Source organism: Hydra vulgaris, chromosome 05 (assembly GCF_038396675.1).
Source record: "Hydra vulgaris chromosome 05, alternate assembly HydraT2T_AEP".
NCBI lineage: Eukaryota > Metazoa > Cnidaria > Hydrozoa > Anthoathecata > Hydridae > Hydra > Hydra vulgaris.
Window position 1 is genome coordinate 32,296,181 of NC_088924.1, and position 118,715 is coordinate 32,414,895.

General features: G+C 27.2%; 2 protein-coding genes across 4 annotated transcripts; one reads left to right on the forward strand and one right to left on the reverse strand.

The window, feature by feature from the left end:
* Nucleotides 1-17,702: 17,702 nt before the first annotated feature.
* On the forward strand, nt 17,703-82,237 carry LOC105846336 (DNA-binding protein RFX6). 2 transcript variants are annotated; one of them, XM_065797930.1, is made up of 16 exons: nt 17,703-17,967; nt 29,220-29,292; nt 29,475-29,598; nt 47,151-47,212; nt 47,548-47,625; nt 47,819-47,954; nt 50,545-50,622; nt 50,745-50,858; nt 54,143-54,192; nt 56,373-56,473; nt 56,729-56,932; nt 78,055-78,149; nt 78,222-78,336; nt 78,477-78,593; nt 78,749-79,221; nt 81,239-82,237. In XM_065797930.1, the coding sequence occupies exons 1-16, from the start codon at nt 17,883-17,885 to the stop codon at nt 81,542-81,544; spliced, it is 2,211 nt and encodes a 736-aa protein (XP_065654002.1). In that variant the 5' UTR covers nt 17,703-17,882; the 3' UTR covers nt 81,545-82,237. The 2 variants fall into 2 exon arrangements, with proteins under 2 accessions (XP_065654002.1, XP_065654001.1); XM_065797929.1 differs by having other exon boundaries at nt 17,725-17,967; nt 29,217-29,292.
* A 1,334-nt stretch (nt 82,238-83,571) lies between these two features.
* On the reverse strand, nt 83,572-97,194 carry LOC100198485 (transmembrane emp24 domain-containing protein 5). 2 transcript variants are annotated; one of them, XM_065797932.1, is made up of 4 exons: nt 96,895-97,182; nt 96,095-96,478; nt 89,391-89,543; nt 89,059-89,237 (listed from the first exon to the last, which is right to left on the reverse strand). In XM_065797932.1, exons 1-4 carry the CDS (start codon nt 97,030-97,032, stop codon nt 89,214-89,216), a joined length of 699 nt encoding a protein of 232 aa, XP_065654004.1. In that variant the 5' UTR covers nt 97,033-97,182; the 3' UTR covers nt 89,059-89,213. The 2 variants fall into 2 exon arrangements, with proteins under 2 accessions (XP_065654003.1, XP_065654004.1); XM_065797931.1 differs by lacking the exons at nt 89,059-89,237; nt 89,391-89,543 and adding an exon at nt 83,572-83,954 and having other exon boundaries at nt 96,895-97,194.
* Between the last annotated feature and the right edge of the window lie 21,521 nt (nt 97,195-118,715).

Here is a 118,715-nt window from a genome sequence, read left to right on the forward strand (position 1 = left end):
AAATCCTTGGTAAAAAAAAATTTGATTTGATTTTAAATTTTGTTTTTTTGATTCTTGACTGGAATTTTGATTCTTGACTGGAATTTTTCAGTTTTTTTTAACAAAACGGTACCTTCCTGGCCTTTCATTTTATATTCTGAGATCTTCAATTTTAAGTTGGTAAGTTTTTTCCTTTACTTTAAAAATTGTGTAAAATTTTACTAGTCTTTGTCGGCTCATGAAACTGGAAGGTTTGTTGGAAGTTGTTTGTTGGAAGTTGTTTGTTGGAAGTTGTTTGTTGGAAGTTGTTTGTTGGAAGTTGTTTGTTGGAAGTTGTTTGTTGGAAGTTGTTTGTTGGAAGTTGTTTGTTGGAAGTTGTTTGTTGGAAGTTGTTTGTTGGAAGTTGTTTGTTGGAAGTTGTTTGTTGGAAGTTGTTTGTTGGAAGTTGTTTGTTGGAAGTTGTTTGTTGGAAGTTGTTTGTTGGAAGTTGTTTGTTGGAAGTTGTTTGTTGGAAGTTGTTTGTTGGAAGGCTTTTATTAGTTTTAGTTTTAAAAAATTCCTGTATTTGCCACCGATATAGGTAAAGTCGATATGGTGCAAAGGGTTACAGAAAAACTTGGAAACTGATTTTCTAAACTGTTTTGATAGAGATAGCTCAGAACATTTTCCAGATACTCCATCTTTTCGAATACGATAAGTTATTTCTGATATTTCGGAGCAGAGAGCTGTTGCGTCAATTTCATTTTGAAAAGATGGGGTTTTTCTAGGATAATTTTGCTTAAGGGCTATTTCCAAATTTATACAAAAAACCATCAGTTCTTTTGAAATTTTCATCTAAAGGTCTTTTATTATAAAGAAAATCAAATTGTATGTGATTTTATTCATTTGCGCGAATTGCTTTTTTACGAAACTAATTGCTGAGTCTACTATTGCAAAAAAGAAATTAACTCTTAACTTCTCTTTGGGATTACCAGGAGGTTCATGTTCTAACTCGTAAGTGAAGAATTTTCTTTATAACACGCACTCATATCTGATTCCAAATCTTCATCTTTAAGCTTTTTTTGCATATATGCTATCAATAAAGTGGCGGATCCTGCATTTTTTGATCTTTGAGATAGCTAACTTCCAGTTAACTCCATACATTTATATATTTATGCTTATATCAAATAATGAGGGTTTGCAAAAAATTGCGATGATTGGAGGCTGGGAACAAAAAAGCCCCAAAATTTTTGCAACACCTACCCCAAACGTGAGAGTAATAAGTTGATGAAACATTTTTTGTACTATTCTCAACTAGACTTATACTCATCGATAATTTTTAAGTTTCAAAGTATTATCTCCCAGGGTTCAAAAATTATGACCATATAAAAATTACAACCCCCTCAAATTGAGGGGGGTTTAAACTTTATATGGTCATAATTTTTGAACGCTTAGAGATAATACTATAAAACTTAAAAACTATCGATGAATATAAGTCTAATTAAGAAAAGTACAAAAAATATTTTATCAACTTGTTGCTCTCACGTTTGGGGCAGGTGTTGCAAAAATTTTGGGGCCTTTTTGTTTCCAGCCTCCAATCATCGCAATTTTTGCAAACCCTCATTATTTGGCATAAGTATTAACATATAAATGTTTGGAGTTAGCTTCATGTCTGGAAGTTAGCTATCTCAAAGATCAAAAAATCTGGATCCGTCACTGCAATAGTTGTGCTTGCATTTTACAGAAGCGTTTCCAGTTAATGAAGTAGGAAATGTGCTCAAAATCTTTTTCATGTGAAGAGAGAACTACTGATAAGTTATCATTGCACCCATTCTGAGCGAGACTGGTGTTTAAATTTTATTTCAACCAAAACTGTTCTTAATTTTTCTCTACTTACTGGTAAGTTTTCCCAAGAAGTCTGGATCTGAGAACTTAATACCCAGGAAAAAAAGTTTTATCAAATTTCTTTAAACTTTTGGAACATATGGTCTATAGAAATTCTGTAGAATTTTATAGAATTTCTATAGAACCTCTCTTAATTTCTATAGAAATTCCAATAAAAATTTTTGTCTTTTTTTTCTTTTATAGAAAAAAAAGTTTTATAGCAATTTATATAGAAATTAATAGACATTCTATAAAAAATTTATAGTATTTCTATATAATTTATATAGGCCATATGTTCCAAAAGTTTATAGAAATTCTATAGAACTTTTTTTCCTGGGTATTCACACTTTCATTGGTTATTTCAAGCAAGTTACTTTGAGCACCATCTTTAATTTTAAAGATATCTTTTGCATTTCTGATGTTTTCTTTTGCTGTTAGCAATTCAACTCTTCATTGCCTGGGTGGCCTGTATTATCATCCATTTCTAATCTTGAAGTAGATGCCTCAGAAGTTTTGGAAGAATGCTCTTGAGGGCATGGAAATATTTCAATATATTTACTAAATTTGGTTAGTTCGATTTTTTAATCTGCTTTCCTTTTTCTAAACCGCGCTACTTAGATCTTTGTCCTGAGTGATATATTTTATCTTCTAAACCTTAAAATAAATAAGGTGAATACAGCCTATGTAAAATAGATAAGGTGAATACAGCCAATGAAAAAAGTTATTTATAAATGAGATTACAATCACAAAATGATCAAATCGAATAAAAAGTCACAGAAAAACTCTAAAACAATGAAATTATTTTTAAAAGTAAAAATGAAGCTAAGGCTAACAAATCTATAAACTATCGTTTTATTTAACTAAGACTTTTATTATCTTCTTACATATATAAATAATGATAAGAGTATGCAAGAGTGTTTTACAACGATAAATAATGATAAGAGTATGCAAGAGTGTTTTACAACGATAAATAATGATAAGAGTATGCAAGAGTGTTTTACAACGAAACGAGATCGTAAGATACAAATTAAAAAAGTTTATCCACTGAAAAAATGTATTAATATAAATAAACAAGAAACGCGTTGAAATACTAATCGCTATGCAACAGCTGTTTTAATAAATATATTATTTAAAAAATTTATTGTAAAAAAAAAGTTTAATAAATAAGTTTTCTATTTTTTTATTTAACTTACGATTTTTAGGTCTATTTAATAAATTTTTATCAGTTAGTTTTAGAGTTATTTTTATTCTAATTGGTTTTTCAAGATCCCAAATGACTTTGATTCCAATATGCCTTAATATTTTATATATACTTTTTATTTTAATTGGCAAAACACCATTCGCAACTAGTCTCGCCAAATGGTAGAGACGGCTTCCTTACCTACCAATTATGCATATATGGCCGGAGACGGTTTCAAAATACGAATCTCCAGTTCTGAAGCCATAATTCTAACCACTTCACCACGGCTGCACAATATTTGAAAAAATTAAAAAAGAGTATAACAAAGTTTTCTTTTCTTCGGTCTTTAACACGGCCTTAAATAATATTATAGTAGGCCGTGGTCTTTACCAAAAATTGAAAAGCTGTTTATTATTAACTTTTATTAACTCATAGCTATTTATTTAAATGTAAGGGTAATGATTAAAATATTCATACTTTTCTGTACTAAATTTGAACTCATCGAAAGATTTTAAATTTCATCTAATAATCTTTTAATGTGGAAAAGGGATGACTATGTCAGGTTTTATACCAAAAATGATGAGTAAGGGAGACCGTGGCTAGTTGCCTCCGTTTTTGCTCTTTAAACTCTGTAGCCCAAACGGCAAAACTTTTTGTAAATATTAAAGCACTGTCTTTAAGAGTATGAATTTAGGTCACATTTTTAACTTGCAATCATTATAAAAAAATTTTCTTGGGGCTCTTTTAGCTCGGGCCAACTTACCCCACTTCGGGTGGTTGGCGCAAGCTATAAAAATGAATATTATTAGGGTAGATTATGCTAATATGAGCACCTTTGCGAAAATTGGAATATTTTCAAAAATAAATTTGCTGAATCATAAATTTTTGCGAACTAACAATTTTTAGAGATCTCTACTCATGGTCCAATTGGATATTTGGGCACCCGAAATTTTTTCTTAAAAATACAGAGGTTTTAAAAAAGTAACAAAAGTGCTCATATTACCAAGACCACTGTCATATGACCATGGTCATATGAGCGCTTTAAATTAGCTTCAAAAAATAACATTAATTAAGTAAAAAAATACCAACCTGACAATTAGAACTAATTTTTGAAATATAATGATTCGTTATTGACAAAACTTATCATTAGAAGATCAAATTTTAAGCCACTTTTTGTTCAAACACTACTACTATGTTTTCCGCAAAAAAAAGTAGTTCGTTATTTTTTCAATTTTATTTACTCAAACCTTTGATGATAAAAATTCAAATTTTTTGATTTTAAATTACTGAAAAATTTTTAGTATTTTTAAAATATTAAAATTTTTTACTATGTTTTGTTTTTATTCAAAAATCAATTAAAATCACTGCTATTTTAGGACTTTAAGCAAGGTAATTTCAATGAAAAACACTGGGTGTTTTTCATTGAAATTATTTGAACATGCTCATTAAGCCACTACCAAGTTAAAGTCAACACTCGGCTCACTTTGGGAAATGTACTATTTATATTCAATAAAATTATTTGCAATTTAAAAAATTTCAAAACTTAGTCATTTTTTTGGAAAAAACAAAACAAATTACATTTTCATGGTTTCATTTATGTATTGCGAAATAGAACAGAACGTCGCCTAAAATGTTATTTTCGCGTAAAAATTTGGAAAAAAGTGAATCCAAATCTTTCACTAATGAAAGAGAAACCTTTAAGAAGTAAGTTACAAAGAACATTTCAAAAAGTAATTGCAGCTGAACGATCTAAAACTTCAAAACATAAAAACAGTGTTTGTTGGTTGGAGAATAACCTTTTAAAGTTATTTGATATATTAATATGCAAATGTGAATTCCTCTTTTAAATTGTGATGACAGGTTTGAAGTTAAATTTTCAAAAAACCACAATACTAAACAATATGTTTGTTCAAACAAATTTGTGACTGAACTGCCAACAAATTTTACAGCTGTATGGTTTTTTATTTTTTCTCAAATTATGGCATTATATTTTATTATACATATTACCCTTTAGAAATGTTTGGTGCATATATAACATATACTATATATGCACTATATATAACAAGCACTATATATGTGAAGAAAGCTAACAGGTTACATTTTTTTTTTTTTTGTATAATTATTTTTTATGCTTTTTATTATTTTAAATACTTTCTATAAGCTATAAAATGAATTTTTTTAAACTTAAAGTTCCAGTTCTAGAACGAGAGTATGTAAAGGATCAGAAAGTTGAGCAAGGGCCCTTTGGAACCTGGCAGATAGACCAAGTTGATAAGAAAGAAACAGCCAAGAAAACGCAAGAAAAGGAAGTAAGGAGAAAATTAATTTAACAAGTGACACGGCACTTCATTCAGATAATGATTGTATCAGTAAAATTTATAATGTGGAAATAGATAACAATAATGATTATAAAAATCAGAATCATGAATATTTTACAGAACCACAGTGTAAAAAAAATTACACAGATTCAATTAACATTGCCAAAGCTGCTATCAGGTTCAAAGTTAGCGACGCTGCAATATCTGCCATAGCAACTGCTACCTTGATAGACTATCAAATTATAACTCAGAATGACTGATCGCAAATTACCACCGAAAAAAAGATATTTGACACTAAACAGCATGTTTCAACCATGATTTGTAAAAAACACAGTTCAGAAGTTTTTCATTTGAAAGTCATTGGAGTTGACAGTGAAAAACACAAAGATACATTAGCACATATATTAGGATATGATCATTATGCAGAACCTATTATTAATAGAACAGTAAAGGATGAACATTACTTAACTTTTACTGCAGAAAGTGGACATTTTTCTAAGAAATATTCAACTCATATTGAAATAATAAATGCAACAGGAATTTCAATGGCAGCCAAGAGTGTCTTCAAGAAAACTTTTTATATTCTATGTTGCAAGATGATGAAAAAGATATAAGGGCTCAAGCTATCAAGCAAGTTTTGCACATAAGGCAATCAAGAGAAGTAAATCCTAAAGTCAAACCAAAAATCAAAGCAAAATTAATTAAGCCTATTAACTTTAACGCTGATACATGGAGTATTAACTTTAACGCTGATACATGTTTCTTTAATTTTTTTTTTTTTTTTTTTTTTTTAAATATTTTGCCGTTTAAAAATATTACAATAACCAATTATATTTTACAATTTTTACATTAGTAACGACAGGACTTCTAGAAGATCATGTGGATCTTGTCATGAAGCCCTTTACAATATATGGTTAATTTTTGATAAAAATACAATGTCTTATGTGAAATAATAATAATAATACAACTTTATGCAAAAACATGTAAAAACCAAGATAAAATTTTAAAAAGCCAAGATTAAAAAATAAATAAAATATACAAAATAGAACAACAACGAATAAACAAACAAACAAAAAAACAATTAAAAGTAAATCAAAATATTTTCAATTAAAAATATAATTCTTTTAAGTTTTTGTTTGAATGAGGCAAAAGTCAGTTGGGTAGAAAAATCAAAATTTGGTAAGACTATTTTGTTCCAGAGATAAGGACCTCGATAAGAAACAAAAAACTGGTCTTTGCTTTTATGGCAAAAAGGGGCAATAAGATTGTTATTAATTCGAAGATTATATTTGTTTTTAGGTTTCATACAATAAAGATTTTGTAATACGTTTGGCAACAAATTTTCTTTACATTTAAACATGAAACATAAAATGTTAAAGACATTTTTTTGATATACATTTAAAATATTCATTTCTTTAAAAAGTTGTTTCGTATGAAAAAACCGATTTTTAAAATTTATTGCGCGAGCTGCGTGTTTCTGATGAAGGTAAAGAGATTTTAGTTTTGTTCTATGAGTACTTCCCCATATAATATTCGCGTAGTTTGTATGACAATGTATAAATGAATAATATAATTGTGTTAACTGGTGTTTACATAATACATTTCTTGCTTTATAGAGAATTCCAATGCATTTAGCGATTTTATTGGAGGTATTATCAATATGATTTCTCCAAGATAGATTCTTATCAATATATACTCCAAGAAACTTAGTAACTTTTTCTCTTTTTATTATTATATTATCAATTAAAAGGTCTGGCATGATATGAGGCAGTTTCTGTTTTTTTGAAGATGGATAAAAAAGTGTCCATTTAGTTTTTTCTATATTTAGAGACAATCTATTTTGTTTAAACCAAACAGATACTTTTTTTAATTCATTTGTCATATTAGTAAAAAGCATATTAATATCTTTATGAGACAAAAACAAGTTAGTGTCATCTGCAAAATTTATTGTTGTTAAGTTTGATGATTTATGAAGATCATTTATGTATATTAAAAAAATAAGTGGACCAAGTATGGATCCTTGTGGAACACCACATGTTATATTCATTAATAGATGAGATATAGAACCTTTATTGTAAACAAACTGTTTACGGTTAGTAAGATAACTTTCAAACCATAATAGGGTTTTATCTTTAATACCATATGATATTAGTTTTTTTAACAGAATTTGATGATTGACAGTATCAAATGCCTTAGACAAATCAATAAACACTCCTAGTGTAAAACAAGAGTCTTTAAAAGAGTCAGTTATATTACGCGTTAGTTGAAGAATGGCATGCTCGGTTGAATTATTTTTTTTGAAACTAAATTGGTTTTCGTATAGAATTTTATTTTCAACAAGATATGAGTAGATTCGGTTGTACATTATTCTTTCTAAAATTTTTGAAAAAACTGGAAGAACTGAAATAGGGCGACAATTTGTTATATTTGTACGATCCCTTGTCTTAAAGATTGGAGTTACTTTTGCTATTTTTAGTTTATCTGGAAAAGACCCTTGTGCAATGGATGCTCTGAAGATTTTATAAAGAATATCTTTTATAACATCGTAGGAATCAATCACAATATTTGTGTTAATATCATCATACCCAGTAGCTTTATTACGTTTTAATGACTTAAAAGCAACCTCAAATTCATTAAAAGTTAACTCAGTATAATTTAGATTAGAGCTTATTGATGTTTCGAACTCATCAACAGATTTATCTTTAACGAACGAAATACTATCGCTTAATTTTGTACCGATAGTGGTGAAAAGCTTATTAAATTCAAATGCAATATCTTTTGAGTCATTTATTAATTTGTTATCAATTTGTATAAAATTTGGAAGCATTTTGAGTTGTGCTTATATTTATTAAGCAAGTTTGAATAGTAGTTTTTTTTTGCACTTTTGCGAAGCTTTTCAAATAAGTTTGTATAAGTTTTATAATTTTGTTTCTGTTTTTCAGATTTCGATTTTAGGTATTTTATGTAAAGCTTCTGCTTAATTTTTGACGATTTTCTGAGACCTTTAGTAATCCAAGGAGATGATATTTCTTTATCGCTTAAAACTATTTCAATTAAAGGAAAATTGGAATCATACACTTGGTGAAAAGTTTTGAAAAAATTGTTGTAGATTATGTTGATATTATCATTAAAGTTAATATAACCCCAATCTACAAGTGATAGTTGTTCTCTGAAAGAATTTAAATTATTATTATTGATAAGCCGTTTTTTTATAAAAACTTTTTCCTGCTTTTCTTTTTTTAAATTAACACATATAGAAAAAAAAATCGGGAAGTGATCGGAAACGTCGGGTTTTATAATTCCTTTTTTTAGCGACTTATTAAAAAAATCGGTTGTTAAAATGTTATCAATTAATGATGATGAATGACTTGTGATTCTAGTCGGGCGATTAATTAAAGGTATTGTTCCAGTTTCAAATGAACCATTAAAAAATTTTCTCGAACTTTGATTTTCATAATAATCAAAGGAGTTTATGTTGAAATCCAGTGAGGTTCCATTAGGTTGAAAATCCATGAGGTTGAACCTCCAACTTCTATCCTAATTTCATCATTTGAATTAGAGAATGCTTTGCATACTTCTAAAAAACTTAATTCATCTAAAACTGATTACTTTATACCTTTTTTTTTTGAGAAAATGTTTGTTTTTTTTCAATTTAATTTGGTTCACATACCTAAGTCCGAGGGCATACTTGACTTAAAAATATTCTTGACTACTGTCAAGAATATTTTTTTTTAAATGGCAAATCTCTCTCAACCCTTAACTTCGAAATCACCCTTGTGCAGAAAAACATGTTGAAAGCGGTAATTTCATAAATAAGCGGGGGCTAAGGCAGCCAGAAAGAAAATTTGAATAAAAAAATAGTTTTATAAAAGTTTAGGGGGGGGGGACACTTGTCCCTCAGCCACCTCTTCCTGTCCCAGTGTTTAAGATTATGTGGTAAATATTCATTCCATAATATTCAAATATTCTAATGGAAAGAATATTTGCATCAAAGTTTGTACTAATGTATAATAAATATTGAGAATGCCATAAAAATGAATAATTCATTAAAAACAAGAAAATACTTAAAAACTTTAAAACCATTTCCCGAAATTGCCCTGAATCCAATCGGTCTGAAATTTTCAGGATTGTCTTAGAATAATATGTGCAACAAATCCCAAAGTGAGCCAATATGATCTGAGAAAAAAAGTATATTTTAGTAGTGGCTTAATGCTCATATTACACAAAAATGACATCTTTAAATAAAGTCAAAACTAAATGTTTCTATGGTAGGTAGTTCAACAAAAAAATCAAACTTATTTTTTTTTTAAATGACATATATCATTGGAAACAGCAGAATGAACGATTTCCAAAACTGCAATCCTTTTTTCTCTAACTAAATTTGCTAAAAAGTTATCAATTTTTAAAGGTGAAAAATTTTGTGCTTCAAATTCTTTCAAAAATTGTGACCACGAATGTAACAATTTGAGAGAATTATCAGTGTTACTTAATTATTTATATAGATATTGACCACAAATTTTCAGGGTTGCTTGCTGCATTAATATATTACAAAAAAAGTAAAAAAAAACAATGGCAGATTTACCCGGGAGCGTTTGGGCCACACGCCCCCGGGGGTGGTTCTTTTTTTTTTTTTCTTTTCTTTTTGAGTTTTTAAACTTTAAACGTTAAAGTTAGAATGTACAATAAAAACAAAATAAAAAACATTCACCATTCCAATAATAGCTTTAAAAAAGTTATAAGGGATAGAAAATTCATAATTGGAAACTTCATTGTTTTTTCAATAGGTAAGAAAAAGGGTTACATGAAGACTTTATATAATATATTATAATAAAAACCTCATCTAACTTTATTATAGCAATAAAAAAAACAATGTACATGAAAATATTGTTTGTAAAGATGAAAAAAAAACTTATTTTAAAGAAATGGATTGCAATTACTAATGTAGAAAACCATAAAAAATTTAAGATATTATATCTATTGGGAGCTAATGTCTCCCAAAGCAATGTCAGCAAGAAATTCACTTATTAAAAATATTTTTCTTTCATTGTTCAAATATTCAACATTGATAAAGTTGTTGTTCTTTTTTGATGAAAAGGAATGAATACTTCCCATAAAAATAACATCTTTCCCCTCTACATCCCAAATATGATTTATGCTTCTTTGTAGCAAACCAGGATCTCTGTTCAATATCTGCCTGATAATGTCTCTTGTTTCATCAGAAAAACTGGCAAATGTTTTTGGTTCCACATTTTTGTCTAAATCTAATTTTATTGCTCTTTCTATTTTTCTCCTCTCCGTTTTGTCCCGTTTTTGAGCAGTTTCTACTTGACGTAACTTGGCAGCAGCATCAATTTCAGACTTCCTAACAAGCAACAGCTTTCTGTTTGCTACTGCTTGTTTAATGGCAAAAGTAATGATATCTTTTTGTTTAGACAGATTCAACTGCATCAACCAATTAAAGGTCTTATTGATTTTGCATTTTACTTTACCATCTAGAAATCCAGTGGTAGCATTATGAGCTCTCTTACTCAGTGCATCAAACATACCCAGAGCTCTTTCGCTGTGCATATTATGCACTGGTGCTTCTAGTGTACTGTTAATTACATCTCTACTGGGGTTGGATAGGGCACCAGAGAGATACGGCGCTAGTTGCCTCTTTAAAACTATAATAAATCCTTCGGCAAGAGACTTGGCAATTTCTTTAAAATAATTATCAGACTCTGCAGTTCTAAGTAAAACAAGTACAGTATCTGTTTGTACCAGCTCACAACTGAAACAATCCACAGGCAATGAAAGCAGGAGTAATGGGTCATTCTTTATTTCTGTAAGCCAACAAAGACATGATTTAAATAATGGAACCTGTTAAATAAAAACAAGTTAACTTATTAGATTTTTTTTTATTCAGTACATGCATTTAAAATTTTTGCATCAAGTAAAATTAATTGAAATATGTTTTTTTACTGTGGATATCAACCAAAATTAAATCTGTATTATCTGTGTTAAATGTAAATTATGTTATATGTACCATTTCATAAAATTGTGTCATCCATGGACCTGTCAAACATTTGCCATACAGTCCTGTGAAAAAAAGATAAAAATGTATTTGTTAAAAAAAAGATATCTTGTTGACAATGCTTATACAATAATTAAGAATGATTAAACTTATATAATGGATAGTTATTAGATAAAAAGACATGCAAACCTACCTAAAACTCTTAATTGAGTCATAATTTTTGGATTGTTAAAATCACCCAGGAGAGCAAGTCTCAATGCAGCTGCTCTACAGTATTTTTTGAGATATGTGATGAGACTGTTATTCAGCTGGTAAACAGTGCCTGCCATATGGAATAGAATATGCAGCCGATTCCCTACATACCGAACAATAACTCCAGGTTTCAGACCATTGCTGATTAAGTATGTCTTAAAACCAGCTGGGTCACCAGATTTCATTTTGTATCTAAATTTCAAAAAGAATACCTTTTATTTATATATATATCCGTAATTATCATATAACCATGTTTATTACTAATTCCTAAAACTAAAAATATATGGATATAAAAAAGTTACTTTAATTTAGACACAGCATTAAGCATATTTGCAGCATGACACTCATTCCCATACCTGGCTTGTAACATTGTAGCTTGTGTCAAGTTTGCGTAGAATTTTTCGAGCTTCGGTTGCCAGACCATCTAAAGGATGAAAATTGCAGTTGAGTTCAGTTAGTGGCTTGCAAAACATGTCACTCAGTTGTTGATTGATACAGTGATTGACTTTTGCTCTGTCTGTAAGAGTAGGCTCAAAGGTGTTGCGAAATTTGTTAAGTATAATATGCTGTTGTATACCTGTAAATTTTGAATAAGTTGATGCAATGTCCTGAAAAGAATTTACTAGCTGCACCATATAGTCCCCTGATTTGCCACCTGCTAATTCAGAAATTTGTATTGTTAGCTGTCGTCCAGAAGTAGCTATGTGACATTCGTTGACATGAACCCCAGCTTTAGTTGTCGCATCCCAAGAGAGTGTTGCTACAGCAGATGTAGAGTAATAGAGGTGTTCTGCCACTTGTATATCTGAGATAACACCTAATTCATATGCCATCTGTGCAGTCTGTGTTGGTCGGGGAACATACAAAACACGTGAACCAGTCAGCTCTTCGACAACAAAACGAATAACTTACCCAGCATTTTTTATCGGTACTTGGTTTAGAAGGCACATATAGATGCACTTACGGATATGTGTTGTATATCTGACTTGCTTTTTATGTTGTCTTTTGTTATATGACTTTGTAGTAAAAATGTGTTTTGGTGAGTTGTTCTGTGGGCGGTCCAATTGACTTTTGAGATCATCCAATGCCAAGCCCCGATTGACAATGTCTTTGAGTTCTTCTTTTTTTTCTTTCAGCTTTTGTGTTAGCTTGACTATGTGTTTATCAGCTCTTTTACTTTTTCTCTTTGCATTCAAAATAGTCCTCTTAAAATTTTTTAATGTCAACTTTTCAAGACGTGCATTTAATAAAGAATTTTCTAGCTTCAACTTTCTCTTCTCTTGTCTGAGCTTGTCGATACATATTTTTTTCCTTTTAAGGTCTTGGGTTAAACGTTTTATGCGTACATTATCTGAACTTAGCAAACTTTTTGCCTTCAAGTATTTGATCTGTTTTCCCATTGTTTCTTTTTGCAGTACTAAGAATTTTCTTAAATTAGGACATTTCGAACAGCCTGTTTTCAATTTCTTTGCATTCTCCATGTTAACTGTCACCACATTTCCAGTTTGCGATACTTCCTACTTCTACTTCCATTGGCATAACTATTTGGGCTTTCATTTTGGGGACTTTAAATGGTGATTCTAATAGGTCTGATAATTTGCACCATAGTTCATTGAGCCTCTTTTTGAAATATTTAATTTCTAAAAAAATTCTCTTTAAGGCTATTGTAACAGCTCCAATATTACATTCATACCCATGTGAAGACAATATTTCATGCAGTCTCACACTAGCTTTTGTTATCTTTTTTTTCTCTAACAAGTAGATGTAGATTGCAAAACCATTTCTGAAAACTGTGCTGGCATTACTATCCACTTTAAAGGAGTCAACATAAGCATTGAATTCAAAAGCAGTTTTTTTTGTAGTGACTGACATGATTGCAAAGTTAAAAGTAATTGAAAATATGTTGACTGGCATATGATTATAATTTATGATATGGACAAGTGTCAGGTGACTTACAATTTATTATGAAATGGGCAGTATATTACGTATTTATTTAGTTTAATAGTTGATGAGGATACATATTTATTAAATTTTAATACTAGATGGGGAAAGATTAGAAACCAAGTGATTTTAAACAATAAATTTTATTGTTTAAAATCACTTGGTTTGACGAAACATTGTTTTTATAATAAAAACAATGTTTTATCACGCCCCCGGTTTTGGCGAAAAATAAATAAAACTTTTCAGAATATAATAGCTTCACAGAGGTGTACTCTAAAATTGGCCGGCAATGAAACATTTTATAATATTATGCATTTTCAGAAAGGTAATATAATAAGCTAGAAGTAAGTATAATAATATTTGAGTTTACTAATCTACAAAAAAAATTCTCTAAAGATTTAACTCACCTTATTTCATTGAAGAGATGTAACTTTAGAAAGGATTGTGTTAAAATTAAAACGAAAAGATCACTGTAATCAGCAGGAATCCTACTTTAAAAAGGCGTCATTTTTATTAGCAGTTTCCTTTGTAAATAACTAGAAAAAAGCATCTACCGACAGGTACTAAAAAATTCTGCCTCAGTTTGTAGAACTAAAATCAAAGCAATTTTTGTGACCTTGTTTTCCGCCGCAAACGGACGTTTGTTGAACTACCTATCTATGGCTTCTTTTTCAAATAAAAATGGATTGGATTTTTAGCTAATATATTTTTCTTGATCATAAAATAAATTTCCTTATTTTAGCACTAAAATTTCGCGCCACAGAATTATTCATTTATGATGATATTATTTTACCAACGCAAAAAATTTAACAGCGTTTTAATTAGATGATAGCCGCTAATTACTGCATATAAATTTACGCTAATTGTACTGATTCCTGTTATCACAACATAAAGCCAATTCAAAAAATACAAAATAACTTTAACTTCACTGCTTACATCTAAGAAAGCTTTAAGTATGCTCATATTACCAGGGTGCTCATATTACCCTAATCTACCATATATTATTAAGTGCAAAATTTATAGAGATTTTTTTACTATTTATTTTGACAACAATTTTAAGTTTAATATTACTTTTCGCTGGTACCAAATATTAGTTCATATAACAATATATTACCATAGTACCATATATATTAGTTCATATAACGAACCAAAACAGTAGCCACTTTTTATCTGTTAAAAAAAAACAACCTAAAACTTTTTAATTTAATTTTTCTAAAAAATAAATTTGTTCAATATTGTTAAAAATTAAAAATAAAATAAAAATCAATTTTATAAAAATTTTTTTTTTTCCATATAAAATACTATAAGCCAAAATGCCCCGTGAAAATTTTGCCAACGTACCCCAAAAGCCATTTTTAATATAAACAGTCTATAGATCCTGAAAAACGGCATATATTGAAAATAAAATGATTGGAAATAGTAAACCAATTGTAACTGAAATTTTTTTAAAAGTTTTTTTTTATACGATTAACTATTTTCTATGTAAAGTAAGAAGGAATCGATTTGCCAAAAGTTACGTTTTTGCCCAAAAAACACATAAATCCCAATACCTCCCATGCGCATGCGCATACGTAAATCCTAATAATACTCCGGTAAAAGATGATTATGGTCAATTAGAAAGGTTGTATGTAATTTTTGGCACTTTCTGATGAAAAGCTTTGAAGATAAACGCAGTTTGTCAACTTACCCCTGCTGCCAAGTAGCCCCAATATTGCCAAAATTTGGCGTTAAATGAAATACAATATGAAAAAACAAGATTTTCAAATATATGCTTGGGAAATTATACAACTTGTTGTTACAATTATACAACTTGTTTGATATAGACATCATTTTATTAAGTGTTTTATAGCAAAGTTATTTTTAGATTTACATACATTCATTTATATAAAGTTTTGCACAGGTTCCTAATGTCTAATAATCCAAACAGGCAATTAATAGACAATTAGAAGCTTTTTAAATTTGAATTATTTTGCGCCTAGATTTGCGCGATTCTTTGACCCGTAGGAAAACTGTTTTTATAACTGAGATGACTTCTTTTAGGTCTTGGCTATCTGAATAACTTTATTGAAAATTGTGTTTTCATTTTCTTATCCATATTTTATTCTTTATTGTTTATTATTATTATTTTTTTTTTATGTTTAAACTGTTTAACGTATACGCGTATGCGTAATTAAAAATCCTTATTACATTAATTTACTCGTAGATGAATGCTAAAACCATTTGAAAAACATTATCAAGGACACTTTTGTTCAAACAGCTTATTTTCACGAAAACTATAAGTTCAAAAAAACCCCGCTATTTATTCACAATTCAACATATAATATGCAAATGCAAGCTACATGTTTTTGCAGCGTTTAGTTAACAAACAGTCGTTAAAACGTTAAAACAAACTTTTGCTCAAAAAATGAAGTCTACTTGCGTCCAATATTTACACCTGCTTCATGTCGGCTGCTTTTAAGTGTTGGAAGATCTTTTTATTTTCATTTACTAAAGTTAATAAGTTTTAAAAACACTTGTTATATTTGCTTGTTTTATTTTTTGAATGTCCTGTTTTCTTTACTATTCAAAAATTTACACTAAATAAACTTAATTTTATAACTGAAAAAAAAATTTTTGTTTTATGTTTTGGATTTATATTTCTTCATTGTTTCTAAATAACTTCTCTTTTTTTTCTTTTCCATCTTTATTTTATCTTTTTTCTGCATTCGATCATTTTCTTTATTCTTTTGTCTTACTTGATTTTAATAACGTTTTTTTAACTTTTACGTAAGATATTTTTGTATAAAAAAATAAAGAAATCAAAGTTAAAAAGAAGTTACTAATTTCTATCTGCCGTGACAGCAGTGTCTAAGTGATATTATGACTTGATAAATTAATAAAACAACTTGTTAACAGCAATTTTAATTGCTGACTTAAATGGTAATCAAAATAAAGCAAAAAATAAAAAACTTGATTAAAGTTTTGCTTTTAATAATATTTAAAATTAATAATTAGTTTAGTAATTTAAAAAAGATTTAGCTTTTAAATTTTAATTAATTATTAATCATTAATTAGTTATTATCATTTTAATTAGGAATTTCAAATCATTGTATTAATATTTAATGAAATTTTAAAACAACCTATTTATATATTATTATTATATTTTCTTATTATAATATTTATTATAATACTTGCTTATTATTATAATAACATTATAATAAGCAAATAATCATAACAAAATTAATCATTTGGTTATGATTTTGAATGATTTAACATTGATATACTTAAAATATAGAACAACATAAACTGTTTAGAAACTACAAGTCTTTTTAAGGAAATAAATATACAAAAATTTATAACAAGAAGAGTATTTATAGAGATATTTGTATGTATTTATGGAGGTAAATACATACAAGTATCTCCATAAATACTCTACTTGTTAAATATTTGCACAATGTCACTAAAATTGCTTAAAGTTACAAGTTTTGGAAAATAAAATATAAACATTTATAAATATAAAATAATTCTTTAGAAAAAAATTATCAAAAAGTTATAGTAACGTTAAAGTACTGATGCAAACTTAACGTTTTTCATCACATTTTAATAGCAATATAAATATCTGATTTTTAATTCAGTGTTACATTTATATTTCTTAATATTTTAAAAATTTTTAAAATATAAAAAAAAGTTAAAGCTTTATTTTTTATATTTATTTTTGTCTTAAAATTAAATTCATTTAAAAAACTCTTACAGTTGTTGTTTTTGTTAAATAAATAAAAAAGTTCAAGAAAAACCTTTATGGCCGCAATGATTTTAATTAATCAAAATTGCATTTGCTGAATTACTTATTTACATATAGTTAAAAATTTTTTAACTTCAACAACAAAAAGTTATAACTAGTTACATAATATCAAGATATCTTAACGTTAAATATCTAAATATTCATTGATCAAAATAATTATTTACAAAAAAACAATTGCATTTATAAAATTTTACATGCTTCTAAAGTTTTAGTGGATATTTTATCTAAACCAATAAAACCATTCTTTGTAATTTTGTGACCGAGACTCTTTCATTATTTTCATTTAACATAAATGCAACTTTTCAGTTTTAATTAAAAGTATATGGGGGTTTGGACTTTAGGCAAATTAAGGGGGTTAAAAAAAAGAAATATGATAAGTTAACAATAGAATTTTTTCATTTTCAGTTCATTTACATTACTTGAATTGATTTTTAAACGGCACATTGTTTTCATATTAAATTAATTTCAAGCAATTAATAAAAAAGTGTTTTGAACTTTTTGAAAAAAAAAGTATTTTAGAGCTATAATAACTTAAGTTTGTAAAAAAAAAAAAAAATGGAGAAAAAAAGAGTGACATCTAAAGGAGGCACAAAGGTTGTTTTTTTCACAGAAGCAAAAAGCAATGAGCAAATCCAAAAGCGTAAGTAGTTTATTTTAAATTGTTTTGCCTGAGTGATCCAAAAGTAAAACAAAGTGACACAAGTTAAAACAAATTTTGTTCTGATAATGGTCTTTGATTTTTGTCAAACTCATCGTTCATATTTTGTTTGAATTTATTGTATTTTCTCACAAACAATTAAACTATTCACATATATAAATAACTACTAAATACTACTCATTCAACAAATAATAATATAAGTATAATAAGCTTAGTTTTATTTTTTATTTTTCTTAATATTATTTTTTATTATTCTAATATTCAAATGGCAGTAAAGACTTTCTCGTGTAATAAGGGCAATGAAGATTTTTATAAACCGAATTTATGTATAGTAAAACATTTCTTATTTAATAAATTGCAACAAATATAATTATTTAATGAGAAAAGCTTAGCCGCCCACTGAAAAAAAGTTTGGGACAAAAAAGTTCGGATAAAGTGGTAAAGTTGACACTTCTGTGACATAATAAAGTGAAATGATTGGTAGAATTTATAATTCAGCGACTACACAAGATATATTGAGATGAGTGGTAGAAGTGAGGTGTGAGCAGTGTAGCGACTGCGCATGGTAAACTAAGGATAGTGTAAGAATTGAAAATGACTTCACATGATATGTTAAGGTAAGTAAGGTGATATACTACATATGATAAGGTAAGCAGCGTAGTGACTGCACATGATAGAGTGAAGTGAGAACAGTGTAGTGACTTCACATTTGAGATCCAAAAAATTGTAAAATTATTATTAGCTTATTATTAATGTTCTATGAAATTATATCGAAAACCCAAAATATTATAACGTGCTTAACAGGTTTATTTAAAAAGTTGCAAAACCTTGCTAAATAAACAAGTTCAATTATAATAAGCAAACAAGTTAAAAAGTGTTATAATAAAAAAACTTATTTTTTTATTTTATTTCGTCAATAACTTTTTACAATCTAATCGTTAAAGTTACAATTTATTTTTTTATTTAAAATCTGATAGAAGCAACTAAAGAAAATTTTTTTTCATGAAGCCCCTTAGTATAATAGAAAAAAAATTAAATAATAATTTTTATCTTTATACAAAAAGTGTCAAATAAACAAAATAAAAAAATAAACAAAAAATGTATAAGACAATCTAAAGTTCATAAAGTGTGATCACATAAAGTGTTTACAATTTGATCACATAATAAAATAATTTTTTTAATAATATAATATACTATTAAATCTTTTGTTTGTTTTAATTCTGCTTTAAAAATAATAATAATAATAATAATAATAATAATAATAACAATAATTATAGTAATAATAATAGTTATAATAATAATAATGATAGCAATAAAAATCTTTATAAATTCTCAATTTTTATAATATATAAATTTTTATAATATTATTATTTTTAAAGCAGAATTAAAACAAATAAAACAAAAAAACAAAATTTATTATAAATCAAACAACTACAAAAATTTTATCAAGTATATATAAATACTTTAAGTTATTAAAAAAATAATAATGAAAAGTAAATATACACATTTCCTTTAATAAAACTAAATGGTGTATGTATTCAATATTTTCTGTTTTTTAACAATTTTTCCAAATATATTGGATGTTATTTTTTTATATTATCGTCAAGAATAGAATTCCACCAACGTGGTCCATGTAATTGAAATTAGTGGAATATAATAATTACTAATCAAGCTTTTTGTTCGATATTTGTAATTAATTTCTAACATCTCATCTTGAGTTTAATAACTAACTCTCTGAAAATTATGGTTTTCGATTTTCTTGTTCTACGGCTGACTTATTAACTGCTCTAAATGAAAGATTTTATCGTGTATTAGCTGGGGCGCCGAAGCGAGGGTTATTGTTCTTGACATATCTAGAGCTTTTGCTTAAGCTTACCATGCTGGTCTTCTTCATTATCTTGTTTCATATGGTAAATCTGGGAAAAATAATTTGAATTATCAAGACATTTCTTTTTAATCGCAGTATTAAAGGAATACTGTTGTCATATTTAGGCTGGTTCTTCTAATCATGACCTTTCTCTTCTAAGCAAGGTCCAAAAATGCACTGTAAACGTAGTTGGACTTGCATAATCTGCCAAGATTGAGCCTCTCTCCCATCGCCGTGAGGTTGCATCTCTTTTTCTTTTATACTAATACAACTATGGTCGCTGATCAAAGAAGCTGTCAGCTCTAGTTCCATCAACCAAAATTCATTTTCTCGAAACGTTCTATGAACGTTCATAAAACGTTCTTGAACGTTCGCAACGTTCGTTGAACGTTTTGCGTTCACTGGGTAATACAACATCCAACTTTTCAAGTCTTCCGTCAATTGTTTCCTTGCTCTTTGCCTGTGGACACCCGACGTCGTTTTAATGTTGAACTTATGTTGGGTTATGTTGGCCAACATCGACCACTTGAATCTAAAATTGTCATAAGGTTGGTTACAATAACGTTATTTTTTATCAGAGTTGCTACGTTGCTTACACTAATTATATATAATTATATATAAATGTAATTTTTTTATCGGAGTTACAACGTTATAATAGCTATACTAACATAATTTAAATGAATATTTTACTCTTTTTTTGACAAGTGTTTGGTGTTTTGGAATTTGATAAAGTAAATATTTGTGTGATTAAAATATATATGCATACATACATATAGATATATACATATACATATATATATATATATATATATATATATTTGTACTATCAAATTCTTAGAATATTTAATTTTTTAAAAATAAATATAATGTTAAGTTATAATTAATAATTTTCTTCAATATGATTGTGTAGCGTAGTGGTACTGTGAATGTGATGTTATCGGAACTCAAAAACCGATCACACGATCAGTTTTTGAGTTCCGATAACATCCAAAATTTACTTAAAAGATGCGTTACTTTTACATCGAAATCGCAACGTTCATCAACGTTACAAAATCTAACGTTAAAATCTAGAGCTGAAAAGTCTGACATTATAATGTTGGAAAATCTAACGTTATCCATTCTTTCCATTTCCAACGTTAATCCAACGTTATTACCAATTAAATAACAAAGTTATTTTACGCTGATCCAAAGTTAGTGTTCCCACCGGGTTAACTCTATTCTTTGTTTACAGTGACTTCCAACTTATTAGAGGTTTCTTGCAGCGTTGTTAGGAGTGAATTAGTACTAAAAATTTGTTTCTTATATACTTTTTTGAAAAAGACAAATGCCATACAGTCTAAGAGAAAAATAATCAAGTTAGAATATTAATCAAAGATGACTGAGAAATTTGTTATTGTTTAACACTAGCAAGATCAATGTTCAAAACGTTTGTATTACTTTCTTAAATAACAGTACATACGATCTAATTCTAAACTCGCTCTCACTACTGCCATATACATTTGTTGGTGTTTAAAACTTGTTTTTGATGCGTAATAGTAAAAGTGGGGATTTTCTTTATCAATCCTTAAGTTTGATCAAATCATTAATACTTTTATTGATATCAATAAAAATACATTCTGAATGAGAGAATTGGTGTTATTGTAAACTTTTATAACATTTAAAATAAAATTCTAGCAATATTTGGCAATTTACAAAAGTACACCTGTAGAAAAACCTATAAAGTAAAGTTGCCATGACCAAAGATGGTTTGATGAGCAGCATTATATGCCAACGCAATCTTATATGACAAAAGTAGCACATTTTGGGGCAAAAAATAAGAAATACATTTAAGATTTGTTATTGTTCGGTGAAAAAAGCTTTAAATATACTAATTAATACATGTTTAATATACACCATAGTTTAGTCAGTTTTTCTGGAACAAATTTATATGTTTCTCAGGTTTTAGCATTGTGAATGCTTAATTAAGAACATTCAATCAGATTGAGATCTAGATTGATTGGCAGTTATTCAATAAACGTAATAGTATTTATACAAACCCCATAAAATGAAGGCGGAAGTGCTATCTCGTTAAAAAAATTTTTTGTTTTGAATTGAAAGTTCACGCCTACTTCCTAACCGATATCGCAAAGCCTGCCCAGAATTGGGATTGAACCACGGTTCCTTTTTTTCTGAGGTAGGTGCGCTACCACTGCGCCACGGCTGCTCTTTGCAATGTTAACTAAAGCCATTTGAAATCAAATTGTAGTTCAAATTATATATATATATATATATATATATATATATATATATATATATATATATATATATATACATATATATATATATATATATATATATATATATATATGTGGTGACTTAAATATGATGTTATGAAAAAAAAACTTTTTTAAAATTTTTTTTGAAACTAGCCAATTGGCATAGAACTCCAAAACGCTTTATGTTAATAATTGAAATATAGACAATTTGCCTTTATATGAATATTTGTGTGTGCGTGCGTGAAAACATTAAAAAAAAACTTTTAAAAAAAGTTACATTAACATAGTTAAGCCGTGGCAAGGCTACCCCGCACACCCCAATAGGGAAGGGGAGTGTTGGCAAATTTAGGGGCCGAATTTGCAATTTTAGTCCCCTTTACAAATTTGAGGAGCTTTTTTTTTTTTGTAATACCTAGTGGAAATATTTTTTCAACTTTGAGGTCCTAATTATAGGGATTTTTTCGGAGGAGGGGAGGGTAGCCTCCAACTCATTAGCTACGGCATTGGTTTACAGAATAAAAGCTTGTAAATATGCTTGTTTACCGCTTGTAACACGGCTTGCACTTGTAAATACGGCTATATTTCATAATATAAATTTGATTGTAATGAGAATAATCTGATCATAGCTCAATGATTAACTTGGATAAATCTGACCTCAGCTATTTTCTATTATGGAGAAAATTCATGTGGGTCATTTCCCGATTTTTAATTATTCTGAACCAAGGTTTTTTTTTTTTTTTTTAATTTTTATTTAGGTGCCCCAAGAAGTCCTTACGGTCTTATTACAGAGTACCGCGGATGAGCATTAAATAGAAAATTCACGTCTCCTTCCTAACCAAAGTCGCAAAAACTTTCCCAGAAGTGGGGTGTGAACCATGGATGCTTTGTTTCGGAGGCAAGTGCGTTGCCACTGAGCCACGGCTGCTCGTTAACCCTGAAGTTGACTATTTTATGGAAATATTTCATTCGGAAAAATGAAATGCATCACAGAATTTGTGTAGCCATATTATTAACAAAAGGATTGAAAATAACTATTTTCCAATAATTTGGAAAAAAGCAAATATAGTTGCAGCCTGGAAAAATAAGGGATTGAAATCGAAACCAGAGAGTTATAGACCTATTTCAATACTTCCCGTATTTGGAAGGATGTTTGAAAAGATAATAGCTAGATAATTGTCTACTTTTTGTGATATAAATAAGACAATTCCTCCGGGTCAATATCAATTTAAAGAGAAATTGAGTTGCAAGTATGCTCGTATAAATGTTGCGGACGTTTGGATGCGTAGCATTCACCGGGGTAAATTTGCCGGAGCTATTATTTACCGGGGTAAATTTGCCGGAGCTATTATGATTGACCTGTCGAAGGCATTTGACTCCGTTACACACCAACTTCTTATTAACTAACTATTCAAACTAGGTTGTAGATTAAACACAATATTCTGGTTCCACAGCTATGGTACATATATTTTATAAAACCAAAGTACGTCTTATGGCCACAGAATGAATTTGTCAAAGACACAGTTTATAATATTTAAGAACCCTAGAAAGAAACTGCCGGATAATTTACCGATGGTAGTAGACGGTTGTATAACCAATCCAGTCAAAACAGTTAAACTGTTAGTAGTAAACCTTGATCGGCATCTTACCTTTGGTCCTCATATAAATAATATTAAAAAAAATGTCATGGTATCTTGGGATTTCTTTCAAGAGCTAGTCAGTCAGTAGCTAACTCGGGACGTTTTAAGATTGGCTTATATACCATTAGTAAGACCTCAGCTTGAGTATTATAGTGCAATTCTCTTTTCTGCATCACCATCACTGTTAAAGAAACTAGACATAGTTCAAAAAATTGCTTTGCAAATTATTTGCGAAGCAAATCGAGGTGCTTATTCAGCACCTCTTTTTACTAAATTAATACTGGGCTCATTAAAAGATAGAAGAGAAAAGCATATAGCTGAACTTGTTCGTTCTATTATAACTGATTGCTCCTCTTTTGTTTCTTATTTATATAAACGATCTTCCAAACTCCTCTAATATCTTTAAAACTATAATGTTTGCTGACGATACAAACTTACTTTACTCATCAAAGACAATCGAAGACCTCTTTGAAAAAACAAATGCTGAACTAAAAAAAGTTAATGTATGGTTTAAATCAAATAGACTGTGACTCAATATAGAAAAACCTAAGTATATACTATTCCACTCTAATCAGCAAATTAAAAAAAATACCCCTGAACCTACCAACAATTAATATAGAAAATATACCCGTCAAAAGAGCTCTGAATACAAAGTTTTTAGGAATTCTAATTGATGAACACATCTCCTGGAAATCCCACATAAACTACATAAACACAAAAATATCAAAGAACATAAGTTTACTTTACAAGGCAAGACCATTTTTGTCACAAAAAAGTCTAAAACTTTTTTACTTTTCATTCATACATAGCTATCTCATGTATGCCAATATAGAATGGGGCAGTACCCATAAATCTGAATTAGAACCACTTTACTTACGTCAAAAACACGCTTCAAGACTAGTATACAACAAAAACAAATTTACTCATACTCAACCCTTACTGGAACAAATGAATGCACTAAGTATACTTCAAATAAATAATTTTCAAAATATACTTTTCGTGTTTAAATATAAACTGGTAAAGTCTGGTTCCAGAACGTTTTACAGCACACTTTTTTAAAAACAATATAAATAAATACAATACAAGCGCAACAGGCAACTTTAAAATACCTTTTGAAACAACAAGACTCTCAAAATTCTCAATTACATATCGTGGTCCCTATTTATTCAACAAGTTTCCAAAAACGAATCATTAAAATAATAACTACAATAATAAAATTAAGCAACTATAAGTAATTTTTTCAAGTTTAAATAAAAAGTAGATAAATGTAACTTAACTTTTAATACAAATTGATTAAAAAATAATAATAATGCTAATAACAAGGTATATATGTAACGCATACATATATACCACGTATGCAACTGATTTTGTATGTGTATTACACGTCTCTGAAAAAGGTACTTGATGACAAAACTGACTTAAGTCTTCGGCGAGCTTCCTATAACTACAAATAAGTAATTCTTTTTATTAATCTTACACAAATTTCGTTTTTATCATATTTATACACTAACATTATTTTGAAATGTGGTAAATAAACTTATAGTGAAACATCTTAACACTCCTCCGAAAAATCTGCTGATTTACTTTTATTTATTGTAATTTTTATTTTAATTGGAAGAATATAGAGATATATTTCTCAGATTATTTTTACGTACACGTTATTATAATGTTGTAATTGGTATTTATTTTCATCATGTCTCGGAGTTGTATGCAACTATATTTTTATTTAATTTGTATATTTCGAACTTTATATTTATGATATTTATATTTGTATCTTGACTGCCAATCTGTAATTGGTTACTTGTAAATACTTTGTGGTCGTAAAATAAACATGTATAAAAACAACAAAAAAAACAACAACTAGAGATTGTAATCCAACCTTGTACGACCTATTTGGACATCGTACCAAGGGGAAAACTCATAAAGAAATCCACTTTCGTATTAAAATCGGTCAGAGACGATTTGTTGTAACTGGCCATCAGATATAGTATTTGACCATCAGAATAGTAGTTGACCAAACTGAGAGAGAAATACAAAATAACAAAAATTACAACAAAAAATAAAATGCATAACTCTAAAGCGGAAGAAGGATTGGTTAATTAAACTATTGTAAATAAAACTCTTAATTTAATGTCACTGTATCCTGCTCTTATCGAGTATAAAAGAAAACATAATAATAATAATAGCCAAGACAGAAATCCTGTTAAATATCCACTCTCCGTTTATAAAACTTTTTTTAATGAAGTGGATGGCAATCATTTTAATGAAAATGATATTTTTTTAAATATAAAGTCTTAATTACCTAGCACTGTCTGTTAGTTCGTTTATACTTCTTTATTTAGTACACACCTTTTCAAGATGTAATTGAGAACTTGAAAGTTGAAATTAAGAAAAGTAAGATGTAATTGAGAAATACAACATGTAATTTAGAAGTCGCAATATGTAATTAAGAAACACAACATTTAATTAAGAAATCGCAATATGTAATTTGAAAAACAAAAGTTGTTATTAAGAAATCGTAATATGTAGATGAGAATACATTATTTGTAATAGCAAATTCAATGTAAGCTTAAAGGTCATTATAAAAGATCTTCATGGACATGCATTTTAATAAGTTAATAATATCAAATTTAGCATTTGTATGCACCAGCAATACTGGAATTAAAAGATCGTTGTGCTATTTGTCAATGCACTATGAATAGAAAGTCTGTTATTAAATTGAATCCGCTCAAGCATTTATTTCACCAATTTTGTTTACAACCACCTCTGGAACAACCAGAACCACCTTGTCTGATTTTAAGACATGAAATACATACAACTGAACAGGTTGAAAGAAAACATTATGTTTTATCTTCATCGAATGATAGAAGAAGAGTAATTGAATCTGCTGAGCGAAACGATGATTGGGTGACTGGCGCAATTTTTAGGTGTCAAATATAAGACAGTATACAATCGGGTCCGCAACGGAATTTTAAATCTTATTGGAAGAGGTGGTTTTAAACCAAAAAAATTACCCGATGATCAAATCAAAAAAACACTAACATGGATTGAAAGTGACCGTCAGTTAACATTGGTGGCCATTAAAACAAGGATATTAAGACAATTTAATATTAGCGTCAGCACAACCACAATTGCCAATTACCTCAAAGGCAGACTATTTTCATTTAAAAAAGTGCACAATGAGCCTACTACAATAAATAGTAAACAAACAAAAAAGAGCTGAATATGTTAGGAACATTAACGAACACATCACAAATGGTCATCAGATAGTTTGGTTGGATGAAATAAGTTTTAATCTTTTTTGTTGAAAAACCCATGGACGTTCCAAAAATTTAGTGTTATCAATATACTTTCTTATATTAATTTATCAAAAACCACTGAAAACTTTCTACACCAAAATCAAACAAAGAACCATCATATTAAGTTTGTCTTGTTAGGTTGAAATTTATTCATTGACAGTTTTGTTATTACTATTTGCTGAGATTTGTTAATTGTATTATTGTTAATTGTAATATGCCTGAAGTTTGCTGTTTTTAGATTTTAAGAGCATTCCTTATTTATTTAAAGCAATATAATTTTATTGAAAAAGTTTAGTTACTTTAGTTTTATTTTTTATTTGATTTGAAACCTGTTTCTTTTTTTTCATTATTTGATAAAAAGTCAATTGTAATAAAGTAATGATATTTATTATTAAAAATATGAAAATATCGATAAATTGTTTTTGTAAATTTATATAAATCATTACAGTGTCTATTTTAATTTTCAGATATTTTATAAAGGAAGCTATTAGTTAAAGCATGTTTACTCATTCATTTAGTTAACAAAATTTTAAAAATTACAAATTTAATTATAGTTTTAAAAATCAGGTTAGGTGTCACTCGTATAGTTAAAATCTAGTCAAAGGATTGACACCTAAATAAAATAAACAAGATCAACAACAACAATATTATTAAATAATGCAAAACATAAATTAATATAATCAAAAGAAAAAAAAAAGTGATAATAATATGTAATAACACAATATATAATAACAATCATAGAGTTTACATAACAATAACAGTAATATAATAGAAAATAATATTGATAATAATAAAAATAAAAAAAAAACAATTATAATAATAATGAAAAGTATAAAGTGTTTATAATGAATATTGAAATGAAAAAGAGTGTGAGAAAGACAGAAAAAAAAAATTGAAAACATATCAAATGATAAAATAGTATTAATATAAGTATCATTTCATATAATATATACAAGATAAATATACAAACTAAAAAAAAAAAATTACAACATTACATCACAACAGAACGCCAAAAAAAAGAGAAAGAAACAAGACAGGAATAATAACAACAAACAATAACACAATACAACAAAGAATCTTCCTTATTTTACAAATATAATTAAATTATTTTTTATATAATGTATAAATTTTTTTTCTTTCTTCGTCTTCTTTTATTTACATACTTTTATTCTTTGTCTTTATTATTCGATTTTTAGTTTTTTTTTCATATTCGGTTTATTCCTTATTACCTTTTTCTTTTACTTTCTTTTCTTTCAAGTTTTTTTCATTTCCTTGTTTTTCTTTACCTCTCTTTTTCTTGTTTTTATTTTTACTTGATTTATTTATTCAGTTTCTTTTACATTATCATATTATTTTTCTCTTTTTAAAAACTTCTTTTGAACTGTTGAAAAAAAGCGCCTGCCATTTGCGATGTCATTGCAAAGGAATGTGTTTTAAAACAAATTTAAATTAAATTAAATTTTAAACAAATTTAGAATATTCATTTTCAAATATCAACCCCCATTTTTTTTGCAGACCAAAATATATTTTAACAAATATTTTGTTAATTTAAATATATAAATAAATTTATATAATAATTTTTTGTGTACTATTTCGCATAAATACATTGACTGGCAATAGGAATACCAAGAACTAAATGTAAATACAAATCGATTGAGGATAAGGGTTTGGTCTGGATTTTAGTCATGATTAAAAGTCATAAAAAACAAGTAAACTATCATTTCATTAAAAAGTATTTAGTTTAACTAGATGGTCACGTAAATTAAGTAAGGTTCTTCCGCTCTTAACGGACAGGAGAAGAGTTAGGGGACCTCTTGTGTCAGTATAAGCCTCTGTACATCCAAAGCTGGTGCAAATGGTGTGTGATCTCCCTTCCCCCTCCCTATCAATGAATTTTAGTTTATTATGTCTGCAAATTTAGCTCTCTTAGACCAGCGAACTGGCATATGTAGACCATACAGTACAGTCGGCAAACTTAGACCTTTAGTACTGTTGGCAAATGTGAAGAGCAAGGACCTTTTTTTTCTTTTCTTTTTTCTCAGACAGAAAATATCACATTTTTGCTACAGTCAATAAAAATCCTGGATCCGCCACTGGATTGTAATTAATTTAAGATTGAATTTTACTGCAGATTAAAAAAAATAAATGATTATTATTAAAATTTGTTCTTTAGCAGTTAATATCTACAAAGTTATACAAAAAAATATCTTATCAGCAAAGGAAGAGCAAACTTATAAAACTTTAGAATGGTAAGTGAAGTTTTTATGATTTGACTTTTTGATATTTTTTAAACAATTAAAAAAGGAAATATTAACTTTTTAACTGCAAATTATAAACTTTTTCCTTTAAGTATCAAATTTTCCTTTTTAGTGTCTGTTCTTAATTTTTTAACAATCTATTACAATACTTCATAACAATAAAAAATTTTTAGGTTAGACGAAAATTTTACTCATTATCCGGGTGTATGTTTGCCTCGATGTATAATGTATGCACATTATTTGACATTTTGTCAAGAAAATCAACTCCATCAGATGTGTGCTGCTACTTTTGGAAAGGTTATTTATGTTTGTTTTTAAATATAATAATAAATAATAAAAACTTTAAGTAAATTTAAAGTATTTAGACTTAGTTAAATAACTTATTTTTTGAACTTAAATATGTCGTGTTGGATTATTAACTGAATAAATATGTTATGTTGGGTTATTAATTGAATTTAAATGTTATATTGAATATACTCTTTTTGAATATATATAGAGTTGTGATATAAAAGAAAAAAACTATTATAAAAAATATTGAAAGTGATGGTCTTAGAGTTTCATCCCTATCCACATTCATCAGTCATATCTATTATTTAACTCAAGAAAAAACTGTACAAAATACATGAAGAAAATAAAGCAATAGAATGAGTTCTGAAATCAAAACAAAACAAGTAAAAGAAGTATAAAAACTAGTTAATCCCTATTGTTGAACTGGGCTAAAAAAAGTCTGTTAGAACTTTCATTAGCTTAGTACACTAAATAAGACAGTTGCAGTTAGTTCTAGGTGAAATTTTAATGTTGTTTAAAATATGACAATTGCGTGTATTTAAAATAAATTTCACATAGACATATATAAACAGTTATAATAAAAGGAAGCAACTTTGCTAAATGACTAGTCATGTGAGATTGAGTTCTGGTAGACGGAACAAAAGATAAAAGCTTGCTCAAGCAGTAATAATTTTAGGAAATGGCAAGTACAATAAAGAGAGGCACCTTTGACAAATACTAACTTTGCAATGGATTGTATATATGGTTTCCATTAGAGATCAGTTGTTAAAGATAATTTGAGAAGATGTGAATTATAATGCTCCAATGTGCCATTTATCAATTTAAGACTATCAACAATATTATTATTATTCAATTGTCTGATCAATGTTGCAATATCTATTAGCAGTAAACAACTTTTTTAAAGTTGAAATTCACTAGTGACTGCATAATTCCCAGATTAATAAATGAATAGATTTACTTAAAACCTTTAAGTAAATCTATTCAAGAATGTAAAGATTTACTTAAAACCTTTGATATTTCAAAAACAAGAGCCACATTGTTGCATCTAATGCACTATCTGCATTACATAAGAGTAATCTTATGAATTTTTAAATTGGAACCACAGATGCTCTTTTGCACCAGGCAGTAAAAGAAGATTCAACTAAGCTCCAGTTAAATAGTTTGAGGTGTATTAAATAGGGTTTTGGAGCACATTTTTGTAAAAGCATAGCAGAAATGTTTTCTAGACTAGGAGCTGTAAAAGAATTCAAGCAAGAAATATCTTTATCATTGGAAGCCAAGATGATTTGGTTGTCTTAAAATGGATTATTTTAGAACGTGATAAAAAGAAGCAACCTAAGCAGATGCTAATTTAACAATTGATTGTATATATGGTTTCCCTGAACAGTATTCCAAGAAGACATAAGGAAGAGGCCTCAGTTGTCATTCATCAATATAGGAATGTTGACAGTATTGCGATAGTTGTTTGCAGTAAATAACTAAGTTTTATTGGAGTTAAAATTAACATGCCACTGCAAGCCCCAATCTGTTACAGAAGTGAGATCAGATATAAGATTGACTGCCTGTTCTAAGCAATTGAAAAGAGAAGACTTTTAGTCAAGACAAGATTATTACGTTGAGTCGTCATCAAACTTTATGGTAGACATTGTGCAAATCGCTATTTATCAACGAATTGGATATCGGTACCAATGGCCGTGAATTAATACTCAAACCTTTTGTGCCTTATGAGATGTGGGCCATCTATTTAATCTGCAATAAGCTGAAAAAGCATTGTAAGATATGTCTAAAATGAAAAAAAAAAAAAAAAATTATTCCATGATTAAATGAAGTAAAAACATTAAAGATTAACATTACAAACCAATTTACCTGTTGCTGATGCTTTTTCTAGAGTATTGTTGAAAATAGTCAATATGGGTCAGGGTAACAACATCAGTTTTTGCCATGACTAATAACATCTGTCCAACAACATCTGTAAATGTAATGAGGTATAATAACATCTGTCCAACAACATCTGAAATTTCATTGATGTCTAATAACATCTGTGCAAAAATTAAGTGAATATTACAGATCTAGTTACATCTTTTAAGATATCAAAGTGTAATAACATCTTTGCAACTACATCTGTGGGTTCTACAGATGTAGTTACATCTTTTGAATTATCAAAGTGTAATAACATCTGTGCAACTACATCTGTAGATTTTAAGATGAAGTTATTTTAAGATGAATTAACCAATAATGCGATATTTTAACCAGATGTAGTTACATATAGAAATTGTTTCAGATGCAACTACATCTGGTGAAAATTCTTCTAGATGTTGTTGGACTTGGAGAAAATTTACCAGATGTAGTTACATATTTCTAAAGATGTTTTTCAGGGGTCGTTGAATTTTCAGATGATATTGGACAGATGTTAATAGAGTAAAAGAAAAATACAGATGATCTTGGACTACTCCACAGATGATTTTGAACAGATGTAGTAATCTTTTACCGCCAAAATCTGTACGAAAAGAAATTTACTGCAAAGACAATTAGCTATCACACAAAATAAAAAAAAAAAATAGCTATCGGTGCAAACAAATTTTGTAATTTGATCAGAAAATGAAATTATTCTTACCTTGATTGGGATAAACTAATTTCTTTTTAAACTATTAGCTAATGATCAACATAGCAAATTTTATATAATTAAAGTTAAAACCATATTTTAACAGTAGGCAAAGTAATCATATGATAGTTGGCTGAGCACCAAAGAAGAACTAAAGAAATAAAATAACAAGTAAGTTTGCTATGCAATGCATATTATACCTATTAAGTTCTCGACAAGCCTGATTTCGTTCATTTTGGTTACAACTTATTTCAGCTTGCCTAGGCTCATCTCTTTCATTTCGACGACAATTTATCTCAGCTTGCTTAACCTGGTTTAGTCTAATAGTTTTACTTCTTAAATTATCAGACATAATTAAGCACCAAAGGAGTGTGATAAAATAATAAAAGTAGAACTTTTATTTTTAGATTGAATTTTGAGTTTTCTTTCTTGAACTTATTCAAAATACAGTGTAAGTAAATAAAACAGTGCATAATATAATTATCTAATTACATTCTACCTATTAGTCATATTTAAATTAGATGTTTTAAAATAGTTTACCAATGTGTAAAGATATTTCTATCAAGAACTTAAACTAAAGTTATAAGTATTTAATCAATAAATAAAAAAAAAATAAACAATAAAAAGTAATAAATTTGAAAAATTATAATTTTTTTATAGATTTTTTAAAAACTCATAAATAAAGCAAATTAAAAAAGTTATAAGGCCAGTCTGCTCAGCAAGTACTGCTAGCATTGAACAGTGAAATGCAATCCCCCATCATAAAATTCTTTTTATTTCTTTGAAATGTATTTAATGCAAGATTTGCAATAAATAAGTAAATTCAAAACTAATAATAGAAAACCTCTATAAACAATCGTATAATTGCTTCAAGTGAAGAAACTCTGAAATATTGAAACTTCTTGAACTATTTAATTTTTTTTGATATATTTAATGTTCTAAAGAAAAAAGGTCAATAATACAATGCAGAAAAATTCAAATGTGTGTATGTATGTATGTATGTATGTATGTATGTATGTATGTATGTATGTATGTATGTATGTATGTATGTATGTATGTATGTATGTATGTATGTATGTATGTATAAATGTATGTTTGTATGTATGTATGTATGTATGTATGTATGTATGTATGTATGTATGTATGTATGTATGTATGTATGTATGTATGTATGTATGTATGTATGTATGTATGTCGATACCAATGAATTAATAAATTATTAAAATTTTGAAAATACAACTTAAATACATGTAATCTTTTTCATGGAATCAGTACTGGTAAACAAATACTTGAACCCAAATTAGAGCCAAACCATTATTTTAAAAGACATTAGAAAAACTTGTTTTAAAAATATACATTTTTTAGTTTTTTTTTACTATGAAAAGAAAACTTCCAAAAAATAAATACAATTTTAGAGGAACCCTTTTTATTTTAATTTTAAAAAGAAAAAGGTACTATCATAAGTAGTTTTTTTTTAATTATTCTGATTCACTCCCAACAAGGCTGCAAGCAACCACTATTAAGTTGGGATTAACTAGAAAAAAGTCTAGAGTTATAGAGCAACGAAACGGTTGACAAAAGATTTAAAAAGCTGAAAATTGTATGAGTCAGGAAAACATAAAGATGGGAGAGAGTTTCAAAGGGTTAAAGTGTAGGGAAAAAAACTAGAGGAATGAAAGTTTTTGGAGCATGCAGAGACATATTCAGTATAAGAATGAGACTTTGATGAATGACAAGTCATACAAGAATGAGTTTTGGTTGATGGAACTAGAGATAAAACTAGACATTGATGGAACTAAAGATTCATCTCTAGTTCCATCAATGTTTACAATGCATCTCCTGGTCCAACTTTGTTTACAATGTATTATTAGACCTTGTCTAGAAGAGAAAGAATATCATTAGAAAAACCAGCCTAAATGTGACTTCAGTATTCCATACAGGGATGAATAAGAGATTTTTAGAAGTAGAGAATGGAGTCAGGAGAGAGAAAATGGCAAGCACAATAAAGAGAAGCAACCTTAGCAGATGCTAATATAGCAACCAATTAAATATAGGGTTTCCATTAAATGTCTGTAGTAAATGATAATCCAAGAAGGCGTAAAGAAGAGGACTCAGTGAGAGGGTTACCATTCATCAAGAATTAATAGGAAGAATCATAGGAATGTCGAGAGTACTGCTACAATTGTTTGCAGTAAATAACTGAGTTTTGTTGGAATTAGAATTTACAAGCCAATGTGAGCCCCAATCTGTTACAGAAGTGAGATCGGCGACTTTTCTAGTTCTAGAAAAAAATACTTTTTGAATCAAAATTATTTTCTCAAATATTATTATCGTTTTACAGACTATTTTGCTGATTCTAATGAGCAAAATACTATTTTTTTGATAAGAGCTTGTGACACTCTAATACTAGATTAATACTAGTAATCGAAAACTTTTTGTCAAGACAGGAGTATAAAGTTGAGTCATCAGCAAAAAGAGCTACTTTAGATATAAGGTTGTCGGGATGATCATTAATGTGGAAAAAAAACAAAATAGGACCAAGGTTAAAATCTTAAGGTACCCCAGAAGCTACTGGAAATAAAGAACAGTGTTGGCCTTCGAAGATGGCTTTAATAAAGCGGAAAATGACTGATGATACCCCCTAAATGTGTTCTATGTAATAAATTAATACTAAATTTAAAAAGTTTTTAAATAAAAAAATTTTTTAGGGGTCGCTCAAGACCCTTAAACATCAGATCAGTTCTTAATATTTTGAAAAAAAAAGTTCTTTAAAAGCATATCATGTTGGGTCTCAAAAGAAGTGAAATTTTATAAAAATTTCAAAAATAATAAAAAAAAGTTTACGGAAACACAAATTTTAAAAGTTTAAAAAAACTATGAAAATATGTACTTTTTTATTTTTTGTTAAAAAACTATAGTTTTTAAGCCATAAAATTTAAACTAGTAATCTTTATATAAAATGATTATTATTTTTGAAATTTTTATAAAATTGCACTACTTTTGAGACCCAACAAAATATGCTTTTAAAGAATTTTTTTCAAAATATTAGGGACCCAACTGATGTTTAAGGGTTTTGAGCGACCCCTAAAAAGTTTTTTTATTTAAAAACTTTTAAAATTTAGTATTAATTTATTACATAAAAAACATTTAGGGGGTATCAACAGACATTTTCAAAGAATGTTGTTTTATGACACATCTTATTTCCCAGATACACCATATTAAACAAGCTTATGGAAAAGACCAAACTGCCAAACTTTGTCAAAACCCTAAGATAAGTTAGTCACGAGCTTACTTAGAATTCTTTATTAATTTATTAGTAATTTAGATATCTAAACAACAATCATATTTTGTTTAGATATCTAAATTTTTTTTAGATAGTTAAGTTGTTTTTAGAATAATTTTATTTTGTGATGTTTGATCCCTACCATGTCCCTGGTAGTACTGTGCTCAACTTGTTTCTCTGCGCAGTGGCCTTGTTTATCAAGGTTTGTGTTTAGGAGTTATAAAGTTGAAATAGGGTTGTAACCATAACTAAAGTAGCCTCCTCGGCTGAATTGGCCTTTACGGCCTTGGGAGGTAAATTAAAATAAAAAATAATAAAATAAAAGTATAGAAATATAGTAGGCTATACTTGAACACATATAGACAACAATGCTTAATTAGGTTACTTTTAAGTATAACAATAAAACAACACAAAATGAAATTATTCTGAAAACAAAATGGTAATAAAAGTATAAATACATTCCGCTATAAAATTAAAGCCTAAAAACATCATCAAGAATAAACAATATTGCCTATAAACAGAATAAACAATTTCTCAAAAAATTTCTAAGTAATGTATAAAGTTTAGTTTATTTATTATTTAATTATTATCATAATGCAGGATAAAAATATTAAAATGCCATTAGTTGGAAAATCAGTAAATAAAAAAAAAAAGGCTGATGCCGTTTGTGCAAAAAAGGCCCGGTTATGTCGATGCCAATGCTATATATACATATATATATATATATATATATATATATATATATATATATATATATATATATATATATATATATATATATATATATATATATATATATATATATGTATGTATATATATATATACATATATATATATATATATATATATATATATATATATATATATATATATATATATATATATATATGTGTATGTATATATTAATTAATATCTCACTAATAATATTTTATATATTTATTAATTAATATCTCCATAATTTATTTTAACATTAAAGTATTGTTATGGAGAAAATATTCTCTATACAAAAAATCCTAAAAATTTAATAAAAGCTACTAAAACTTATGTTATAGCTTTGTACTATTAAATTTACTCTTAAAGGTTAAAGGAGCTGTTAGTAAAAAGGAAGTATTTTTTTTAACAAATTTATTTATCATCAATAGCGTTAATTGTTAACAAAAAGAGCAGAGTATATATCTTTTAAACAATTTTTTTTTAAATTAACAAAATACAAATTATAACGAAAAAGGAACAGAGTATATATCTTTTCAACAAACTTTACTTTAAAAGTGACAGTATATAAATATTTAATGAAGTATATATCTTTTCAATAAAATTTTCTTAAAACTATAAATATTAAAAAAATTATAGACATTAAAAAACTATATATCTTTTCAACATTTCTTTCAACAATATTTTTTCAACACATTTTATGATTACACTAACTACAAACAGATTTAATTTATGTGTTTCATGACAGTACCCCACTTTACTGGCACGAACAACATTCTTGCTCTCAACAAAGCACATAAAAGTCACATAATAGCAAAGTATACTACGTGGCTAGCAAGTTCAAAACTCTTGCTGTAAACTAAGCCAAGTCACAACAATTTGAAACCATGCAAACAACATAATAACCACTTACAAACTATAAACACATAACATTATAACACATCACAAACATAGAAATAATTCATATATAAAAGATATTTACACACAAATATGAACCCATATAACCTTAACACATATAAACACAAAATTATAATTAAATATATAAATTAAGAAAAATATATAAATTAGAAACATTTATAAAATACAACCTTATTTTTTAATAGTTTAATGACATACCTTGTGAAAAATGTTTAACGACTTTCAGAAAACAAACGATCAAATGGACTGGTTTTTTTATATTATAAAAGCAAACAGATTTTCTTTAAAATAAGATATTAAACGATCTTGTTCTTTAACATGCAACATAGAGTTGATCATATGAGATAAGGGTTTTGGAGATAAACAGTAACTTTATGAAGAGATTGACGTTTTGACCTTTGAAAAGTGCATCCTCTTCTAGAGTCATCACTGTCTTCTAATTTTTAAAAATAAAAATTACAGATTAATATACTTTAAATACAATTGACAAAGGACTTGAATTGTGTTATTATTAAAAGGCATAAGTTTAGTAAATTACATGACTTTAAGAGTTATTATACTAATTTAAAAATGACATAAGGTTAATCCATTAACTGCAGAAGTCATCAAATTAAATTATACTAATTTAAAAATAACAAGGTTAATCCTTTACTGCAGAAGTCATCAAGTTAAAAAGTTTTCAATCTTATTACTCATTAAGCTGATGGAGCAAAGTTTTCAATTTTATTACCGATTAGGCAGATATTACCAGATTATAAAGATATAAGAATACCTCATCGCGTGTTCAAAAATAAAGAGAAATATTAAAAGGCCAAGCATGCTAAATCTTATTTATAAAACTCTGTTTTAACGCACACTAATGAGTAACAGCAACAGCCGCGTTAAGTTCAGCAATAATATAAAGTGATAATAAACAAGACAGGACCGAGGATAGAACCTTGAGATTACCTTAATTGACTCAAGATGAAATCTTCAAAAATTGTTGAACTGATAGATGACTGATTGAATGATAGTTAGAGGGCTCAGAATGTTCTTCAAAGTTTTTGAAATTGAAACCACGGATGCCATTTTCCATTATGCAGGAAAATAAGATTAAGTCAAGCACTTATTAATTAGTTTGGAGAGAATGAAAGAGAGTTCTGAAGAAAGAGCATGGTCAATCTGAAAAGAAATTATATCAAAAAGAGTTCTTGAGAAGGAGAGTGATAAAGAACAAAGAGAAAGGTGATAGAGTGAAGAGGTGCTAAGAGGAAGCTAGGAAATGACCAGGGCCCTGACCCAGCCAAATATGGGGTTTTTTACAATCCCGGCCCTGGCTAAATGATAATTTTAGCAGGGGTTAAAACGTATATATATGTGTATGTGTATATATATATATACATATATATATATATATATGTATATATATATATATATATATATATATATATATATATATATATATATATATATATATATACACACAGTGGTGTACACTCGGATTTTGGTCGGTCGTCCGGCAGGCGACTGAGAGTGATAATTTAGCTAGTCTTGGTCACCCACCAATATTTTGAGTTGTCTGTTTTAATTTAAAATAAAGTTTTATCTGTCTTAAACAAGTTTTTTAAAGTGTGTGTTTTCACTTGGAATAGAATTATATTTTTATATTTGATAAATATAGAATTATAAAAAAGATTATTTTTATTAACGAATGTTTTTTAAACTTCATCGGTTATGATACGTTATATTTATTGTAAGAAAACTATTGATGTATTAATAAAGTAGTGGTAAAAACGCCTTGGATGATTTTGTTTGCGTCTTGTAATTAAATTTTAAATAAATGAGTTTTCAACGACTTTTAAAAAAAGTTTTTTTTTAAATGTTTGAACTAGCGTTTTTATAACACTTCGAATTTTATTGCTTACTCGCTCAAGCGAGAAAGAAAAGTTTTTTTGTAATTAAACTTTTATTTTTATATAAAAATTTTTATTATATTATTTAATTAAACAAAAACATTTTTGACAAACATTTTAACAAAATTAAATAAAAAAGGTTTATGATATAACATAAATGTTTATAAATAAATGTTTTAACATGAAAAATTTTTATAATTTAAGTTCCTGAAAAAGTTTGCTAATTATTTATGTTATGTTTTGACTTCATTATTTATTATTTATTTATTCATTAATTATTATTTATTCATTAATTATTTATGTTAGTTATGACTTCAAAACTTTCTTTTGTTCTTTATAAAAAGAAAAAACTGGTGCTCTAATTTAAACAAAATGACATTAGTTAATTGAAAAGAAGGAAAATAAACTTCAACAATTAGACTTTAAAAATGTTGCTTTACTGTTACATTAGATTAAAAAGTAATTATCAAAAGCTATTCCATTGATAAAAACTAACAGTCTTTCAATGCAAGTTGTGGCAAAAAATCGGTTTAAATTTAAGTAATAAGTTAAAAAATGAACCAATATAAATTAAATAAGTTTTGATGCAATTGAGTCACCCGACCGGGCGACTTGATTGCATCAAAACACTATTTCCAGTAGCCCTTCAAAAGTGAAGTGCCACATTGGGTGGCATTTGCCATCGGGCAACCACAAGTGTACATTACTGATATATGTTTATAAATTTATATGTATATATATAAAAATATATGTACTCTTGCTCGTTTTTAATTTTTATAATAAATTGTCAGTTTTGTGTTGTGTTTTTTAAAATTTATTTTAAGATCCAATAAAGTTTAAAAACTTTTAAAAGATTTTTTTTAATTGATAGACTGCCTGCCCAAACCAAACCCTTAGTCGAGGTAGCAGCAGGCTGTAAGATAGTCGATATAGTAGCACTCCCTTGTAGCAGCAGGCTCTAAGATAGTAGATGTAGCAGTAGGCTATAAGATAGTGATGTGGCAACACTCTACACATGTATTACAGTAAAAAAATAAAAATAAAAACAGTCAGAATGTTTTTACTTTTAAAAAAATAAAATAAAAACATTCAGAATGTTTTAAATTTTAAAAAAATACAATAAAATCATTTAGAATGTTTTTATTAAAAAGAACAAAAAAAACATTCAAAATGTTTTTAAAAACATTTTAGCCTTTTATTTTGTGTTTTTGTTGTTTTATCAAAAAAAAAAAATTGGTTTAATTAGTTTGTTCGATTAAATTAATGCATAATCTTAAACCCTAATTTTGTCTTGTTAAATGTCATAGACTAGTTAACTGCGGTTTTTTATACAAAAATGGTGATATATGTATATATATATATACATATATATATATACATATATATATATATATATATATATATATATATATATATATATATATATACATATATATATATATACATATATATATATATATATATATATATATATATATATATATATATATATATATATATATATATATATATATATATATATATATATATATATATAGTTACATATATATATATATATATATATATATATATATACATATATATATATATATATATATATATATATATATATATATATATATATATATATATATATATATATATATATATATATATATATATAGTTAGTTAGTTAACTGCAATAAAACTTCATAATGTTGCATAGAACACCTTAGTGGCACTGTGATGGTTCTTTTAGAATATATGTGCAACTGATTCTTAAAGGCATTTAGACTTTTTGCATTTACAATCTCATCTGGTAGGCGATTCCAGCTGTCGGCAACTCGATTTGTGAAAAAGTTACTTCTGTTATTATTGGATCGAACTATCTCTTTGACCAATTGACTTCTATGACTGTGGCTAGGCGCAGTATGAATCAGAATGTGGTGCAAGTTAGCAGTTTCTTTACCAGATTCAATTTTAAAAAGCTGTATTAAGTTTTCACGATGACGTTTTTCTTTGAATGTGGTCAGGTCTAAAATGCATAGTTTTTTTTCATAAAGTAGATGCTTTATACTATGAGCTATTTTAGTGGCGCAACTCTGGGCTCTCTCTAATATATTTATATCTTTAATTGTACGTCGGTTCCAACTTGAGGCAGAGAGTTCAAGATGAGGATGGATGTATATTATGTTTAATTTTTTCCATAATGCTACATTGTGTGAAACAAATGTCCTTTTAAGCATGCGAAGCATCTTGTTGGCCTTAGAGATGCAGACCTATGTGCATAAGTAGGCATTTTGCTTGAGGTTTTTGCTATGATTTCTAAATCACGTCAGGTCGATTCCAAATTAAGTCAAGTCAATTTATCCACGTCTAGTATTGTATATGTGTGCTTTTTATTTAGGCAACCAATGTGAAGAACTTTGCATTTAGAGATGTTTAATCTCATATGCCATACTCTTGTCCACTCAGTTACAGCATCAATGTCATTTTGGAGCACAGTACAATCATTCTTTTCTTCACCAAGTCGAATTGGGGCAAGCAGTTTTGTGTTGTCTGCAAATATTTTACAGATTGACTTAATTCTATCTGGCAGGTCATTTATAAAGATCACAAAGATCAGAGCATTTGTCCCAATACTGCAGGTCATTTATAAAGATCAAAAGATCAGAGCATTGGTCCCAATACTGACCCTTGAGGAACACCTCTAGAAACCGGCGCCCAGTTCGATACCCTTTCACCCATGATTGTTCTTTGTTTATGGTCGATTGAATGGATTTCACCCATTACAGAATTTAACCATTGATCCCATAGTTTCAGGATTTGACTCATATGGTGAACCTTGTCAAAGGCCTTGACAATGTCAAGAAAGAGCAAGTCTACAGACAATCAATTATCTAATGCTTTTGTAAAATAGTCCTTAGTTTCAAGGTGGTTTGTAGAGCACGACTTACAAGGAACAAAACCATGCTGTTCTTGTGTAATCAAATTGCTATGACAGAGGAGAGACTGATAGGTCGGAAATTTCCCAAGTCAGTAGTCAAGCCTTTTTTGAATATAGGAGTAATATTTACTACTTTCCATGCTTTTCCATTTGGATTTCCGGGTTTTTCCCATTCGGATGGACAGATTTAACACATTTATATATGTATACTCATATATGTATATACATATATTTATATATATAAATATATATATATATATATATATAATATATACACATATATATGTATATGTATGTATATATATATGTATTATTATTATTAAAATTCAATAAATAGAGCTGCACATAAATTTTTTTGAAAAAGATATATTTGTTTTTATTTCAATATATATTATTCGATATTTCGCTGATCTATTGTGATCAGCGTCATCAGGTATAATAAAAAATTGTTACAAAGAAAATCGTTATAATAAAAACAAACCATTAAAAAGATAACATTAAAAAGAGCATGAGAAAATACAAAATAGGATTAAATGTTGACGTCAGATAATCTAATAAAAAATGGTTCCAACCATTATCACCATCATCCCTATTAAGAACATTTTCGCCACTTCCTAATGCTTGTCGAACTTTAGCTTTGTTCATTTCCAGGGATTCTCGAATTTTCCAAACATGATTTTCTGGAGCTACTGATATGGTTTTTGGGTTTAACCAGTCAAGCGTACCTTGGCATGATTTGGAATGCTCAGTAGCACCATAACTGACCCATTTTCCTTTTTTTACTATTTTTCTGGTGCTCAATACATCTTGATATAATTTTCTTTTTTGGTTTCACTAATGTATATAGAGTTGGATGAACATTTTATTTGGTAGATGCCTGGGTTAGTATTTATAGGAAGTTTTGTTTTATTGTTACAGAAAATATTGTTTAAATTTGGAGATGATGTAAATATAGCTTTTATGTTTTGTTTTTTAAATTCTTTTCTAAGTTTGGGGCCAACAATTGGTATCCATGGTAGCTTTATAAATGGTTGGTTGTCAGTTGGTTGATAATTGGTATTTTTTTCATCTATTTTGATATAGTCTCTGGGGATATTAGTTAAATTGTTCTTGTCATGTCCGTTTTCAACAAATATTTTTATTCAAAAATCGATTTCATGTTGGAGGTATTTTTGAGAACATATTCTTTTTGCACGACTTAAAAACCCTTTGAATACGCTAGTGATAATATTAGGGTTGATATTTGAATTTGGTTTAAGTTGAATATTAGTTATTGCTTTTTTTCGATGTTTTTGAAATTCATCAGCTCCATGCATTGTGTTTGTAATATTATTAGAAAATTAAGTTGTTTTTGGTGGTTTTCGCATTCAACAGTGTATTTTATGGCAGGATTTTGTTCGTTTAGGATATTTAGAAACATTTGTTGTTGTTTTATAGAGTTAAAGCCAGCGTGACAATCGTCTACACATCTCATGAAAGTTTTTAGTTCACATGTTTGAATAGTAGCTATACTAAGTGCTTTTCTTTCTATATTTTGTAGAAACAGAATAGCTTCGTTAATGGCTATGGACGGATATAAATTAACTATATCAAAGGAAACTTGAACTTCATTGGGATCTATTTTCCAATGTCTGGCTTTGTTAACAAAATTGTTTGAATTAATAAGTCCATTTTTGTTTTTGTTTAGTGTTGGTTGAATGATATTAACAAGGTATTTGGAGGTTCCATATGGTGGTGTGTTGATTGTTGATACAACAGGACGCATTGGGTAATCTTTTTTGGGCTTGTGCGCATTAATCATTGCTTATATTCTAGGTGGTATGCAATCTGATGGATACATTTTAAAATACATAGTTGTGTCTAACTTACCCTCTTTTCCTAATTTACACAATTGTTTTTGAAATTTGGTAGTAAGTGTGGGTGTTGGGTCAATAATTCTGCTATTTTTTATTTGTTCTTTCGTATAGTAATGCAAAATCTGTGCCTTTATTAAAAGAATAAATTCTAATATTCGAAGTCATCTTTAATTTTCTTATAGATATACGTTGTTGTTTAGTTAAATACCCATACCCATTAACAAAGCTATTCCAGTTATTATTAATATATTAAATGACATTGGCGACTTAAAGACTCAAACAAAACTTTCACTTGTAGACATGCACCAATTAATAGAACTTTCATTGAGTGTTTGCTCTTTTTTATATGAAAACAAAATACAAATAATACCTAATTCTGGTCCTATAGGTTTGTCCTTAATGGTTGTTATTGTGGAAGCATTAGTAAAAGATACATTAAAACAGTGGTGAGGATGGTTTTTTATGTTTAATTTTTTGAGTTACATTTGGCATGTTTTAAGTTTAAAGAGATCTTGACTCATTCATAGATAGAGCACGGCCTCCCAAGCAATGAGCTATGCAATATTCTCAGTCCTGTAAATTAACTGTTAAAAAACTATTAAGTCGTAACATAGGGCTCTTTATGTGGCCTCGACAATGGGCACCAAAAACGTTAACAGGGACACCATCCATGCTCAACATGGCACTGATAATACTCTTATATTTTGCAGCTGTTGATGGAATCAGTCTCTCTGAGAGCTACCACAGAGTTCTGGAAACCTTACTATCAGCCTGCCTCAGAACCATTAAACTGCATTTTAGAACTGTACCCTAATTAGAAGATAGCTGCAAGAGCAGGTTCAGCTATGCGTTTTTGCACCTTGTCTAAAAGAGAAAGGGCATCATTAGAAGATCCGCCCAGATATGGCAACAGTATTCCATACAAGACCGGATTTGAGATTTATAGAGATAGAGAATAGAATCTGGAGTAAGAAAGTGTTGAGCTTGATAAAGAGATGCAACCTTAGCAGATGCTAATTTTGCAACAGGTTTGATATATGGTTTCCAAGAAAGATCGGAAGTAAGAATTAATCCTAGAAGATTAAGAGTTGATGACTCATCGAGTACATTATCGTTCATAAATATCGAAAGATCTAAATTATTGTGATAATGATTGGCTGAAAAAAATTGTGTTTTATCTATATTGAAGTTCACCAGCCACTGTGAGCCCCGTGCTGTAGCAGAAGTGAGATCCTTTTCAAGCTCAAATACCCCCTCCAAGCAATCAGAGTGTGTTGGTTTCTTATCACAACAAGAATAAATTATAGTATCATCAGCAAACAATGAAGGATTCAATTATCTTAAAGATGTTACCAGATACACCATAAGAAGAAAGCTTATGGAGAAGACCAGCATGCCAAACTTTATCAAAAGCTTTTGAAATGTCAAGAGCAATGGCCTTAACCTCTTCACCTTTATCTAATTTACGATAAAACCTATTGGTTATTACTGTTAGTAAATCAGCTGTAGAACGAAAAGATCGAAATCCATATTGATGGTCGGAAAGTTAATAGATTCAATGAGAAATTAGGTGTTTGTTAATTTAAGATTCAAAAACCTTGTTTATGATAGAAAGAAGACTAATGGGGCGGTAGTTAGACGAATCAGATCGCTCTCCAGAATTTTTGAAAATAGGGATAACGAATGCCGCTTTCCAGCAGGCTGAATAACAAGACTCTGATAAGCACTTGTTGAATAGTTTTGAGAGTATAGACGACAGCTCCAAAGAACACTTCTGCAAGACAATAACAGGTATGTTGTCCGGGCCACAAGTTGTAGAAGAGTCTAATCAGGAAATCACTTTAGATACAGAAGCTGGAGTGATACAAATGTCAAGCAATTGATCAACCTGTTAGTTGGTAATACCAGGTAGAACGCAACTAGTATCAAGAGATGATATTGATGAAAAGTTTTTAGCAAACAATTCAGCTTTGTCTTTAGGTGAGGTGACAAAGTCCAAACCATACAAGAGAGGTGGAATTAAAGATTTGCTCTTATTATTAATACTATTAAAGATTCTCTAGAAGTCATGAGAGCCTAATCTTTGAGATGATACGAAATTTCATGACCTGAGAATAGTGGGCTTTGGCATTAGACAAAATCTTTTTACAATGGTTTCTAGTATTAATAAACAGACGTCTGTTTTCTGGAGAACTGTTTTGCTGATAGATATGGAAGTAACAGTTTTGATTGGCAATCGCAGCAGCACAATGTGAGGAAAACCATGGAGGAGAGTAAGGCTTGACCTGGAATTGTCAAGAAGGAACAAAAGATTCCATGCTAGCCTGAATCCACGAAGTTATGTAAGAAGCACATTTCTACCCAAAGGCCATCACGAAGAAAATCACAGAAAGAATCCCAGTCAGCTTTAAGGTAGTTGTAAGTGGTATGATAATAGGGGGATTCAGGTGACGAAGATGAATGAGATATTAGTTTTAGAGATATCAAACTGTAATCAGAAGCACCTAAGGGTGAATGTAGAGAAACTGAGCACTGACTAGGATCAGAAACAAGATATAAGTCAAGTAGAGAAAGTAAATGATTCAGGTTGTCTGGAAAGTGAGTTGGAATGATGATTATTTGAGTTAGGGATTGAGAAAGGCAAAAGTTGTAGGCTTTGATGCCTGCAGAATCACTGACACTTGAGCCAAGCCATTCAGTGTGATGAGCGTTAAAGTCAACGATAACAACAATATAGGCTGAAGAAGCAAAACCCATGCATTGAGTCAAGAAGATCCAGCATTCAACATCCTAAACTGGAAACAATGTATTAAAAATACATCTGCGCCAGCCTAATAGATAAAGAAGGAGTTTGAGGTTGGTCAACAGATAGAATCTGTTTACCCCTTAAGTCTTTGCCTAGGAGGCCTTCTACAAGACAGTAGCCGGTTGCATTTAACATCTGTCCAGGATGAGTATTTTTATGGAGAGATCATCTCTAGCCTTTACTCAACCAAGAGCCCCACGGCAGGGGGTGTTTTAAGTCGGAGTTGGCATCTCCTAGCCTTTGCCTAAAAAGGCAAATCCTAGGCAGCAGGACATGAATATAAATTGTGAAAATCTTCTAATGTTTTTTTTGCTTGTATTAAATTTGTGTTCTCAGTATAAATGTTTTTAGGTGTTCTTTATGACTTAGTTATCAATGAATATAACAAATAACTGAGATCTGAGAACCCAACATTGTGTTGTTTCAAATATAGATATGCTATGGCTTCAAGTTTTAGTAATAAACTTGATATTCAGTTTGTACAAAGTTTTATTCATAACTAAATTTTTTATTACATTTTTCATGTTTTTTAACTATAATTTTAAATGTTTTACATTGCGTTCTCAGATAATTAGACAGAAGTTTCCAGAGTTAACAACAAGGAGATTAGGAACAAGGGGAAACTCCAAGTATGTCAGTTTTTTTTTTATTTCAGATATTTTCAGTTTATAGCAGTGTTTGATTTTTTTAAAGTATGTTTAAAAGACTGCCTATGGCTGATTCTCATTCTTTTTTGACTGGTTCCCATTCTTCTTTTGATTCCCATTCTTTAAATACTTTTATTCATGTTCTTTTTTTTTTTCAAATTTAAAAAAAAAGTTTTTTTTGTTATATATTTATTGTTGTGAAAAAGAGAAACCAATTTTGTTTTGTTATATTTTAAGTAACATACAATTTCTTTTTATGTTTTTTTTTTTTTTTGTTTCATATTCAAAATTGTATTAGCATGATACATTTTTGCTAGGTATCATTACTATGGAGTTGCCATCAAAGAATCTTCAAAATATTATCACACAGTTTATTCTGGCATAGGATTGACAAGGCATGATTTAATTTAAATTGATAATAATCATTTCAACATGTGTTATGTGTTCAACATAGGAATTAAAGAATTAATAACTCTCATGTCAACATGTGTTCAACATAGTAATTAAAAATAATAATAATAATTTTTTTAACATTTTCTGCTTGTAGTTTGTGCTGGTATTTTTTGTTTATAGTTTGTGTTGAACTAGGTTTTCAGGATCAAAGATGTTAAGTTCAGATAATGCTTCACGGAAAATTTTGTCTGCTGCAAAGTCTGGCAGTTTATTACCAGATTTTCCTTCTCCTCATCAGCTACATTTACCATATCATGTTGAAACATGCAAGGTATTGTTACCAACTTAATATATAAATTATAAACAATTTTTAAATCTTTATTTGTGGTTTAAAAAAAAAGAAAACAATGTTTTTTTATTTCTTAATTTTCTTAATTCTTATTTAAATGTTTAAATAATGCTTCATTTTGTTATACAATATATCCAAAGAATATATATATATATATATATATATATATATATATATATATATATATATATATATATATATATATACATATATACATATATATATATACATATATATATATATATATATATATATATATATATTTATATATATATATATATATATATATATATATATATATATACATATATACATATATATATATATACATATATATATATATATATATATTTATATATATATAGATATATAAATATATATATATATATATATATATGTATGTATATATATATATATATATATATATATATATATATATATATATATATATATATATATATATATATATATATATATATATATATATATATATATAGATATAAATATACATATTATAATCATTTTATTTTTAAAATACAGTTTTGAAAATAAGACAAAAGACAAACTTTCTAAATAACCGTAAAAAAAAAAGCTTGTTTTGATAGTGTTAAAAAACATTAGTTTTTTAACATTTAAATTTAATATTTATTTAAAATATATTTATATAAAAGTTTTATGGCTACCCATCAATGTGTCATACATTTGTTAATAAAATCAGTTTGATATTTTTGAGGAAGGTGGATCAATAACTTTTCGTTCTTTAAAAATTAGGAAAGGAAAAGTAAGGAGAAAGTCATTGCTGAGAAGTTAACAATTACATTAGTTCTTCTTTACTTTTTGTTGATTCAAGTCAACCTAGGCTACTTTTAATGTTAACTACAAATCATATAGTTATTTTGAAAAAAACCTGAACTACTTTTAATGGTTGTGAAATAAATATTAAAATATATTTAAAAAAAAAATTAGCTTTTTAATTGTCTACACTAGTTTTAGGCATCTCTTGCTCTTAAGATGGTTCCAATTGTATGGATGTCCGAAGAGCATTTAGCTGTATTGCTTAGCCACTAAATTAAACTTGTTTTCAAAGGGTTGTGTTGCTAAGCCACTAAATTAAACTAGTTTTCATAGGGTTGTGTTACTTTACTAAATTTAACTTGTTTTCAAAGGGTTGTTTTGCTTAGCCCCTTAAATTAGCAGTAAGAAAATTACATGCAAAAAACAACTTAGCAGTTGCTAAATTTGCTAATTGATTTAATAGTTTAAAAAAGATAAAGAAAAGATATAATAGTTTTTTATATAAATAAAAGTTTTGTTTTATCCTATATAATCTACTTGACAATTTGTAAAAAAAGAAAAAATGGTATTAGTATGTGTATTGCTATAGTTTCATATGGTTTTTAAAGTGTTTTTTTTTTTTTTATAATTTTGTATTAGGTAAATGAATCAATCATATATATTCTGAAAAAATAATTCTACTAATCTTAAATAAACACTGAATAATAATACAGAACTTTATATATATAATAAGTAATAATTATAAAAATAGTATGATAACAATAATAACAATAATTTAACAATAATGATAATAAAAAAATAAAAAAAATAAAAAAAGCACTAAATCATTAATTAGAATAAAAGAGCACAATAGTAATATAGTAATAGTAATCTAGTAATTGTAATATAGTAATTGTAATATAGTAATTGTAATATAGTAATTGTAATATAGTAATTGTAATATAGTAATTGTAATATAGTAATTGTAATATAGTAATTGTAATATAGTAATTGTAATATAGTAATAGTAATATAGTAATTGTAATATAGTAATGGTAATATAGTAATTGTAATATAGTAATAGTAATGTAGTAATTGTAATATAGTAATAGTAATATAGTAATTGTAATATAGTAATAGTAATATAGTTGGAGTAAAGAAGAATAAAAGTTTTGAAATTTAACAGATTTAAAGAAAAGTAACAAAATTAAAGCGCAAGAATCTTTCAGAAAATCTATAAAAAATAAGCACAAATCATAAATAACAAAACATAAGTAAGAACACAGAAAACAATTACAAGTTACCAAGTTACATATAAAAAACTATTTATAAAAATCTTCATTTGATTCGATCATTTATTTATTTAAATTCGAATTTTTTTCTTTTCTCTGACTTTTTTTTATATAAATTTTTTAATTAATATCCTTTTTTTCTTCATTTCTCTTTTCATTAAAAACCTTTAAAAAATTTTTCAAATCCATTTAAATCTTTTACTCATTTTACTTTCTCTCTTTTCTTTTTTTTGTTTTCACTTTTACTTCTAAATGAATTTTCATTCTAGTATCCCTAAGAGGCAGCTTTCTGTTTATTTAATATTACAAGGAGATAGCATCCTGCTTATTTTAGTATTTTAATGAGATAACTTCTTGTTTATTTTTATCTGTTTTGTTTATTTATTTATTTTTTTTACTTTATGTTATTAATTCTAATTATTGCTTAAGTAATGTTAAGGTTGTTTAACGTTATTATACTTTCAGATCATTATGTTATTTCATTGTTTGATTGTTTTTTAATTTAGCTAGATACCTTCATGGTTATGTACAGAACACATTGTCAATGTCTGTTGGATACTGCAGTAGCTAAGAATTATGAGGCGGCATGTTTTTGATATTCATATAATATTATGCTAATATAATAATAATCCACAATATAATCATTTATATAGCAATATAATTTTCATTTGATATTTACAGATTTATCAATATTTTTCAATTTCAGATTCATCAATATTTGGTGCATTTTTGGCAAGGTATACCAAACCATTTAAAATCATTGTTTGAGGTTCCTGAGATCGTCAGTTTAATTTGTGTTTGTGATGCTATAACATTTATGGTAAAAATAGTTAAAATTTGTAAAAAAATTTTGTAGCTAGAAAATATTTTTATTTAAGTGAAAAATAATTTCAAAAAACTGTAAATAACAAATTTTTTACAAAATATGCTTTTTGTATTTGCAAACTATTATTTTAATTTTTTTTGTTTTTTTTTTGTTTACTGTATTCATCTTTCCAAGGTTGAAGAGGCTTTTTTTTAATTTAATTTTTGAGATGAACAACATGCTAGAGATTTAAGTAACATATAAAAAGATTTTTCTACTCTATGGCACTCAAAGTTTGCTCAATTCAATCCTTTTTTTTCCTTATACGTTTTGATATCATCTGCAATCACCCTTGCAAGACTTGAATTAAAAAACTTTTTTATTGCATTATTGCAGATTTCTTTTAAATCAAGTTCTTGAGTTTAACAGGTTCAATAAGGCATTTCCAGAAAACAGAGTGTATTTGAACCTTAAATTTTTTGATTGTAAGTATTCTATGACATAGTTGACCACAACAAACATCTTACAATGTAAGTGCATATTTATGTGTATGCGTGAGTGTGTAAATATGCATGCGTGTAGATGTTTTTATGTTTGTATTGATATTTGTTTATATCACTACTCCGCACTATGGTTCAGACTATTATAATTGTAATTAAAACAATAACAAAAACAATAACTATTGTTCTTGTATTAATTTTTTTAGAAACAAAATCTGAGATTTAAAGTTATTGTAATACTGCAATACAATAACAATAAATATTGTATTGTAATTCATATTTATAATAAAATAGTCTAAGTAAAAATATTATTGTAATTTTACAATATGATAACAGTAAATGTTGTAGTGTAATTCATCTTTATAATAGAATAAAATTACCTTAGAAAAAGTGTAAAGTTATAATCTTTAACTTTACACTTTTTCTTTTCGATGTTTCAAGTGTTATTACTATTATTTAATAGTCCAATTGCCATGCCATGTAACCTCGAAATAGAATGCAACTAATATTTTATGATTGATTCTAGTTTAATATACTTAATCATAATAAAATATTGAAAGTTTATAAATAAATAAAGCATTCATTATATAGTGAATGAAAAGGATTTTGCAGACCAAAATTAAATATTTGAATTTAATGTTTATGTGAATACTATGTGATATAATGGAATACTTTTCCAACACAAGATAACTGTTCAACATAAAATATATTTTGAGACCTGTAAAATAAGAAATAAATAGAAAGTAAATAGTTTTCTTTAATTTTCATTAAAAGTTACAGAATATTTTACGATAATCCAGACTACAGAATGATTTTTAAATTGTCCACAAATGCAATGGCCAGTTACCTTCATAATTGTTGCTTATGACCATTAACGTGACTGGCTTAATTAAACAGAATATCCAATGTTTTGATGTTTGGTTCTTACTTTCCTATATTTTTCAGATAAATTTATAATTTGCTCTAAATTATATAATTTAAATCTATAAATATGAAAGTAATGTTAAAAATATTACTGTTAAAAATGTTAATATTAAAAATATTATTGTTAAAAATATTAATTTTAAAAATTTTCTTTTTATTTCAGGCCTTTAATTCATCAAAGAAAATCTCCTTTTGGTTCGGATAATATCTATGCTGAATCTTTAATTTTTTAAGAAAATAAATATTTTATTAAAAAAAAAATTTAAAAAATATGTTAAACAGTTTGTTTAATTAAACATTTAATTATTTGAGCAGAAAGAACACTTATAATAAAAGGATGCAATTTACAGTAAAAAAAGTTGAATGACAAGACAAGCAAGATCAAATTTTGGCTGATGGAACAGGTGATAAAAACACGCTTAAACAGCGACCATGGTAGTATTTAGAATAGAAAGAAATCCAAGTTTACAACAATAGGACAGAGAGTCAAGTTTAGACGAATATATTTATATTTACGAATATATTTATATTATATTACGAATATATTTATATTATAACGAATATAATTATAAGACGAATAAGAGATTTCTAAAAGTATAAAAAGGAGTAAGAATATGACAAATATAATAGAGAAAGGCAACCTTAGCAGGAGTATAATAAAGAGAGTTAATTTTATAATGGATTATATATCATTTTAGAGGTGTACCCTCATGGTAGTAAATGAGAGTACACCCCTAAATATATATTTTTCAAATATATGAATCATTAATAACACATTACATCTTCGGTTTTTCATTAGTAAAATAAATTTTTATTTTAACTTTGTCAAACAAAATTAGTAATAAAAAATAATAAACATTATTAGGATGCATATCAGAAAACATTATTAGAATACACTTAATGATGCATGTCGGAATTCTTTTTTTCTAAAAAAAAGAAGTCTTTGTATAATGGATAACAAGAAAAACATTATGTTTTAAACATTCAATTAAATTAAATTTGATCAAAGATTGAGAGAGAATAATAGAATATTTTTCTTTTTATAAAATATTTCTTTGCAGTTATGGCTTTTAACTTATTTTGCTCCGCATAATGAAACTTTTGTTATGAGTGACAAAAAGAAACGACACAAAACAGATATCGACTACAACAAAAATGACGATCTTTAAAAGTTGTATTTCAAGTTATCTCTTTACAAATATCTCTTTGTAACTAAAGTTACTTAATATTTTTTAACAGATCATAACATTTCACTTTTTTTATTAATTAATTTTTAAATAAGCCATTTCTTATTAATCATATTTTAGTAGTCAGACGTTCAAGTTTATTTCTTCAGTATTTTTACACGAGAAAAAATACCCCCAAAAAACTATACCGGACTACTAATTATCATAGCGGACAATTCAAGTAAGCAAAAAAAAAACTATTTCAGTTGCCCGCAGGACAACCGGGAAAAAACCGGAGGGTGCGCCCTTGCATTTCTATGAGAGTTTAGTAGTAAACAAAAATCTGAGATAACGCAAAGTATTGGACTTGGAAAGAGTGACCATTCATTAAAAAATATTGACATATCACAAATGTTAGAAGCAAACAACTGAGTTGTGAGTCTTCTTGACAATAGTTGTATTATTTATTATAATTTTATTATATATATGCATTTTTTTATTTTATGTATGTATTTTTTAATTTTATATATATATATATATATATATATATATATGTAATATATATATACATATAGATATATATATAGATATATATAGATATATATATTATAAATTGCATTTATAGCTAATAACAAGAAAATGTTAGTAAAGTGAATTTTTAAAATATTTTTGTTTTTAATGTTATAAGTTGTTTTAAAACTTTTTTAAGGTTTTAAATGACAGCCTGGTACCAGCAACTTTAGAGGAAATAACTGATCAGTGAGTTATTATTTTATCAGCTCCTTGCTGTTGTTAGCACAACCTATGAATTTAATATTATAGAGAAGACCTAATATTTGAATTTGAAGGTTACTAACAATTAAATATATAATAAGATAAATAGCAAAAAATATAGCAAAAGTTCTATAAAACTTTTACTATATTTTAATATTGTTTTAAACACAAAATAAAAGTTGATTAAAGTTTCAGTAAGATTTTGATTTCTTTGTTTTATATGGAAGTTTTGTTTATTTTTAATTAATGCTTGTTATTTAATTAATACCATGTCACACAAAAGGGTGTTAAATGAGGAAGAAAAAGCAAAAACAGTTGCTTGCAAAAATATGGGTTTGCCAAATCAACAAATTGCAAAGAAAATCAAAAGATTTTATCATGCAGTGAATAATTTTATAAACTTTGGTCAAAATTACAACAAAAATCACACCAAGGGCAGAAATAAAAAAGTAACCAAAAGGCAACATTCTTCCATTTTGCATTTGGAGTCATACAGAGTACAAACAGCAAGACAAATATGGACTGAACTGGAATTACCTGTGACTGCAAGACGTGTCCTACAAGTTTTGTCAAAATCAGGACAATTCCATTAGAAAAATGATCACAAAACCATTGACAAAAAAAAAAGTAAAAGTGCAAGATTTATGTTTGCCAAGAACCACATGACATGGGATACAGAATGGGAAAATGTTGTTTTTTCAAACAAAAAAAAGTTTAGCTTAGATGGGCCTGTTAGTTTTAATTATTAATTAATTAAAAAAAAAAGGTAGCATTGCAATGAGTAGCAGCTATGGAGGAGGAACTATGGAGTTATATTTTATTACAACAAAAATTAATGCAAGAAATTACAATGATCTTTTAGAAAGTTTTCTAAACAAGTTTAGTGAAGGTTTACCTACAATTGCATTTTCCAACAAGATATTGTGGCAATTTACACAGCACAAAGTGTAAAACAGTGGCTCCAGGAAAAAAAAAGTATGTTTTGGATTGGGCATCACATTCACCTGTCTTAAACCCTATTGAAAATTTATGGGGAATATTGGTACAAACTATATATGAAAATTCTCGACAGTATAATGTAATACAAGAACTTAAAACTTCTATCCAACAAGCATGGAATGGTATTTCAAAGGTTTGTTTAAAAAATCTTATAAAAAGTATGAAAAACCGAATTAATTAGTGTAAAAGATGGTAATACACATTATTAAAGACTAAAGTGTTTAAAAAATTATTATATTAAAACAAAATTTATAAAGGTTCGTTTTTGATAGAACTATAGAAGTTTTTTAATTTTTAATTAATTATTTTTAAATGTAATATTATTTGCTTATTTATTCTTAATTCCTGTAGAAAAATTTAAAAAAATGCATATACTTCATGAATTCATTTATATGTACAAATTGAAAGTGGAACTATGGAAATTTTGCTGAGTCTATATCTAATAACTTTAATAACAATTTTTTCTATTTAAAATAAAAAATCAAAATATAATTATTTTATCAGCTGTTTATTAGTTATTACATAAAATTTAAAGCATAAACATAAATTTGTTTTAATTTTAAATAAAAAAAAACTTTGCTCTTATCTTTGTTTTTTGAAAAATGATTATGTATGTATGTATGTATGTATGTATGTATGTATGTATGTATGTATGTATGTATGTATGTATGTATGTATGTATATACACACACAATGTATCCGCAAATTCAGCTGCTTAAGGTTTTGAAACAAAACTAAGATTAGGTGGAAAGGAAATAGAAGAAGTTAGTGAAGTTTGATCTATGGAAGTTGATCAAGCTTTGCCAGCTTCTTCTATAAACACATTGCATTACAGTTAAAATGATAATTTTCACAATTAAAATAATCAAAGAGAAAAATAGATGAAAAATAATTGTGTAAAATGACGCTCTGTAAACATGTAACAATATATCTTTAATTGTTTGATTTTTATCTTATCTATGTTTCTTGCATATTTCATTTTTCCTATGTTATTCTATGTTTTTCTACATTTTTCTATATTTTTTTTTTCTATGTTTTTTAAGTTTTACTTTAACTATAAGTGAAAATGTTTTTTTCATTAATTTTATTAATATTTCCCTCTGAGCATCTTATATTTTGTACAAATTTTATAAATGTTCATAAATTTGTTTATCTTTTTCATTTAGAACACTTACAGAAGTCCGTTTATTTGTTAATAGTTTAGAAAATTGGCTTCATATTGCACTTAAAAATTCAAATACACATTTACTTGAAAGAAAAATGCAAGGTATTTTTATATTTACCTAAAAGATTGATACTAAATTTTATTTTAACAATTTCTTTAATTTTCGCCACTATTTTATATTATATATAAACACACACACACACACACACACACACACACACACACACACACACACACACACACACACATATATATATTGCTAATATTTTATATTATAAATAGTATTTTACATTGAAATTTTGCTAATATTATAATACATTAGAAAAAGGTAGATTATATTTTTGTTTATACTCTAAGTTGCTCGAAGATTTGTGCAAGCAGTAAAACGACAAATATCTTTTCTTCGTTTGGCTCAATCATTTCGAGAAGTACTTTCAGACAAAGTTATTGCTCAAAACCTCATTAATGAACTAAATGCAATTGATATAACATCAATCGGAGCACAGGCTCTTTTTACTACTGCTGATTGTAAACAAGATCAATCTAATCTTCATGAAGAATGTATGATTTGATATATTTATCAATAATTTAATGTTAGAATAAACACTTATTGTATTGACTTTTTGTCCTTAAATATATATATATATATATATATATATATATATATATATATATATATATATATATATATATATATATGTGTGTATGCGTGTGAAAATATGTATATTTTCACACACATACACACACATATATATATATATATTATATATATATATATATATATATATATATATATATATATATATATATATATATATATATATATATATATATATATAATGTATATATATATATACATATGTGTATAATATATATATATATATATATATATGTGTATTATATATATATATATATATATATATATATATATATATATATATATATATATATATATTAAAATTATTATATATATATAAATATATATATAAAATTAACAACACTTATAAAATGTTTGATAGACATGTTTCGAACTACATAGTTCATCTTAAAATCATCAGTAAAATTTACAAAAATCATTAAAAAACCATTATATATATATATATATATATATATATATATATATATATATATATATGTGTTTATATATATATATATATATATATATATATATATATATATATATATATATATATATATATATATATATAAAACTATGCTAAAATTGTATTCTTTTAAAGAAACAACAAACAAGGAATATTAAAATATTCAAGAAATATTAAAAAAAAGTTTGATATGCATTCTATATGAAAAATTCTAGCCAAAGATTCTGATATCACTGAGTCTAATATGTTTGTTGTTTCCTTGTTATTTATTTGAAATGTTGGTTGGTTTATATATTGAGTTGAATAAATTTTGAGTAATTAAATTCACCACTTATGTAACCGGAATATTGATTTTTTTTACCAACTTATAGGAGTAATTAATTAATTGAATCTACAATTTGTAGTTATTGATTGAATCTACAATTCTTTACAATTTGAATCTACTATTTTCCTCACCATAACCTTCTACTCTATAGATCCACAAATAGTTATTTCTATCTATAACACCCACAAAAAATTATTTGTGAAACTGTACAAATCAGCACCATATCTACTGAATTATTTGTGAAACTGTACAAATCAGCACCATATCTTATCACCATATCTTATCACCATATCTACTGAATATTGTCATAATGTAAATAACTATTAGTATAATTAAAAGAATTATTTAAATTAAAAGAAAAAGAAAATACTATTTACATTACTATAAAAAGAACTAATGCTTTCATTACTATAAATGCATACTACGTGTCTTCTATTAATCTGTCTTTTTTTTGTACCAAAAATAAGTTGGATATTTGTTGTTGATGATTCACATATCATTACAATATGTAGTTGCTTAATTTTAATATCAAATAATAATTCATCAAACTTGTTGTCTACCAATGTTGTATTAGTACCAGCAAGACAGATGATTGTTTTTTTCTTGTCAATTTACTTGAATCAGATTTTGTAGACTAATTCCTTGAATATCAAAAGGGCTTGTTGATAGTTCGTTCTTTAGCAAGTTTTCCGTTGCATTTGTTTTTTTCAAAAGCTAATTCTTTCTTTTGTTTCCTTGCGACCTCAGTTTGATCCAGATTAATGCATACTTTTTGAAAATTATTTAATGTCTTAAGCTTTCTTGTAGCTTTCAAAATTTCTACTCTGTTTGCATTGTTGGTTAATTCTACTAAAATAAGACTGCTTCGTGTATCATTCCTGGATTTGAAATGAATAACTCTTTTGATTATATTTTTATTTACGCTTATTTCTCTAAATAGGTCATTAACCAAGATTAATAACCAATTAGGAGTCGCACTCTTTATGGTTTTTAGTATCAATCTCCTTTCTCCTTTGAGACATTCTAAAGACAAACCATTATTTTCTTACTTTTGACTGTCCTTACTTATTGATCCAACAATTGCCCTTATTACCTGAAACTCTAAACTAATCCTTACTTTGCAATTGAGGCCCAATTTTTCAATTTAATTTTAGTTTTATTTTCTTTATTTAAAACTGCAAGATGACTATTTAGATTATTGTTGTTATATATATATATATATATATATATATATATATATATATATATATATATATATATGTATATATATATATATATATATATATATATATATATATATATATATATATATATATATATATATATATACTAGGGTGTCCCATAAGTTCGCGGGCACTTTGCGACAAAACTTTATTTCATTGTAACTTAATATTTATTAACAATTATTCTTCAAAGTAAATTCCATTGCTTTCTACAGCTTTCGTCCATCTTTGCGCCAATTGCTCAATTCCGCGACGATACCATTCCGCCGGTTTGGAGGCGAAAAACTCTCTACACCCATTTTCGACCTCCTCCAAAGAATTGAAGGTCCTACGGCGAAGAAAGTGAGCCATCGAACGGAACAGGTGGTAGTCGGATGGCGCAAGGTCCGGACTGTATGCAGGATGAGGAAGAACTTCAATTCCAGGCAACTCCGAAATTTTTTCCTTGGTGCGAACGACGGTGTGTGCTGAAACGTTGTCGTATAGCAGGAGCGCGCGCTTTCGATTGACCAAGGCAGGATAACGAGCCGAGAGAGCGGCGTAAACACGATCCAGTTGTTCAGTGTAGAGTGCGGTGTTCACTGCATGACCATTTGGAACAAGCTCAAAGTGAATTATCCACTCGAAATTCCACCAAACACACAACATGACCTTGTGAACGAACCGATCCTGTTTGGCGACTTGTAGAGCGGGTTGGCCGGGCTGGATCCAAACGTTCGCCTTATTGGCCTTACGGAAGAAGACCCACTTTTCATCTCCAGTAACAACTCGACGCCAGAAATGAAGGTCCTTGGGGTTTTCGAGCAGATGGGTGCAGGTGTTGACGCATCGTTTTTGCTGCGCAAGCGTCAATTCGTGAGGAACTTCTCGGCAGCGCCTATTGACGAGTCCGATTTGATGGAGGTGGCGATCGATGGTGGACTTGGAAGGGCCGAGCTCTGCCGACAATCTGCGGGTGCTAGTTTGTGGTTGCTGCTCCACCAGCTCGCGCAGTGCCTCATTGTTTACTGTTGATGGACGGCCTGACCTGGGTAGATCTGCAAGGCTGGTTTCGCCGTTGTTAAAGCGCTTGAACCATTTGGCCGCTGCGGTTTTCTTGACCATTCCCTCGCCTTCCACATTGCAAATTTCAGCTGCTGCATCTCTTGAACTCAGTCCTTTTTTCCAATAGTGACGCAAAAGTACGCGAATCTCATATTTTTCGTCTGTCATTTTAGAACTAAAAAGACACAAGCGATACACCATTTTAAAGAGGAATAAAAATACTACAAAATAATATCAATCATTAATTGATTTGAGTCAAACGTCATAAAAAAAATTATGTTTGAAAATATTAGCTTCAAGTGCCCGCGAACTTATGGGACAACCTATTATATATATATATATATATATAACAACAATAATCTAAATAGTAATAATATATATATATATATATATATATATATATATATATATATATATATATATATATATATATATATATATATATATATATATATATATATATATATATATATATGTAGAATAACATGTATATTAAAATTGCTTTGAACAAAAAGCTAAAACTATCCTTTGAAACATAAAACAAACAAACTAGGAATATTAAAATAATCTAACAAAACTTAAAAACATTTACATTATATTAATATAAAATATGGAATAAAATGTAATATTGTATTATAATCTAATATCATTAAATCATCATATTATAAGTATAAACTTTTATCAATGCAATGAAAATTCAATCAATCAATATATTTCGCACAAAAAAAATACTGTTTACAATATAGTAAAAAAGCACTGCTTTTGTGAAGAAACAATGCAAATAGTAAAAACATAGTGGATATATATTAGGGTAGATCATGGAAAAAATTTTGACTTTGGATAATGATAATTTGTTGCTCCTGAATAATATGAAGTAGATTGGAAAAATATTTTCGATTTTTTGTGTGTCTTTCTTTGCCGCCAGGGGCTTTAAATATTGTATATTGCTTTTTATCATTATTTAATTATCATTAATTAATTTGGTTATATAAATTTAAAGTTGAGTAGTGTAAATTGTTACTCGTGAACGATAAAACTTGAGTAGTGTAAATTGTTACTTGTGAACGATAAAATGGAAAAAAAAAACATTTTTTCTCTTCATTTGTTGCTAAAAGACCTTATTTTACCATTTTGTGCATTTTTAGGCTTTTTTATTGTTATTAAATTACTTAGTAATTTTTGTTCTTAAATTATTAAATTTTATTATAAATTGATAAATTGTTACCATTAGATGATATAACAAAAATAGAATAGTAATTAATTTTTTTTTGGCTTTCTTTTTCCATTGGTGGACTTATAGTGTGCATTTTCAGGCTTTTTATTGGTATTTAGGTATTGGTATTTGATCATAATTTTTTCAATGTTTTCAGAAAAAAAACTATACCTAGATTTATAAACCAGTATTAACTTATAAACTAATTATTTATTCAGTGATTCAAACTAGCATTTTTTTAAATTATTATTTTTTATTTATTTTGGGCATTTTTTCTTATTGTTTTAAATTACTCAGTAATTTAATTACATTATAAATTACTCAGTAATTTTATTACTATATAAATTGTAGTGATTCTAACTGACACTTTTTAAAATTATTGTAATTTAATTATTTAAAAAAAAATTTACTAATGTAGAAAAATTTACTATTTATGAGTATATAAAGATTAGTATACTATTAGTATGTAAAGATTGTTGTATTTTAAATATTGTATAGATTACCAATATCAACATATATATCAAATAAATGGATTTTTGTATATGATTTATTGAATTTAATACTATTATAAGAATTTTGTTTTGCAAATGGAATAAAACTAAGTTTATATTTAGAAAATTAAAAATATTTTGGTGAATAGGTGAATCAAAGACTTCAGCAGTATCAATTGCTAAGATGGAAAGTTTAGTTTTGTTTGACATCGCAGCATGTTATTGTCTTAACTTAATAATTTCACATGCCCAAGAATATCAAAAGTGCCAGTACTTGAGCATGAATTTTTAATGGATCAAAGAAATAAAAGAAATATGGTTATTGGTCCTTTAGATAAGGAAAAAACTTTTATATTACCCAAAGCATTTAAAAGAAGCATCAGTTAGTACCATTTCTGATATAGATGAAGAAATTAATTCTGGTGAGGAAGAGTTTATAAATGACACTCAGAGCAATGTTGATGACGATTATTTGTCAGATTTCTGTGAATTAGCTAGTGAATCTGACTGAAATATGATAAAGTTTCCAACAGTTGCCAGAGAATGTGACAGATATGGTATATCTGATGTTGCTGGAGCTGCAATTGCTACACTTTCAAATTATAAATTACAGAAAAGTATAGACCAAACCAAGTTAAGGCATCAAAGACAATTGCTTAGAACTACATTATCACGCAAAACAAAGTTAGCTATGTGTTCAGTAGGCCCAAAATCAGTTTTCTTTGATGGGAAAAAAGATAAAACTCTTTGTGCATTAACAACTAGCAGTAAAGACATAATTACTGAGGAACATATCACATTGATTGAAGAACCTCATTCAACTTTTCTTGGTCATATTCCTCCATCAAGTGCATCTTCAACAAATATCAAGAATGCTATTATAGATTTTTTTGATGAAAACAAAATATCACTTGATAATGTGTTAGCTATTGGCTCTGATGGAGCTTACATAAATACTGGTGTGAACAATGGTGTAATTAGATTGCTGAAACTGCATTTGGGATATCCAGTTCAATGGATAGTGTGTATGTTCCATTTTAATGAACTACCATTGAGAAATTTAGTATTGCATTTAGATGGCATGACTTCAGGACCTACTGCATTTAGTGGCAACATTGGGAAAGCACTTGTAAATTGTCACAAGTTGCAAGTTGTCAAATTTAATGTCAGACAGAATAACTTACCGAGTGTTCTACATGAGATTCTGACAAATAATATTAGCAAAAATCAACAGTAACTTTATAACATGTGTAAGGCAATAGAAATAGGTGAGGTGAAAGAAAGCCTTAAAATAAAAGCCTGGCCATTTCATTCTTGATGGCTGACAACAGAAAATTGAATCCTTTGTTTGTATGTTGCAAGCACTCCTCCATCTACCGAGCTTATAATACTTACTGATTACATTCTTCGAGTTTATGCACCGGTGTGGCTGTTTATAAAACTGGAGTCTCAATGTTACATGGGGGCAAAACACTTGTGGCGCTTAATTCAATTCTCTTGCTTCCTTTCTGAAAGTGATTGACTTATTGTTGATAAATGCATTCAAAGAAATGCATCTTATGGTCACCCAGAAAATATTTTGATATCAATGTTGATGGATGAACGCATAGAAATAAGAGAATTAGCAGCTAGAAGAATTAAATTTGCAAGACGATGCAAAGTTTCAAATTCTACACAAGTAAGAAAATTCAAAATTCCTCCTCTAAACTTTGATGCAGTTGATTACTATAATCTTGTAATTTGGGAGGAACACCCAAGGACTGCACCACCTATTTTAAAAGAGTTAAGTGATGATTTCATTGAAAATGCAATACAAAATATGCAAAAATTGACTTTAGATGATTTTCCATGCCATTTTCAAAATGTAGAAAGACATGTTCAATTGGTTACAAAAGCAGCCGCATCTGTTTCTGGAGAAATGAGAAGAGACGGATACATTAGAGCAAAACTTTTATCTAGAGAGAATATTCCACACTTTGCTTCAAAAAATAATTGGAATATGTAGGAATAATTGATTAATAAGCTCTTTTTTTTCCATAGAACTTATTGATCAATTACTTCTTTAAATAAGTACTATAAAAAGTGCATATAAAATAGCATTTAGAAAAATTTGTATTCATAAGAAATGTTATTCTAGTGCTAACGTAATTGTGCTACTGCATAGAATTTTGAGTTTTAAAGAAATCTTATAGGTTTGACCAGAAAACAACATAATTATTGCATTTTTTTGTAGAGCAGAAAAATTTTTGATATTACAATATATATCATATATTGTAATATCAAAAATGGCTTATTTTTAATTAGATGGCGGCGAAGGAAGGAAAAAATAATTTTTTTTTTTAATTTTAATGATGTTTAGATGTTAGAGCAACATCCAAACTAATTTGAACAAAAAAAATGCAATGATGATCTACCTATATATATATATATATATATATATATATATATATATATATATATATATATATATATATATATATATATATATATATATATATATATATATATATATATATATATATATATATATATATATATATATATATATATATTTTATATATATATATATATATATATATATATATATATATATATATATATATATATTAGTTCTATGAAAATATTAAATGGAAACCAATCAATTATATCAGCAACATTCCATATTAGAAGTATGAGCCTCAATAACCAAAATTATAATAAACATATACTAATAAACAATGTTAATGTAAAAGTTTCTTAAGCGCTCTTATTGCTTATAGAAAAATATATTTTAAACATATAATACAATTTGCAAAAAATCCTGCTTTTTACAAATATTTCAATGATTTCAGATTAATACGTAATTTAACTAACATGATGGTAAAACAACGCCTTTCATAGACAAATGAGTTTATAAATAATTTTGTGTAGCATAATGCTTAAGACAATTCTTACAAGAGGTAAACTTAATGCTAAATTTTTAAAAAACTGTTATGTAACCGTTATGTTAGTGTTATATTTTTTATTGTGTATCATCCGATTTGTGATTTTTCCTAATTTAAATCCTCCTAATACCAGTCTTAACACTAATAGCGACAACCTCTATCTTCTTCTTTTTTGAGGCTACTTCTCTACATGATGATACCCAATCATATGTATCTTTAGTCTCTGCATGCCTAAACCACCTTCAACTCAGTTGGACCTATCACACTTATTGCTCTCATTCTCTGTTTAAGATCATCATTTATTTGTAAAAATATATAAAACAGAGTTTACAACAACAAAAATATGCATCAGTTGTGAAGATGGATTGTAGTAGTGATAATGATTGTTGTGGTAGATTAAGACAATTTGTATATGTGATAGATTATATATGACCATCAAAAGAAAATTTTGTGAACCATTAAAGCAATGTTGCTTTTTAATCTCAAATCACAGTGGAGTATTAGTTGATTACATTGTGACAATGTAATCAACTAAGAGTATAAGGTCATTTGTTGGGTCTAATGGTTCTTGTTAATCGTCTGGCATGATGATTTTCCCAGGTTTTGTAAATTTTGTATATCTTACATCACCTTCTGAAGAAACCTGCAAACCATTTTGAACAATAATACAAGCACAAAGCAAATATTGTTGATCCTTACTAAGTTTGTTAAGCATTTTCTCAGCTAATGGTGCATCTAATACCCTTATTGTCTTAAAGTTTGTTATTGGTATTAGTTGAACATCAACTTGAATTAATATTCATATCTCACCTCCAAATGTTGCTGGTCCTGAAGTTAAACCATCTATCAGTTCAAATACTTTTCTAAATGGGATCTCATTGTAATGCAGTAAATCTATTACCCACTGCAATGTTGTTAATAGGTTTACTGCAATTACCAATTGTTGTTTCAATTTTTTGAATGATACTATTTCTAGTACCTGTATTTATATTTGTACCATCTGCAACTAAAGCTTGTAAGGATTCTATAGGTTTTAAAAATTTCTTTCAAAACAGAAATTATTTCCTGTAATCATTAGCTTTTTCTGATTGAGGAACAACATTAACAATATATCAATTATTACAAAAAGGTACAATAAAACAATGATTTTTTTTTTCAAAATTCATTATTTTTGAATCATAAAGATTTTTCTACTCTTGTAGAACTAACTCAATTTTCTTTCCCCATCAAATCCAATGCAAGTAATAATCTGCTCTTCTTATGAGTGTTTCAGTATTTTTGTTCTTTTAAAGATCTTGTTGTTGAAGTTTTGTTAGCTTTAAGATATTATCAGTAGAGGCTATTTTCATATCTTCTAGAAAAGCATCAACCAATTGACAAGCATGTCTATTTGATATATCAGCGCACTCCATTATCTGGCACTTTTGGATACTTATTTCTGTTTTAGGGCAACAATTCTTTGTCATCTTCGTTTGATCTTTCTGTTGGTGTATATTCTATATTTCTTGTCATAATGTATCATCATAGAAAAAGTCATAGTGGATAATGTATCATCATAGCGGGTTATATTACTATACTAATACTATTTTTAACGTGATGCACTTTTTTAGACTTATTGTAAAAAATTTTTTGTAAGTTATTGTTTTCCTTTTTATAATCTTTTCTTTTACTTAATATGAACTCTTTATCAGGTAACTTTGTCGTCCTTCGTGCACTCAAAACTAATGTTTTATTTAGAAATATGCTACTAAATTGCTTGCAGGTTTGCTTTTAAAAGTAAACTTTTCATTGATAAATCCTTTAATTTTAAAAATTGGCTAATATTGCTTGTGTGTTCGTAATTTTTTTTTTAATAATGTAGTTTTTTCTCTTTGATAAATGAATCTTTTTTATTATTGAAATCAGCTAATATTGCTTGTGTGTTTGTTATTCTTTTTTTTCCAATAGTATACTTTTTTCCTTTTTATAAATACATCTTTTCATTTTTAAAATTGGCTAAGATTGCTTGTGGGTTTGTATTTTTTTTTTTTTAATTTGGTTTAATATTAATATAGTGTAGCTCTTTGTAAAGACTAAAAAGTAGGAAATAAAATATAGCAAAAACATTTGCTCAAAAATATAATCTTTTTTGTACTAAAAAGTAGGGCAGGTATGTTTCTATATAAACCTTGTGCAGACCTGCCAATCTTTAGTTTACTGAACTATTAAATCTAAGTTAAAAAGTTAATCTTCTACTTTTTCGCACAAAAAAGATTATATTTTTGAGCAAATGTTTTTGCTATATTTTATTATCTATATTACCAATTATCATTCTTTATAATTCCTTTTGATCAAGCCAAATATTTCATTCTGATAATGGAACTTTGTCCTTACATTGTTTACAGTCTCTTTTTTTGTTATCAAAGCATTTGGACATATATCAAACACTTCCTCAAAAGACTGCATGGAGCTTCTGTATGTGGCTGATGTTCCTTTATCATTCAAATAATTTAAAAGTCTTTGTGCACTATCTACCAATTTGGATAGTTTGATAATAACACTGTTAATGGCAATGGTTGGTATACCAGCTTTTTTTCAAACAGATATAATACCTAAAGCTAGTATTTTAATTAGTTAAACAAACTGATGTACTAGGTGAATTTATTCTAATATATAGATTATTTCGAAAACTATCAGCCTTGGTTGGTAGCATGTTCTTTGTTATTCTGCAAGGATTTCCAAATGTTATTACATAAATTTTTTTTTGTTAACATTTTATTCCTGAATATAAAAATAGAAACATCTATAATCATTGGAACTTACATGAAAAACAACGCAATTATGAAAAACAGTTAAAAAAATGCTTTATGAGTTAAAAAAATTAAGTTAAAAAAGTGCGTTTATGACAGTTAAAAAAATGCTTTTATGAAAAACAGTTAAAAAATCGCAGTTATGAAAAGTGCTTAAACAGAATAATTAAAAATTATTTTTATTCAAGTTAAATTTTTAAAGAGTTACATTAAAATTAGGAATTAAAGTTACGACCCCTAAATCATATTTGATAGTATTACTACTAATAACAATACACAACTTTTAGAATACATAAAAAATAAAAATTTCACCCTACCTTAATTAGACAGACAGTAAAAAATTGAGATATTATAGACAATTATAGATAATTAAATAACATTTAATAGACAGTGTCATATAAAATATTTATTAACAACAGTATTAATAAAAAGATTATTATATGAAAGTGTAAATAGTTTAATAAGATAAACAAATTAAGAAAAATCAACCCAAAAAATTATAGAAAGAACATAAAGTGTTAGTTTTAAGATGTGAGGTGTATATGCCTAATAATGTTTCTGTTATTGTTAGAAATATCTGTTAGTTATTCCAACCTAATATATGTTTGGAGGGTTGTAGCAGTTATGTTGATTTGACACCCTAGTAAAAGTACTAATGGGATAATGGTATTTGATTTCTACAATATACCTTTTTGCATACTTAGTCTCGGATAAAGGTTATAAATTCTTTTCCATTTTTTGTTGTACTATGAGGTATCTATTCACAATAAATACTTATCTACCATATGTGTGTATTGCTAAATACTGATGTTAGCTACATGCTAACTATTTATAAAAAAAATAGTTCTATTTATCAAGTATATTTTTTATTTCTTAGTCACATCATAGTTAAGTTGTTATTGATCTTAGTTAATTATGGCTATCACTGCAATACCTCTATTATCTATTTGCATTTATACTCAAGTGCTTGATATTTTTTGCATTTACAAAAAATAGGTTTCTGTTGACTCTTCGCAAGGTCTTTGCAAATGGCAGATGCGTTTTATAATGGTAAAAGAGAAAAGTGAAGATAAATATAAAGAATATAGAAAAAAAAACCAAACCATATATAAAAGTATTAATTATTTATTTTATAAGCACAAATAATTCATCAACGATCATATAATTAACTTGAAACAAACACGCACACAAAAAATCATTCAAAAATAAAGTATAATATAAAAAAAAATAGAAAAAGAACTTTGAATTTAAAAAAAAAAGAACACTTCATAAACTTAAATTTAAAAAAAAAAAAAAAGCACTTCATAAACTTAAATAAAAAAAGAACAAAAGTAAAGTAAACAAATAAAAAGAAAAAAAAGATAAGAAGAATTAGATAATTAATTAAAAAAGAAAGAAGAAAAAGTAAAAGTAGAGCTAGAAGATTGGGTTTTTTTTATATATATATATATATATATATATATATATATATAATTTTTCTTTTTTCTTAATGATATAATTTGTAATCATGATTACAATAATTCATTAGTTATTATTTTTCAGTCATATTATTATTTGTTTTTTCATATATTATTTATAGTTAATTATATTTCTTTTTAGTCCTCGTTTGATACCTAGTTGTTTTATTTATTACATTACTTTTAGTATTACATTCTTATAAATTTATTTAATATTGACTTATTTTTATTTATTGTTTTAGTATCTTTGTTAATAATGTTATTATTGGTAGCAGTTATCAGTAGTTATATTATTATTAGTTTATATTATTATTAGTTTATATTATTAATATAATATATTATTAATATAATATATTATTATAGTATTACTAGTTTTTTTATATTCAAAAATTTTGTCTTTTACTTTGTTTTTTTTTAAATCTCTATTTCACACTTTTAATCACTTTAACTAGTTAATACTGCATGTACATATTTTTTTTTCTAAAGATTATGGCATTTAAATCTCTCTGCAACACTTGTCATAAAAATATAACTGATAATCAAAGAGCCATCCAATGTGATCTTTGTAACCATGCAAAGTATAACCATATTGATGCATATTCTTATAATCTTTTTTTGATGACTCCTCGGATTTGTAATGTCATAGCTGTTTATCTAAGAGTATGGCCTTTAGCTTGATTTCCAACTTGGAGCTTAAGTCAACATTGTTATGCAAGAATATATCTACTAGTTCATTAAACTTTTTTGAGACTCCAAGTAATTATAAAAATATATTTAAAAATCTAAATAAATTTCCCAGCTCTGGTAATACTATGACGTTATTGATCTCAATAAAACTATGCTTCCCAATTCAGAACTATATATTCATCTTAATATTGTTTCTCTACCATTCCACATTGGCAAACTCTGTAGTCTTATCAGCTCTCTTAATAATTTTCCCTTAGCAATTGGTATTACAGAATTTAATTTATATATAAGCGATACAAATATAACTGATATATACATAAACTGATTTATTATTGAGCATCGTCCTACTGAGGCTGAAAAAGAGCACTTTTACACTTACACTCAAATTTAAACTATGTCGCTATGATCTTATGATTTAAACTATGTAGTTCGCAATGATCTTATGATTTAAACTATGTAGTTTGCTATGATCTTATGATTTAAACTATGTAGTTCGCAATGATCTTATGATTTAAACTATGTAGTTCGCTATGATCTTATGATTTAAACTATGTAGTTCGCTATGATCTTATGATTTAAACTATGTAGTTCGCTATAATCTTATGATTTAAACTATGTTGTTCGCTATGATCTTATGATTTAAACTATGTAGTTCGCTATGATCTTATGATTTAAACTATGTAGTTCGCTATGATCTTATGATTTAAACTATGTAGTTCGCTATGATCTTATGATTTAAACTATGTAGTTCGCTATGATCTTATGATTTAAACTATGTAGTTCGCAATGATCTTATGATTTAAACTATGTAGTTCGCTATGATCTTATGATTTAAACTATGTAGTTCGCTATGATCTTATGATTTAAACTATGTAGTTCGCTATGATCTTATGATTTAAACTATGTAGTTCACTATGATCTTATGATTTAAACTATGTAGTTCGCTATGATCTTATGATTTAAACTATGTAGTTCGCTATGATCTTATGATTTAAACTATGTAGTTCGCTATGATCTTATGATTTAAACTATGTAGTTCGCTATGATCTTATGATTTAAACTATGTAGTTCGCTATGATCTTATGATTTAAACTATGTAGTTCGCTATGATCTTATGATTTAAACTATGTAGTTCGCTATGATCTTATGATTTAAACTATGTAGTTCGCTATGATCTTATGATTTAAACTATGTAGTTCGCTATGATCTTATGATTTAAACTATGTAGTTCGCTATGAAAAAATGTGATGATGTTAATAAATCCATGAATTTTATTTTAAAAACATTTAATGAAATCTTAGACCGACATGCTCCTTACAAAATACTAACCAACTAACAAATTAAACTAAAATCAAAACCTTGGATTACATATGGAATACTTAAATCTATTTCAGTTAAAAACAAACTTTAAAAAAAGTTTATAAAATCAAACAATATTTATAAGAAAAATGAATTATTTGCAAAATTTAAATTTTATAGAAACGAAATTTCTATTTAAAATAAGCAAAAAAACATACTTTATTACATATTTTAATAATATTCTGAACAATATTAAAAACACCACACAATACATTTTTTAAACTTGAATTGAACGAAAATCTTATCACTGATCACACTGCTATATCTAATATATTTAATAATTTTTTTAGCACTATACATAGCAAACTACTTAGCAAAGCCATACCCCTAAACGCGTATTTAGTGACTTGCTTAACATTCCAAATGTTAAATTGTTTTTTATTAATCATGTAACTGAAAATAAATTATCTGGTCTCATTACAAGCACTCTCAAAACTGAAAAAAAAGTCTTGGTCCTAATAGCGTCCTCCTTAAAGTCCTCCTCTTAGTCCACACATTATTTCAAAGCCTCTCTTTATAAATAACTAATTTTTTTTTTTTTTTTTTTTTGTTCTTTTTATTGCATTATAAATAAGCATTTCGTTACAATATTTAAAATACAAATATATAATAATAAAAACATATATATATATATATATACATATATAATAATCGTTATTAAATAATAAAAGAACGCGGGAACTCGTAGAAGACCATACGGTCTTGTCGTCGAGTACCGCTAAGAAATGATCGTGTTAAAATTTATAAAATATTTACAAGATAAGAAATAAGTTAACGAAGTAAGAAACTTAAAATATTCCGTTACAAATACAAGATACATTATTATATATTACAGTTGTTAATGATGCATATATAATTTTTATAAATCAATAGTTAAATAGGGGGTAAAAAGGAAGATCACTAAAAAAAAAAAAAAAATATCAAAAGTATATTGTTACATCTTCAATTGTAAAAATGAGTTCTTTAAGCTTTCGTTTAAAAGAAAAGTAGTTACTGTGATGAATATAATCCTTAGTAAATTTTTTAAAACTATTTTATTCCATAAGAATGGTCCGCGATAATCAATACAAAATTTAAAAAGATTTGTTTGAAAAATGGGCTGCTTAATAAAATTATCATTCCGCAAAATGTATTTATTTTTATCTTTCGATGAATACAAATTATGGAAAGAAATAGGGGATGAATTGGTTTTACATTTAAAAATAAAACAAAAAATAATAAAAATGTTAAGCTCATATATATTAAAAACTTTCATTTCAAATAATAGAGGCTTGGCATGATTATAACGGTCTTTAAAATATATGAGACGTGCTACATGCTTCTGCTGACAATAAAGAGGTTTAAGTTTAATTTTCTTTGCACTACCCCAAGCAATGTTTGCATAGTTTATGTGACAATGAATAAATGAATGATATAATTGTACTAAAGTAGGTTTATTTAAAACATTTCTTGCTTTGTACAATTTTCCTATACTTTTTGAAATTTTACTTGATAAGTTTTTAATGTGATTTTTCCATGTAAGATTTTCATCTTTACAAACACCTAGAAAGTTGGTTACTGTTACTTGTTTAATTTGTATATTGTCAATAAAAAGATGAGGCATGTTAATTGGCAGTTTATGTTTTTTGATAAGAGGATGGAAAAGAACCCATTTAGTTTTATCAATGTTAAGAGATAATTTGTTAGTCTTAAACCAGTCAGATATTTTGATTAACTCGATGTTCAACAACTAAATAAAGTAGGAATGCTTTTGTGTGACATGAATAAATTGGTGTCATCAGCAAACATAATTGTTATTAAATCCGAGGCTTTGTATAAATCATTAATATAAATAAGGAAAAGAAGAGATCCTAATATGGATCCTTGAGGAACTCCACATGTAATATTTAACAAATTTGATGATAATGTTTCATCGGCGTAAACAAATTGTTTTGCGATTAGTTAGATAACTTTTTAACAATTTTAAAACATTGCCTGTTATACTACAACATTTTAATTTTTTAACAAGAATTTTATGATTAATGGTATCAAACGCTTTTGCTAAATCAATAAATACTCCCAATGTGAATTTAGAATTATTAAATGAGTCTGATATACTTCTTGTAAGCTGAATAATTGCATGCTCTGTTGAATTATTTTTTTTAAATCCATATTGCATGTTATATAATAATTTGTTTGATAAAAGGTGATTGTATATTCTGTTGTTCAAAATTCTTTCTAAAATTTTAGAAAAAACAGAGAGGATAGAAATTGGACGATAGTGTTTAACATTAGTTTTTTTTCCTTCTTTAAATATAGGAATAATTTTTGCTATTTTTAAATCATCAGGAAAAACTCCCTGATTAATAGAGCATTTAAAAATTTGGAAAAGTATGTCTTTTATAATAACGTTCCCATTGACATCATCTGGACCAACTGCTTTATTTGACTTTAACAATTTATAAGCACTTTCAAACTCTTCAAAAGACAAATCAAAAAAATTTAGATACGAGTTTAGAGGGTCATATGTTGCCTTAAATGATTTTTTGGGTTTGGAATTATTTCGGCTAGGTTTTGTCCTACAGATACAAAATATTTATTAAATTCGGAAGCAATTGTTTTTTGATCAAGAATAAAATTATCATCTACTTTAATAACTGAGGGCAAAGATTGCGATGTTTTTTTAGTGTTACCCGTAATTTCGTTTATTGTTGCCAAGTGCGTTTAGAGTTTAATTTGTATTTTTCAAGTAAATTAGTGTAATATATTAATTTTGAATTTTTTCCTTAGGCGTTCAAATAGTCTTACGTAGTTTCTATAATTGGTCTTACTCTCAGTTGTTTTCAATTTTAAATATTTAATATAAAGTTTTTGTTTTTAATTTTAAATATTTAATATAAAGTTTTTGTTTAATTTTAGATGATTTTAGAATACCTTTAGTAATCCATGGCGATTTAATTTTTTTATGTTTGTAATTAATTTCTACTTTGGGAAAATTGATGTCATAAATTTCATAAAAAAATTTTAAAAAAGATTTGTATATTAAATTAATGTCTTCAGAAAAGTTAATAATATCCCAATTAACTAAAGAAAGTTGATATTTAAAAGATTCTAGATTTTTATTATGAAAAAGTCATTTTTTATATGATTTTTTTTCATTATATAAAATTTTCGCATAAATATCTATTGAAAAGAAAATAGGGAAATGATCAGATATGTCACTTTTAATAATGCCTTTTTTAAGCGAATTATTAAAAATATCATTGGTTATAATGTTATCAATTAAGGAAGTTGTTGTTTAAGTAATTCTTGTTGGTTTGTTTATTAGAGGAACTGCTCCATTTTCAAATAGACCATTATAAAACCCATTAAGGTCTTTTTTGACGTGATACTCAAAGCAATTTAAATACAGATCACCTAATATGTAAAGTAATTTCTTTTCGTGGTTGATTTTATTTACAATATCGTCATGTAAAAATGAACTAAATGTATTAATTTCGTCAGTAGGTGGGCGATAACAACAACTAATTACAATATTTTTAGTTTTATTGCTTAATATTTCAATCGTTAAAACCTCTATATTGACATCAGAAATACTCATGTCATGCCTAACAAAATACCGTAGGTTTTCTTTTACATAAATAATTAAACCACCGCCGCCTTTGTTTGTTTTCCGCCCTAATGAAATTAAATTATAGCCCGATATTTTAAAAATATTATCTAAATTTGAGTCAGCAGAACTACACCAGGTTTCAGTTAGGCAAATTACACTAAAAATAGTTAGATTTTCCTCAAAACTATTGCAAAGATTTTCAAATTTTTTTTTTAAACTTCTTATATTTATATGAATTGCATTAAATTTCATAATCACGCTCAAGAAATTTTTTTATTTCAAAAGTATAAAAATAGCTGCAGTTGCTTTGTAAAGCATCTGTTTCACTAAAATAACTTTGATCCGGATTGGACTCTTTGTTAAGTATAAAATCATTAAATTTAAAAATGTCAAAATTTTTAGAGCGACTTGAATCCATTTTTGTATTTAAAAGCAATAAAAGTTAAAATTAAATAAATAATAAAGATAAAATCAATAACTTTAAAATAAAAGAATTTAAAAGTGGTATTTTCCCAGATATCTACCCTTGTAAATTGTTCTAATGGTGTTCCTCAGGATTCAGTGTTAGGACCACTGCTCTTCTTTCTTTATATTAATGATCTTCATAAATCCATTAAGTTTGTTACTGTTTACCACTTTGCTGATGATACTAATCTAATGCTAATTATTAAATCCCTTAAAAAAATGAACAAACACATTAACCATGATCTTGCCAATCTAGTTCCAACAAACTTTTTAGCTCTAATAACACTGAATTCATTATCTTTAAATTAAGTAAAACAAAAATCTATAAACATATGACCTTTAGATTAAGTGGCAAATAAATTGAACCTGTTAACTCAATTAAATATCTTGGTATAAAAATTGATTCAAATCTTTGCTTTTTATCCCATTGTAAAGACTTAGCAATGAAACTATTTAGATCTAATGGCATGTTGTCCAAAATTCGCCATTATGTTAATCTTGAGACTCTCTTGAACATATACCATGCTATTTTTGGCTCACATCTTAGATATGCATGCCAAGTATGGGGGCAGTCCCATCAACAAGCTCTTATTAGGTAATCCCACCTCCAAAATAAGGCTTTAAAAGTTATTTATTTCCAGAATATTAATTTTAATCCTAAATTTCTCTACCTAACTTCCAAAGTATTAAAACTATGTGACTATATTCAAATTTTAAATTGTCAATTTGTCTGGAACCACAACACATTTTCCAAAAGTGCCAACACTCATTATGACCTTTTTCTAATAGTAATTTAAACCTGTCTCTAAACACCGCTCTCATAATTAGGGGCATAAATATATAAAATATCAAAGCATTAAAACTTCAGAACAACCTTCCTTATGAACTAAAAGCTCTCATTCATTCTCAACCTTTAAAACCAGTTTATTCTACTTTTTATTAAAAAAATGCAGTTAATGTTTATAATTTCTCTAATCAATTTTTGTTGTCTTTAGTATTGTATATTATAGTATATTAGTTTTTTTTTTTTAATTTCTACAATATATTTTGTTATCATTACTATTGCTTATTGTTATTTTTTTAAATATTTACATTACTTAATTAGATATTATTAATATTAGTAGGTGTTTACTTTAGATTAGTAAATTTACTATTTGTAAACATCCTTAAATGTAAAAACTTAATTCAGAAATAAACAATTGATTGTTACATGTTTGTACTCTTTTTTGTTTACATATGTAAACTTAATTATGGTATACTTGCATTACATATACTTGCTTTTGTGCTCATAGTTGTTCTGTAATATTGTAGAAATTGATGTTCAAGTTGATTTGTGATATTATAGAAATTGATTTTCATATATTGTATGAAATTTACTATGTTTTATTTTATTTATTATTTATTTACATTTTATAATGTTACGTTTATTATTTCACTCCTTTGCCATTCTAGAATGTTTTTTTGTCTGTCTTTTTGGAAACTTGTACTTTTATCTAACAAAAGAGTAACTGTCTGTAGACAAAAGAAAATTCCTATTTTAAAAAATGTAGATAGCATTAAGAATTTAAAAAAATCATTGAACCTTTAAAATAGTCACACAAAAAAAATTAACCTAGTCACCAAGTTTATAGAAATACCAGCTATTTCTGAATTTTGTGACATGTATTCACTATTATTTTTTTTCAACAAAAAAAATTTATTAAATTTTTTTTGTAATTTTAAAACTAGTTTAAAACTTCTTATAATTTCTGTTGACTGTTTAATCAATAAATAAATAAATAAATAGTTATTTCAATAAAAACAATTGGTTTATTGACATTTCAGTCAAGATTTGGACAAAGCAGAGGGGTAGAAAGATATACTGAAATTATTTAAATTTATACCACACAAATAACAAAGTTTTTAATTATTTATAGTCATAAAGATATTTAAAAAAATAAAATATTATTAAAAAAAATATAATATTGCTTTTTTCAGGAAGGAAATCAATTAAAATTTTATTCCAACAATATGCAAACAAACCTAAACAAAGATTTTTAAAAAACAAATATGGTTATGCAGATTTAATAAAATCTTAAAAAAGGAAAGAAGATAAAACAACAAAAAAAAAAAATAAAATAAGAAGAAAAACTATAAAATAGAAAAACATAAAACATAAAAACATTAAAATTAGACATAAAAATGTAAAAGTTATAAAGTTATAAACTTATAAAGTTATGAAGTTATAAATTTATAAAAGTTATAAAGTCATAAACTTATGAACTTATAAAGTTATAAAGTTTCTTAAATTTTTACTTTTTCCCCATGAGTTAGTTCAAAAAAAGGTCAAATTTTAAAGCTCTATTATTTATTATTATCATCTTCTGTTTTTTGTGCGCATAATATGGAAAATTTTTCATAATTCAATTTTATTTGTATTTAATTTTATATAAGATTTAAGAAGAATTTTATAATAGCAGATGTCATATGACTACAACTTGTTTTACTATCAGTAATTTGAATATTTTATAACTAGGTATACAGTCTGATTTAAGAGTGGTATTTAGCAATGTTGGCCTGTCAGCCTAAAAGTGTTTGTGCTTGGTGACTTTTTTTCAACCTCATTTCTATGTTGTTATGATGAAACTTTTGTGTTAAAAATTTTGTCCTGAACTGATGATGCCAACCAAAAATGTGTTTATTTTTTAAAAAACTACAAAAGTGCAACTAGACTGAAATTTTTTTTTTATTACAACAACTGACAAATCAGTAGATCTTACACAGAATGTGATGACAAATTGACTGAAAAATAGGTAGAACATACAAGGAATGCTGTTTTATCAACTTACAAGTAGATAAAACATGCAAGGAGTGCCATTTTAAGTTTTTAAATTTTGTTTTCTAAATAAATAAAAAATTTTTAAATACATATACACACACATATATATATGTATATACATATATATATAGACACACACACATATATATACATATAGACACACACATATATATATATATTATTTTTAACCTAGATTTAATTGAATTAAGAGAATTATTGAAGCAAAATGCAACTGTTGAAGAGTATGTTGATTGGTTAGAAAGAATTATTAAAGCACAAGTACTCCAGGTTTTTAATAGTTATTATTAAATTTTATGCTTATTGTATGGGATAACTTATATAAGTATTTACTGCTTTTAGTATTGTGAATCTGACCACTCCTTTAAATTGCGTGCCCAAGAGTTTCTTTTGTCTTGGTCTTTCTTTGGAACAAGAGTTATGCATATGTTGACATTAAATAACTCGAGAACATATGGTAAACATTTTCAAAATTAAAATTGATTAATGTTGTTTGTTTTTGTTGTTTGTCTGTTGTTGTTGTTTTTTGTTGTTGTTTGTTGCTTATTGTTTTTGCTTTATTTATATATAATATTTTTTTTGATGCAATTTCAAAAGGTCCTTTCCATTTAATAAGAATGATGTTGGATGAGTACTTGCTTCTTATTATTGAAACTCGACTTTCCAACCAAGAACAATTTTCTTTACAACAAGAATCTGAAAAACTCATTAAAGGTAAATTGGATTGGAGTTTTTAACAAGTCTAATGATAATTAAATATTTTCTTTTAGAAAAAATGAACATTATTTTTAAAGGTAATATTTTACTATCTTTGAATGTTTTATGATTTTATGTTAAAGTTAATAACTTTTAATATTTTATAATTTCAGTTTCTGGTGATAAATGTATAAAAATGTCTGAATTTGCAACTATGTCAAAATTTGGTGCGCCTCGAGAAAAACCATCAACCTGCTCCTCATTAAATTCTTCAATCAAAATTACACCCAATCTTTCTTCTCTTCCACCAATTGCTTCATTACAGAATTTGAAAGGAAATTCTTTATATGTTGGTTGTGTTCCGGATTCTGGAAGAGAAGTTGAAACCCAACAAATTGATGGTTTAATTACATTAACACCTCCTTCTTCTCCCATAGAGAATCTTTCAACTAATGTTTCTGTAATATTTACAGATCAACCTAAAAAAAAAAGTAAAGGAGTAAAGCGTAAGAAAGTTTGTAATGAACCAACAAGCAATGTTTCTAGTTTAGTTGATGAACATTTTAGAAATTGTGGTGTAGAACAGTTTTCGATGAGCATAGTAGATAATAAAAGTGAACTTCTTCAAAAAATATTTTTATCACAGGTTGTTTTTTTTTATATCTATTTTATATATATATATATATATTTTTTTTTTTTTGTTGTTTTTTTACTTTCATATTTGTTGGTATGTGAGAATTTTCTTAATTTCTCTTTTGATTGATATGACATTTTCAACATTTACCCTAACAAACATATTTGTTGGTTTTATATATAAATATTTAATTTCTAATGAATGCACTCATTCTAAGAATGTAACTTATTTAAAATTTATTATTATAAACTATCACATAAAATTATATATAACACTGGGCAACAAAAAAAAATAATTTTGGTCTGGTGCTTTCAATATTTTAGTAAGATCTTAAATAATTTTTCCTGTTCAATTTGAAATGACTTCAGTTTTTATCTTTCTTACTTCTCTTACCTCAAATTTTGACTCTAGTAGATGATTGTAAAATGTAGATGCTTATAAAAATATTTTCAACAATTTACCAATGTTAATATTAGTTTTTTGGGGGAAACTTTATCTGTAACATAATATTTTATTGATTTAAAAATCTGAAACAAAACAAATAACACAAATTAAAAGTAATAAAGTTTAGATAAGATAGAAAAGTTTTACAGAAAATTAAATGAATAAATTAATGATTTTTTTCTGACCAAGAATGTTTAGTAACAGGAGTGTCTCGTTTTAAATACTAGCAATAGTCTGCCATCATCACAGCATCCCAATGTCCTTGATATAAAGTTTCCATCTCCTTGATGTCCTGAATTGTTCACTTTTTTCCTCACTAACATTTTTATGATTTTGAGGATTGAGATGACTAAAAAGAGCATTATTCACGTTAACTTACTACAAAACCATAAAAACTTATCACAAAAACTTGATATCAAGTTGGTGACACTTCTTCAAGAGCTTACAGATCTTTAAAAATCAACACTTTAAGTTTTTAAATTATCAACGTGGAAATTTACTGCAGATATATTTGTAGCACTCCCCATTTTATTCGAGAGATTTAACGAATTGCTTGATCAATCCCAGTTTGATATGTAAAAATATGGAAAATAAGATTCTTTTGCTCAACTAAAGGTTCTTCAATATATGCTCTACATAGAGCCATACTTTTTGGTGGTGGCCAGACTTTCTTAATATAGTGGTTTACTCCACTGTCTCACATGCAGAGAAAACATGGGTATTTAGTGTAAACAGATTGCCATCCCATAAGAAAATGCACCATCTTCAAGTCAACACAAATGATCCATTTGTGATCATGATGCAGTATCTTCCCTAAACCAACTTAATTTCTCCACTAACTAGATCATTTAGCTCTTCTTGGGAGAATAGCTGAGGTATAGCTTCAACTGAAAAGTCTTGATCTTTTCTTTCAACGACGATGAGTCTTTCAGATGATGAGATCATTAAATTTATTTGAGGTAAATTCGTTTGAGGCAAGACACTGAGTTAGAAAACTTAAACATTAGGATAAGAAACTCTTCATTGTGTGGTCTTATAGCAGAGGAAAGGAATTTATCTTGGACTCCCAGGTTAACTCTAAAATATACTCTTTAATAAAATAATTTATGTTCTTTTAATTTTCGATTAATGTATATTCTCTAAATAACACAACACATCAGCAGAGTTTACACACACATTTGTTTTATTTTTTATGAATCAGGTTTTAGATTAAATCTTAAACTTGCTCTTTATTTGAGGAATTCATTACAACTTTCTTCTGAACGGAAGAAATAACTACGCATATCAAGTTTATTAAAGAGGTTGATAGTTTTTCAATGTTTTCGTATAAAAGTAACAAATTTGGATTTCGCCATAATTTAAAAATCAAAAAGGCGTTTTTTAAAACCTTTAGCCATCCTTTTATATAAATAGATTCCACTAACCACCTACTAGGCTACCCTAGTGACTTATAATGTATTTAATTTTTATTAATGTAGGGAATTTTAAATGTAGTTATTAATTAAATTCAAAAAAATTGTTTTTAAAATCTTGCTGGAAATTCTCTATTTACTTTAATTTATTTATTCTTTTTATTATGTTTTAGACATTGAGTCAAGAAAAGACTTTAGTCGAAGACTTTCATTTATGCAACAACGATGAAGAAAACAATCCTTTGCAATATTCATTCAGTCAAATTCTAAACAGTGATGTTTTGTTTTCGTTTGATAACGAATCTGCTAGTAATGACAATTTTATAACGGTTTCTGAAGAATTTAACCAAAGCACACCGCTGCAGTTTAACTTTACTGATAACTTTACGGGTCAGAGTATTGAAGAGGTATTTTTACGGCGAAATATTGATGACGATGATTTCAGCTATACGACTAGCTTTTTAGAAATGTCTTTTTAATGTTGTCTTTGTTGACACTTAATTTGACACCTAATTTATTTTCCCAACAAGAAAAAACCGCTTCATATTGTGTTTTCCAGAGAAAAAAGTTGTGTATCGGAAAAATGTTGAATTCTTTTTTATTTTACAAACAAAACCAGAATATTTAAAATGAAATTATAAAAAAGTATTTTATCTAATATTTCAAAATATTATTTATAGTTTTTATTTATAATATTTCGCATATTAGATAACGTGTAAAATATAATGTTCAGTTTAAGAACATCGTGAAGTCTCTTTGTTTTAAAGTTTAAACAGTAAAAAGCTAATTAATGCTAATTAATGCTAAAAAAACCGTGAGGTTATGTAAATATTTATGAAACTTATGTATGACGGTGAGCTTATGTAATGAAACGTTTTTGTTTTTCATTTTCCTCATACCATATGTTGGTAATACATAGTGAAAATATTATTTTATAATATAATCTAAACTTTTTTTATGAATAATATTCTTTATTTGTTTAAATTTTTTAACAATTTTCAAAATTAAAATTTAAAAATGTTTTTATAATATATTGGTGACTCTTAAAATTTATATTCCAACACAATAAAACGTTAATGCATAGCGAATTTAATATTCCAATACTGCCAGGCTCTTCTTGAAGTATTTAATTTGAAATGTAATTTTTTCATTAGAATATTTATAGTTGTGTATAAATATTTACTTACTATTTGTATTATACATGTAACAAGCTGTTTATATGTAACAATTTCGAACTTATGTATATATAAAATTAAATTGGCTAACGTATAATAAAGATTTGCTTTTCTTGAAAAAAAAGATGCGTGAAAGCATCGTATAAAATGTTGCGACATCTGACATATTGAGAGCAATTTTAGAAGAGACGAAAAAGTCGCTTCTAAAATTGCTTAAATTTAAATTTTGTTTAAAATCTTGCAAAATAAATTTTGCAAGATTTTAAACAAAATTTAGTTTGCCTTACTATACTTGTTTAATTAACAAAGTTAATTGAATGATCTGCGTTTGATTTGCCCTAATTCATTCTTTATTAAAATTAACTGAAAAAATATCCTGATTTTAAATTATTTATATAGCGTTCATTTTGTGAGTGTGTTTATTAAAGAGCTTCAAAAAGTTCTTAAGGTCTTATCACAGAGTACGGTGGAAGAGTATTTAACTAGGAAATTTACGGCTCCTTCTTTACCTTAAGTAAATGTCAAAGCATTAGGAATGGGAAAAACGTTTTTGTTGTAAGAAAACGTAATAAAGTTTACAACTGTTGAAAAAAAAAAATTTCTTCAAAATTATTTTTAATAAGTTTGAAGTTTACTATCAGTAAAATGATAATATCAATTAGAGTAGTAGCGAATAAAAAGCTACCTCGCTGAATATAACTGACACGTATTAAATAATCAATCCGGAGAACTAGAAATTAACAAAACAATTGGTGTAAAATGATGTAACGAGTTCGTCCGTACATAACTTTATTTGTTTCATATTTTTTCTCTCATTAATCTTTATATCTATATTTTTTCCTGGTATCTGGTGTCCAGACTCTAAACGTGTTGACATGATCAGCTATAAGAAAAAATGACTTGGAATTGTTTTTAACCCCGGAGTCCCAGGTTCAAAAATTGATTGTTGCTCTTACATTAAAGTCTTTTAATTTCCCATTAGTCGTCTATAAGCTTTTTTTAAATTTTTAGAGCTCCTGGATACCAAAAACTAGGAATAAGTAATCTTTTTGTGACTTTTAAATTGCTGGCAATTGATGAATATACATGAAATAAATATTTTTACCAGCACTTAACTTTTATGAATAAATACATTAACAGCTTGGTTTCAAGTTATTTTCTTATTATATAAACAGCAACAAAAAATTCCGTTTGCCAAAATTACGCCTAAAAACAGTGTAAAGTGTCTTCACTTTAACAGTTTCTACATCAGTTGGCTTCCCCACTCCCACCCTCTATTTCCGCTTGATAAGCATAAGCAGCCATTCGGGATTAAAGCAATAACGAAGTCGTAAAAATATTCGTCTTCACATTATTATATTTATACAAATATACCCTGTCTAATTGAACAATAGTTGGCTTAATAAATAATATGTTTTGAGAACTAAGTTAAAATTTTCTTTTGAATTATATAACAGTTTAAAAATCATTTTTTATACTATTTTTAATAACGCCAAAATTTCCACGTAACAATAGAAATTCCAAAAATACTTTTAATTACCACTACCTGTACCAACCCAGAAATTATAATCATAAAGCATATTATGATAGAGAACAACATTACATTAAAATTATTAGATTCTTGAAGATGAAAATGTCGAATTCTTCTACTTTTGTAATATTTCAAATGAGTTTCCACTTGATCTGCATGAAGAGATAACAATGTAAATGTTCTCTATAAATAAAGAAAAGTTCAAATTTGTAGTGCTTTCAATAGTTCAAAAACAACGAGAATATTAAAATTTAAATAAACATCAATCTTTATGATATTACAATATAAACATCTAAACATAGAGACATTGAAAAGTTTACTTGTAATGAAGTTGGGAAAATTTAGAAGGGGCTCCGAAAATTTTCATTTAAAAAGACATTCAAGTTGGCTTCACTTTTTTTTTTTTTAATTTTTATTTTAGATGCCCCAAGAAGTACCTACGGTTTTATCACAGAGTACCGCACTACGGCTGCTCAAAACTATGATAAAAAAATAAATGCAAAGCTAATTTATTTTTAATTTATACAAAGTTTGTAAATGTTTGCAAAATTAAACTTTCAAGTTTCAAATTTTTCTCCTTAACTTCAAGAAGAAAAATATTCAAAAAATTAAAATCAAAAAATATTAGTACAGTCTTATTTAAAACTCTATTATCAATAAACCTCTATACCATCCATCAAACTCTATACCATCAATCAACTTCTTTATTTTCCTTGTTTTTTTTTTTTGTTTTTTTTTTTATTATTATTACTTTTGTTTTAGACTTGTTTCTTTTAATGACTTTTTTTGCTTTTTTACTCAAGACGCTAGCTTAAACGTTTATTTTCTTATCACAAGTTTTATCTTATTCACATCGGGAGTTGTAAAAATTCTTTCAAGATTGCTCAAGTTTTTTACTGAAAAAACTCTTATGTCCAAATTATTGAATGACAATATAGCTGATGCAACTGTATGAAAAAAACAGTTCTTTGGGGCACCCATCCATAGAAGGTTTATTATCGATTCGTTTACATTTTGTGTTTTGTCATCAAAAATAGCTCAAGTAAATGTTAAGTAAAGTCTACACCAAAATCATTAAGTTATCATTCATTAACTTATCTAATGGTTTACACCGTTATTGTCCCTAGGAAAATATTTTACCGGTTAATTTGCACCGTGTATTGTCATTGTTGTTTGCTAATTGTCGAATGCACATTTCATAATAAGCTTTGTAGGCTAATACCTTTGTCAATTGTTATAACTTCTAGCCATCTTTCAACAACTTTCTTTCACTTGATTCAATAATATTAGCAAGTTAAATAATTGATTTACATATTAGGAATTTTCTAATCAAACCCATAGATGTTCTAAATATATGTGTTACATAAAACATAATAACTTGGGCTATTTACATCTTCAGTTATTTTTATGATAGATGAGTTTAACTTTTTATGATAGATGAAACTGCAACTTTTTTTCTGAATTTTGAAGTATTTGAAGTATGAAGAATTTCATAATAATACTTCATAGTATCATTATGAAATTAATACAGTTGTCTGCCCCTTATTAAAGTAATTAATACCAATTAATTACTTTCATAAAGGGCAGACACATTTTGGAGGATATCTCAAGGCAGCTGAACTTTGTTTGCAACTGAAAGATCACTGGCAGAAGCCATCTCATGCAAGTGTTGGTCTGAGACTGAAGAATGTTCATTGCTTTAAAAACAGGTTTTATACAAGCGCAAGACATTTCTTGGACAAAGAGGTGTGGAATAAATATTTTAAAAATATAGGAAGGGGAGCTTTAAATAATTATTTCAATCAGTAATATTTTATAATTATTCGATTACACTGATTAAATAATATAAAAAAACTCGTTTTTTATGTAACTTAATCAGTGTAACATTTTTATTTCAAATTCTTTACACACATTTCTGATAGTATCGGGGCCTTTTTCTTGTATGATCCTTAAGATTCTCTCCACTGCCATGTATGTCGAGTTCCACCTAGTCTGATTTGGCCTGATGAGCTGGAGCTTGCATTTCTCTTAAACAGTTTCTGCTGCCACGTATGACCAACCTGTCTTGTTCCACATTGATTGGCATTTCCCGAAGGCAGCTCGTGATAGCCTTTTGTATGTGTCATTGTTTTTTTCAGCCGACACAGCATCAGCTGTGGCGACTAAATTTAACAAATGGCATGCACACCTTTGATGTAGAGGAAGCTGGTACTCAAAACCACTGTCTTTTTCCAGGATGTCAAACGTGTCAAGGTACTCAGATTCGGACTCGTGGCAAGAATCTTTTTCTGATTACGACTCTGCTTCCTGATTTTGGCTTTTCTCACCAAAAATACTAAATACTTTGATAAAGTTTGAGCCACTGTCTTTTGTGGTTCTCACCACTTTTCCTCTTATTCTATATTTACAATAAATGTCATCAAGAGTTCCTGCCAGGACATCAAAGGTGTGTGACCCCATCAATCTCTGGGAAGCAAGTGCGGCGGATCTCTTTTCCATGGTTTCCTCATCAAGCCAATGAGCTGTTATCCCTATGAAACTTTGTTGGTGTGCAGATCAGCAATCAGTAGTTGATGCAACATACTTGACTTTACTGAGGATTGAGAGCAAAGTCTTCTTTAACTGAATGGCAGCATCATTAATTCTGATCCGAAGAGAATGTCTGGATTTTTTTTTAATATTTTGCCGTTTAAAAATATTTCAATAACCAAATATATTTTACAATTTTTACATTAGTAACGATAGGACATCTAGAATATCATGAGGATCTTGTTATGTAGCCCTTAACAATATATGGTTAATTTCTAATAAAAATACAATGTCTGTAGTGAAAAAATAATGCACCTATATGCAAAAACATTTAAAAACCAAGATAAAATGTTAAAAAGCCAAGATAAATTGTTAAACCAAAAAATAAACAAAACAGAACAACAACAAACAAAACAAAAAAAAATTAAAATAAATCAAGATATTTTCAATAAAAAAATAATTTTTTTAAGTTTTTGTTTGAATGAAGCAAGAGTCAGTTAAATAGAAAAATCAAAATTTGGTAAGACTATTTTGTTCCAGAGATAAGGACCTCGATAAGAAACAAAAAACCGGTCTTTGCTTTTACGGCAAAAAGGGGCAATAAGATTGTTATTACTTTGAAGATTATATTTGTTTTTAGGTTTCATACAATAAAGATTTTGTAATACATTTGGCAACAAATTTTCTCTAAATTTAAACATGAAACATAAAATACTAAAGACATTTAGTTGATATACATTTAAAATATTCATTTCTTTAAAAAGTTGTTTCGTATGAAAAAACGGATTTTTAAAATTTTTGCACGAGCTGCGTGTTTCTGATGAAGGTAAAGAGATTTTAGCTTTGTTCTATGAGTGCTTCCCCATATAGTATTTGCGTAGTTTATATGACAATGCATAAATGGATAATATTGTTGTATTTACTGGTGTTTCCTTAATATATTTCTTGCTTCATAGAGAATTCCGATGCATTTAGCAATTTTATTGAAGGTATTATCAATATGATTTCTCCAAAATTTTCATCCATATATACTCCGAGAAACTTAGTAACTTTTTTTCTTTTTATTATTATATTATCAATTAAAAGGTCTGGCATGATATGAGGCAACTTCTGTTTTTTTGAAGGTGGATAAAAAAGTGTCCATTAAGTTTTTTCTATAATTAGAGACAATCTATTTTGTTTAAACCGAACAGAAACTTTTTTTAATTCATTTGTCATATTAGTAAAAAGCATATTAATATCTTTATGAGACAAAATCAAATTTGTGTCATTTACATTGTCATCTATTTGTGTCATCTACAAAATTTATTGTCGTTAAGTTTAATGATTTATGAAGATCATTTATTCAAAAAATAAGTGGACTAAGTATATTTATGTATATTAAAAAAATAAGTGGACCAAGTATATTTATGTATATTAAAAAAATAAGTGGACCAAGTATATTTATGTATATTAAAAAAATAAGTGGACCAAGTATGGATCCTTGTAGAACACCACATGTTGTATTCATTAATAGATGAGATCTTTACTGCAAACAAATTGTTTACGGTTAGTAAAATAAATTTCCAACCATAATAGGGTTTTATCTTTAATACCATATGATATTAGTTTTTTTAACAGGATTTGATGATTGGTATCAAATGCCTTGGACAAATCAATAAACACTTCTTGTGTAAAACAAGAGCCTTCAAAAGAGTAAGTTATATTGCGCGTTAGTTGAAGAATGGCATGCTCGGTTGAAATATTTTTTTTAAAACCAAATTGGTTTTCGTATAGAATTTTATTTTCAACAAGATAAGAGTAGATTCGGTTGTACATTATTCTTTCTAAAATTTTTGAAAAAACTGGAAGAATTGAAATAGGGCAATAATTTGTTATATTTGTACAATCCCTCAAAGATTGGAGTTACTTTTGCTATTATTTGTTCATCTGGAAAAGACCCTTTATAAAATCTTTAGAGCAATGGATACTCTAAAGATTTTATAAAGAATATCTTTTATAACATGGTAGGAATCAATCACAATATTTGTGGTAATATCATCATACCCAGTAGTTTTATTTCATTTTAGTGACTTAAAAGCGACCTCAAGTTCATTAAAAGTTAACTCATTAAAATTTAGATTAGAGCTTATTGATGTTTTGAACTCATCGACAGATTTATCTTTACTGAATGAAATATTATCGCTAAATTTTGTCCCGATAGTGGTGAAAAGCTTATTAAATTCAAATGCAACATCATTTGAGTCATTTATTAATTTGTTGTCAATTTGTATAAAATTTGAGAGTAAATTTTTATATGGTTTAAGTTTTCCAGACACCTCCTTCATGATTTGCCAGACGCTTTTTGAGTTGTGCTTATATTTATTAAGCAAGTTTGAATAGTAGATTTTTTTTTTTTTTTGCATTTTAGCTAAGCTTTTTAAATAAGTTTTTATAAGTTTTATAATTTTGTTTATGTTTTTCTGATTTCGAATTTAAGTATTTAATGTATAGCTTCTGCCTAATTTTTGACGATTTTCTGAAACATTTAGTAATCCAAGGAGATGACATTTCTTTATCGCTTAAAACTATTTCAATTAAAGAAAATTGGAATTGTTGTAGATTATGTTGATATTATCATTAAAGTTAATATAACCCCAATCTATAAGTGATAATTGTTTAATAATAATAATAATTGGATATAACTTTGCAATGCGGTCTTAGTGCATGTAAAAGTTTTTTAAAAGTAGGCTGTTCAACCAAAAGAAAATGAAGACCGTCACAAATAAATTAAATCATGAGCTTGTCAACCTTTTTCTGTAACAAACGTTTGTTTGCACCCATAGCAAACATGTCACTTATTTTTCCTTGCTTTGCTGGAATTTCTGGTGGTTTCAGGTTTCGCTTCCTTGTTGTCGCAAAGTAACTGAAGGCCTACATCTTTGATGGATGTTTTCTCTGTAAAAAAATATTTGTCATCGTTTTAACCAATGTCATATTCATTTAACATGATAAATTTAAAACGTTTGCGTGAAACCTTTAAACACTAAATATTATTTGGTGTTAAAAGTGTTAAAATGATATAAAAGTAAACAATCAATATTAAATTACCTCAGCATACTTGCGGAGGTTTGAGGTAGAGTTTTTATATGCTGCTATTTCAGTCAACTTAAGCAAACACAGTTTCCATGATAAAGCTGTCGCCTTCTTGCACTTGTAGTCAAAGTGGTCGCTTAAATATGGATGGTTACGCGCCAAACCAGCCTATACAATGAATATGTTGAAATGAGATAATTTGACGCTAAGTTGCAAATGCAAAGTCTTAAACAAAAGCCACTAAACCGAAAAAGTTAAAAGTAATTGCAATTCAGTGCACTTAAAAATTTTTATTATTTGCAAAGAAACACTACATAAATCATTTTTTAATATAAACTAATTTTTTTCAACTTTGTTGTATAGACGGGTTTGGCGCTTAACCGTCCATATGGCCATCCATATAAATTATCTCATTTCAACATATTCATTGTTTGCTTCAAAAGAAGTTGGTTGCAATTCCAATTCAGCAGGGTTCGCATCTGATTTATCAAACTTGATTATTTCTTTACTTGTTACTTCAAATCGACAGAAAACGAACGTCGAGTTATTCGACTTTTTTTATTAAAAAAATCGATGATTGGTTAAAGATTTAAAACTTTTTTATTGCACTGAAAAAAATTTTTATGGTCGTAAAAAGTGAAAAGAAACCAAGCTAAAACAGTTTAAAATCGTTGCGAGCGCGCTCAACAGTTTATTTTTAACAAATTAAAAGTGTCATCTTTTGTGATCAAGAGTACGTTTATTAATACAAATTATACGATTTTAAAATATGTCATTATTTAATATTCATTTCATCAGTTAAAACATGTTGTTTCTTCTATCGTGCTAAAATAAGGCATAATTATATAAATAAGTATAACTATATAATTAATTGAAAACAACAACTTCTTGTTTTCATGTATTTTATAGTTTTATATACTTTACTAAATTTACATTTTGTACGTAGTTTAAAGTACTAATTGTAAACATAGTAAAACTTCGATTTCAATTTTCTTTCAAATTTCTAATAAGAACGAATAAAAAACGAATATAAATTCGAAACGTCAGCGATGCATTTGTTTGATGTCTTCATAACTTCATTTAAAACAGTGGTTCTCAGCCTGTGGCTCGCGACCCTGCCAGGGGTCGAATGGCGGTTTGCCAGGGGTCGCCTAAGACTATCGAAATATGGGGGTTTTCGTTTCTACTCTTATATGTAAAACATGATGTTATTGTGCAAATTTTTTCACAATAACATAATGTTTTTTTTCAAAATTTTTGGTACTTGTCGAAAATAATCACTCGACAAATTTAATGGGACTGATTGAATAGGCTAATACTAAATAAAATAATCATGAGGAGGCTAATTAATCCAATCATACTTGAAAGAAAATAATTAAGAGATCTATATATAGCTAGACCCGATTATTCAAAATATAAATATGACAGAATTCTTGAGAGGATGGAGAATTATAAGAGAGGTTTCAATAAAAGTGTTAGAAATTCACGATCTATATATATCAACTTCTTGGTGGGCACCTTCGCCAGTATGAGGTTTCTGTGAAAGAACCTGTGTAACCTGGAGGGAACATATAGGTGTAGTTGAAGATAAAATATCAAAAAATTTTAGGTATAATGTACAAAGCAAAGCAGTTATTACATCGATCTTGTTTAAAAAACATTTACTTTTCTTTTATTCATTGCTACTTAAGTTATGCGAACATTGCTTGGTGTAGCACTAACGCGACGAAAATAAAAAAAATTGCTTAGCAAACAAAAACAGGCTATAAGGATAATTTCAAACGTAGATCGCTTCTCACACACACAAACACTATTTAATGAACTCAATATCCTAAATGTATATAAACTAAACCTCTATCAAGTTCTTATTTTCATGTTCAAACTTGATAAAAATATATTACCAATCTTATTTTATTCAATTTTTGAAAAAATAAATTACATATACCCTACTAGATTTTCAAAATACAACTACATTCAATCCAAAACTTATTATTCCGCTACTAAATTCTCTATTGTAAACCGAGGACCAAAGTTGTGGAACATAATATTAAATAATGAAATGAAAACTAATTATTCTCTAAACCAATTCAAAACAAAACTTAAGCAATTACTTTTGTTAACTGAAAATGAATTAAATTTTTTCTAATAAAACTTAATTAATTAATTACTTTAGATTATTAATACATAATTAATCAATAATTGTACATATATTTTTATCATTTTAAATGATAATCTTCTTTTTGAGAAATTTATTTTTTATTTTTGCGTTATTTATTAATCTTTTACTTTTATTTTATACTGTTTATTTGCTTTTACTTAATTGGCAATGAAAAGTATTATAAATATAATTAAATAAGTTAAACTTTAAAATGCTTGATAAATAAAATGTTTTTATATAAAATCATATCTTCTTATTTTTCAAATCCATTCTTAAATGTTATTTTTGTCATTTAATATTTTAATAAATTTTGTTTCTTTTATTTTACAAAGCAATTGTTATATCTTATTTTTTGAAAAACTATAAATTTTAAACGATACGCGATATATTTAAATTTTCTTTTATAATATATATCAGAGATATATACATTGAAACTATATTTTATTGTCAAACTATATTTTGTCTAGTAATGACGCATTTTTTGGGGCTTAATGATAAGACTAAATTTGTCTTCTTTTAGCCCCGGTCATGTAATTATTTTTTTATAAGTTACGACTGTAAATTTTTTTTTTTATCGGCAAAAGTGTAAATAAAAAAAAATTAAAAAAATTAACACATGCTTGCGGACGAAATTTCATCATACTTTCCAAATCTACCAAACATCCCGTTTGCACTTGCCAGAAATCCATTCACAGTTAAAGTTGAAGATGTTCCTGAGACATCGCAGGAAGAGTTTATTGAACTCATAAATAGCGATGCAGCAAAAAATGATTTCTCTATAATGTCAGTTACACAGTTTTGGATCGAGTGTTTGCAACCATATCCTGTTCTGTCTGATATTGTGTTGCGCCTTCTTCTTCCATTTCCAACAACATATCTTTGCGAAACAGGGTTTTCCAGCCTGTTAGTTATCAAGTCTAAATACAGAAATAGACTAAATGCAGAAGATGACCTTTGTTGTGCTCCTGCAAAGACTGGCCAAAGAATTTCTGATCTGGTGAAACAAAAACAGGCTCAACCTTCGCACTGACATTGACATTTTGTGCACATACTGTCGCAAGAATATTGTAGGAGTGTAGTCATTTGAAGTGTATTATAAATGAGGCTGTTATCAATAATACGTTATGCTTTTCAAATTTTCACATAAGTATGCAACATGATATGGTGAATACGTGATATAGAAAAGTAAATATAAATGCAAGTCATAAAGATAAAATTCATTTACTTGTAATTTAATTATAATTAGAAATCTATTTTGAACAAAATGCAACTACGCATTGTTTTGTGATTAAACATAAAACTTTAGCTATGTTCAGTTTTTCACAACGAAAATAATTCCTTAATGCGGAAATTTATATTGCGATATATAATTTTATATTATAGCAATAGCAAAAGTACAGTTATTTAGGCCTATGAGCGTAAATAATTTTACAGTTGGTATCATAGGGGTTGTATTAAAAGGGTCGCGGCAATGTTAAGGTTGAGAACCGCTGATTTAAAACATTAATGAAAACTATAACGAATAAAATTATAAAACAGGCGCTATTTTTTATCAACTAAAATTAAATTAAATCCATAGTACTTGTGAAATTAAACAACACATAATAAATTTTTTTACTCAGTAACGCAAATGATTTCAAATGTATCGAAGTAAAATACTTAAAAAAAATACTTAAGTAAAAGTAAAAGTTCACATTTTAAAAATACTTAAAAAGTAGAAATTCACATAATAACTACTGAATTACAATAGCATGAGTAAATGTAATTCGTTACTTTCCACCTATTCAAAAAATATTTAATATACTTTGTATATTACACATTTTTTATATTTCAGTATTTGTATAATTTTTTAAAGTCAGAATTTTTTTATTATACAGTATTTATATAATAGTGGAGCTAAAAAAAATGCAATAGTTATGCATAATAATAGAATTTAGACTTTATAAAAATCAACATATACTTTATATTAACTACGATGAATATTCATTTCAAGGCCGTAGACAACTTTTTTTAATGTTCGAGCTAAGCAACTTTGAAACATGAAGAAAACTCCATTGATGAAACATGAAGAAAACTCCATTAAAACTCCTCAAATTGAGGGGGCTGTAAACTTTATAAGGTCATAAAAGCCGATTAACAAGAGATTATTGAATCAAATTTGAAATTTGTCGATGAATATAAATTGAGTTTAAGATTGAAAAAACAAAAAACAAATTTAACTTATTGCCTTCCTATTTGGGACTGGGGGGGGGGGGGGCTAATGTTTTGTGTTTTTTGTTGTTCCCAGTCTCCAATCATCGCAACTTTTCGCATAGTATCCTCATTCCTCATATATATGAACATACTTAAATATAGAGTTTTCTTCATGTTTCAAAGTTGCTTAGCTCAAACATCAAAAAAAGTTGTCTACGGCCTTTAAATGAATATTCATCGTAGTTAATATAAAGTATATGATGATTTTTATAAAGTCTAAATTCTATTATTATGCATAACAAGGAGATGTTGTTGCTAAGGGTGTTAATAAAGATAAAAAATAAACCACTTAAATGAAAATTCAGGTTTTATAAACATTGTTATGAAAAATTTAATCTAGGATGATAAACATTATTTTGAAAATAGAATCTAGGATGATAAACATGAAAATTAAATGCAGTATAATAAATATTATTATGAAAATATAATCTAGAATGATAAACATTATTATAAAAATAAAATCAAGGAAAATAAACATTATTATAAAAATAGAATCTAGGAAGATAAACATTATTATGAAAATAGAATCTAGGATGATTTAAATATAAAGTATACATAAGTTTTTAAAATTATTTTTCTTTTTTACTATGTAACTCATTTGCTTCATTTTTTAATTAGTTCGCTGATTATTTGAATTGTTTCAAACAAACAAATTTATATATAATATCAATATGATTTCATAATTCACCCGTAATAACATGATTTCTTTAAAAAAATGGCGTTAACTTTTCAATCCTAGCAATTTTTAAGATTTTTTATTGAACCTTTAAATATTAGAAACATTGAGATAACCATCTAATAACTGATGATGCTTTCAAAAATCATCTGATTCTGTATCTTACCCTAAATTATTAGCCAAACTTGCATGTTAAATATAAGAAATAATTAACTAGATTAACTATAGGTAAATAGATATTTTCTTAACTTGTCTTCTAACACAAAGGATTTTGGTGTGATTTTAGGCTCCTATCTTAAATATAAAAAACATATTAATTAAAACAAGCTTATTTTTATGTCTACTTGATATTTTCAAACTTTTCTAATCATTTTTCAGCGAGTTCTAATCATGTTTAATTATTTGCCATTTGAAGTTGAAAACTTTTTTCAGTGGTCACAGACGTCCCTAAGGCGTCAATGTAACGTTTTATAGACGTCTTATTAACGTCTAACGAACATAAGGTGCTTATTAAGTAATGGTATTAACATCTTTAAAAATACAGTTAACTCCTACAATTTTGAAAAGTGCTGCTTGCATTTACTACATTTTTTATTGTTATTTGTTTAGTATAACATTTTTATTTAAATACGTCAATGTTGTACTGTGTCTTTTTCTATGTGTTTTTCGATTATTTACTAAGGGTGACGCAAGTTTTTTTGCGCCTGCCTTTATCTGTTAATCAAAAAATTGTTTTATAAAAAATATTTTTCGACTAAATTTCTGTAAAAACATCTAATTATAATAATATTCCAGTTAAAATATTTTTCTCAGTTACACTCTTTTTAACGTCATTCTGAAACTGATTATAGGGTAGAGCTTTTACGGTAAAGCAAAGAACACTATCAATGTAACACATTGTAACTTACACCGTGTTAAATTAGTGCTTTTATTGTTTTCACAGTAAAAGTTCAACTCTCCATAATATTCCATGGTTGCATTTTCGAGACTAACCAAGTCACCAAAACATATACAAACCAATATACATTACCGAAAGTTTAAATATACTTTGTAATAATTTAAATGATTCTAAAAGTATTTAATTTTTAAATATATAAATATATCTTATTTTTAAATATATCTTATTTTTAAATATATAAATATATCTTATTTTTAAATATATAAATATATCTTATTTTTAAATATATAAATATATCTTATTTTTAAATATATAAATATATCTTATTTTTAAATATATAAATATATCTTATTTTTAAATATATCTTATTTTTAAATATATAAATATATCTTATTTTTAAATATATAAATATATCTTATTTTTAAATATATAAATATATCTTATTTTTAAATATATAAATATATCTTATTTATAAATATATAAATATATCTTAGCATATTACTAACTAGAAAACTACAATAATTTCAGAAATTTTTTTTTAAACATCACGATTTTAAACACCACGATTTTAAACAACACGATTTTAAACACCACGATTTTAAGCACCACGATTTTAAACACCACGATTTTAAGCATCTTTATCGTTATATTTTCTAAATAATCTTTTCTTCCCTTTTACAAAAACAAATTTTAAAACGTTAAAAAACTGAAAATTTAAAGTTTATATTACTTACCTCCATATAACTCGAAATATTATTTTTATTTTCAATGATGTTTTCAGTTTCCATTTTCAGTGAATCGAGAAATATCTGCTGATTCATCGAATTATTACGAATGCCAATTTTTTCCATGACTAATGTTAGTATTTTTTCTTTTTCACTTTTAAGTCTTCTCAATGTTTTTTCTTCATGTGATAATAAATTTCCAGAAGAGTCAATTTCATAATCATAATCGAAGTAGACAGAAATAGAAGAGTGAAAGTAGCTGTTGTAAAAACAGAATCCATAATCTCCGTCTGAGTTAGTTTGTCGTATAGCTTTATGGTTCCTTACTCTTTGCTTAGTAAGAATATGACTTTCATTTGGTCCAGAAAAAGATAGATCAAAGTCATCATTACTCTTTAAAAATAAATTTAAAAATTAAAAACTTATATTTGTGTGCGCGTGTGTGTGTTTCAAAGTAAAAATGTTAAATCACATGATAATTAAAAAAAAAAACTCATCCATATAAAATTTTTGAACATCATAATACCGTAATACATCATAATAATGTAAATTATGTATAATTAAAAAACTATATATGATATTATTCTTATCTATCAAAACCTAAAATGATTTTCAAGTATATGTTTTTTTATTTATTTATGTATATATATATATATATATATATATATATATATATATATATATATATATATATATATATATATATATATATGTATATATATATATATATATATATATATATATATATATATATATATATATATATATATATATATATAGTTTTTTTTACTTCAAAAATTTTTATTTACCCTGATTTCAATTGTAAGCCATTCACCATATTTCTTATAGAGATATAAGCATTCTTTTTTTCCGGCCATTACTTCCATGTTTAAGTATTTTCCAACGCTCTGACCAAAAAATCCCAATATAAAAAAAAAACGCAACATTATCTCAATATTCAACTTTATTACTTCTTTAGTTGTACTATTGGAATATTAACATAGTTTTCTGAATAGGTTATTCGTGAACAAATTTTTTTAATTCACGAATAATATTTTATTAAGTTACTATGTGTAAGAACGAAAAAGTACGACAATAAGATACCTTTCATTAACATAAAAAGATTATACAAAAATAATGCGTTTATTGTCAAACTATAAATACATTATTTGTTTGTTTTATAGTTATTAATGTAAGATAATTCCGTTCTTAATCTTTATTGTTAATAATTTACTACTATTCTGATTATTTTAAATTTTAACTGAACGGTGTTTACGCGTGTATACTATATATCCCTACTGCGGATTTTGGCTTGTACAGTAAAATATATTATGCAGAGAAAAAAAATAAGTAGGAAATTTAAAAAAAAAATGCTTTTTTCTGTAATAGACTACCTTCATTCATAGTACAAGTACAAGTCATAACTCTCAAACAATGTATGAATAAACCCCCGTCTGTGTTTATACAAAATCTTTTCTTTAGTTTTTATTTAAAGAAATGTCAGTATTAACTTAAATCTGAGTAAATACTGCAGTCGTGGCGCAGTGATAGTGTACTTGCCTCAGAAACAAGGTATTGGTGGTTCAAACCCCACTTCTGGGAATGTTTTACGACATTGGTTTGGAAGGAGACGTGAACCTCCGATTAAATGCTCATCCGCGGTGCTCTCTGATAGGGCCGTATGGACTTCTTGGGCACCTAAACAAAATTAAAAAAAAAATTTTGTCTTAGACAATTTACTTTTTAAAGAAATTACAAGAAATGCAAAAAGTTTATACGAAAAATCGGAAAAGTTTATATTATAGAAAAACTAACAATTTGAAATTAATATGAGCTAAATGAAAGTGTTCAGCCATCTTGATCTGTATAAAGCTACAATAACGCTGTTGTAGATTTTTTCAAAAGACTTCAAAAGAAAATCATAAATCTTGATACTCTTATTGCAGGAGCAGCAATCTAAGAATGTTATGTAATTTGTAAAAGTTTCTTATGCAGTTATATCTAACATAGAATGAAGAATGTAGTATCAACATAACGATTTAAAAAATGTTGCTGGTATTAATATTAATTATTACCCAGCCAACACTGACATACAGATTCCGTACGGGGTTCATACGGGTTGTTAACTGAGTCCGGTAAGAAAAGACCAGTAGTATCCCGCCGGATCTTGGCCGCGGTTTCCATATGGGGCCCATTTGGGTATGCCCGCTGGGTATCTCGTAAGTGTCTCAAGTGGGAAGCTCATCGGGAACCCGCCGAATCTTGGCTGCGGTTTTCCTCTGGGGTCCATTTGGGTATGCCCACCGGATGCAAATCTTGTAAATCTACGTTTAAAATGTTTAAAATTTACAGAAAAAGCAAATTTATAAACAACTTCAGTTGGCTTATTTCAAATAAAATAAATAAAATTACACTGTCGAAATCAAGCAAACTTTTAAACGATTCTTTATTCATGTATCGAATGCTTTCACGGTTATCTCGCGAATTGGAAGCTTTTCCATTGTTGTTTAAACAACTTATTTGAAACCTCTTTCTTTACACAATATCTCGTTTCAATATGAGCTGTAAAAAAACCAAATTTTTTTACAGCTCATATTGTCTTAAATTTTATAGGTAACACATAAAATATGTAATAAAACTCTTATGATTTCTGGCCAACACTCTTTAGATAAAAAATGTAACTTTCACCAAGGAAAGTAGAAAAATAGCCCTTAATTTTATAATCGACATTTATTTCAATGTTTTAAAATGTATTTGTAATAAATAAGCATATGCTAGTGATTTATATAATAACTTTATAACATTCTTTTAGTTACTGATAAGTAAACTAAATAAAACTATTACATAAATAAAATTTTATATTCATACTTTATATAATTTTATATTTATATTGTATACAATTTTAAATACTTATAATATTTTTTAAATCACTAATCAAACTTTTTGATTTTACACTGCCGTTTCATCAGTTAAGAATTAATTTCATCAATTAAGACTCATCAGAAACCTTATATACAGTGTCTTATATACAGGCTACTAGATCCAAGCACCCCCCCCCCGCCTTAAAAAAAATCTGTTATAAGGGCTCCAAAGTTTTTAAATATATTTTTAATAGGTAATACTAAAAAAAAACTTACACTTGCACAAGAGCCCCTAAATTTGTAAACGAGTTCCCTAAGATTGCTGGCCCCTAGCCCACTATATATATATATATATATATATATATATATATATATATATATATATATATATATATATATATATATATATATATATATATATATATATATATATATATATATATATATATATATATATATATATATAGAGAGAGAGAGAGAGAGAGAGAGAGAGAGAGAGAGAGATAAATATATAAATTATGTTAGTGTATTCTACAAACAAAGTGCTCAATATTCTTAAAGAACAGAGCAATAATAAATTAGTGAAAACACTTATCAAGAAGTCATTAGCTCTCGTACGCAGAGATTTTCAGAGTATCATAGCGCCTTATGTTTAATAAAAATCTCCGCGGAAGGGAGCCAATAAACTTCTACTTCTGGGCCCTATCCGATAAAGCGAATTTACAATATAAATTTTTACAATGTAGCTACATCGTAGACATTGTAAAATTACAGTCCTATAAAAAGTTTACGGCGATTTTTTGTGTACAATTTTACAATAGTGTAAACTACAATTTTACACTGCCTGAGAAGTGTGTAAAATTGTAATTTATATTGAATTTTATCAAGTTAAAAATGAAAAATTATATCGAAGATATTGAAAATAAGTTAAGTACTAAAAATAATTAATTTTTTTGTTTTGTTTTACTTGTTGGAAACTTTCGCAATCTATAAAGCTATTTTAAAAACAAAAGATTTTTTTTAAACTGCAAACAACATTGAACATTTTGCTAAGTCTCTTAGTAAGAGAGTTGCTAAGAATACATATACGCATTTTTTTTTAAATTTGAAACATCTTAGAGATTCTTTAATATGCAGAATTTCGAGTCCTTTGTTTCTTTAGTGTTTGTTAATAGAAATACTTAAGAGAGATGCTTAGACAAAGAACAACACATTTTGTAACAATTTGTTTTCTTATTAGAGTAACTTCAGAGTGCATTTCAAAGTAATACAAATTATAATACAAATATTAAATTTTTTGTATTGTGTGAGGTTATTAAATTCTGCTTTTGATTTTTCAGAATTGTATTAAAAATTAGTTACCAAGAATTTATACCACAAAGAAGTAAAGCTGTAGTTAAACCCAAGATGGCTTTTTTTTTAATTTAAAAGTAAATTTAGCATTAATTACAATCAAAAATGACTATAAAACAAATTTTTGTAGTTGAAATACACTAATATTTTTTTTTATTAGCTCTGTAAAATGAACAGTTCTGAGTCAGAGTCAGATCTTAAAGATCTCTTAGATTTTCAAAAAAGATTTATTGACAGACTACCTCGACAGGTAAAAACCAACAGTATTTTCTTAACAGTATGTTCTTAGATTTCAAATTGTTAATTACAAAGTTTAATTCTTTAGTAAAAATGCAATGATATATATATATATATATATATATATATATATATATATATATATATATATATATATATATATACATATATATTAAAACATAAAATAGTTTCAGGAACGCAAGTTTCAAGAGAATACCTCTGAATCTGTCTTTCGTGAGCGAAACCGAGTCCGTGTTTCAATTATGCATAGCCTTGAAGAAATGCTCAAAGGTGACTTGCATCATCCAACTCAGAGAAACAAAAAGTTATCCCCACGAGATCAAATTAAAATATTTCTACATTTTCTATGTAGAATTATTTCTATGTAGAATATATTTTATTATTTTTAATGATCCCAGTAAACACAGATTGGTTTAGAATAGGTTAATATTTAGTCGAAATCGGTCGAGAAATGGATAAAACATTTAGCGACCTATTATTGTGTAAAAAATCGACGCTTGATTTGAAATGTATATTTAAAACTTTTTTATGTTTATTAAGTGTCGATCTAACGTTTAGAATAACGACTTACATTAGTCAATATTGTAAACCTTAATTAAACATAAACATTTATAGATTTAAAATCTACGCTTTAAATCTATTAATATATGCGTTTATTAAACGTCGATCAAACGTTTACAATATTAACTAATATAAGTCGTTATTCTGAACGTTTGATCGACGTTTAATAAACGTTTATTATATTATAATATAATAATATCACCATTGGTCAGAAGACTCACATAACAGCTTAAGTTCACGCGGTTTAAATAGTCAAAATTAAAACGAAATAAAAACTTATTAAAAAATTATTTTTTATTGGCTAAAAATTAAATTAGACTTAAATGCGTTTTCAAGATTCACTTCCTTATAACAACTGGAAGCAAAACGACTGATTAATAATTAATAAACGAGTGTCGGGTGCGCCATTTTAATGCATGGAAGTTAAAAAGCGACAATCTGCCATCCGAAATGTCAACAAATCAATGGACTCCGATGTTTTGGAAATTATTGATGACATTGGCGACATTGACACAGTTAAAAAAATATGAGTAGCTGGTCTCTCGTTATGAAAGTCCAGCTGCAAGAACTTTTTCATAAGTTTTATAAACAGTTTAAATTCATTTTTTAAACGCTAGTATGATTGTGTAACAGTAGGTATTCACCTTTGCAATAATCAAGAGGTTTAATAACTAAATATTTATTTTTCCATGCTTTATATAAGGTTACTTTCTATATATATATATATGTTTGTGTGCCACAAAATTTGAAATCAATTTTTGAAAGCTTTTTTCTCAACCAATTTTGCTCAAATTTTGCACACTTAATCATTTTCGATGACAATACAAGGAAATGGAAAAATTTGACCAAAAAAAGTTAATTAAGTTAACAAAAATTTAATTTGTATTTGCCCATAAGAACACTGAATTAATAAAAAAAAAAAATTAAAAACGTAACAGTAATTTTTCTTTCTACAAAAGATAACAAAAAAAGAATTTCTAGGCCCAATAGAATTCTGCTTGCATAAAGCATGGATTTGAAAAAAGAATTTTTTTTTTGATTAACTAGTTTTATTTTAGATGAATTTTAGCTTAATTTAGTTACATTTGCTAAAGAAAATCGATAAAACAAAGCTAGTAAAAACTACTGCATATGTTATGTCGCGACGTTACTAATTTTTTAATGTTAAAAATAAACATGGGGGTACAGGAAATCACAGAAACTTCCATTTAGAAAATCCTCTATGTGTAAATTTGTTCCGCGTAATTTCAATTTTCATTTATGAAAATTGGAATTACGCAGAACAAATTTTAATTTACATTTAAAATGCTAACTATTTTACCCTAGTTTTTTGCGGTTACAAATCAGGTTACGAAATCAGGTTACGAAATCAGACGATCAAGATATGAACGTAAAAGATGATGTTGCACAAACCGGTGGAAGATGAACAGCGGTAGATGGTATTCTAGGAAGATTTTTGATGATGCATAAACCAGACAAAACAGTGATCCAAAATATTTATTTATGAGTTTAATTTTATTAGTAATCTTTAATTTAATCTTACTATAAACTTTTATTTTCTGCTAATGAGATTAAAAAATATTTGATAGTAATTGTTACTATAAAATTTCCAATGCATAAAAACTTGATCATTTAATTGGATTAGTTATCGAGACATAAAAAAGTATAGTGTACAAATATTTTTTCTTTAAATCCCCACTATATGAAAACATTTTGTATAAGTTTATAACTTTATATATAGTTTTATAAAATAAAAGTATAATATAAGTAGTATAGTATAAAAATATATAAACATATTATAATAGTTATAAAAAATATAAAAAATAAGACCAGGTCTTTTATAACTATATCTTATTTATAAATTTTAAGACCTATATAGCTCTTATTACTTATATAAAGTTAAAAAGTTATAACGTAATTTTAATTTATATTAGTTTTAAAACTTAAATAAATTGAAATTACGTTAACTAAATCAAAGAAACTATTAGACAAGATCTAAAAGTTTAATATACGTTTACTTATACTAAATCTAAACGCTATATATACGTTAATTAAACTAGATTTAAACGTAAATTAGACGAAATCTAAACGTTTTATATACGTATAATAATCCTATAATATATGTCTAAAACACGTTTGAATATAGCCGTTTGCTTTAAACGTTAATCTGGATTTCATTCTAAACGAATAATCGACCAAATCTGAACGTTTTGTCGAAACGCTGTTTTGACGTTTAATAGGCGTTTGTGTGTTTATTGGGATGGCTTGATTTTACCGGTTTAAGTTTTTGTACTGAATAAGTAAGTTTCAAGGTGCTTATATGAATTTAATTTATTGTTTCTGGCTGCAAACAATTCAGCAATTTTAATTTTTTTTTTTAGTTTCTGTAAAACTAGTGTTTTACAGTGGTGGGTTTTTGTGTGGTTAGAAATCTTCCTCATTCAAATATGGTCTTTTCCCAATAGTATTTAAAATAGTTTAAAAATTGACTTCCTAAATTTCAGGAGCGGCATCATTCTATCGTGTTGAGGAAGATTGCCATGGTGTTGGAAAAGACACTAGCCATCGAGCAGTTCATGCAGTCCTGGCAGTTTGATTTGTTGACGAGAGGAAGTTGTTCATTGGCCTGATCCAATGTGGTTGCATTGGCGGTAGTCACATACTAATTATCGCTCTAACAAAAGATGAAGATGCACTTTTTAATTGCCACCAGTTCCATTCCTTGAATGTTCTTTGCGTTTGTGGCCCAGATTTGTTTGTTTATTACGTTAACCCTAATGGCCCTGAGCGATGGCATGATTCTAGGGTAGGTTTTAATTTTAGTTAATTTGTAATAAATAAATTTGAGCTAATTCATCAATTATCTAAATAACAATATTTAAAAAAAATTATTACCTAAGTAAAAAACTAGTTTATCATATTAAGTCATATTAAGACTTTCTTATCTAAATCCGGTCTGTCAAAATATCAAAAAATATTTTGTTTTAAAAAACGTTAAAACTTAAGGAACGAATGCATACTCTACAAATACATTATATGATCTGCACTGTCTATTCACCTTTAGAATATTTAGTATAATAATAACTAGCTAGTCTGAAAAATTTAGATTGCTTTTTCAAACATTTTAGGTGTTGCGTGAATCAACACTTTGAGACGCTTTTGAAGTTCGAGGTGAGCAAATTTTTCCAGGAGCGGTTATTTTAGGTGACCAAGGCTATCCCTGTAATGATTGGTTCATCTTACAGTGACAACCAAACAGCTTTCAAGTGTCGGTTCAATGTGGAAAATGTTTTCAAAGTGGAAAATCCGGCAAAACTAATCGTATGTGCTTGTATGGTTCACAATATGTGCATTAAAGTGGGAGATGAGGGAGAAAATCTTCCAGTAATACCTTCCGAAGCCTTATCCATTCAATTTAGCAGCCATAGCGCAGTGTTAGTGCACTTGCCTCAGAAACGCAAGATCCGTGGTTCAAACCCCACCTCTGGGCAAGTTTATGCGACATCGTTTGGGAAGGAGGAATAAACTTCCTATTAAATGCTCTTCCGCGGTGCTCTGTGATAAAACCGTAAGGGCTTCTTGGGGCATCTAAAAAAAAAAAAATTATTATAAAATAAAAAAATTTAGTTAGAGACGACACTAAAGATGAAGTTCAAACAGGTGCACGCTGCGATCAACTAATGAGTTGTTCAGTGGCAGTTGAACAACTCATTAGTTGATCGCGGTTGTTCAACTAATTTAAATTAAAAAAAATATTTCAGTGAAACTAAAATTTTGTATTTTTTACTAGTTTATTATATTCTGCTTTGTTCAAATAAATTTTGTTTAGTTTGCTTGAATGGAATAAAAAATTTTGTATTTACTTATATTGTATTGTTTAGCTAAATGAGATAGAATTAAGGGATGTTGACATTTGCTTAATTTTTATCTGAGACTAACGATAGTAACTTATATTGAAATAAATATAAAATATTCCCCAACCGTCAACTCATTAGCAGCTCTGAAATTTTGCAGATTTATTTAATGTTAAGTTAACACATAGAGTTCTATAATAAAATATAAAAAATTTTCAATCAATTTTGCCGCGACCATTAAACTTTCAAACAAAGAATACGTTTCTATACTTGGAAATTTTTTTAAAAAATAATTATATTTTATCTATGGTTCTGACTGACAAGGATTATTGGGCTCGAATGTTTTAACATTTTGAGGCATTACAGACTGGATCTGAGCCTGGAGAAGTTGTTGCTTAAGAATAATTTTTTTCATTTCGGCCTTTAATCGAGTTTTTTCCATCAGATGACGTTCAGCCCTATACTCAGTCTCTTCTTTTAGCATGTCCAGCTCCTGCTTTATCTTCACTTTCTTTAATGCACCGTAATCATTATTCGAAAAGATGTTAGTTGATCAGGATGTTGATCGTTTTGTAGAAAATTTTACCGATAGGTGTAACAAAAAATGGAGACTTTAATGATTCATGGCGTTTAAAATTTCAAAGGAATTATTTTTTACTTGCTTTTGATAGTATCAATTAATGTTAAGTATATTAAAAATCACAAAGTTACACTAATATTTAATGACTACTTGACAAAAACTAGCTAAATTATTATTTGGCTAGGCACATTGGAATCAAAAGTAATACATAGTTATGATAAAGGTTTAACAATTCGTATAAAATAAACTTCTTACATAACGTTTATTAGAGCTTGTCGAAATAACTGGTATATTCTGGGAAATTGATCTTGCAGCAAAAGACTTTAGAACTGTTTCGACAGACATTTTAGTGACGGATTTAGGCTAGGGACTGGATTAAATAGCAAAACAATGTCAGAATTTGATGTATGTGATTCTTGCTTAATTGAGATATCTATAAATTAGAGAATTTGTTTAAAATTTAAATGAAAGCACTACAAATTTTGTTTTACATAGATTGCAACTATCAACCACAGCACATCTACAGCATAATTTAAACATCAATGTTATTTTTATTTAGGATATTTTTTATCAACAACAGTTTTACCAAATTAAAATAAAGTCTTTAAATTCTCAAATAAACTTATGCGAAAATTAATTTTCTAATAACAATGCAAAAATAATTGAGTCTGGGATGTCTACAAAGTCATTTGAATTTTACCTAATTAAAATAAAGTCTTTAAATTCTCTAATAAACTTATGCGAAAATTAATTTTCTAATAACAATGCAAAACTAATTGAGTCTGGGATGTCTACAAAGTCATTTGAAGTAATATCTTTATTTAGATTGGCATCTCCAGTGAGTGTATTCGTCGAAATCTTCTTTCCAACCCTAATGTCATCATCTTTGACTGGGAGAATACGCGCTGATTCTTTTCCGATGATGTTCATCACAGTGCATTCACAGTCAGAAAGTTGGCTACCTTCAGCACCAGATTTTATAAGTTTCTTGAATTTTTCCACGGTTGATCTCCTCAGGTTTTGCCACTCAGTTGTCCAAGTATTTTCAACAGCGACAGTAGAAGTAAAACCATGAGCTACAAGAAGTTTTCTAACTTCTTGCCATTTTTCATTTCGATCTTGATTCCTACAAATCGGAGAGAGAGAGCCAATCATTTTCTCTTTATTTCGGAAAATGAAGTTAGCCATAACGGTTTTCTGTTCTTTTGTTAGCATTTGCATAAAAATATTAGTTTTCTTATTAATTTTTTTGTTTTGCTTTCATGTAATTATTGTATAGAAAACAATTTTCTTTATATAGAATTACAAGATTGTTAAACTATACTTTTGGTTTTTTAGAATTATTTTAAACTTATTCAACAAGGAAGAATTTATGCAACAAGGAAGTCAAGCCATTATTAAAACCAAGATAAATTTTAAAATTTAAAAGTAACAATTATAATTAAAAATGACACTACAAAGCAAACTACTCAGTAGCTATCCTTTTTCTCAACGGATCTGAGAGTAATTATAATTAATGTTTCAAACATACAGAACCCGAAGAATCAGAACCGCATACCATTCATTCCATCCACTAATTTTAATTATGTTCCGGTAGACCTTGACGCCGCCATTATTATTGTTTATTTTTTGCCATTATTATAATATTATTGTTGTTCATCTTAAGGTTTTTATCTTATTTATCTGTAGGGTAAATAAAACTATAGTTTTTAAATTATTTAAGAATTTAAAAAATAAATTTGTAGAAAAAACCAAAACATTTAAATGTTTTTATCATTAAACAAATCATGTAAATTTATTTGAAAAATAAGTTCTGAAAATAGATCATTAATTTTTTAGAAGTTTCCTTTTTCAATATATAAGTGTCATTAAAGCGGTATCTAGTTTTAAAGTTTCTTTTCAAAATTAGCGCGCAATTTCAAGTTGCTTTTTGCAAGATCTATTTTGAGATTTTACAAAAAACGCCAATTACATAAGAACGTCATTGTTTTAAAGGACGCGTTAAATTTTACAATGTAACTACACAATAGATATAGATATATAGATATAGATATATAAATATAGATATAGACATATAGATATAGATATATAAATATGTAGATATATATAACCCACTACCTTGTGGCTCTTAGTTGAGTAAAGACTAGAGATGGTGTCTTAATAAAAATACTCATCTTGGGCATGTTTAATGCATCCGGCTACTGCCTTGTAGAAGGTCTTCAAAGCAAAGAATTATGAGGTAAACAGATTCTATCTGTTGACCAGCCTCGAACCCCTTCTTCATCTATTAGGCTGGCGCAGATGTATTTTTAATACATTGTTTCCAGTTTAGGAAGCTGAATGCTGGATCTTCTTGACTCAACGCATGAGTTTTGCTTGTGTCTCCGTTTTTATGAATTGATAACTTATTCTGTTATCTCCCAATGAGGTTACAGCTCTAAAACTCAGTTTTATGATTCTGAGGCCGGCTGGTAGTCAGGTTTCCCGAACTCTGTGGTAGCTCTCAGAGAAGCTGATTCCATCAACAGCTGAAAAATATCAAAGTATTAACAGTGCCATGTTGCGCATGGATGGTGTCCCTGTTTGTACTTTTGGTGGGCATTACCAAGGCCATATTTGGAGCACTTTATTACAGCCAAGGGTTTATTAGTAGTAATGAGGCAATTTCTTGGGCTATGAAATAGTGTATTGAGTACTATCTATGGTTTATGTCAAGTTCTTTAACAAATTTAAAAATGATTAAAGTACCAAAAACTATAAAACACAAAAAACTATCATTATCACCAAGTTCATCATTCACTAATATTCGTAGTCTTAGAAGTAACTTTTCTTCTGGTGAGTCTTATCTCTTGCAAAGTTCACCAGATCTACCTGCTCTTTGTGTAGTTAATTTGAGTTCAGCCGACTCATCTTGTGATCTTAGTGTTGATGGTTATCTTCCTTTAATTCTTAAAGACTCCAATAGCCACATGCTTGATGTGGGTATTTACATTCTTGCACTCTTTTCGATGTTATTTCTAATCATGTTGACCAAGCCCTCTCTTTTAATTCATAATGTTGTTGTTGTCGGTGACTTTAATACTCATCACACTGAATGGCTTGGATAGAGTGTCAGTGACTCTGCAGGCATTGAAGCCCACAACTTTTGTCTTTTTCAATCCTTAACTCAAATAGTCAACTTTCCAACTCGCTTTCCAGACAACCCAAATCATTTACCTTCTCTACTTGACTTATATCTTATATCTGATCCTAGTCAGTGCTCAGTTTCTCCACATTCACCCTTAGGTGCTTCTGATCTTTCGTCTTCCTGTTGACAAATATGCTTCTTAAATAACATCGTGGATTCAGGCTGCCATGGAATCTTTTATTCCCTCTCAACAATTCCAAGTCAAACCTTACTTTTCTTTATGGTTTTTTTCACATTGTGCTACTACAATATCCAATCGAAACCGTTACTTGGTTACGTCTGTTTATTACTGCTTAAAACTACAATGGTTTTTAGCAGTAATAAACAGACGTCTGTTTATTACTGCTAAAAACCATTGTAAAAAGGTTTTGTCTAACACCAAAGCCCGCTATTCTCAGATTATGAAATTTCGTATTTCATCTCAAAAATTAAGCTCTCGTGACTTCTGGAAAATTTTTAACAGTATCAATAATAAGGGCAAATCTGTAATTCCACCTCTCTTGCATGGTTCAGACTCTGTCATCTCACCTAAAGACAAAGCTGAATTTTTTGTTAAGAACCTTTCATCAATATCATTTCTTGATTCCAAACAGGTTGATCCATTGCTTAACATTTGTATCACTCCAGCTTCTGTATCTAAAGTGATTTCCTGATTAGTCTCTTCTACAGCTTGTGGCCCGGACAACATAACTGTTGTCTATGCTTTTAAAACTATTCAACAAGTGCTTATCAGAGTCTTGTTTTTCAGCCTGCTGGAAAGCGGTATCTGCTATCCCTATTTTCAAAAATTCTGGGGAGCGATCTGATTCGTCTAACTACCGTCCCATTAGTCTTCTTTCTATCATAAGCAAGGTTTTTGAATTTTTAATTAACAAACACTTAATCTCTCATCTTGAATTTAATAACTCACTGATCATCAACATGAATTTCGATCTTCTCGTCTTACAGCTGATTTGCTAACAGTAATAACCGATAAGTTTTATAGTGCATTAGATAAAGGTGGAGAGGTTAAGGGTAAAAAGTGGTTGGTTTGACTCAACATGTTTTGAGGACTGGTTTTTCTCTTTACTTCTTCCAAGACTTAAGAAGGCTCAAGGAAGAAGTGTCATTATAGGTGATAACGTATCTTCACATTTGAGCATTGCAGTACTGGATGCATGTCAAAGCAATAACATAGGATTTGTGGCATTACCAGCAAACTCTACACATCTCACGCAGTCATTAGATGTTGCCTACTTTAGACCTATGAAGATTAACTAGCGCAAAATATTATGTGAATGGAAGGAGAAATGAAAAGGAAGGAGAGTTGCTTCTCTTCCTAAAGATGAATTTCCTAGACTTTTAGACCGTTTAATTACCAACTTAAATGAACATGGGAATGATAACCTTAGAGCTGGTTTTCGCAAAACTGGAATTTTTCCATTAGACAAGTCTCAAGTGCTTTTTTAGATCATTTATGTAAGTCACTGGATGATCCCTCAGATGGTTCTAAAAAACCAAAGCGACGTAAAGTATGTGCTGTCCCAGGTAAAAGTTTATGTTCAACAGATATATCATCTTGTGTTATAAATGAAAATAATAGATTAAATTCAAATAATGTAGATACACCTATCAGTATTATAAATACAATTGAGACCAACAACATTTACTTTGCTGGCCCAAGTGCAAATACTGGAACTACTGAGACTTCTAATCTAATTTTTGCGGAGGTAAGTTTAGTCGTAGAAAGTCATACAGAATCTTTAGATCATTCAGCATTAGACAAAAAGAACTTTCAAAATATTGATAAAACAAAAAATGTTTGTAAAAAGGAGAAATTGTTAAATCTTGTAGAGAATTGTTATGTAATTGTTAAATACAACGGAGAGTTAAATCCTGGACAGGTTTGTTTATTTATTTTGAATTATTTATGTTTAGCTAATCAATTAGTAAACTTTATAACTAATTATTTTAATAATTAATATTATTTAATGTAATATCTATTGAATAATTTTAAAGTAACTTTCGAAATTTTTTTTTCTGCAGTTAAAAAAATTAAGAAAAAATGGAGCAGAAATTACTATTATGAAAAAAAATGGACTTAACTGGAAAAGTTGCACTACCAGCAGTGCAACTTTTTTTTCCCCAGTCTGAAATAGTCGATTTTATTGAGGAACCAAAGAAAATTTCGAAAAGAGGAATTTATTCAGTTCCAGAACTTTTTCACTAAATTTTTTAAAACATTCATTTAGTCATTTTTGTTTACTTTATACCTAAATTGTTTTGTTTACTTGGTACCTATACTTGTTTAATTTGTACCTATATTTTATTTACTGTATACAAGAACTTTGTTACTAAATCTTTTTTTGTCATTTTATTTTTGTAAATTTATTTTCTTTGCCTAAATATTGTTGTTTTTATTGTTGTTTTGCTTCCTTTAGTCCCTTTTTACAGGGTCGGGCCAAAGTCACCCTAACACACAGGGTGACTTTGGCCCACCATTTAAACCACCCAAAAGATACTTCAGGTAAATAATTTTCAAGTGGGAGACAGATAGTTCTAACTGTCCTTTCTATGTACTTCTAATAGTACTTAGTGTTTGAGGAACTAACTTTTGTGGCTTTCATGCAATAGACATTAAGGTGCAAAATGGGCCAAAGCCACCCAATCTTACTGTAATAAAAATGAAATTAGGTTTTTGGGCATCATCACATCATCATCATCACTCTTCAAACAAATCTCTAAAAATCCATTTTGTGTCCCCCAAAATTGCGAGTTTTAGGCCTAGCATCTGACAGCAACAACTTTTGGCAAATTTTATTTAAAATTTTTTACATGGATGTTTAAATTGTGTCACTATTTTAGATTTTTATTAAATAAGTTCCTACATGTTTTTTTACATAATATATTTATGGAGTATTATTCTCTTTTACTACAGCTATCAAGCTGATTATATTGACTCAATCACCTTCAGCTTTAATTTGAAGCTGATGAGTTTAAAGCTTAAGCTGAAATATCAGTTGCAACCCCTACTTTTTAGACAATATAGTTGTTTTGATGTATATACTTTATCATAATACATGTTTTTTTTTTATACTTGAATACTTATTTTTTTATTTTATAATACATGTTTATTTTTAATACGTGTTTTTTTACAATATTTTAAAACTTAAGAAAATTTTGACTTTTGCCCAATATTCTATAGATTAAAAAAATATTTTCTTACATTGTTATGGTAATAAGCAAAGGTAGTATTTACTCCAATCATTATATTTGTCCTCGAAGTTCATGCGATTCTATCATACAAAAGTTTCTTAATAATTCTAATAAATAAAAATTATTACCATTATTATTGTTATTATTATTATTACTATTATTATTATTATTGCTATTATTATTACTGTTATTATTATTATATTTACTAACCTACTATTAACCATTACTAATATTTACTATTATTACTATTATTACTACTATTAACCATTACTAATATTATTATATTTACTAACCTACTATTAACCATTACTAATATTTATTAAAAAATACATTTTAGTTGTTGAAGTCACTTTTACTCATATCAATATGCAAATATTGTCAACAGTCAGGGTCTAACAAACAGAAATTTTCTTAAACATGCTGCAAAATACAAGATACATATAATACATAAGATACAAGATACATATAATACATAAGATACATATCATCTAGGACCTATTGTTGTTTACTTGGAACTTAATATTTTATATCAACATTTTAAAATTAACTTATGGAAAGCAAAAACGGTGTTTTACTTATTATAACTAAGTTATAATAAATAAGTGTATGGTTATGATCTGTATTATAACTAAGTTATAATAAATAAGTGTATGGTTATGATCTGTATTATAACTAAGTTATAATAAATAAGTGTATGGTTTTGATCTGTATTATAACTAAGTTATAATAAATAAGTGTATGGTTATGATCTTTATTATAACTAAGTTATAATAAACAAGTGTATGGTTATGATCTGTATTATAACTAAGTTATAATAAATAAGTGTATGGTTATGATCTTTATTATAACTAAGTTATAATAAATAAGTGTATGGTTATGATCTGTATTATAACTAAGTTATAATAAATAAGTGTATGGTTTTGATCTGTATTATAACTAAGTTATAATAAATAAGTGTATGGTTATGATCTTTATTATAACTAAGTTATAATAAACAAGTGTATGGTTATGATCTGTGTTATAACTATTATAACTAAGTTATAATTAACAAGTGTATGGTTATGATCTGTGTTATAACTATTATTTTCTTTTAGTTATTTATGTTATCAAGTTAAATTAGAGTTTTAAAATTAAAGTTTGAATGCAAAAGTTTAAATCAATAAATATTTTATCAGTATTGTAAATACAAGTTAAATATTATAATTATTTATAAGTATAAGTATTGTAAATATAAGTTATTATAATGTATATTATGATACTATTGTTGATATTACAAGGGTATAATTTTAAATTATAGTCCAAAAAAATCAATAATTTAAAAATGCAATTGATGCATAACAATAAAGCTAATTTATTTTTTATTTTATTATTTGCATTTATTTGTAAACACTTGATATTTATATCTGACAGTGGGTAAACTTTGTTAACATTAGTCATTTTGATTGCATAAAATATAGAAAAATCAATGGAAAAAAGTGGATTTGTAAAAATGATTTAAAACCTTAAATATAAACTATCCATCACAACTGTTTGCTTTTTTTGAATGTTTCTAAATTAACTTTTTGAGCAACTTTAAAGCAGATATTACCATCACTAGCAGAAACAAAACTTTAAACTTTGATCATTTTAAAAATGCAAGCAGTGTCTCAAAGGAATAGTTACTACATGTTTAATAGTTACTAGAACGTACTTTAAACATATTAAACTTGTAAATTTATTAAGAAAAAAAAAAAAAAAGTTTTTTTATAATAATAATTTAGGAATGAAATTCTAAAACAACATAGAGTTTCACAATGAAAAAATACACCGAAAAAACAATTTCTTTTGAATTACAATGTAAATATAATGTATACAAAAAATACAATGCGTAAAAGTTAAATTTTTAAATTTATTTCACGCTTAATACGAATTATAAATGGCAATTATCTAGTAAGTTTTGTTATGATTTTTTTAACTTAAGTTAAACCTTTTGGGAACCTTATGGGAAACCCTTCAAATCTCCAGATCCTTTGGCCCTGATAAATACCAGATAAAACCCAATTAAGCAAATTTGCTTGATTTTTTTACCGTCCGGAAACCAAAACACTTACCCATCAAAATCCCGTTCCCGTAAATGATCTATAACTCTTTCAGACAAAAACCATACGTACCCATTTGCCAATGTTGACTGGGTATGTATTAATATTAGGAATTAACTTTATATAAAGAACATCATTTTTCATTTAATAAGTATTATTGTAAAGTAGTTTCAACAAAGTCTCATTAAATTAAAATTTGTTCTTCAATTAAAAGGTGTTCTTTTCTGCTTAAAAATAATTGTTTGTCTTAATAAATCTAACGTGTTATGGTAAATAAACATTATTCTGAATTTGTTTTCTTAAGTTATCAGAAAGAAAAAAACAGAAAGATTTATAGATCTTTAAAACCTTGTACAGAATGTGATCATAAAGCATTTGATCTGATGAAATCTGAACTTTTTAAGAAACTATTGTTTTTGTTGACAAGATTGTTGAGGTCATGCTGGATCCAAACAAAAAGTTTAAAATTAGCGAGGAAAAAAAAAAGAAAACTAGATTTGATTGAAAGCAACATACACACACACACAAAAAAGATACTTGCAACAAGAAATTAATGTTTATTGTTAGGTCTTCAATCCAAAGTCATGAAAATGTAAAAAATATAACTGCTTCGGGATATATAATTGGTAATTTTAAACCGCATTAGATAAAAAAGTTATATGTTTCTAGAAGTTTCTAGAAGTTTCAAGTGATTTTTTTTATGAGTAAATTTAAAAAGTTAGCTGTTATTTTGTAAGACAATAAATAAAATTTTTATTTAGAGAGACGCTACGTGGTAATACTTTTTAAACCTCATTTTATAAAACAGAGAGTAAAGCATTTTCCGAGTTTTAAATATAATTTAAAAAGAAACAAAAACGAAACTTTAGGTTATATGATGCATTAAATATTTCGTAATTTTTCCAATGATGAAACTAATCGAAAATTTAAATAATTTTCTTTTAAATATTAATGCATAAAAACACTTTACTTTCAATCTGACGAATATCAGTAACAGTCAGGCAATAATTTTTTGGGGAAATAATGTGACGTTCGTTTATTTTTTCCATCTTTAGAAAAAGATAGATCAAATTTATTATTACTCTTTAAATATATTTAAATATCACCCAAAGTTTCCTTTTTATTTCTTTTTAAATTCATTTTAAACTTATATATAACTTAAAAATGTCTATATTAATTAGTGTAAGAAATTAATTTATGTAACGTTTTACACCGTTTTTACTTCATTCTCCAAATTAAGGGGGTTGTTCTTCTACAAATTAATGGGGTTGTAAATTTCACATTACTTTTAAACACGAAAAGACTATTAAATTAAACTTAAAACATGTCAATAAACTTAAGTTTAGTATAACATGCTAAATATATATTTTATATTACCCATTGAATTCACATTCGGGATAGAGGGGCTGCGTCTTGGAGTACTTTTGAGTTCCATCAACACGAATTTTTAAAAAACACTGTCATTTGACATAAGCATGAACATACTTAAGTTTGCACTTTGTCTGAAATTGTTACCTAAAACATCAACAAATCCTGGCTACGCTACTTGTGTTTAATGAAGCATTCCTTAGACATCTTCTAATTGAACATGAAGCGGACGTGGCTTTATTGACTATACTATATATATTTTTAACTTTTAATATTATCATTATCATTTTCAAAATTAGGGTTTTGAGCAACTATTCTGGCATCAGTAGCAAATGAATAGTTGGTCAATACATTGCAACCTAAACCAATAAAGGCTTTTACTGATTTTTTTGTTTTTAATTTTTGTTAATATTTTGAATGAATTGTCATCATTACACACTAAAAATTAAAGGTAGAAATTTTTAGTTAAGGTAGGATATGTGATATACCCTTAGTAAGGTATTATTTTCTACCTTATAAGGTAGAAAATTATACCTTTAAGTTAGAAAATTGTATGAAAAATAATTGTTTTTAATATAATTTTCTACCTTAAAAGGTAGAAAATTATACCTTACTAAGGGTATATTACATATCCTACCCTAAGGTAGAAATTTCTACCTTTTTTTTTTAGTGTGTAGCTTCTGCTATCTACTAGATGAATGAATTTTAGAACTTTATATAAAGCCTTGGTCCATGGGCTGAAGAACAAATATGGTGGTACGGGGAGAAATGTATGATATGTTATGATTTGATAAATAATGATGTTATTGAACTTTTCAATGGTGGGTTAGCAGGGCAGTTAATTATAAAATACACTACATTTTGTCCTAAGAACAAAAAATAAAAAGTCAGGTTTTTTAGATTGTTTTTTAAAAGGAAAAAGACCTTTGTGAAGTTTTAGATTTGCGAACAACAAACATGAAAAAAAAAACGAATTTTAAATCGTTTTAAATGGCTATTTTAAATTAGCCATTTAATAAAAAGGAGGAGGTAAAAATTGCTGTAGAGCCTAAAAAAATTTTGTATTTAATAATTATTATAATATTCAGAACAAGCTACTGCTCAAGCGTTAATTTGTTCTTATGCTGCTCTTTTTTTATAACGGGTGATTTAAAAAGTCTCAACAGTTTTGTTATTGAAAATAAAGATGATGCACATTTTTCTATTTTTATTAAAATATCAGACTTACCCTTATTAACATCTAAGTCGAATCTAAGATTTTCTCAACAAAGAATTCAAAAGCTAAAAGAATTTTTTTTTCTGGTTGTTTAAGTGCACTAAATTTTTATATCCAAAGGTAGTGTTTTATTATCATCTTTAGGCATGCTCTATCATTTCCATATATTGATGTTTTATTTCTATGAAAAAAGTGCCAGGAAATTATACAATTTTGATGCCAACATGTTGTGGGGCAAAACGGGACGTTTTGGTTTATTGTATTTTGCCGATATCTGTCACGGTAATATTGGTCCGTCGATAAATATGATCCCAGACTAAATTTCTCTAAGAAAAATTATCCACCCGGATATTTTTTTTTTCTGAAAAAATTGGTCTGAGCAAGATAATATTGGTCCGGAAAATACTTTTAGTTTATAATCTAGTTTGCATATGCGCTTTTTAATATTATCATGGAAGATGAACTGATTCAAAACGTTTTTATTTATTCAACAAAAAAGCAATACCCTGATGAAGATTTAGATAGTGAAGAAAGAGTAATTATAAAAAAAGCTTCAAATTTTTTTGTTTCTGAAACCGGAGAGTTATTATACTAGTATAAAAAGAAAGATAAGGTAACTCGATATATTGATATTTTATAAGGCTAGCGGTAATTGCCGGCAAATAATTCTGGGGTTAATTGCCGGCAGTGCTGGCAAATATTTCTGGGGTTAATTGCCGGCAGCAAAAGCAAAAAAACAAATTAATTGACAAATATGACATAGTACCTGACAAATTGATTTATATAAACTTTGAAATTCTAGCCGCCAGTACAAAAAACAATATGATAATGAATTATTTTAAATGCAATCATAGATTGCAGATTAGCTACAAGAAGTATAAATGGGATCTGCTTTTAACACGAACCCAAACTTTGTATCTACTGGCATATTATCTAACGGCGGTGCAAAAAAACAAACAAAAAAAAACAGAAAAAACCTGTATGCAATACATCCAAAGACTTTAAATTATGTTCCGACATCGCAAAGCAAATATATTTGTGAGTTGCTTGCAATGCAATAACAGACATTGAATTATCTACCGGCATATAATAACGGTATTGTAATGCAATAGAACAAATAATTCAAATATTTGCACGCAATTTGGTCACGTTAACCTTTCGACATAAAAATTAAAACATTCATTTTGAATATTTACTTTAAAAGTAATAGAACAAAGGGTGCACAATTTGGCTCTAATTTTTTTTAAAAACAAAATGTTTTTTTAAAACAGAAGACTTTTTATTAGTTTGAAAAAATTTTAAACTAATAAAAGTTTACTAACTTTTGAATCGTTTCCATATTTGTTCCATATTTGATCTGATTGTTCCATATTTGTTCTTGTTCCATATTTGATCTGATTGTTGCCTAATGATTCAAAAGGTGAATTTCTGTGTGAAATGTCATTTCAACGAAAGGTAAATTTTTGTGTGAAATGTCATTTCACACAGAAATTTACCTTTTGAATCATTTGGCAACAATCAGATCAAATATGGAACAATCAGATCAAATATGGAACAAATATGGAAACGATTCAAAAGTTAGTAAACTTTTATTAGTTTGAAATTTTTTCAAACTAATAAAAAGTCTTCTGTTTTTAAAAAACATTTTGTTTTTAAAAATAATGATGTCATTTCAACAGTAACCATACCACGAAGACTTCTTAGCTAACTTAACCAACAAAAATAAATAAATTAATATTATGACCATATCGGCAACTGTAGTCATGTGTACGTTGTTGGTAATTGTAATAATTAAAAAATCCTGTATGCCCATGTATATATTTATGTAAATATTAGTATCTGAATATATATATATATATATATATATATATATATATATATATATATATATATATACACAGGGGCTAGGAAAATAATTTGGGCGGCGGTCCCCCTCCCCCTGTGCTGGTGCCTGCCTTTAGGAAATTTAGCGGAAAAAGTCGCGAAAAAAACAATATCTGCCATAAAAAAAAGTCCTTTATTTCTGAATTTGGGCGGCGCACAATTCGGCGCTCAAATACGCTCGGCTCTGTCGAAAACAGGCCAGAATAGCCCCTGATATTTATATATATATATATAT

Coding starts and splice junctions, on each gene's coding strand:
- LOC105846336 (XM_065797929.1), top strand. CDS start 17,883: ATGGAGAAAAAAAGAGTGACATCTAAAGGAGGCACAAAGGTTGTTTTT. Junction 29,599..47,150: donor GTGCTGCTACTTTTGGAAAG/GTTATTTATGTT, acceptor TTGCGTTCTCAG/ATAATTAGACAGAAGTTTCC. Junction 54,193..56,372: donor TTAGAGGAAATAACTGATCA/GTGAGTTATTAT, acceptor TTTTTCATTTAG/AACACTTACAGAAGTCCGTT.
- LOC100198485 (XM_065797931.1), bottom strand. CDS start 97,032: ATGTTGCGTTTTTTTTTTATATTGGGATTTTTTGGTCAGAGCGTTGGA. Junction 96,479..96,894: donor GGCTTACAATTGAAATCAGG/GTAAATAAAAAT, acceptor TTATTTTTAAAG/AGTAATGATGACTTTGATCT. Junction 83,955..96,094: donor ATATTTCGAGTTATATGGAG/GTAAGTAATATA, acceptor CTTTATTTATAG/AGAACATTTACATTGTTATC.